At 45.5% G+C, this 121,896-nt stretch overlaps 2 protein-coding genes across 2 annotated transcripts; both read left to right on the plus strand.

Annotated features, from left to right (window-relative positions):
- The first annotated feature begins 14,627 nt into the window (after positions 1-14,627).
- LOC110312178 (protein THEMIS3) lies at positions 14,628-55,957 on the plus strand. Its single transcript, XM_021185730.2, has 4 exons — positions 14,628-14,715; positions 15,859-15,993; positions 50,798-51,271; positions 54,945-55,957. Exons 1-4 carry the CDS (start codon positions 14,628-14,630, stop codon positions 55,955-55,957), a joined length of 1,710 nt encoding a protein of 569 aa, XP_021041389.1.
- Positions 55,958-86,764: 30,807 nt separating this feature from the next.
- On the plus strand, positions 86,765-112,097 carry Rab12 (RAB12, member RAS oncogene family). Its single transcript, XM_021149087.3, has 6 exons — positions 86,765-87,146; positions 100,418-100,478; positions 106,291-106,429; positions 108,546-108,635; positions 109,230-109,334; positions 110,799-112,097. Exons 1-6 carry the CDS (start codon positions 86,780-86,782, stop codon positions 110,910-110,912), a joined length of 876 nt encoding a protein of 291 aa, XP_021004746.2. The 5' UTR covers positions 86,765-86,779; the 3' UTR covers positions 110,913-112,097.
- The last annotated feature ends 9,799 nt before the right edge of the window (positions 112,098-121,896 follow it).

Genomic DNA, 121,896 nt, shown 5'->3' on the forward strand with positions numbered 1-121,896 from the left:
GTGTGTATATATATACTTTGCCAGTTGGCTGCTGAGAACAATATGAATATGGAATAAACCTGAGAACTGGGAAACTCAGAAATCCACTACTCACCCCTGCTGCTATGGGGCCAGCATCCTGCCCAGGACAAAGAGATATCTACCTGTTTACTCAAACGAAACAAAGGAAGACCTTATCAAGGCCCAGTGCATGTCTACTCAAAGACCACACCCTAAAGAGACTGGCAACCCATTAAGTTGTGCTGGGACAGGGATGACAGCAAAATCACGAGTATAAAGGTCAACAAATACTGTTCTCTTTCTTCCTTCTGCCAACTTTATTACCACACCTGACTTTCCTTGAGTGAACCCTACTTCCTGTATGAATTCCACTTCCCTGTAGCAAAAAATACCCTGAGGAACCACCCTTCGCTTGTATTCATTAACCTATGACCTTTGGATGATTATAAGATTTATGGGCCTCCCCCATATCACAAAGGATATATCATCCATGACTCAACCTTACAATAAATAAAAATTCCAACCATGTTTTGAAAATTAATCCAGGCCTTTATATGAATATTATAGCTTACTTGTCAGTTGCAAAGACATGCCTTTAGGCTCCCTGAGAACTAAAGTGAATGTATATCTTAATAATCGGCCCTCTGACTCTTGGACACTTACCTAGGTTATTATCTTTGTAATATTTTAAGATATATTAATGTCTTTCTGAATCCCATCTCCCTGTACCCTGTCAATGTACCACGAATGTATTTTAGCTTTGTCTTGACTGATGATTTCCTTTGTTCTGTAAAACTTTAAACCTTCATGAACCTGCTTCCACATTGGAATCTGGGGTGACCTAAACAAATCTGTGTTCCTCAGGGCCAAGACCACTATAATTTATCTCTTAGCCCCCCCGTGAAGATAAGAAATACATTTTCTGCATGGATATCGTTCACCTAGGGAGCTCACAGTACTCGTCAGAATGGAGCTTTGCATTCTCTCAAATCTATCCGAGTCAGATGTCTACGTGGAGGAGGGTCGCTGTTCCTTAGTGCTCCTCTACAGTTCAAGAAGTATCTGGCCTTTGAATATTTGGTGAAACTATCCCAAGGAGCCCTGAGTGACTTAGAAAACTTTCTCTTTGCTATGGAAATCGACTCATTCACATTATCTCCTGCTTTTAATGGTATCAATTTGGGCAGCTAAGTTGTGATTTGTTTTGTTTTCTTTTGTTTTGTTTTAATTTACTTGCAGGGCACCCTTCGAAGTATGTCTGTTATTATTTAAATGTCCTTGGTGTCCGGCTATTTCATAAGACTGTTTTCTGTAGCTCTTACTCTTCTCTCTAAGTTAGCTAGTGGTCTACTTCATTATTTTTTTTTAAATGTGATATTATTAATTGTTAATGCTTGTCTCAGTTAGGGTTTCTATTGCCACAATGAAAACACCATGACCAAAAAAGCAAGTTGGGGAGGAAAGGGTTAATTCTGCTTACATTTCCACAGCCCTGTTCATCATGGAAGGAAGGCAGCACAGGACAGGAGCTGATGCAGAGGCCATAGAAGGGTGCTGCTTACTGGCTTGCTTCAGCCTGCTTTCCTGTAGAACACAGGGCCATCAGCCCAGGGATGGTACCACCCACGATGAACTGAACCCCCATCCCCATTGATCACTGAAAAGATGCCTTACACCTGGATCTCATGGAGGCATTTCCTCAGCTGAGGATCCTGTCTCTCTGATTAACTCTAGCTTGCGTCAAGTTGACACACTGAACCAGCCAGGACAACACCATACCTGTCTGCTAAGGTTCCCACAATAAAGTAACACAAGGAAGCTACTGAAAGCAGAAGTCCTCTGTAGACCAGGCTGGCCCCAAACTCAAACTGGCTACACTAGTAGTGCACACCTTTAGTCCCAACACTCAGGAGGCAGAGGCAGGTGGATCTCTGTGAGTTTGAGGCCAGTCTGCCCTACAGAGCGAGCTCCAGGATAGCCAGGGCTTCACAAAGAAACCCTGTTTCAGAGCCAACTCCCCTCCAAAAACATAGAAATCCTTTCTGTTGCCATGCTATAGGCTGGAGCTCTGTGTTTGGCCTCAACTCTGTTGACCTCTAATCCATGAGGATCACTGTGGTACATTAAAGGTCCTGGGTTTCTCTTCCTCTGTAGTGTTTCTCTAAATGCTCTTTTTTTTTTTCCTTTAGAAAAGTCAGAGTTCCTTTCTGACAGCTATCTGTGTGCCCTCCACTTCTGAATGCCACAGGTTCTTTAGCACTGTCCTTGTACTTTGTGAGTTGTCCCTGCTTTTGCTGCTGTTTGATTGTTCCTTTGTTTGAAGTCCCGGGGCTTGAACCCACATACTAGGTCAGCGGTGTCATGCTGAGCCACATCTTCAGCTCTCTGTGCCTTTTATTTTCAGGAAGGATCTGGGTAAATTTCCCAGGGCAACCTTGAACCTTCTGTCCTCTGGGCTAGACTCCAGAGTCACCGGGATCGCAGGCTCAGCTTGCTTTGTTGGCTTTTAATAGTGTCTTTTCTTCCTCTCACCAAGGCACCAAATTGTAACTCAACTAACATTGGGGAATTGAGTCATTAAGGAAGTGTAAAAGGTGTTGTGTGTTGGCCTTCTTTCTTGGCCTGTTGATGTATAGTCCAGACTAGTCTGGAATTCACCATCCTCCTGCCTCAGCCTCCCAAATACTAGGATAACCGGTGGTTTTGGCTTTGCTCCTAGGTGCTTCTTAAGCATATTAACCAAACTCTACCAGTCGGGCCAATGGTCCCAAATATACACAAATATCCATCAAGTTCAAGTGCTGCCTGCACCTTCCTTCAAGTTCAAGTGCATTTGGTGAATTCTGAGAGCCCAAGACTTGGGCAGGAGGGTCTTCAATCTCAGACTAGCCTTGGCTGCATAGACTGTCTCTAATACCAAGGAGAGAGAGAATGAGGCTGCCTTGCAGCTACATATCAAAGGCTAGACCCAGGGCTGGCAATCTAATGGAGGAATTAGAGTCAAAGCCAGAAAGGCCCCACCCCACCCCCCTCATTACCTTTCAGGGGCCCCCAGAGTTACCCTACCCTTGAGGGGCCACTGGGCCAGCTTTTACTGAATCTCAATCCTTAGGCAGTGGTACTAGCTTGTGGATAGAATGTTCGTGGTGGATGATTCAGCCTGGCAAAGGTGTTTGGATGGTGGTCATTGAATGCAAAGTGTGTTGAGGACCATGTGGAGGGCCTGCCAATCATCCTAGGGGGCTGGCACCCTAACCTCTGCATCCATTAGAACACCAAAGGAGAACAGAAAGAAGATGGTCTCCTCTCACCCCTGCAGTCTTTCTATAGCTCTGAAAAGCTCTTTTGTGCAAAAACAAAATGAGAGAGGGCTTTGCTCTGCCAAGATTTCTAATTTTTACTCATCACATATGGAAGAGTATCGTCTTCAGCAGATTCTAAGATGTCTTTAAAATGGGTATCAAAGACTCCAAGGCCAATTAATCTAAATTGCCCTAACACCTTCGGGGAGGATAAAAGGCGCCTTCTAAAATCTGCAAATGAGAGTAACCCACAAAATTACAGATTAAAAATGCTGGGTGGGGGGAAGGGGACGTCTTAGGTTCTCATTTGAAACAAGCGTCTTAGGAGCAGAGATATTACTTTAATATTTTTAAATCATGTTTCGAAATAGATGAGAAAAAGACAGATAGGTCCTGAGTAAAACCCAGCAGAAAGCAATGGGGGAAACGCTACTTCAGCTGAAACTAGTTGATATTAAACTTGTATCCAACGAAGTTTCCCAAGGAAGGGACAGCTCCAGAAAGAGGCTATTTTGACAATCTGTGCTGAAATCCATATACGCAAATCTAAATTTCAAAGTCATTTCTACCATTATAGGGGGCGGGGGAGCTCACAGTTCTTACAGTCTAGAAGCCAAGTACTCGGTACAAGTTGTCTTTGTTAGATGGGGTATGGTGTGGAAATAAAAGAAAATAAGCCTACCTCAACAAAAGCAGTATTCTCCTTTTAAACAGAACGACAATGAACACGAGTGCCTCCGTGAAGTGGTATTGTGTGCCCGTGGTGCAGCGGCTGGCGTTTCATAGGTTGGGAAGGGAAGTTTGGGGATAGGAGTGTCCATCTGCAGGTCAGTCTCCTGCAGTCTTCGGCTGCTAATCTTCTTTCTGGCAGCCTCAGGGAGATCCTGACAGCCTGCAAGTGTTTTAGGTCAACTTTCCCAGCTTCTCAGCCCACCTGGGGCTGCTAGGTCATTAACGCTTCAGGCTTCCTTGCTATTTAAATTGAGCTTCCAATGCTCAGATAGTAAAATGGGACAATAAGACCTATAATTCTTGATTTTGCAGCAGCCCGGGCTAGGATAGGAAAGCCACAGAAATGGAGTCCCTTACATTTGCCTCTTGCATATCTCTAAGGAACTGACAGCATGGACCAGAAAAGTTGAGAATCTGATTAATCTAACCCTCACCCCAGATAAGCAGCTACTGAAGAGGTGGGGGGGTCTCCTATGAGCCCTGAACCAAAGCTTCCCAGAGAGCCTGGCCTTTCCCAGCTGACTTCCTTCCCAGGCCTCAAATCAGGGTTTCCCCTGAAGTCCTCTTAAAAGTCTCTCTCCCGAAGTTATCAATATTATAAAAGCAATACAGCCCCATGTAGAAACTAGGATAAGGTTAGCATTTACATATACCCAGTTACCCAGCCTATCTTACCTGACATGACCACACATACACACACGCACACACACACATACACATACACGCACATACTCACATACACATACTCCCATACACATACTCACATACACAGACACATGCACACACACTCACACATGCACACACTTACACACATGCATGCACACACACACACACAGTGGGGAGCCATTGTGGTTAAGAGATTCCTTATTACCCCACAGGGCGGGGGGAGGGGGGCTCTTGGTTACAGAACACACATGCTGTGTCAAACCCCACAGGTGTGCAAGTCTCTTGCATAAAATCACAGAGCACTTGCACACAGCGTGTACCCACCTTTCCATATACTTGACATCATCTCCAGATGATATAATCGTAACACAACAAGAGTTTTCATATAAACAGCTGTTATACTTTATTGTTTAGATAAGCAGAGAGGAAAGCAAGTGCGTGTTCAGAACAGATACAGGGTCTTTTTGAAAATAGTTTATTATTTGCTTTTATTTTATATGTATGGGTACTTTGCCTGCATACGTGTCTATGTACCCTGAGCATGCCCGCTGCCCTCAAAGACCAGAAGAGGACGCTGGCTCCCCTAGGGCTGGACTTGGCAAATGATGAGCCACCAGCAGGAACTGGGGGTGAACTTGGGACCTCAGGAAGAGCAGCCAGTGCCTCCCCCACCCCCCACCCTTTGTTTTTTTGTTTTTTTACTTTTTTCAATTTTTAAAATATGACTTTTTTAATTGAAAATAGACTTTTTTTCATGCAATAGATTCTAATCATGGTTTCCCCTCCCTCATCTCCTCCCAGATCCTTCCCAACTCCCAGCCCATCCAGCTCCATGCCGTCTTTCTCTCATTTTAGAAAGCAAACAGGCAAATTAAAAAAAAAAAAAAGCCAACAAACCAGAATAGAACAAAACAAACATAGAAAAGGAAAGTGTAAGAAATGCACACACACATTTCTAAAAATACTACTGAGTTCATCTTGCTTGGCCATTTACTGCTGGGGATGGGGGCCTGCTCACAAGTGTGGTTCATATACCATGTGAGACTCCACTGGAGAAAAATAATTCTCCCTTTGCAAGCAGTTGTCAGTTGGAGGTAGCTTCTTGACTAGGGATGGAAACCCATGTCCACTTTTCCCTCTTGGTCCTGGGACCCCATCTGGCTTTCACCTATGCAGGCCCTATCTGCTTGCCTCCACAGTCTCTGTGGGTTCTTATGTGTATCAGTCCTTTGGTGTCTAGAAGACTTCACTGGCTCTTACCACCTTCCTGCCTCCGCTTATGAATAGTTCCCTGAGCCCTGCCGGGAGGGACTTGATGGAGACACCCCATTTAGGATTGAGTGACCCAAGATCCTTCACTCTCTGCATATTCTGCAGGTGTGGGTCTCAGTATTTGTTCCCATCTACTGCAGGAGGAAATCTTCCATGATGCTGGCTAAGCAAAGCACTGATCTATGGGTAGAACAAAATGTCCTCAATAAATAGTTGAGTTGTTGGGGGTGGGATCCATGTAGCCTCTTTGCTGCCAGTGCTCTTAACCATTGAGCTGTCTCTCTGGCCCCAAAAATGCTTGATTTCCAGGTGGTTGAATCCTTAATTGTGGGATCTACAGATCCAAAAAATAACTGTACTTAGCATTACACATACATACACACATGTACATTTACCAACATACATACATCATGTACATACATCAATACTTCATAGCATTAGAGAGTTCTGTGTCTTGGAACTCAAAACCATTTTAGCTGACTATATCCAAATGTTTCAAAGTATAAAATCCTAACAAAGAAATGTATGTACACAGCTTGCGATCTTTTCAAGTTTTTTTCTCCCAAAGATATTTTTATCAAACTTTACTTTAAAAAAAAAGATTTATTTATTTATTTATTTATTTATTTATTTTATGTATGTGAATACACTGTCACTTACTTCAGACACACCAGAAGAGGACATCAGATCCCATGACAGGTGGTTATGAGCCACCATGTGACTTTACTTTTAATTGTTTTAAATTTTCTTCTCCTTTTCTTTTTCTTTTTCCTTTGAGTTTCTTCCTGTGCCTTCTGTATAACTGAAATTATTGGCTTGATTTCCTTCTACAAACCTCTTTATGTATAGGAAAATATGTGCATATAAAACTGGCAGCCACCTTTTGAGAGGGTCAATAACTGAGCTTTGGAGTGTTCAGTCTAGAACAACAGGAAGCCCTGTGAAGCTATCTGGTTGACTAAAGGCAACCGTCCTTGGGTTTCCCACTGTTTTCATTTGGATGGTCTATGAGACGCCCAGTACAACCTGGATACATATAAGGCTGGAAGGAGGGGTGACTGTTGAGTAAGAAATCAAATTTCCTGCTGCAGATTCTCCTTTGCCTTGTCGACCTGGGTTGGATCATGTGACCACTGCCAGCTACAGAGGTGCCTGAGACAGTCCGTATTGACATTTTACGCTTCCATTGAGTAACGATGCAGAGAGAAAGGAAAAAGCAAATTGCCAAAGTGTCGGGTTACCATGGTTTCTGCCAGGACAATAAACCAGAATGTCCAAAGTGGAATTCAAAACTAAGAACGAATTGCAGAAATTCTCTCCATGAAGATGAAGTTGGCTTAAGGCCCTAAAAAGCCGCTTTCCGCACTCCAGGTTTCAGGGAGACCGTGTGAGTGAGTGGGGACTTCGGCCTTTGCTTCAGCGTCTAAGGAATGCAATGTCATTTTGTGTTCATCCTCCTGAGTAGCAATGCACACCCACTTGCTCTTGGCATCTCCAAGGCTCTGGGTCCTACCACCAAGTCCCGTTGGTCTGTCTGTTGTTGTGACTTCTCACATGCCCAGGTATTTGGCACTTCAGTTGGTCAAATGAGCTGATGAGCACCTAGACCTACAGACATTACAGGAAAACCTTGTAAGAGGCCCTTTGCCACCTACCTACCATGGGTGGTCAGAGAGTTATACCCATGGCACAGAGTGACACATACATTGTTAGGGTTTGTCTCTGGTTTCTTTTATCAACCCCCATTTTTGCCATGGTGGTCTCTACAAATCAAAACTTTCTTACCTTGATAAGGATAAACTTGAGGTTTTGTGCTTAGGATGGGGCATACGTCACCTGACCTCCCAAGCATGGTTGACTGTTTTTGGTAAGTGGCCACCCAACACCACTACACAGAACATAGACATTCTTTTATGGTGATGAATTCAGTGACTTTGGTCTGCACGTCTTTACCTTTGTTGTGCTGCTATGCTCCGTGTTGGGTGACTATAACTCTTTGATAAAGAAGGATTTACACAAGTATTCCAAAGGATTATCAGCCACAAATCCTACAGTATATAAAACATAAGGAAGACAAAAGACACTGATCCTTGGATTCTGTTGAAAGTTTTAGGGAGGAAAAAATATGTGTACAAGAAAAAGTCCTTTCATTAAAATTTCACAAGGAAAAAAAAAGTCATTGCTCCAGATGTTTTCTTTGCACTGAAATTTGTTTCTTCAAGAAATCCACAGCCACAAAAGTCCCATCCAAGTATGATTCACCCAACCTAAGGAGCTCAAGGTCCATTTGTTATTAGTCTGTTTATATACCTTTTGATTGGATGTTGCTTACTATAAAGAAATAGTTTTGCATACAGTGACCTGAACAATTAGCCTATGACCAAATCCTCTGCCTATTAAGTTTTATGGTCTTGTTTTACTTTTGGACTGTCCATAAACTGGTAAGTTATTTGAACTTGGGTTTCTACTTCATGCTGAAGGCTGCTCCAGTGGACTGTTGTGTTTTCTGTTAAGGAAGTTGCTGGAGAGACAGTTTCTCCCATCATCTTTAGGCGTGATGCTATTTGTGGAGAATGGGAAGGAGCTGAGACAAACCAAACAGCCAGCGTGGGTTGAAGTCTGATAATCTGTTAAGACTCTCCTCCCTGGACTAGGTTGAAACTTTCAAGGAGAAATCAAGATCCACGAGGAAAATGCCTTTAAAAAGCCACTCATTGTAAAGACTGACGACATTTCTTCCTTACACATTAAGGAAGCTTAATCCCCAAAGTTATTGAGAGGCCTACTTGGGAAGGCAAATCATATTAGAAGAGATTAGAAGGATGGGGCTTCTTGATGACATTAGTGGTGGTGTAAGAAGAGGGAGAGAATCTTGATCTATCACACTGACCCTCTCTCCCCAGGAGATGCATTCTACCAGGTTTAGATGAATGCAAGATCTTCACAAATGGGATGCTCTTGGATTTCCCAGCCTCTAACTAAAACTCTACTCATCACAAATCGCCTGTTCTCGGGTGTTTTGTTATAGCAACAGGAAATGGATTGCAATGTAGCCCCTGCCCTTGGGCCTATGCAGAAAAAAACTAATAAAAACACTGAAAAGATATCAGTTTTGGTGATCTCTATGAGCAGCCCAAACATTCGTTTATAAACTAACTCAAACTATAATCCTAGGACTATGGATGTAGCTCAGCTCAGCTGGTCTGGTGCTTGCCTAGTGCTATTATTTATTATTATTATTATTATTTATTATTATTATTATTATTATTATTATTATTATTTTTAGAGACAGGGTTTCTCTGTGTAGCCTTGGCTGTCCTGGAACTCACTCTGTAGACCAGGCTGGCCTTGAACTCAGAAATCCACCTGCCTCTGCCTCCCAAGTGCTGGGATTAAAGGCGTGTGCCACCACTGCCCTGCTGTGCCTAGTACTCTTCATCCCTGAGTGCAATGCCCAGCACTGCATCGAGTGCATATGTTGGTACATGCCAATAATCTCAGCACTCAGGAGGTAGAGACAAAAAGATCAGAAGTTCAAGGTCATCTTCAGCAGAGCCACGTGTGAGGCCAAACTTAACAAATGAAACCCTGTCTCAAAAGAATACAAATAAACCAAATGGTTCCTTATAACTTTCTAACCAGCATGGGCCAGCCACATGGATCCCTGCTGTGGTCTCAGAAGCATAAGACTAAGGGTTGGCAGCAGTGGGGGTTGCTACACTGACTGTCATGTCTGTCCTCTAACGATCTTTAACAACAGGAAGAAGTCCTGCGGCTGAAGCCCTCTCCAGGGTAACCATGACTTGGACCTCATTGCTGTGACTTCTCCATCTTTCTAATAATCAATCCAAAAAAAAAACAGATTCTCTTCATTATTCTCCCCAAACGAGCACCCTGTCCCTTGCGCCTCGTCCTTTCTGTCAGGATCAAGCAGAGACCTGCACAAGCCCTGCTGTTGCAGTGGCTCTTTCAGGAGATACATGGACTGGAAGAGGCCAGCCCTCAACCTTTGAGGCCACAAACAACGTTCGAGAAGAGGTAGAAGACATTTGAAGCCTATGCCAGCTAGGAAACCTAGCTGTAGAGAGAAACAAGCAACCTGCCTCGGGAAGTCTAAACAAGTTTCAATGTTAGCATTACAGTGGCGTCCTCTTCAATCTTGTGCAAAATTCATAAAGAACACACAGAGGGGGGTGGCGAGATGGCTCAGCGGGTAAGAGCACTGACTGCTCTTCTGAAGGCCCTGAGTTCAAATCCCAGCAAATGCATGGTGACTCACAACCAACCATAATGAGATCTGATGCCCTCTTCTGGTGCGTCTGAAGTCAGCTACAGTGTACTTATGTATAATAATAAATAAATTAAAAAAGAAAAAGAACACATAGAGGGAACTGAGTGGGGGTGTTGGTAGAACCGAGTAGTTAATGCAAGCTGATGACATCTGACCAGCAGGGAGCTGGAGTAAGCCAAGACTTCATTCCTCACCAAAGTTTGTCCACCTGGCTATGTCACACACACACACACACACACACACACACACAATTTATAGATTTACTAGAGGCCTATCTGACACCTGAACTGTAAAGCCCACAGGTAAGAAGCGGGCAGCCAGGAGCAGATTAGGTTGGCTGGCCAACAGTCACCCATGAGCATGGTCAAATCCAGATGTTGCCTGCATCCGATGATATCTGGCCTAGGATTAACTGTCTCGAGGTATGTTCCAGAGAGCTGGGAAAGGTTAATGGCCATGAGTGTCTGATGTCAGGGGAGCTCCAGGACATATGTGGGGAAAGTTGAATGGCCTCCAGATGCCTGAATCTCATTGGTTCTTTTCCCATGGTAGCATGGTTACATAGTGAACGAAGGCCCATCACCACTGAGGAAACAGAAAAATCACAGCCATGCCAGGCTGGTTCCTACCGCATTAGCATACTCCAAATCAGCAGTTCTCAAAGCTGGAGAGGAAGATGGGTACTCGGATATACAAGTCAAAGTTCCAACTATTAAAACTTTCTGCGGAGCGACTTGGCAACAGATAACAAAAGCCTCAGAAATATTAAAATCATTTAGCTCAGTAATTACTATAATTAACATTGGTAGGACTTGCTCCAAAAGAAGTGAGATGAATATATAAAGATCTCCCTTGCACATATAGAAGGAAAATTTTAAGTGGCCTATTGTCTAACATTAGTACCAAAAAAAAAAAAAGTTTATTAGTGGCTAGTATTTAGGTATTTATAGAGCTTTAAAATTGCATCAATAGAGTACTTTTAAAGCCTAAAATAATATCTGTATAAATTGATTTACATGACTGCTCCATGGCACAGTTGAGAAGAATGGCTTTTATTGTGGATATAAAGGAGAGAACATCCAGAGATATCTGACAGAGTCCAAAGCAGAGAGAGAAAATAGACTGAACATGGCCAGCAGAAACAGGAGGAGAGAGAGAGAGAGAGAGAGAGAGAGAGAGAGAGAGAGAGAGAGAGAGAGAGAGAGAGAGAGAGAGAGAGAACAAGGAAAAGGGAAAGTGTATAGCCAAAAGAGCAGGGTTATAAGAAGTGAGTAACTGTGGAGAGGAGAGCCTTTGAGTTTTGAGCTGCAGAAGTTTAGGGTAGAAGAGCTGAGAAGAGCTGAGAAGAGCCAGAATGCCAGCATGGACTTTGAAATGTGTAACAGGTACTCACTACTGAAGGAGCCTAGAGGCCAGCATCCATTCAGTGTGCTACAGACACCATCAAGAGCCACTTGTCCACTTGTCCCTTCTACTGATGATAAGGGAACTGGCTCCTCTTGATAGAAGAAACTGGCTTCCCAAGTTCCTGAGAACTGCTGACTTGTCTAAGTGCAAAAATCTGGGAAAATGGAGTTTCCCTTGGCCCTGATAACATCACGTAAAAATAACTTTCTGAAGGATGCATACAAGGAGAGAGAGAAGAAACATTCCAAACTATCAGAGGCAGCCTCTCCCGGGAGGGGAGGTGTGGGAAACTGTACATCTCTTCTTCACAATTTTATTCTCACAGGAGATATTACTCTTCCGATCAAATAAGGAAGCCCAGGTGGGCAATGGTGGGTGAAGGGGGTGGCCTACTAGGACCCAGTTCTGGCAGAGGGTGTTGACCAATGCTCAGCCCTAAGTAGCTGGGGTGTAGACAGCTCCTGGGGCTTGAACTGTGTCTCCCCTTAAATGCTCAAGTGCTCAAGGCTGTTGTTAGTCTCCTGGAGCAATTCCCCAGCGGCACCTCCCACATCTAATGCTTGACCCTATCAGCTGGAGAACTTGTTTAAATGAGGGCTCTGGTTCAAGGTGCTGGAGGTGGAGCCTGCATCCTCAACACACTGGTAGATGTCAGAGATGCTGTCCATCTGAGGCCATACTGGACCCCATACCTAGAGAAGTTGGGTTTGATAGGTTGGGAGGGGCTTGTTGAACTGCATTGTGTGTCTCAGGTAATGTTGGTGCTGATCTACAGACCTCACAATTGCAAGAGACTGGAACTCTTGCTGGACCTCACAGCCAGAGTTAACAATACACCCTGTAGTCAATTGAGACTGCTGTCCTACTGTGCGCTCAAACTATTTGTTTAGCCTGCTTTTAAGAGAACAATGTAACAACCAAGCTTGCTTGCCTGGATTGCCCCTGCAATCAACTTTTACAACCCAAGCCAGTGCATAGCTGTAATCTTAAATCACAGTCTCTTCCACACCCCTGACCTAAACCATGCGTGTCTATCGTGTCTATCGTTACTGAGAGCAACAAACACAGGAATTAAAAGCAATGTCTTAAAACCCACCCTGAAGGTTGATAGCGGCTGTTTATTGGTTGGTAAACAATGATGTCTGTTACCTGATGAGTAGGAAGCCACTGCAGCCAGTGGCTCAGCCTCTTGTAAAACTCTGTTAGAGATCTCTGTAAAGTATCTGATTCCTTCCCCCATGTGACGCTCCCTGGGCTGTTCAATAAAGGCAGAGCAAAATCCTTTGTGAGAGACAGACAGACCACTTACACATAGCTCATAAGACAGACAGATGCACAGATACAGGGACAAACAGATTCGCCAGACAGACTTTAGGTAGTCACAGATTCAGTCAGACTCATACAACAGACAGACAGACGGACGGATGGATGGACAGACAGGCAGACAGACAGAGGGAAGACACACATGGGAGAAAAGGATTCAAATGTAGACTCACTCTGCCTCCAAGGGGAAGTGCTTTGCTGTGCTGTGCTGTGCTGTACTGTGCTGTGCTGTGCTGTGCTGTGCTGTGCTGTGCTGTGCTGTGCTGTGCTGTGCTGTGCTGTGCTGTGCTGTGCTGTGCTGTGCTGTGCTTTGCTGTGCTGTGCTGTGCTGTACTGTGCTGTGCTGTGCTGTGCTGTGCTGTGCTGTGCTGTGCTGTGCTGTGCTGTACTGTGCTGTGCTGTACTGTGCTGTGCTGTGCTGTGCTTTGCTGTGCTGTGCTGTGCTGTGCTGTGCTGTGCTGTGCTGTGCTGTGCTTTGCTGTGCTGTGCTGTGCTGTACTGTGCTGTGCTGTGCTGTGCTGTGCTTTGCTTTGCTTTCCTTCCTCACTGAGACACATGTGCATTATTGGTGATGCAGAATTAGTCACTATATTCATATAATCCAGATAATACTGGTATCCCTTCTTGGAATTTAGTCTAGGCTCTTCCCCACAGTTACCTGGCAACAGCCAAGTGGTCCTGACTCACTATAAAAGGGGCTGCTTGCCCCCTGTTCTCTCTCTCTTGCTCTCTTCTCCTCTTGCTCTGGCTCTCTTATGCTCTTCCCCCTCTCTCCCCACTCCCCTCCCCCATCTCTCCACGTGCTTTATGGCTGGCCTCTCCTCCTCTTCCTCCTCCTCCTCTTCCTCCTCCTCCTCTTCTTCTCCTTCTCCTCCTCCTCCTCCTCCTCCTCCTTCTTCTTCTTCTTCTTCTTCCTCCTCTCTCTCTCTCTTTCTCTCTCTCTCTCTCTCTCTCTCTCTCTCTCTCTCTCTCTCTCTCTCTCTCTCTCTCTCTCTGCCTTTCTCTATCTCTACTCCCTCAACTCCCCTTCCCATGCCCTAAATAAACTATTTTATACTATACCATCCTATGGCTGGTACCTTAGGGGAAAGGGATGCCTCAGCATGGGCCCACAGAGGCACCTCCTTCCCCATACCATACTGTGCCTCCACCACACATATATCCCTGGCTCCTTTCTTTTTATAAAACACAACATCCATTGTACCTTGTTCCTCACAAAGAGTAGTTTAAGAACCAGCAGGTGTCATCTAGAGGCTCGACAGAAATGCAGGTGACTGGGCCCCACCTTCAGGATCAGAACCTGTGCTGTGACAGGACACTTGGGTGATGTATATGACGCTGCTTGGGATTCTCTAATCTAGGAGATCCTCCCAACGAAACCTGAGAGCCTTTTCAGGACATCATCCAACCAAAAGAGTCAGGTGCTCTACCCTTCCCAGCCCTCAGTCATTGAACCAATGAACCTTCTTCCTGGCGAGTTAGTTACTTCCTCTTTTCCCCTGTGACGTGTGGCTCACAGCCAGAGTCATGATCAAGTGGCTGATTACCTGGTCCAGAGAGACCTCTTTTGCCGTCCATCCACTGCCCTGAGCACGGCTGACCATGTCCTGCAGGACAAAAACAATACCAGTGCCATGGAGCAAACTTGGGATTCTTACATCAGTTCCTTAAATCAGAACTCTTTGCCCAGACAAGTGGAGGTGACCCAGGGAAGATATTCAGGTAGGAGGAAGGGGGATGGTATCTGAGGGGACCAGGAGAAACATGCTCCGTCAAAATCCAAGGAAATGTGGTTGCAAGACTTCAGGAATGGGAGCTGGTGAAGGGAGTCCTGTACTATCTAGATCGTGTTGGGAGATGCTAGGCTAAGGAGAATCAGGCATTTTTTCTACCAGAATGGTCTGCCTGTTGAAAAGAAAAGTAACAACTGCCCTTATTTCTTTTTAACATACCATAACTTAAAAGGGGCAAGAAACCTCTTTCACAAGAAGATAGAGCATTGGAAAAAGAGAGAGAAAAATGTTCTGTTTATGGAAGGCATATAGTTACTTGCTAAAGTATTTTTCTTAGCCATGGGCAATATGAAATATATGGCTAGCAATGCTCCTTGCTACATAGTTGGCATAGTTGGCAACATAGTTGGCATATTTCTGCTGTTTGAAGAGTTATTTATTTACTTATCTATTTATTTATTAATTAATTTATTTATTTTAATTTGACAGAGCCTGGGAAAGAAAGGAGCTATTCACCAATATTGCCTAGGAAGAGGGAAAATGTTATTTTTTTGAGCAGTGAATATTTTTCACTCTGCTGAGAAATTACAGCAATTTGACACATGAAGTCTAAGGCATAGATAAATGTGAGCTTGAAAAATTGTCTTTTGTTGGTTTGATGATAACAAAAAAAAAATCACGTCAATGCTCTAGGAGGTTTCCCATGGTTAATAAGGAGTCCTCCTGTGCACCAGAGGCCATCTAGCACTTACTCTGCATTTTGAGAACACCAAAAACAGGGTTCACCGCTGGAAATGACCAAGGTGGCCATACTGCCCACCGGGCAAGACAAATCATGATGGTAACTTCTGGAAAAAGAATTAATTCAAATATTTTTAACTTTAAAGTAAATTACATATAGTGACGTACTGAAGAGTCTACCTCCATAAAAGATGCTAAACTACTCAATTATTGATCTCGGTCATTTTTCTGTATTCATTAAGAGATCTCTGCTCATCTCCTGTCATATTTAACAAATTTTACTTAAATATTTACTTAAAGAGTTCGTTTACCTAGAGAAATACTAGATATGAATCTCTGGCTGGAACCTCAACCTTTGAGGTTCTTTCCCATGGCAACCTTTGTCTTTCAGGGTCACTTGAAAACCTGTCATTCTCCAAAGGGGATATCATCACGGTGGTGGACCTGGAGCCAGTTTACGTCAGAGCAGAAGTGAAGGACGGTGATCAAGTTCTGGACGTGGTCACTATACCTCTTAGATATGAAGGTACAGGGTACAAAGTGCTTCCTTCTTGGTCTTGTGACTCTTCAGAGAACACATGGAAGGTCATTCTGGTGCTTGTTTGTCAGGTGTCAGAAAAGGAAGGCAGGCTGTCAGCTGGGAGTGGGGAAGCAGTAAGAAGTGGGAGTTTGCCAGCCATGGGCCAGCAGAGCCAACTGCACAGTCCTGTACCTGAAGCAGGGTTCTCCCTTACCTGAGCTCCTGCTATGTCCTCAACTCCATGCCTGTCAGAGATGAGTGGTGAGGAAATCCTGGCTTTTCTCTCTTGTACTGGATCTGGTTGTTAAACATTCCTACGAAAGAGTAAAAGCCAGTTTCAGAAACTGTGGGGAAGACCGCAAAGACACAGACATGATCAGTGTAGCTCAATCGTGGGACCGTTTTGATTTGTTTTGTTTTTGAGACAGGAAGAGGGATAAAGATATTTGTCTCATAATTTAAAGACAGTATATGAGATAAACAAACCACAGCATGAATGACTCTCGTATCTATGGTGGGGTCAGTTAGGAAACATGGAAGAGAGGGGAAGACGGTGAGCAGAAGGATGTAGGGCATCACACCCATGCAAGTGGAGAAAGAAGTAGGCAGAACCTTTAGCAGGAATGGTCAGGATTTTAGGTCCAGGCAAACGGAGAGCTTCTGTGTGGGGCGTTAAAGTTCAGAGACAGGTACAGTGACTGTCACCTCCAACACTGAAAAGGGGTGACTCTGCTGGTGCTTTGGGGGTGCTAAGGCCCCTGTTGGACACTCTCTGACCTTGAAATCAGGGAGGATGCACAGTAGGTGCCAACGCTGGTGTCAGAGCAGAAGGTGGGTAACTTTTGAGCAAATGATCCAAAGGACATGTATGATGGCTTCTTTATCTGTCAAAATTGGAAGACAGGGCTAGAAAGAGGGCTCAGGGGTTAAGAGTACTGGCTGCTCTTAAGTCAGGCGCTCCATTCCCAGGTCTCACACTATGGTTCACAACCATCCATAACTCCAGTTCCAGGCCTCTTCTGTCCTCCACAAACGCTACACAGCATGTTGTGCATAGACACACATGCAGGCAAAACACCCATACACATAAAATAACAAAATAAATCTTTCTAAAACATTTATCAAAAAAAAAAAAAAAAAAAGGAGCATGCTTTGAAGGGGGTGGTTCTGATGCTAAGGTCTCATTCCCCAGTTGGTTCTTGATTTGTCAGTAAAGGAAGCTGGGGCTGCGGGCATGGCTAATTGCTGGGTGGAAGGTATAGGCAACTGGAGAAACAGAGATAATACATTGGTAAGGGCACACTTTTCCAGGCAGAAGATATCAGCGCCCAGCAATTGTGCCTAGAAGGCAAGTTGTAAAGTAACAAACTCTGTGTGTGTGTGTGTGTGTGTGTGTGTGTGTGTGTGTGTGTGTGTGTGTTATCCTTGGATTCAAAGGTCTTGGGAGGGAGCAGGGTCACCTCCCGGAGCAAAGGCGGCTGGAACAAAAGGGAAGCCGGGAAGGGCCAGTAGAGCGCCAGTCCCAGGCACTATACGCAACAATGCTTAAGTCATGAATGCAGCAGCATTCTACCTATGTGAAGGAAACTGTAGTGGCAGCAAGAGCCTGCCAGCGGCTTCTCCATTCTAACCATAGGTGCAGGTGCTCCCATCTCAGAGTATAGACACGTACTTTCCAGCTCTCCCAGAATACAAGGGGAGATGTTGAAGCATGAGTTCCCTGGAAAAAGAAGGAATGAAAATATAAGTTTTGTTATTCTGGGTCTGGGCAAGCTTTTCTTGGATCTAGATTAACTTGGAAGGAAGAAGTCTCTAGAATGTTCCCCAGAGCCCACATTCCGTGGCTGTGTTTACTGATGCAGGCCAGGCTGTCAGTCTGGTTTGATGTGCAAGGCACAGTCCCTGCCTTTCTCTTCTCCGTGAGCCCTTCTTCTCAGCTGAAGACTAGAATGTTCTTGTTTAAAACTGTAATTCTTTTAGCTCAGGTGTGGGGCTTGGGAGGTGGTGGTGACTAGCTCCACTAGCTCTGGAAACCTGAACCTCTGGGCAGGCTTTGTGAAGGCGCTGCAGCTGGCAGGTGATTGGACACCCTCTCCAATCGCCCACCCGCCCCCAGGCAACAGGCCTGCCCAAAACCCAATCCCCCTGCTAGCCCTCTTCTCCACCTCTGGGCACTGTGCCCCAGCCTCCCCAGGAAGCAGGGACAGAAACTATCCTAAGACACGGGACTCTGTATGAACAGCCAGGAGACAAACCTCCTGGCTCAGGTGTGTGGACTCTGTCCCTGCCAATCAAATTCAGAGACCTGCCGCTCCGCTCTGCTATCAGAGTGACATGGAACCTGCTGAGCTCTAAAGGGTTTATCAGAAGACAGTGGTAACCCTCTCTGCAGGTTCAGGTATGAGACTGGCAAACAAGGAGAAGGTAAGAAGAGACTCCAAGGGGACTAGGAGGCCCCAGGATGGCCATAAAGCAGGAAAAGCAGGCACATCAGCAAGGGAGGTTGCCCTGGAGCTCTTCCAGTTGGACCTGTGAGGGGCACAGCTGGGAAGCACGACGGAGATGCACTCTTGATTCTGTTTCCGCCTTCTGCTTGCTGGCAGGTGGGAGACATGGCTAATTTTGCAAGGTCCCTGCCTAACAATCTGTGACTACTTAGCCAACTCGCCAAGCCACCGATAGACAGGCACACAGTGCTTCAATACTGCCAGGGGCAGTGTTTCGAGAGTCAGTAAGGATGATGATGCTCCATGGTAACAGCTCCACCAAGAGCTTAGGGATGAGGTAATCTGAAGCTGGGCCTGTGGGCCTGTTTCAGATTTCAGTGCAGAAGGTGGACCTGTCAGAGAGCAGAAGACAACCTTGGGGAAGGCCAGGCAGAGCTGGACACCTGAGGAGTTGCTTCCTTGTCCGCATTCATTCCCTGATTAGCATTCTAACATGCCTCTCTGTTAAGGGTGGCCCAGAGGGTCAGATTAATCAAAGTGGAGAACATTCCTCTTTAAATTGCAATCACAAGCATTATCTGTGTTTTGATATTAATCAATCACCATTGACTACCCTTACTATTTTTGCCTCATTTTGGAGAATGGAACAAACAAAATTCCAAGGCCTTGCTGGGTTGGTAGCTCTGTGCTACAAGGCAGAAATGATCTCATGTCGAGATGAAGGGAGGAAGGAGGGCTGTGTGGTGGGTATTAAAATCAAGCAGGCCGTTTCTGACTAAAGCAACATGTAATTTATGACTCTGAGCTAAAAGCTGATGCTTCTTAGAAAAGGTACCTGCCACAGGGGTCACCCACATCAACCCTACATCTGGAGATGTCTTAAGGAACACTTGCCCTTCTGTTTAGTGGGTATGTTGGAGCTGAGTGTGGTGGACCACTGTGTCCAATCCAGCCACATGGCAACTGCGTGTGCCTTGGTTCACAATGTCCTCTTCCTGGTTTTAATGAGTAACAATTTTCCTTAGCATAGCAGAAAACATATACGGTCAATGACAACACTCATGTCTGTTGTGCTGATGCCTACCAGTAGGATATGCCAAAGAAGCGGAGACAGAAGAACCATGGATTTGAGGTCAGAGAAATGGCTCAGTGCTTAAGAACGCTTGCTGCTCTTCCAGGGTACGCGAGTTCAGTTGCCAGCATCCACTTTGGGTGGCTCAAAATCACCTGTCCTTCCAACTCCAGGGATTCTGGGTCTTTGTTACGGCCTCTTCGGGTACTTTTGCACACATACACATAACAACAACAAAAACAAAAACCACTCTCACATTCTGAGCAAGAGAAATAATTCAGCCAAAGATAATAGCAAGTCAGTCGAAAGAAGGAAGACTTAAACACTATCAGGCACAAGACTTCCTTGAGGCCACAGAATAAGGGGATCAACATCCTTCCCCTACATGAAGAGGAAAATCTCTAGCTACTCAAATACCTTCTGTAAAATGATACATTAGCATATAATCTATATGCATCCCTGCTGTCTATTTTAAATCATTTATAGATTATTTATAATAGCTAGCAGAACATACATATTATGTAAGTGGTTAATCTGGACAAGTTGAGTACTGATTTGTTGTTGTTGTTGTTGTTGTTGTTGAACAGTTTAATTATGTAGTCCAGGTTGGCCTTGACCTCGGTATCCTTCTGCCTCATTCTCCTAAATCATCCCCCACCCCCAAAATGTTTTTGACTGCAGCTGGTTCTGTCTGAAGGTACAGAACCTGTAGGTAAGGAAGGCCAGCCATTTTGTTAGCATCTTTTATGAGCTGTTCAGTGAGCTGGGCAAGGCAGTTACTAGGCATCTACGAGGTGTAGTGTGGCAAAGCGATAAAATTTAAACAGTAGTCTGAGCATCGGAAAGGTTTGATTTTGAATGTCAAGCCTTGTCATTGTGTTCTCAAGGGTGGGAACCCTGACAGGGAGGAAGACAGGCACATAGAATCGTGGTGCACACAGCATCCAGACACAATCCTGGACTCAATCATTCCTTCTACTTTCTATGGGTTTTCTCCAGAAGCCCAGTTCTCAGACCCTGATCTCAGACCCTGCAGCTTCTGGAAGCCCAATACCAGACATCTCTGTGTCCAATTCCAGGAGCTGAGTATAGCCCTTACCAGCAGAAGGAAACCAGAACCTCTTTGGATGAACCAAACTTAGCCTAAAGTCTACACTTGCCTGGCAGGTTCTACCTTGCCCTCTGAGCAGGATTTGGAATGACCAAGACCCCTGTGAGGCTAGCTTCACCCTTCTTTCTTGGTTGACATGATGTGGTTAAGTGTCCTTCCTCCGACCCCTCACAAACCAGGTTTCAGGGACCAATCTCAGACCTAACACCATGGCCACAGTTGGCAGTTAGCAGATTCTCTAAATCAAGCCAAACCGGTGAATTCATAGAAACCAATTACCGAAGACGCCCAGGAACGTGGAGCCCGATCGGCATCTTCCCATTGGAGTGCTAAGCTTCTTTCCAATTAGGGAAATGGATGATCTGCTGAAAAGTGAATGTATGGTAATATCAGTAATATCCTTGTGCAGTAGTAATTTATTGTTTATCCATCCACATGTGCCCTCCTCTTCCGGCCACTTCAGCATCTAAGTCTCAGGTCCAGTATGTTAACTTCACAGATAAAATGATTCGTCGGCTCTCCCATCCTATTTGACTGTCCAAGCCCCTGCCAGGACTCAATGGCAGAGCAAAATACATTTTCTGTTTACTCCCTGAACGTGCTATGTTCTGCTGTTAAGCCCAGAAAAGAGCTTCCTAGAGACTGCTAAGGATCTAAGGCTGACACCTGCGTGCCTCTCTCACTTCTCATTCAGAACAAAGCAAGGGAAACAGGAGTGGGATAAACTCGCTTGCCATCCCCGTTAGCCCTACTTTAAAATGCCACAGTTCACAGAACAGCATTGTCTAAGCCTCAGAAATCTAGCCCAGCTCCCATTGCAACCACAGGCAATTCTGCCCTGATTGTTCTAACCTAGATGGCCATGCATTTGTTGTAGGTGGGGGGGGAGGGGGACTAGTGAATCAGAGAGCTTCCTGGGACAGGAGCCTGCTGGTCCGCTGCCTAATGCACCGTGCTTAGGACCTCTGGGAGCCCACCTCCCTGATCACCACGTGCCTGCTTGCAGAAGAAAATGCTTATGTGTCTGTCGGTGTGGATGGGATGTAAGTGGGCTGTAAAATGGAACAGCAGGTGAAGGGAGACCCTGCGGGGAAGCAGCTAAATGGTCCCTCCTCTCAGCACAGCAGATATCCGCATCATCACGGGCACCATTACCTGCCTGGAGAGTGCATCAGGAACCCAGCTGTGGAACCAAGATAGGCAGCAGCTTCAGGCCTGGCACTCACATCAGGAGCCAGGAGTTATGTCTTAGCATTATGAATCTTAAAGCAGCTGAGTTGTGATATCGATGACATTATCAAGGTGAATCCAGATGAGCAGAGAGCCGGTGACCTCCTCTTCACTGATCACTTACATTCAAAGGGGAGAGGCTAAGATTAATCAGAAGTCATCGATGGTAACATTAGATCAGCTAAGTGACGATCAAAGGAAAAATGGAGAACAGGAACTTCGAGCACCATGGAAGTCTTTGTAAAGACATAAGGTTTATCTCGAGCACCCTGTTCGCTTCCTTGACGGAGGGTTCTATGTGTGACAAATGATTAAATCACAGCTGTGTTTTCCTCTGTGCCTCATTTGGCATGTCTTTCCATCCAGCAGAGCTCTCTGTTGGAACATGGAAGGCTGGCAACATTGAATAGAGCAAAAGGGTTTAAAAATCAAATCCTCTCTGCTTTGATGGAGTCGCCAACTCTTCCCCAGAGAAAGAGTCAGCAACGCCCTAGTTACCGAATCCCAGGGGACACCATGTGAGGATTCTCCTGAACCCTGTCTCACTCATGTTTCTGTCTGCTGGGCTATAAGACAAATAGAACACTGGGGGCAAGGAGTCACTGCCAAAGCTGTGACTGATCCCATCTGGAGTGCTGGGACTCTGTGACAGAGGGTTTACTTGGCTTCCCCAACTTCACTGCCAAGCTTCAGTGTATCCAGCACTGCACGTCCAAGTACTGTAACCAAAGCACAAAGCTTTGTCCCTGCCAAATCTGAACAAAAGAAGAGACGTGAGTCTCTGCATAAGATAAGATGTGAAATGAATCAGCCCCAAACCCACCAGCCACCCTGGGCTCTGCTGAGAAACTGAGGCACAAGGAGGCTTGTGTTGAGGCTGGTAACCCCTCTTCCAGGCTGTTCTGAGCCCTGTGGAGGACAGCCACAGACAACAGTTACACAGCCTCCCACCTCAGCACCAGGCTCATTCCAGCAGTTGACAGAGGAGCTAGAGAGTTCTGGTCTACCACAGCCTTTTCAGACCTCCAAGTTCCAGCATTCTGCCAAATTGAAGAATTCTGCTTCCTGTGTGAGCAGAGCTTTAATCCGTGCATTGGCTGTAGCAGTGCGGGGTAATTCACAGGAAAGAGCTTATGAGTCCAAAGCCAGCCTGGGAAGGGACTCACAAACTAGTAGAAATTGTCTTTGTGTGGAACTCCTAACAGCAGGAGCAGGGGCTATCTCTGATACTTTTGCCTGCTTTGAGGACCCTTTTCCTCATACTGGGTTGCCTCATCCAGCCTTAATATGAGGGGAGGTACCTACTCTTACTACAACTTGATATGCTATGTTTGGTTGATATCCATGGGTGAAAGCTGCCTTTATCTGAATAGATAGGGAGGTGTGGATGTGGGAGACAGAGGGGCAATACAGGGAGGAACTGGGAGGAGAGGAAGAAGGGGAACTGCAGTCAGGATGTAAAATTATTATTATTATTATTATAGTAATAAATCACTCAGGCCTAGACTCTCCTGTGGTCCTTCAGGCTGCAGCCCTGCTCTGATTACAGCCAAGCAGGGGCTTTCCTCTCTTTCCAGTCATGATATTTCCTAGGTGTAAAACTGAGACCATTACTAAACCATCTTAGAAGTTTGATTATTGGGACTGAGCACTGTTTTTGAGTGTGTACTTAGCACAGGATACTTAGCTGGGGCTCAGTAGGCTGCCTCTCTGAATCCCATCAAGGGCCTGTGCTCAGCAGAGGCACCAGGTGATGGTGACCTTGCTAGGAGACAGTTGGGAAGGCAGATGCTTAACCTTGACTTTCACCTTGATGGAATCTACAATAAGCTCAGAGAATTCTCTCTGGGCCGGGCTAAGGGGGAACCACCTAGATGAAGTTAGGTGACGTAGGAAGGCTGAATGTAGGCAGCCCTACTGTACAGCTCTACTGTGGGTCCTGGACTGGTCAGAAAGAAGAAGTCAAACTGAGCACAAGTATCTTTGCCCTGAGCCCTCTGGCTACCAATGCCCTCTAACACCAAGCCACTTCAAGCTCTTGGAGCTATGAAGTCTCCACCATGATGGACGAAACCTTCGAATTGTCCTCCAGAATGAACCTTTTCTTCCCTAGGTTTCTTTTGTCAATCTTTTCATCTTTTTTCACAGCTACAAAACAAGTAACTGATATAGAAGGGAGACTGGATGGCCAGATCAAAGGTAGTAAAAAAGACTCTACTTAGGGTATAGGGGGCCTCATCCCCTGGTGCCTGGCAACTGCCTGAATGGTTATGCAAGACACTGCCCATGGAGCACGAAGACGAATCGCAAAACCCTTTCCAGGAAGTAAAATCCTGTTAGCTTCATTTCTCAAATGAACGTGCAAAAACAAAAGAAAAAATGTTTGTTGCATGAAATGAATAATGCCCCAATCCTTCGTTCCTACATCCAACAAGAAGCTGCTCTTGACCTTGACTTTGCCCTCCTGAAATTCAAATGTATCGATGTAAGGGGCAGCCCAGGGATGGTTGAGAAATGCCTTTAGTGGAATGACATCAGCCATGTCATTCCTCTGCTGCACCACCACCCAAAGGAGCTGATAGTGAAATGCAGATGGATTTGTGAGCCAGAGGTATGCTGCCAATGCTTTGGAACCAACCAGAAGTGAAGGGTTAGGCCAAGGAAATCCATGTTCCTTAGGAAGCTCAGGTGAAAAAATGCAAGTCAAATACATGGCCAGGGCAGGAAGAGGCCTCACTAATGGCCTCCTGTCGGTCTGTGTTTACGAAGAGATACCCCCTTTCCCATAGTCTAAGGAAGACTGACTAAGAACCAATGGTTTTCCAAAAACGTGTTTCTCGCCCAAGAGGAAGACGCTTACTATTCTAGCAGAGACAAACTCTGTCTTCCCATGGCTATTTGAACCATAGGGGTGATTCCATGCCTGGGGCAGTCAGCCTGGGATCCCAGGAAGAAGGACCTAAAGGATCCAGTGAGTCATGCCACTTTGAAGGCCCACCAGACTCAGTCACTACATCGAGCCAGAATGGTCATCAGGAAATCCTACAATGTGCCCTTTTATTTAAAAAAAAAAAAAAAGGCCCTTTCTCTGTTCAGCTGATGATGACCTCTTCAGATTTGTGGGCCCACTGCTCTTCTCTTTGGCTTCAGTGAAGCTCCTCTGGTGTGTAAAACATCACAGTTATTTTGGTACTGCTAGTTGGTCAAAACTGGGGAGCTTATTTTTTTTTAAGACTCTGAAAAGTGCATAGCCATATTTCTTCTTGCGGGTGTGTGTTTTGGTCTACTCTGATATACCAGGAACACATCTATTAATTTGTTTCTATTAAAATTTATCTTCTTTGCCATCATAATTCACAGTAATTAAGATATGGAAGCAATCTAAGAGTCCATCAGATGAATGGATGCATATAAATGACATATTATGCATCTGTGATAAAAAATAAAAGTCTGGCATTTGCAACAAAATGGCTAGAACTAACCTAACCTAACATACATCATGCTAAGAGAAAGAGCATATGAGATTTGGAAAGATGTATATTATATAGTCTGATATGTGGAATCTTAAAAAAGCTAAGATATAGACATGGTTTTGTGACCTGCTGCAATGCATATTGATCACAGAAGATAAGAATGTCTTGGTTGTTTCAAATTCACTAAAATTTTAAACACGCTTACCACAAAAAAAAAATGAATTGGTAATGTAATTGATATATTATCTAGTTTGATTGAACCTTCCCGACTCTAAAGGCCACAAGGTTCTCCGTGCTAAGTTCTAAAACGTCTCCGTTTTAGAGAAGAGCATATTTGTCCTAGGAATTTGTTCAAACATGACCACGTAGGTCCACATCAGCAGTGGGATAATTAGGAGAGAGGTGCCGCTCAAGGATCTTTCTAGAAAGGCAGCAAAAATCAGCTGAAAAATCTCTAGGACACTTACTCTGAAGATGAAACCATGGTGGACTCGTTCCCTAGAGTACATGACAGAAGAAGCCATTTTTCTTCACCACTGAGTCCGCACCACAGCCTCTGCCCCCATGCTTTCTCCCCAGGGCACCCTGGTTCTCTGCAGTAATGAAAACCTGACAGTTCCTTGCACTCAGGAATACATTTTCCTTTCAAGGCTTAGATTCATTAAACTAATGAAAGACTGGAAGCTGTGCCATTACACCTTCCAATCTGTAAGTTAGTCAGTGAAGGTAGCCTCTTCAGCTTCACTGTATCGTCTTGAAGACCAGGTTGAGTCTATAGAGGGCAGAAGTCATGGAAGCAAAGAAAAGGAGCAAACGGCCTGGGAGAAACACAGTATCTGGATTAGCCCTGAAGACAGTGAGTTGGATTGCTTTTATCTAGCTAACTTCACAGGGGGTAGAACTTGGGGTGTTGGTGGATTGAAATTGGTGAATGGCGAACCTAGACAGTGAGTTCACTGTTGAGGGACATTGCTAAGGTAACGCAGCTAAGGATGCCTCCATTTCCCCTCAGATGGCACCCAGCGGGGGACCAATGTGGATCACAATAGCATGTTATAGCCAACCATACTAGCTGGCCCAGGGCAAGGTTCCAGCTCCCACATCAGGGCAATGCCTTTAAACTTCACTGTCTCTTTCCTGTCCAGGCATCATTGTGCCATGTACTGATGATAGTATCTCTCCACATATTCCCGTCACCATCCATTTCCTCATGGTTGACAATGTTCACAGTTCCCGGAGAAGAAAACCAAGGTCATCCCCATTCTCCCTCTGACACTCGAGATGCGAAGACATTAGAAACAGCATGTTATTCTCTTATGGTATAGCATGTTATTCTCTTATGGTATAGTGGTGATTAAGCATGGTGATTAAGTTCTTAAGAGCATTAGCAGTCCATCCTCACAGAGAAGGTATTTGGTGCTGTATAATTGATAGAGCTTGCATACTTAACAAGGAGAATGTAACAGACACTTCCTTTAATCTGCCTTAGTACTTGACTCGGTTTCTAGGTTTCTTATGGTTTCATGTTCTTCGTATTTTAGAGTTACTCCAGCATCTTCGATAGCTTACGTGCACAGTTTAGGGCTTACAAGGGCTGATGCGTGGTGATGTCATCCCAATGCTTTTCCCTTTTATAACGCCTTCCAAAAGGAGGTTGAGGAAAGTCTAAGACCACAACTTAACCCTTGTAAGTGAAACTAAAGTGAGTCTGGGAAGTGGCACAACCATCTCTGATTCGTAAATGAGGAGTTCCAATGGGAAGGGGACAACCAGCTAGTAGCATCCTCTTGAGCATTCATGCCAAGCTCATGGTACCAAGTGCTGAATGCAGACTCACACATGCACCCAGTGTGCACTGGAAAGAAAAGAGATGGGAGTTCCCAGGCCTGACTACACAAAGATAACAGATTCATCCATTTCCCCTAAGTTCACTGTGGCTCTCGTGAATCAGCATCCGTTACTCTGGCAAAATCCCTACAAAAAAATAAAATAAACTGAAAAGCAGGAGAGTTTGGGGGTTGGGGCTCACATGTTCACAGTTCTCAATCTAAAGGTGCCTGGCCCTGTGTGGCACTTGCATATGGTGGGAACATGGAACAGGAGAGACCATTCTGGTAGTCCCTCCCTCTCTTTTCTTAGTATGTATGTTCCGCCATCCCCACCCCACTTACAGCCTCTTGTTCCTTCCCGTATGACCTCTTTGCCACTTCCAGCTCTCTACAGACATTCCAAGTTAACATTAAACAACTAAAACTGCAAAGCCTTCATGTGCGTATGAGAGAACGCACAGTATCTGGCTTTCTGGGCCTGGCTCACTTCATCCTGTATATCTTTCCAGCTCCATCTATTTTCCTGAAATGTTCACAATTTTTTCTTTTCTTTTCTTTTCCTTTCTTTTTAAAAGATTTATTGATTTTTATGCATGTGAGTACACTGTAGCTGGACAGATGGTTGTGAGCCTTCATGTGGTTGTTGGGTATTGAATTTTTATGAACCCTGCTTGCTCCCTTCGCCCCCCCCCTCCGGCTCACTCCCACAATTTTTTCTTTAGAGCTGAGTAAAATTCCACTGTGTTTATGGTAGTTATCCATTACCCCTCAGCTGATAGATGTATAGGCTAATCCTGTGTCCTAGCTACTGGGTCAAGGGCAGCTGTGGATGTGGCTGCACAGTATCTCTGTACCAAGAGATGGAGTCCTTTGTGTATGCTCCCACATGTGGGAGAGCTAGGCCATATGGTACTTTATTTCTAGGTTTGTTATTTTTGTTTCTGTTTTTTGTGTTTAAAAACCTCTAGAGTGATTTTCAACATAGTTACACTAGTTCACACTCCCACTGACAGTGTGTAAGAGTCACCCTAGTTCACACTCCCACCGACAGTGTGTAAGAGGCCACACCAGCACTTCTTACTGTGATTCCCATAGAGGTGGCAACCTCATGATGGTCAAGCGGGCAGTGAGTGCGTGCAGACACACTGGCTAGAACATCATGTGCATCCTGGGTGGGACAGCCTGCGGACATCAAGAGATCTATCTCATCGAGCTATTCATCATATTGAACAATTTAAAGTTCATAATTTGTTTCTGAAATTTTCCATCTAGTGTTTTCAGACGTGGCTCCATATAGGTAATAAAGCCCCCAAAAGGGAAGACTCAGATAAGGGTGCCTGCTTCAGTCAATAACTTCTACCTGAAAGAAAATGCTGAAGAAGTTCACCTCAAAATACTAAACCTGTGAGGTGACGTGTGTTAGCTTGACTTGTGCATTCCCCAATGCACACATATTTAAAAACACCATGTCATATCATCGTATAAATGCAGTTTTTATTCAGCAACTCAGAAACAAAACCAATACTGACAGTAAAAAAAAAAAGTCTACCAAACAGTAATGACCCCAGGCGACTTTGTCATGTGTTTGCTCTGACCTCAAAGCCAACACAGATGATTATCTCGGTCTTAGACATCGTCGCTGTGAAGTCACGGTTACCTGTTAACAGCTGTAGGCAGGCACGCAGCAGCTCCATGCTGTAACACAGTGAGACATGGCTCTGTGCATTTTGCACCATACCTGATGTTGATGATCAGGGGCTTTAGAGTGCAATCTCCCCAAGCACCCTGCCTCAGCAGCTGGGGATAGGATTCTGTAGCCCCTAATCCCTGTGTGTTCGGCACTCAGGTTCAGCAGTGGAAATTGCTGGTCAATGGCTTGACATAGGTCTGCCTGTGGTTCTGCTAGGCATGGTAAGAGAGCACAGAGGGTCTCCTGCAGCCGGAGACGAAAGAAAGAAGGGCAAGGTGGGATCTGTAGGGCAGTAGATGGTCTAGGCTGTGCATCAGAATCCCTGAGGGGCTCTAAAAGCCTTCGGTGGCCTTACTCTGGAACATCAGATTTAATTAGGCTAAGGTGGAGCTGGGTCTGGCTGGCAGCTAAGGCTCCCCAGGTGGCTGTAAGAAGCAGTCAGGGTTGAGCATAGCTCAAAGCCACTCTTCTAAAGTATAGCCCCCCTCCCCTGGCCCCCGAGCAGCATTCCTGGGTAAAAATGTACTTTCCTGTGCCCAACTCAAGTTGCTCACCCAGAACACTTATGTACTTGGCCATGCCTCAAGAAGATTCCAGTATACCCTAAGGTTTGAGAATCATCAGTTTCAAACAAATTGTGAAGTTTAAAGAAGGTATTCGGAGCTTGGGGTGCGGAGGGTAGACGTGAGGATGTTGCAGAGAGAGCTGGTTGGAATCCAGTCACTAAACTCGCAGCCTTGGGGAACTGCGGTGCAGAGCTGACTCGGGATGATATGGAACTTGGAAAGGAAAAGAGAAGGCCGGAGGTTGGGACCTAGGCTTCCCAGAGATGTGTCGGAGTAGAGTTGATGAAGAACAAGAATATCGGCCTCCCTGAGCCGAGGTTAGGGAGTGAAAGGTGGTTGTCCAAAGCCAGGTTTACATTGCAGCGTTTCAGGCTTTGTTGTGTTGTCCCCGGGACTGTAGTTCTTTAGCGCTGAATGCTCATCCCAGAGACCCACAAAAGAAAGGAAATCCTCCCTTGGGGACACTATTTGTAATTCATGTTTATTGTTTACTTTTCTTGCTGCACAAAATATCAGACAGAGGCCAAAGAAGCAAAAAGGGTTTATTTGAGGCAGCCAGTCACATTGTATCCATCGTTAGGAAACAGTGATGAGCGCTCAGCTCTGTTTCCTTTACATTCCGTCTGGGACTCCAGCCCACATTTAGGGTTGGTCTCCCCACCTCAGTTAACCCAGCCGAGAATCTCCATCACAGATATGCCCAGAGGCTTGTCTCTTCCGTGATTCTAGATCCTGTAAATCTGGTAGTCACTCTTAACTCTCACAACTGGTACCCAGCAGATAGGGTGAGTTGTGGAGGAAACGGGCGAAGCCCTGAATGTGCCGCAGACAGAAGGTTCCAGAAAGAAGCAAGAGCCACAGAGAGAGGGGTGCACAGAACAGAGAGTGGACTATAGCCTAATGAAGGAGCCGCACCCCAGCTCCTCGGCAGCAAAGCCCTTGGAGTTAACTTCTGTGAGTCCCAGTTACCTCACCAAGACCTTGCTGTGTGGGTCTGAGGCACAATGGAGGTCACGGGGCTCATTGGGCAGGCTGCTCAGGTGCAGCATAAGGTCAAGCTTGCAGGAACCTGGAGCTCTGTCCTCCGTTTCCGGCTGTTGCTAGTCTCCCCTGGCCTTCCTCCTTTTCCAACCTTTTAACTTCGTGTCCTGTGTGATGCTGGATAAACGCAGACAATCACTACGACCCTCTGCATCTTTCATCAGTAACAAACAGGATGTTGTCTGCAGAGCAGTGGTAAGGTTGAGCACTGTAGAGCCCAGCTTCTGCCTCTGCCTGTGCACCACAGAGCTGGTTGTGTTTTGGTCACGGTGTTTACCGCAGCAGTAGAAACACTAACCAAGGCACAAAGTCAAAGGGAGAGGGAGAGAGGGGTGCTTTTCTAGACAACTTGATACAACACAACAGTCGCATAAGGAGCCATGCCTGGGAGTCCATTTGTGCCCTGGTCTATCTCTATACCTTCACACGAGTCTTTCCAAGAGTCTCTGCTGCTATAGGACAGGTTGTCATATGATCCCTCAGGACCTCACTGGAGACTGGTGACAGTGTGACTCTTACCACCACGTCTTGTCCTGTTCACTCACTTTGGTACATTCTACTCCCCTGTGAGAGGTTCTCAGGCATGTCACTGTCCTCCAGCTGGAATCTGTGAAGTATAGTCCCTTCGAGGGACAGCAAGGAGCTCCCAGAACAGGTGCTGGGGCAGATGGGGATGAAGGTGGGTGTGGGCCCTGCACCTGGAGTCTTGAGTTGAGCACCTGCTGCGCTTCCCAGCTGGAAGCTCCTGGGAGCCTCCCCACCCCTGTCTGCCAGGTACCTTAGAGAAAATCAGAACAAAAAGCTTTTATTGATACACTTAAAAAGGAGTGGCACAGTAACTTGCCTACTAGGGTTCCCCTGCTCCAGGACTTAGTGAATGTGTGCCAGATCTCCTTGTCTGAGGGGAGTGAAAGGTACCTTTGCGGGTAACAGCCCAGCAAATAATCTGCCTTATGTGATTTCTGTGCTGTAAGGAGCTGTCAGGAAACTCACCACTCGCCCTGCTTGAGCTCTGTCCTTGTGCCTTGGTTAGGGTTCCTATTGCTGTGATGAACACCATTACCAAAAGCAGCTTGGGAAAGAAATGATTTATTCCAGCTTACAATTGGAGTCTGTCACTGAGGGGAATTGGAGCTGAAGCAGAGGCCATGCAGGAGTCCTACTTACTGGCTTGCTCCCTTCTTATAGCACCAGGACCACTAGCCCAGGGATGGCCCTGCCCACCAGGAGCTGGGCCCTCCCATATCAGTCATCAGTCAAGAATATACCCCACAAACTTGCCCACAGGCCAAGCTGATGGAGGTATCTCTTCAATTGAGGTCTCTTCTTCTCGATGAAGCTAGCTTGTATCAAGTTGACAAAAGAAAACGGAGCAGCCCAACTGAGGTGCTGAATAAGGAAGGACTTTGCAGGTGAATTGGATGGAAGGGACTGTGGGTAGTAAAAATAAAAATACTACTTTGAAATTATGATTAGGATATGATTAGAATTTATGGAACAAAAAAAAAATGCTCCAAAGTTTTAAGTACAATTTATTTTCCCCATGTATGTATTCTTTACGGAGGAAAGAATCTTATGCCGCCCAGAGCGACGGTATGAAAACTATGTTGACAGGTGGGCTTTCCTGTGGTGTGGGTGTACTGTTTGTTAACACTTTAGAGTGGCCGAGTCACAAACTGAAAGCACACATTTTAATTATACAAACATCCCCAGACATGGAACCAGGACAGGGCATCATTCCTACCTGGGCCTAGGTGAGTCTCCCGCCAGGAATTCCGCAGCAGGGAATGGATCTAAGCGTCTTTGCTGTGGTGACAGCGCCATCTTGTGATCCTGTGCAGTATTAGGGAAGCGACGGCCCTGGGCATTTCTCGGTCTGTGTGCCTTCGGAATCCTCCTATGTGAGTCTATGAAAGCCATGTCTCCTCCTGGTGCTGTATAAGTGTGTCTAGGGCTCTTGTGCAGCTGGAGAGGAGAGGGTGGGTTTAAGAAGTAACAAAAATCTTCAACTCTGGGAAATCTCTCTGACTTAAGGAAAGCCATGTTCATCTGTGTGGGTTCTACAGAACCAATTTATTAACTAGGCTAGGGGGAAAAGCGTTCTAGCCTTTTCTGTGTGGTAGAGTCATGATAGGTATAAGGCCTTTCAGGGCCTGATGCTGCTACCTTTGGGAATAGAAATCGCAGAAGAGTGTATCCGTGCCATCCATTCTTTATGTTTCTGTCAGACACTGTAGGTCAATGTCAGTGCTCTTGAATGCAATATTTATAGGCCTCCCGCTGGCCTGGCATTATCTTGTTTTCAGGAAGACATACACGGCGCTGTCGGAGGACACACTCTGTGGTCTTTAGATTTGATGAGCGCCGGCTTGAATGACAGCTGAGGTTGTTAATTATGACTGCTGTGTACCTGGGAGAAAAAAATCTAATAGAAAGCTTTATTGATCCACTTTCAAAGGAGTGGCATGGTAACTTCTAGAAACGCTGAATGAGCTTGCAGCTTCCTGTTCTCTGGAAGAGACAACAGATAACAATTTGAAATGCACAATGACTTCCGAGGGTAGACTTGGGACTTCTGTTTAACTTGATAAAAATTCTGCATTTGATATAAGTGCCTGGAAAGAAAATCAGCCACCCTTGTTAGAGATGGGTTAGGAAGCCAGGCTGTCCCTGAAGAGGTCTATGTCAGTGACTTTACTTCAGCAGCACAAACCTATGCCGCTCTCATTTCCCTTGTAAGTGCTAATTGTACTTTCTATTCACAAGCAACATGCTTTCATTGCATAAAGTTGGAACGGAACAGGTGCCAAAAAAAAAGATGAATCACTCCTATCCCTGGTGGGAGTTTGCAGACTATGCCAGGTGTTTGTTCATTTGCTTGGCTTTGTTTTTAGTGGGGTGTTTTGGTTTGGTTTGTTTCTTCTGTAGATTAGTTCTCCCCACCACCACCACCTCCCTCCTAGATTTTGTTTCTTCAGTTGCATGGAAACCACTTTGAGCCAATTAATTTATTCCATCATATGTGTATATATGTATATATCTAAATAATGGAATATATACATACATCATGGAATAAATTAATCATAAATAAATAATAAATTATAAATATAAAATAAATAAAATTAGTAAATAAAATTTAAAATAAGTAATAAATTAATTATATATAATATATTATGATGATATATTATATATCATTTATGTCATATATAATTAATTTAAAATTTTATATACGATTTTATCATTTTATAATCTGAGTTATCAGATAAAATGTCATAGTCTCACAGTGCTGAGTTTTAGCTGGCCTTATTTCCCGAATGGTCTCAAAGCACAAGAGTAGCTTTAATGTGCCACTGGAAAGCTACAAAGTCTTTCTTTTAAATGAAAAGTAACATTGAGAGAGACACAGTATCCATGTAACTTTTCTTGTGGTAAACTGTCATACTCGTTGGTTGTTGTTATTAATCCTTTCTGTCATTTGGGTCTAGACTGTTCCATAAAGGCTTCCTAAAGGTTTGGGCCACAGCCCTTAGCACTCCTGGGCAGTGGAGCTTAGGGGAACATCACTGAGGGTTCTGAGGAGAATGTTGAAACTCCAGCTCCTCTTTTCCCTCTGTCTTTGCTTTCTGTGTTCTATGAGGTAAACACATTTGTCCCAGGAGCTCCCACTAAGTTGTGTCATCTTCCCACAGAGCCAGAAGCAACAGTGGTCTAGACTGAGAGCTAAAACGCCAACACTGAGATGACGCAAGCATGCCCTTTTCCTTAGATGCTTGACTTTTGTATCTTGACATAGTTATACAAAGCTGACTGATGTTCATGATTTCAGGTCTCTACTCCCAAACCTAAGGCACGTCATCCATGGACAAAAGGGACTTGTATAAATAGCTCCAATATAGGTCTTACTAGCAGACATCACTTTATCTGACACTAACATTCTAAAATAGTATCAAACAAAACTCTTTGTAAATATCATTTTAATGCCACACATTTTGAACAAAGACCAAAAGCATATACAGGCATATGTGGCTATTTACATTGCTATTAAAATTATCCCCAAAAGACAAAGAGTTAAGGAAGGTTGTGTCTTCTTCCTAGCCATTATCAGTAACACTGCCATGCCTGCCTTTGGACAAGATCTGCCTAGGTGTCAAATTGTTGCCTGGGGACATGGTCCCAGAGGTAAAACAACCGTACTAAAGGGCACAGAGAGCCCCTGCCTTCTGCTGTTTGCTCTCCACAAGGAGGTACCCATCAACCGCCCCATCACGACATTAAGAAAGCACCTGCATCCTCAGCCTGGGTAACCCCCACCTGGGTAACCCCCGCCTGGGTAACCCCTCAGCCTGGGTAACCCCCGCCTGTGCTCAGGGAGTAAACCAACCCATCCGCTGGGCTCCGCACTGAGCCTGGCATTCCACAACTTGAATTTGTCTCTGCCTAACTCCTGCCCATCCTCATCCTCTTCCATAGGTAGCCCAGCTTTGCCTGCAGCCAGATCCCATACTTCCACGCTTGCCTGCATGGGGCTTTGCATGAATATCTAGAGGCATGGAAGTTGATAAAGCAGCGTGGATCTGTCTTTCTTTGTTTTAGTGTTGGGTTGGAACCCAGGCCTCACCTGCTAGGCAAGCATGCTCTCTCCCCTGCACCGCAGCCCACTGATCACTCTTAACTGTCTGACTTCCCATCCTTTAGCCTGTAGCCTGCTAGGCAATGGATAATCCTCAGAGCCTGGCTTTGCAGGATCTGATTCATTTCTTTAAGTTAAGGGGGAATGCTGCTTCATTTTAAAATGTGAGTGCCCAGGCCAGGCAAGATGGCACCATGCTTAAGAATACTGGCTGCTCTTCCAAAGGATCCATGTTCTGTTCCCAGAACCCACATGATGGCATAGTACTGTGGGGAATTCCAATTCCAGGGGACCCAATGCCCTCTTCCCACCTCAATGGTCACTGCATATATGCACAGACATGTGTAGGCAAATAACCAAACACATTTTTTAAAAATGTTATTTAAAAAAGATGGAGGTGCTTTAAGAAGGTCTTTGAATTGTGATTATCTTTGGGTGGACTAATGTACCAGCCCTCTTGCTCTCTCTCCTTCCCCTTTCTCCCTCTCCTCCTCCTTTTTCTTATTTCTTTCCCTTTCCATGAAGTTATACACACAAACACACACATATACACACATACACATGCACACACACATACACCTATACACACATAAACATACATACACACCCATACATACATACATATACACACATACATACATATACATACACAAACATACTCACAAATACATGCACTTACATACACATACATACACACATATACATACATACACATGCATACATATACATGCATACATATACACACATACATATACATACACACAAACACACATATGTGCACACACACATACACACATATACATACATACACAGGTACATACATATACATACATATATTCATACATACACATATACCCACACATGCACACAAACACACACACACTTCTTTCTCTACCCCAGTTCTAACTCCTTAAAGGAACTACTTTATTAGATTTTCCTGCTTTGTCTCCATATTTCTCAGTAAAGGCATCCTTTGGTTTCCACTGGGATTTGTTCAAGGACCCCCTGTGAATACTAAAGTCTACAGCTATCCAAGTACTTATATACAGTGCACAGCGTTCGCATATATTATATATATTAAATTGTCTCTAGGTGACTTGCACTACCTGATACAGTGTAAATACTGAGAATCGTTGTTGGGCTGTGTTGTTTAGGAAATATTCAGAAATAAAGTCTGTGCATATTCAATACAGATGCAATGTTTTCCCAGGTGTGTTCAGTCCTCCGTGGAGTTGTCAGTCATCAGAGTGAACTTGCAGGGCCACTGCACTGGCCTTCTTGATTTCTGTCCCACTTCAAGATAGTTTCTGTTATAGAAGGCAGAGATGTGGATCTCTTTAGCTTCCTACCCTAGTCTAGGGACACACACACACAGGATTTACATAGTTATGATTCTGTTATTCACAGCTGAACCATATAGTAGAATAGTTAAATCACTCTTCTTTTGTAAATTTAAATTTGAGAGAGGGTCTTAATATGTATCCCAAGCTAGCCTAGAATTCATTATGTAGCCCAGGTTGGACTTGAACTCATGATTCTCTTGCCTCAGCCTCTGGAGTACTAGGATTAAGGCCAAATAGCACCATGCCTGGAGGTCAAGTTCATTTGCTTTGTTTTAATTTGTATCATCTTTTGTATCTTTGTATCATCTTTTGTATCTTTGTATCATCTTTTGTATCTTTGTATCATCTTTTGTATCTTTGTATCATCTTTTGTATCTTTGTATCCTCAGTCACTGGCAGTTTCTATTCCCAGTCTGTTCAAATGCCTCAGGCTGATGGAGTTTGTCTTTTTCCCTGTCCTCCTCATTGTCATGAAGTCCTCTCCCAACAGCAGCCTCTTCCCTAGTTCCCTCCTCCCTGACTCTCTTCATGGCCCACCCTCTAATTTGGTCAAGAGACATCTAGTAGCTTTCCTAGAAATAATGTTTGGAGAGCAAAAATTGAACCTTGGCTGAAGATGCCAAGTGGGTGCAACGTGAACCATTGAGTCTCAAACTCTACATCTGTGGAATAGATTGAGTAAAATGGTCTCATTACAACATGCACATGAGCACACACATGCATGCACACATGCACACATACATGCATTCACACACATCCACACACATAAATACTCAGACACACACATACACAGAGACACACAAACACACAGACACACACACACACACACACACACACACGCACACGCACACACACACACACACCACTTCTCCTGTTTACCAACACCCTGGCCTAAGTGTTGTGTTTACAGAATCTCAGAGGACAGATCTGGTAGAGACCACTAGGCAATAATATTTAGAGTCAAAGGAACTTTGGCAACTTCTGGGGAAAACGCCTGAGAAGGTAGTTATATCCTGCCTGCACCTTAAAGGACATGGCTAACGACTGCATTGCGTGTCCAGGGAGAGAGAAAAACCCGGACCATTTGCCTTATCTGGACACTTTTAAAGGAAGTGACTCAAACCTGCCCCCTAGTGGTGGGGTGTGTCTGACTGGAACAAAGACAGCAAATATTAATGAATAAAGAACACGTCAACAATTAAAAATTCAGTTGGATGTAGTGGCCTGTGCCTTTAAGTCTAGCTCCCAAGAGGCAAAAGCATGCAGATCTCTGTGATTTTAAGGCAATCGGGGCTTGCATAGTGAGATCATCTTGAATATAAAATAAAAGGAATTTAGAAACCATTAGAAACTGAAGATGTGATTTCCAGCTGGCAGGTGATTCCATCATGTGACATGTTCCTGAAACATAGGGAAACAGCCAGGGATGGAAAACGTAGCGGCATGCACGTGGAGATTGTTAAAGAGGGTCCAGGAAGCACAAGAGGAGGTCCCAGGTCTGCACATGTGTTCAATGTGAGGCATAGATCAGAGCAGTGACCCAAACAGCCGTGAGAGCAGCCAGATTAAGTCATTCCTACAAGAAGCAATTCACTGTCACGTCTTAGTATAAGATTGGGCAGCTTCCCCAACTTCTTTCGTTTTCTTATCAAGATAAGTAAATTTTCTGCCCCACTGGGTATCGGGCTAATTTCCAACTTCTTTGTATATTAAAAGTGAGTTTAGAAACTACAATCAGATTAAGAAAGAAGACATGGTGCTTACTCAAACAGTTTCTCCTTAAACAATTTAATTTTTAAAATTGCAGCATAAACAAAAAATGAACAAGATGGTTTTGATTTCAAATTACATGTTTCTGGAAACCACCATCCAGGGACTCTGAGGCCAGGAAAGTCCTCTCGTGTGTGTTGTAACTAATCAGGTGTGATGTTGAAAAATGAGGTTCTAACATTGAGATTTTTTTTTTATATACTCTGTACTAAGTTGTACCCTAATTCTGTTTAAAAATAATTTTGAATATGCTTCCCTTGCAAATAATTAAGAAAAGTCTTCAAGGGGCTGGAGAGATGGCTCAGCAGTTAAGAGAACTAACTACTCTACCACAGGTTCTGAGTTCAATCCCAGCAACCTCATGGTGACTCATAAGCATCTGTAATGAGATCTGATGCCCTCTTCTGGTGTGTCTGAAGACAGCAACAGTGTACTCACATACATTTTTTTAAAAATCTTTTAAAGGAAGGAAGGAAGGAAGGAAAAAGAGAAAGAAAAGCCTTCGACTTTGCTGCATGATATCTTTATAGCATTGTGTTTATTCGTGCAAGACAAAGTACAAGAAATATAAAGCTACGCCGGGCGTGGTGGCGCACGCCTTTAATCCCAGCACTCGGGAGGCAGAGGCAGGCGGATTTCTGAGTTCGAGGCCAGCCTGGTCTACAAAGTGAGTTCCAGGACAGCCAGGACTACACGGAGAAACCCTGTCTCGAAAAACCAAAAAAAAAAAAAACAAGAAATATAAAGCTTAGACAGCTTTATTCATGGAGGGAAGGGAGTCTGTTATGAGCTTATTATAAACCAAAACTAGAAAAATATGGAGAAACACTGAAGAATGAAGACTGCGTGGGAGTTGTGTCAACCACACCCAGGTGTGTCGACCAAGCTCAGGTTGTGTAGCCAGGAGGTAGCGTGGTTAGCATTTGGCACGTACTCTTACAGTCTTTTTCTCTGTCTGTCTCTGGGCCTTTGATGCTACATGCAAACTCAATCCCAGACACACATTGCTAGTATGGTTCTGCATCGCAGTCTTTCCCTCTCAATGTTCCGTGGGCCGCTTCTTCTGTGATCGTCTAGTCTGCTTATGATCGTTAAAATCCGCATAAGATTCCGTGTTGGAGCCACACCAGTGCTTGCTAAACTCCCTCCAGGAGCCGAACCAAGTGCACGTTTTCCGGTCACAAATGAAGGAGCCGTGAGCATTGTGTATGCTTGGCTTTAATGACTTCCTCGGGATACATTCCTAAACATAGAAACTGATGTGTCAGGAAAATGTTACCCACATTTAAATTTTCCCTTTACTCGTGGAGTGGTTTTACCTAAAATGAAGCAAAGCAGAGCAAAACTGGGTGGAAAAGGCAGACCTTTGCCCCCACCAGCCCTGCCCTCACGTGTGCGTGACCTTCCCTCTTACGATTGCCGGCTGGACACTCCGCAGGAACACGCCATCTTCATCCAGAAGGCTCTAGGGGTGCTGTCCACTCTGACAATGGGCAGATACATAATGATATTCGCCCACTGTTGCATACCACCATGGCTCTACACAGCTTAAAGGTGAGACAAATACTCACAAAGATGGAACGATCCGTGCTTGACTAGCACATGAAATTTTCGGTGTGAATTCTGAGAATTCCAACACTCCGGATTTTATGAGAACAAACTTCTTTCGTCCTCTGCAGATGAATAGTGGAGTCTCGCTTTAATCCCTTGGAGCGTTTCATAGAGGCACAGGCTTATCCCACTCCTGCAGTCTGACTACTCACCTGTGTTATTTACATTCCTTGAAGTTTTAAGGCAACAGCTCCAACTGACTGTCCTCAGCCTCAGCCTCAGCCTCAGCCTCAGCCTCAGCCTCAGCCTCAGCCTCAGCCTCAGCCTCAGCCTCAGCCTCAGCCTCAGCCTCAGCCTCAGCCTCAGCCTCAGCCTCAGCCTCTCTGAAATCACAGGAGTATATCACCACACCAGGCTGCCTTTGCCAGTTCTTGGGGAGGTTTTTTGGTTTTGGTTTTGGTTTTTAAATCGAGTATTTCTACTTTTCTTTTCGACTTGTAAGAACTGTTTAAATCGTCCATTTTGGTGTAAGATGCAAATATTTGTCCTAGCTAGTAGAGGGCCTTTTATCTCTTTGTATTTAACAGTAGCAATCGGCTGCTTTTTAACAATGAGATGTTTTAATTTTTATTGATCAACTCCGTGGAAAATTAACTGGTTCTGAATATGTGAAGCTTAAGTGCTGACTTTTAAAGGCAATTGAGATAAACAACAAATATAAATCTGCATTCCTTCATAATGAAGGAAGCGCAAATACTAAACAATAGCACACTATTTTAAATCCACCCAAGTTTAAAAGGCTCAACAGTAGGACTTACCGGAGTAAGATGGGTGGGAGGGTGGGGAGGGTCTGGGAAGAGATGAGGGAGGTGAACCATGATCACAATATAGTGTATGGGGGAAAAAGTCTATTTTCAAATAAAATATTTAAAAAAAAAAACCCACCAGTCCTATTTTGGACCTTCTGACCTGCAGACTTTGTTGTTCTAACCTTGTGGTAATTTGTTCCCTAGCCAGTGAGAAGCTGAGACAATAGGAAAAGTTTTATTCTTCCGCTGCTGAATTAATTTTAAATCAAAAATAAAGAGTTTCAGAAAATTTACTGCTCACTATTAAACACCATAAAATACATTTTTAAAATTACTATTTGTGTGTGTGTGTGTTTGTGCATGCATGTGCATATATGTGGGTGTGTGTGAGTGTGTGTGTGTCTACCATAGCACATGTGTGGAGGACAACTTTTGGAGTCAGTTCTCTCTTCCACCTTAATATGGGTTCCAGGGTTCGAACTCAGGTCTTCAGGTCTGTGCAGCAAGCCCCTTTACCCACTGATCCATCATGCTGGCCCATAAAATACCTTTGATGGAGCCAGTTTTTGGTAGCACACACTTTTAATTCAAGCACTCAAGAGGCAGAGAGGCAGGTAGATCTCTATGAATTTGAGGCTAGCCTGGTCTACAAAGTGTGTTCCTGGTCATCCAGTGAGACTCTATCTCAATACATATATATGTATGTATGTATGTATGTATGTATGGCCTGCGCGTGTGTGTGTGTGTGTGTGTACATACATACATATATACATATATCATTATTTAATCATTAATATATATTAATTATGTGGTGGTTTAAATAAAAATAGTCTTCATAGGCTAATATATTTGAGTGCTTAATCATCAAGGAGAGCAACTACTTGAGATTAGGAGGTGTGGCCTCTTTGGAAGAAGTGTGCCACTAGGATTAGGCTTTGAAGTTTCAAAATAAACAAATATGTTCTCTTGTAAGACCTCCGACCCTTGGTCAGTGGTCCTTACTTTGAGATGACCCCAAGCGAGACACCGAGATGCAGATGGATGCGAAAGCAAGAGGTTTATTTCCTCAAGGAGAGTGACAGACGAGAAGACGACCCCGAATGGCTGTTACAAGCAGTTTTTATACTTTTTAGGGTCACAGGTTACATCAGCAAGGTTACAGTTTAAATTTATTGGCTAAGCATATTGACCTTTAAATCTATTGGCTAGCAAGCATGTCATTCATTTGAACTCTACCTGGGACTTTCCAGAGGGTCAGGTGAGTATCAGCTAGTACATTCTGAGAATTTTTACTCAAGAAGGTTCCTGTGGGTGGAGAATGGAATTTGGCCTAGCCTTGACCCCAGGCAGGAGGGGGAAGCTGTAAGGAGGATATGGGACTGGAAAGAGCCCTTAGGGTCCCTCACCATCAGTAGTTCTTAATGAAAGATTGAAGACAACCAAAATGTTCAGTAATGAAGTGCTTAGTGACCAAAAGTTGTATTATGTATACCCTGTTTTCTTCAGGAGATGGATTATATTCTAGTCACTTATTGGTGACATCCTTTTGTAAATTGTCCCCACTTCACCCTCCTTGCTTTGACCTTGCCATGTCAGACCCATCTCTCTCCACCCTTCTGTGGGAATCCATTGTTCCAAGCTGGGCCATTTGTGTTGGCTCTCCCTCTGGACATCTCTTTGATCAAGCCATGGCCAGTACTTCCTGTGAAAGTTACTTTCTACACAGAAACATGTTGACCCACGTCCTCTCTGCCACAGGGCACAGCAGCTTGGGGAGGCAGACCACAGAGAGTTTAACTGTGCTTACCCCACACTGCCTGGGCTGATGCCGGGGCTGTAGGGAACTTCTGAGACCACTCAGAGTGGGAAAACACAGTCAGAGATGTGGGAAAGCCAGAGCTGGTTTGGGGGTCCCCAGGCCTGCAGTAAGGTCAGGGCTATGAGTTTCTCAGACTCTTGGATGTCCAGGTGCTGCTGAGAGTCAAGAATGGAGTAATGGCCTGAGGGCTGAGGACGGCATCTAGCATTGGGCTGGGGAGGAAGGGGACTCCGGCTTGTCCCATGGGGGTGATTGTTCTTGGCTTGACAGAGCCAGGTTGTGACTGAGAGTGCAGAGAGACCTTTCTATGGGAGAATAGAATAAAGCTGCAGCTCTGTAGACAAAGGACTTTCCCAGGTTCCTCACAGTGGATCTTGATGAAACAGGCAGTCTATAGTTCTAAACAGTTTATTGTCATGGCAGGAAAATGGATGCGTAAAACCACAGCCAACTTCTCAGGATGAGCCTGAGATCAAATACCTTTTGCAGGGAGGAATGTCTGGGAAGGGAAGATTATTGGCTAAGCTCTTTGGGTCTCTAGGTACCTCATTAGCATAGAGAACTCTGTTTGGGGCCTACGTGACCATAGGACATGTTTCTTTTATGTGAGAAGCATGGCACATGTTCCAAGTCAGGTGCCTGACAGGTTGCTGGGAGTCACCTAAGCCTCGGGTGTGTGCCCACTGTGTCTCTGGGTCTCAGCCTGCTCTTCCTTATCAGACTTCCTGGCATGGTTTTACTTCCCACCACCATACCTGTCACTTCTCATTCTTATTCTGTCTCCTTGACTCGGCTATAGGCTTGATGGGAAAAGGGACCTTGTCTGGGTTGCTTGTCACTTAGCTTCTCACACTTAGTATGGACCAGGCACAGAGCACCGGGAGATGCTTCCTGCATGACTATTCCCTCTAAAACAATAAATAGATAAATCTTAAGATGGTATTACCTCTCCAGTAAGCATATGTCCATATGCATACATTGTTATTTGTTGTGTGAAATCATTAGGTGAGAAGTGGGACTCAGAAAAAAAAAAAAAAAGATAGGAAAGACTGAACAGGCCTAAGAGAGGGTAATGCACGGCTTTCTGGAACATGGTGCAAGTAGTTGTAACCATTGGTTACAGTCACGACACCTTCAGTTTCACCTCTTAGATGACTTAGGAAGCACGCAGCATTTAATACACATTATTAAGCTGCAACAGTAGGCTGTTTGTGTGCATGAGTTTTTTATACAAGGCATTCAACCAAGCGCAGATCAAAAGCACTCTAAAACAATTGCTGGTGTGGAGAATTCACATAATCTTTCCCTTGGCCATAATCCTTGAAAAGCAGCAGAAAACCAGGAACAGGTCCTTCAGAGCTGGTCTGAAATACCAGGAAGATGGTACAGTGTACAGAATTAATACGACCGCGTTATAGAAAGAGCTTGAGTATCCTTGAACCAAATCCCTGCACATATCAAGAGGAGATAACATTATGTTCCAATCCCTGAATATGGAACTTGGATAGACAAGGGACTAAAAGAGTGTCCCCACCCCACAGGACATGACTAGCCATCAAGGAGGGACTCAGGGTCCTTGGAACAGGAGCACATGCCCACACAGATGCAGAAAGCTGGACTCCAGGAGGTTAACATCACATCTCCATACTTGGGCCTTCCATCAACCTCTGTATCATGTAAGGTCCGTGCACAGGTCCTGACTTGACTGCATAGAGTTTAGGCTTTGCCCAGAGGCGGGAAGTCAGCTGTGCACAAAGTTCTGAGGCTGGGAATCTCTGCAAAGTATCCACCTATGCTTCCATGAAGAAATCCAGAACACTGGCCTGAAGGATGCTTTCATAGTGTACTACTGGCACTACAGTTCTGAGTGAACATGAGTAACATGGTGTGGGGGAGTTTTGGGGACCCAACCATAAGCACAAGTCAGTGACTGAGTCTCCAGCCACCTCCATCAGCCAAGAGAGGAAGAGCCATTTGACATAATATCTCCAAAATCATTTGAACAATGACAGCTAGCAAACTCCCCCACCAACATAACTGTGGGGCTGCTGGGACAGCCAATGGAAGGGAGGAGGTAACCTCACCCTCTCCAGCATGGCTGAGGTGCTCCAGTCTGGGCAAGCAAGGTTGCCATGGACCCTCACTGCCTCAATCCACACCTTCTGTGATGGTTTGTATATGCTTGGCCCAGGGAGTGGCACTATTGGGAGGTGTGGCCTTGTTGGAGTAGTTGTGTCACTGTGGGCATGGACTTTAAGACTCTCACCCTAGCTGCCTGGGAGCCAGTATTCTGCTGGCAACCTTCAGATGAAGATGCAGAACTCTCAGCTCCTCCTGCACCATGCCTGCCAGTATGCGGCCATGTTCCCACCTTGATGGACTGAACCTCTGGACCTGTAAGCCAGCCCCAATTACATGTCCTTTATGAGACTTGTCTTGGTCATGGTGTCTGTCCACAGTGGTAAAACCCTAAGATACCTTTTCAACTGCTCTGTGATTTAGAGCTGTCTGAGATGCTCACCCTGGGGACAAAGCTCGAGGCTCCCTCTTGGCCTCTTCCTAACTTGGTCAGGTGTGACCCTGGCTCTTGGACCACCAACTGGAGGTTCTGCCTTTCTCCTTGACCTTCTGCCTCCCTGATCACAGGCTTGCTGTGCAGTGGGGAGTGCCAAGGGTAGTGTTCTTTACATCTTTACCTCGGCCACTTGCTGCCAAATGATGTTTTATGGACACAAACTTTGGCACCCTGCTTTCCGAGAGAATTCCTTGTACCATCCAAGACCACATAGCCATTGTGCTGTCATGGAAAAGGAATGTGTAATACAAAGAGCAAACTGGATGTCAGCCCAGTCTGTGCTGTGTGACCCAAGATGACAAGCACATTGCTTAGCCTTGGGGGCCTTATAGTGCCTACCTGCAGCAGAGAAGACTAGCAGCTGAAACCATGCTGATACAGATTAAAGCAAACCAAAAGATCACACTACGGTGTTGTAGTGGTTGGAGGGTATGGCCCCCACAGACTCATGTGTTTGAATGCTTGACCCATAAGGAATAGCACTATTAGGAAGTGTGGCCTTGTTGGAGTAGGTGTGGCCTTGTTGGAGGAAGTATGTCACTGTGGGGGTGGGTTTTAATGTCTCCTATGTTCAAGCTACACCTAGTGTGATACACAGTCTCCTTCTGCTGCCTGAAGATCAAGATGCACAACTCTCTGCTCCTGCAACCCTATGTCTGCCTTTCAAGTGCCATGCTTCCTGCCATGATGATAATGGACTGAACCTCTGAACCTGTCAGCCAGCCCCCAAATAAATGCTGTCCTTTATAAGAGTTGCCTTGGTGATGGTATCTCTTCACAGCAGTAAAACCCTAACTAAGACAGGTGGTGACTGGCTTCAGTGGGTGCTTAATAAATGCTCTCTGCTGCCTGGGAAGCCTTACAAGGTCCTTTAGATGCTAAAGGTTAGGCGTCACCCCAATGGTAGTGAAAGAGAAATGGGTGCCGGCACCCAGCAATGCCTGAGGCTGCAGGACACCCATTCCTGCTTCACCACATGGAAGGGTCAAAGTAGCGGGGACAGAGCAGCAGCTCCTGAGTTTTCTAGAGTGGACAGAATCCAATGCTGCGTGTTCTGTGGATGGGCTTTTCCCACTCGCTGAGCTGAGTAACTCCTTCCGGTAGCAAGGATAGCAATGTCAAGCCAACAGTTTCTAGGACTCAGATGGCAGCTCAGTGACAGAAGGGACTGCTTGCTGCTCAGAGTGCTTTCCACTGCATTCTCCACTCTCTCACTCGCTTGATCTGCTGAAGGGTAGGATGTAGACAGTTGGCAGCCAGCCGCTGTGTGGAGGAGGAAAGCAGGCGTTTTAACCACAAGGCCTTGAGGGCTGGGAGGTCACACAGTTTCCTCACCTCCAGCCTCCTCTGACTGACCAGCATGCTCCAGCCTCCTCTGATTGACCAGCATGCTCCCAGTACCCCCACCCCGTACCTCCCCTCCCCTCCCCCCCTCCCCAGTGTCTGGTTTCTTCTGAGTAGTATTCCCAGAAACATGGCTGGAGTCGGGTAGTTGCTGTAGTTTTTTGCCTTGTTTGCTTTTCAGCTTTGCAAGAGCACATTCTGTATATAGTATGGTGCTCTCGTTTCCAGTGTAGAATCCAACGGCGGCATCACTACCATCAGTCAGTTTCAGGCCATTTTGGTTAGCAGCCCGAGGTCCTCCTCTTCCCTTAACTGTTAACCTCTCATCCCAGCCACTGCCCTCCACAACCACTAATCCACCAGCTCTATAGATGCATTCTGAGAAACAATGCTATCTGGGAGAGAAGGTTTGGGGTTTGAGGGGAGTTTTGGTTTGGGGGGGTTGTTGTTGTTTGTTTGTTTTTTGTTTTTGTTTTGGTTTTGGTTTTTTTAGCTTTTTTCAATCTGGGAACACTTCCCACTGTCTTTATGACTCCAGTCCCCTGCTCCATTCTTCTGGAAAGAGATTCTCTTGGACTTCTCCTGTATTGACGGCTCTGAATAATACATAATGTATTTAAAAGAAAAAAAAAAAGTCTGCGTAAGCTCTTGTTTGGAGTTCTTCCTTCCCACACCTAGAGATAGAATCACTAACTACATGGTGAGTCACTGTTTAACATCTAAGGAGCCACACTGTGTTGATTTCCAGTGGTGGTGGCCATATTACATTTTGTTCCCATCAGCAACACAAGCATTAATCCCTCCCCCTCCTCACCAACAACTGGTACATTCTGTGTGCTTCTTGGTGTGTGTGTGTGTGTGTGTGTGTGTGTGTGTGTGTGTGTGCATGTGTGTATGTGTGTCTGTGTGTACACTGTGTGTGGGTAGGTGTGTAAGTGTGTCTTTGGTCTGTGTGTATGTATATTTGTGTGGTGTGTGTTTCTTTTTCTTTCTTTTTTTTTTTTTTAAGAATTATTTATTTATTTCATGTATAGGAGTATGCTGTAGCTGTCTTCAGATACACCAGAAGAGGGCATCAGATCCCATTACAGATGGTTATGAGCCACCATGTGGTTGCTAGGAATTGAACTCAGGACCTCTGTAAGAACAGAGCTTAACCACTGAGCCCCGTCTCCAGCCCCATTTGTGGTTTTCCCAGCCAGTCTAACTGGTATGCAGTGGTTATTACTCCATCCTTTTGACCTGCATTTTCTAATGTCTGTTTGACCACACTTCAGGGTGCTTTGGCCATCTGTGCACTCTGGGGAGCAGTGTGTCCCCACCTTTTCACTCTTTCCTAATCAGATGGCTTCACTGATGTTGGGTTGTGGTATTCTTTATATATTATTGACCCCTTAGTGAATGGTTAGACATTCTCAACCCATTCTGTGGATTGTATTTTTATTTTATTTTTGTTTTGTTTTTGTTTTGTTTTGTTTTGTTTTGTTTTGTTTTGTTTTGTTTCTGTTCTATTTTGTTTGAGACAGGGTCTCCCTGTACATATCCCTGAATGTCCTGGAACTCACTGTGTAGACAGAGCAGGCTGCCCTGAACTCACAGAGATCTCCTTGGCTGGGACTAAAGGCATCCACCACTGCACCCAGCTTGCCTCTCCACTTTTCTGATAGAATTCTTTGATACAGAAAACATTTTCATAGTTTTGAGGTCCAATCTATTAGGTTTTTGGTTTTTAAATTTTGTTTTTGTTGGGGGGAGGGGACTTGTTTTTTCTTCTGTGTTTGTTTTTTTGTTTGTCGCCTGAGCATTTAGTAGAAAAAGCAGCAGTTTTTGCTTCGATAAAACCAGAGAAACCCAGCACATACCTTCAGTTTGAGTTGCACACTCAGGCAGGTGGATTTCTGTGAGTTGGCGGCTAGCCTGGTCTACATATTGAGTTCCAGGACAGCCAGAACTAACAGTGAAAAGCTATTTCAAAAATACATACATACATACATACATACATACATACATACATACATACATCAAATAAATTTTAAAATCCAAAGAAAAAAGCCTACATATGAAAACCAAACAGGAGAACAAACCACCTGAGAACATGATAGGAAATTTATCATTTCTCTAGAATTAGTTCTCTAAACATTCGGTTGTTTCTACCATACTTCTTGCTTGGGTTAAACAGCAGTTGCTGCGGCTCCTGGGTGTTTGTGAGGCACTGCTAACATGTCAGACAGAACTGAGATCCGAGCACTTGCTGGTTCCAGGGTCCTTTCTGTTCCAAAGGACAGAAAGGCAAAGGGAAATCACAGGTTCAAGTGGCCACAATGCAGAGGTGGGAAGAACTGGTTTTAACCAGAGCCCGATGCCATCTCTCAATCATTTCAGGCTTTTCTTTCATCATTTTTTTTTCCTGTCTCCACTGTGACCTGAATGTTCATTGCTTCACCCCCCACTTCAAATGCTGAAACTCCAACCTTCAAGGTAATGGGAGGTGGTGCCTTTAAGAGGTGTTTAGTCAGAGTCCTGATGACAGTAATTTGTTTCCTTATAAAAGAGGCCTAGAGAGTATCCTTGCCTTTCAAGTGAAGTTATCAGGAAAAAATGACCACCTATGAACCAGGAAGCAGTCTCTCATTAGACAGTAAGTCTACTGGCACCTTGATTTAAGACTTCTCAGCCCTCGGTGCTAGAAATAGAGTCTCATGTACTGTGATTATAAACCACCCGGTTTATAACAGCACTGACAGGGAAAACACTCTCCCATCTGACTCTCTCATTCTCTAAATGGCTTGGTTTTGGTTTAAACTTCCTGTTACCTTCTGGCCCCATTCCTGTGCATTGTGTGTAACTTCCTTTGTGTGGCTGGAGGGAGTGGTCATGAGATATATCCTTGCATAGCTTATCTTACTATATTGTCCAAGTCCCAGTGAATGCTGACAAAGTCTCTTTGGATCATGTGCCCATCTCTGAACCAGTCTCTATGGCCTGGGAAATGGACAACTCTTGACTGGTGGGTCATTGGCTTAGGGGATTGTTTGTGTGTAGTGGATCCACATAGACACACAGAACATGCCCAAACCACTGTGAACATGTTACTGAGCATGTGCCAAGCATGTGCCTCATTTCCTTCAGTGGTATTCTTTGATATATATGAAAACATGCTCTTATAAGCTAAAGGCTTTTTGATCCATGGGAATTCCCAATAGAAAAAGATGGGATCTAACATTGGGAAATGGTAACTTTATAGACAGGAAGGTTTATGTGTACACAGTAGGTCAAGAATAGAGGAGTAAGAAATAGCACAAAGAAGTAAGTGTGCTCGTGGCTTAATCTTTTAGAAAGCAAAAATAGTAATAAGTGTGGCTTTAAGAAGGGAAAGTCAGAAGGCTGGAGTAATATCACCAGCCTTTAACACCAGCACTCAGGAGGCAGAGGCAGGCAGGTCAGGGCTACACAAAGAGACTCACACAGAGAGACAGAAGTAGGGACTGGATCCAGGATACAATGCCTATGGGATCTGCTGAGGCAGATGACCACATAGTCAGCAGGTGCTAGCATTCTCTGGAAAGACAGTCAACAGTGTAGTCTTCAGACAGGACATTGACAGAGGGGGCTGGATTCCAACACTGTGAGTACCAGGAAGCCTAATCATTTCATTAATTTGAGCTAAACCGGAGTTGAGTTAAGTTGAGTTTAAGTTAAGTTGAGTTAAAGTTGAGTAAGTCCAGAAAGGTCTAACTGTTGGGTGAGGAGAAGTGCGCTCAGGAGGGCACAGTGTTCCCTACAGGAGGAGCTGAATGAATTCCAGACAAGCAAAGGAGGGAATGGGAGCATGTTCCAGAGAAACTGCCAGGAGAGTGTTTCTGGGACCGGCTGCGGGGACAGTGATGGGAGACAATGTTGCAGTGAACAGAGGTAGAGACAGGTGTGGTCTGAGTGTGGACAAGAAGATACCAGGTGGTTTGAACACAGGTGGATATCTGTGGTACCCTTTGGGAAGAGGAGACCCAAGGCTCAGCAGCCTTCTCAAATGGGAGAGATGCTAGCACCCGATTTGTGACCAAGTCTGTAGGATGGAGAAGGGCTGGTTCTCAGGAAGGGGCTCTGTGTCCGTGGAATTCGGCCAGTGAGTGAGCTGTGTTAAAAGGGTAATAATAGCCGGGCGTGGTCGCGCACACCTTTAATCCCAGAACTCGGGAGGCAGAGGCAGGTGGATTTCTGAGTTCAAGGCCAGCCTGGTCTACAAAGTGAGTTCCAGGACAGCCAGGGCTATATAGAGAAACCATGTCTCGAAGAAAGAAAGAAAGAAAGAAAGAAAGAAAGAAAGAAAGAAAGAAAGAAAGAAAGAAAGAAAGAAAGAAAGAAAGAAAGAAAGAAAGAAAGAAAGAAAGGGAAAAAAAGGTAATAATAGCCATCGCTGTACTTCCAAATGATATGGTCTTTGGAGCCACAGCCCCACTATTCTCCTTCATGGCAGACCCTGAGCACTCTTTTCTGTTATTTTTCTCTGCAGGGAACTTCCAACTGATGGCAGACCCGGTTTCTTTTGAAACTGTGGCTGATTTAATCCGTTCTGTCCGACTTCCCCGGAGTCCTGTGGCCCATAGAAGTCCTCCCCGCTTCCAGAACTCAATCCCCATCTCCGCAGACAATTTGCCCATGAAGCTCAGGAAAGGAGAAACACTGTCCTTAATTGGCTTTAAAGAGAGACAGGGGAGGAGGCTGCTGCAATGCGAGGTGCTGAGGAAGAAACCACCACTGACAGTGCTCCTCCCCATGGACTGCAGGGGCCACTTCCTGGAGTGCCAGGACGACCGGTTCTACTCCATTGACACCATCGTGAAGTGGAAGATGCTTGCAGGGAGGAAACGCAGGGTTAGAGTGCAAGCAAGACATCACCCGAGGCTCCTTGGCCCCCTGGTTCCAGAGCACTTTCGTGGACATTTAGTTTTGTATCCCTGTTTCTCAGTGACGGCAAATCTGCTAGGTAAGTAAGGCAAAAATTAGTTTGGAGCATGTGTTAGTCTGTTTTCTGGTCCTAGAACAAAAAATCCTTGAAGCAGGGATGCTTATTTTCAAAAATGAGGTTTTATAAACCAGCTCTGGAGAGTGAAAGGACGCGGCACCAGCTCGGGCAGAGAACTTCACTGAAGTGGAATCGAGTCAGGGTTTTTTGTTTTTTTTTTTTTCACTAGAGAAAGATCACGTGGTAAGACTGGAAGCCATAGCAGGGAGGCAGTATTGCTGTCCTCTTGAGAAAAGAACTAATCAAAAAAAAAAAAAAAAAGAGAGAGAGAGAAAAGAACTAGCCAGTGTGCTACTAGAACTGCCTTGATCCCACCATGCCTTACCTAAAATCACCCCTCTAAGGACCATATTTTTAGAACAGGGATCTTGCAGGACAGGCTCGGATCATGTTCAAGCACCTATGCCAGAGACAATGAAAGCAAGGACACTGCCCCCTATAGGCATGGAAGAGTATTTGCTTCAAGGGCAAGTGGAATAAGAGCAGCGGCTCCAGGTTGGGCCAGCAACTTGCCAAGGCCCATGGATCTGTAGATTGGTGGGGTGAGGAACCCCGGAGACAGCTGCAAAGATCCCATTTTCAGAAACTGGCTAGGTCTCACCTCACTGGCCTCACCCCTTGATTTATGAAGAACTATTAGATGCTATAGACGCACTGCCCCCCCCCCAGGTGATTTATCCTTTGAGTTACATATCTGCTCCATCCCATCGGCCATCATTACATTCTTATCGTCATATATATTTAAACACATTCCTGTAGTAGACCTAAGATGCTTTAATTTGACTCCCTTAATAAATATCCATACCGTGGTGACAGCCAGGTGGGTTTGTGAGAGGATGAAAAAAGAAGTCTCTCCTTTGAGAAAATTTATTATTGATGTGTTTTCTTATGTCATCATAAAAGCTAGTCCCTCACCACCCATTAGTTTTACAGGGTTGTTTATGGTCCACGTGAAAGCCAGACTCTAGCGCACTCTTCCATATTCTCACGGACCCCGTCACTTTATCATCCTTTGCAGAAAATGCTGCATTCTATTAAACATGAATTTACAGTAGCCTTAAAATTTCACTCACTGGAAGATCCCTTTAAGTAGGCAATTTCTATAAAAGACTAATTATCTCCATGGACAAGTGTTATGTCTGGCCAGTAGATCACAACCTGGGTTCTAGCCTGGAAAGGCATTTTGGAAACCTGGAAGAGGGGCTAGGCGTCGAGAGAAAGAAATGCAGCTAAGACAGGCATTCTGACCAAAGCTCAATTTTACTGTTCCGCACGCAGTTATGAAGCAGGGGAAGGGGGCCCGATTCCCGCCAAATAGTCCCGGGGACCAGTAGCAGGGTGACCATGTGTATGGCTCCAAACAGCAAAGCAGCAGGTTCCAGCAGTGGGCGTGGCAGAACGATTGAGCGGGAAGCTCCACCCCTGAGCAAGCAGGTTTCAGACTGGGGGAGGGGAGACTACAGACAAGCACGAGGGTTCCTGGTCTCCACTGTTGGTTTTCCAATGGAAAACTTGCTTTGATTTGTTGCACCACAGCTTTATCAGCTATATTTAGAAGGACGGTGACATGTTCCACAAACCCTCATTCCACACCGTCTCCATAGCGCATGTCTGTTTTTTTTTTATTCTCAATCCTCTCGGTCTTTTGAGCAACGAGACAGACAACAGCTGTGTGTATGATAGAAGGGGTTGGTCTAGCATCGAAGCCCCCGAGGGGACCAGGGTAAGGAGGGTCACTCACCTGTGTGCAGTTCTGAGGCTGACTGTAGAGGCAGCTCTCTGACCTGATCCTCTGAGATTCAGTCCTCTTCCCAATCTTCTCTTGGTGAGCAGCTTCTCCCCTTGTCTTACTCTGCCTTCTGAGGCTTATAGCATTTGGCTTCTACTGAAATGAGTGAATAGTGCTTATTGCTAAAAATAATGAGGCCAGCCTGGGGCTGGGGCTTAGTGGTAGAGCACATGCTGAGCACTGGGTGAAGCCCTGGGTCTAATCCCTAGCACTGAAAGGGGGCTGAGGGGTTGGAGAGATGGCTTCTGTGGGGCCATGCACACATATGACATATATACACATATATGCACACATATACACAAACATGAATAAAAGTAAATACGTCATTTTAAATCAGTCAAAGTGGCTATATTAGAAATCAGCTGAGAAGTTGAAAACACGTTTATTTATACTCACTTTAGAATAACAATAAACGTGTTTCATCTTCAAAACAAATTGGCAGACCAGTAAAGATACCTTGGCGGTGATTTAAAAAAAAAAAAAAAAGAAGGACATACATAATTAAACTTTCTGGTCATTTTCACATTTTAATTTTTAAGGGACACCTGGGGGGCTGAGAAATGAGAGGCAGATGCTTGCTCCTTGGGTTGTGTAAGTGTCGGCTCTCTTCACTGCCTGTTCAATGCCACCTTCCATTTGGAATTTCTGAAATTTAAAAGAATACATGGAGATCCCCATAACGCTACCACTTGCTGCTCTTGCTGAGGACCAGGGTTCGTTCCATTCTCAGCACCCACAAAGTGGCGCACAATGGTCGGTAACTCTAGTCCTCTTCTAGTCTCCACACATGGGGCCAACTTATACCTGCAGCCAAAATATTTGTACATCTAAGTAAAAATAAAGTAAATATTTTTTTTTAATTTAAGCAAAAGAAATCTCTGTAAGTTTGTGATCCCAAACCTTGGGAGACTGAGGCAGGAGGATGCTGAGTTCAAGGCCACAGCCACATTTTGATAGGCTTCTACTCATTCGTTTTTAATACAGTCATGCAGAAACAAATATGCCTAAACCTTCCTAGATGGCCCCAAGCAAATCGCATCCCCCGACCCCTCTCTAGGGACCACTACTTTGTTCCCTCTTCATCCAGTCCCAGAGACTGAGCCTGGCCTGTGAAGATGATATCAACCCACTTTCCTTGCTTCACTGAATACCTAACCAAGAAATGGAAGTTCTAAGAGAATTTAGGAATATGAAGGCAGAAGAGGAATTCCAACCACACTGCTGCCCTCTGCTTCCACCAGGCTGGCCTGGGTTCTGCTGATTGCACACGAGAGGGTAACTGTTTTGTGGGGTTGTCTCCCATCTTCTGCCCAGAGATTCCTTTTGCATCTTTCGCAGCTAATGAGTGCTCCCTGGCTCTGAAGAAGAGTGTCGATTCTTTTGTCAATCCTGTGCTAAATTCTTCTTAAATGTCCTATTCTGGGGGCACTTGATTCTTCCAAGAGCTAGATCTCCACGTCTTAACCCCAGGCAAAGATATCGAGAGCTTCCCTGGCTGCCTGGGGTGTGGACAGTGGGCATGAGAGCTACAGCACACTCAGTTGTGTCCATTCTTTCAAGAAGGACCCCTTGTGTCCTCTATAAAGAAAGCAACCTCACTATTCCATTTACAACCAGGATCAGACACATTGACAGATCACACAGCAATGGAGGCCTTGAGCCATCTTGCCACTGGATTCACCTTAACTTCCCATGCAAATCTATCAGGTGACACGTTACAGCCCATGAAAGAGGATTGTAAAGTGTAGACGCATGAACCACCACATGAAGCTAGCAGCAGCAGTTCCTTCCAGACTCACCACCTTTCTCAAAAGCCTCACACTGTCTCCCTTTTGACTTTCCCAGGTGAGACCCGGGTTAACATCCCCTCCGATCTGGATATCAGTGTTATTGAGATTGCCAGCCTTGATCGTAAGCCCAGGACAACGATGAGACAAATATACAGCATGGAAGAAAGCAAGTTCCCAGTGAGAGTTAAAATAATGAATGCGGTCCAGTCGGAGAACAAGGAGTACCGAAAGCCTCTGAAGTGTGGGCAGCTCTTAACCATCCTCAAGGCTGAAGAGGTGAAAAAATTCGTTGCCACTGAGATTTCCCAAGGAAAGAAAGGGAAGTGTTTTCTCGTCCCATACACCTATCAGGGTCTGGTGCTTAGGAGAGGTCGTTACTTTTATGCTGTCTCTGATGTTGCTGCTGCCATGAAGCATGGACAGCTCTGCTTCCAGGCCTCCCGGGACTACACCTCCTACCTGGGATCATTTGCATCTTTCAGAGCCAACGAGTGCTTCCTGGCCCTGAAGAAGAGTGTGGTTTCCGCCGAGATTCACGGTGGGCTGCACAGGGTGGAAGTGCTCAAGTGCCTGAACATTGCCACTAAAGCCCACGTCAAACTGCCTTTGTTTGCCGTAGGTGAGTTCCTGGAGCTGTTTGACGGCGCTAGGCCAGGGACCCTGCAGGAGCTATGCCAAGTCACAAGACTGCCGTGCCACATCAGAGTGGCCAGCCCAGATCCCTCCATGTCTGTAGACCCTCTGTATGGAACTAAGGAACTGAGAATTGAAAATGTCATCACTGAACAATGCCTCATAGCCAAAGATGAGCCAACACTGGAGGACATAATCTCCTCAGCAGACATGTACAGGGAGTGGCCAGAAGCCACGTTTGAAATCCCGATTGAGAAGATAAGCTGTGAGGTGTTAGTGGTAGAAGAGCGTTCCTGGATAGCAGATGTCAGGAAAGAGAGATGCAGGCCTCTCCAGAGCATCCAGGAGGTCACTAAGGAGTCTCTGGCCTTTAGTAATTGCTTGGTTATTCGCCGTCCACCGCCACCTGCTCCAAAGCCCAGAAGTTTGTTCTAAAAAAAAAAAAAAAAAAAAAAAAGAACCAAAAAAAAAAAAAAAAAAAAAAAAAAAGCCGGGTGGTGGTGGCGCACGCCTTTAATCCCAGCACTCGGGAGGCAGAAGCAGGTGGATTTCCGAGTTCGAGGCCAGCCTGGTCTACAGAGTGAGTTACAGGACAGCCAGGGCTACACAGAGAAACCCTGTCTCGAAAAAAAAAAAAAAAAAAAAGAAAAGAAAATATGACTATTATCCCTTGCTTTGTATACAGGATCACTAGCACACTCAGGAACTGAGTATCTGGAGTTCTCTAGAGCCGAAAAGGAGCCCCCAGAGGTGGGAGCCCAGAGGAAATAGCAGGTGTTGAGACATGATTTCCATCACTCCTGTATGTTTGCTATACGTTGTGTTATCATTCTGTTACTGTGACATAATGCTTGCAATAATCAGCTTATGGGGGCTAGGGGGGTGCGAAAGGGAAGGTTCCTTTGGGCTCAGAGTTTCAGAGATTTGAGTTCACGACCACCTGGCCCTCATGACTGGTGGGTGGGAAGTGGAAAGGTTCCCATGTCCCTTTCTATAAGCCCCCAGGAATATAACTCCCTTCTTCAAGGCGCCACCTATTTATTAGTGGCTCCCAAAAGCATGATCTCCATGATCTCCCAAAAGCACTGCGTTCTGGAGACCAAGCCTTTAACACACGAGCCTTTGTGGGACTCCTATTAAAACCATTGCAGCTGGGCTGGAGAGATGGCTGGGATTGCTCATCCAGAGGTCCTGAGTTCAGTTCCCAGCAACACAATGGTGGCTCACAACCGTCTGTAATGGGATCCGACACCCTCTTCTGGTGTGTGTCTGAATCTACAGTGTACTCATATGCATAAAATAAATAAAAATAAATAAATAAAGACCATCCCAGCTTTCCTGGGAGACCGACTTTTTTCCTTGCTATGCATGGGAAGTGGGGCTCTGATACCATGCATGGCCACAGCACTCTTCTTTCAATGAAAGTAAAATTCTATTTATTCAGCAGGGATGTATGTTTGTCATCAAACATGATTGTTCATATGGTCCCAGGTTTGGAACCACCTCCTCCCACTTCCTTTGTAAGAGGGCCTGGCACGCAGTACACACTCAAATAAATCTCTTAGGTGAATAGTAGAGTGCACACTTTGATTTCTAGCACCTACATTAGTACTGTGTCTGCCTCCTTGCCCCTCTATAAAGAAGGTACCATCACCCCTCCCAGTTGCTCAAAGCAGACAGCTAGAAAACTTTTCCTTACCCATCCAATTAATCAATCGGTCACCATGTCTAAGCAATTTCTACAATTCCTATTTTTTTAAAGATTTATTTATTTATTTAATGTATAGGAGTACACTGTAGCTGTCTTCAGACACACCAAAAGAGGTCATTAGATCCCGTTACAGATGGTTGTGAGCCACCATGTGGTTGCTGGGAATTGAACTCAGGACCTCTGGAAGAGCAGTCAGTCAGTGCTCTTAACTGATGAGCCATCTCTCCAACCCCCAACAATTCCTATCAATCTCTCACCTCTCACCTTTGCCCAGCTCTATCTCAGACCCCCTTCTGGACCAAGTTGTTTCTCTTTTCATTGTTAATCTTCCATTGAATCCCACCATTTTCTGTTGGCTCTCCATTCTAAACAATGAGATACCTCAAGACCAACATATGAAGAGATATCTAGGCAAAGAGATACCTAAGCAAAGACCAACGTATGAAGAAAGAAAGCATTCAGAGCCCAAGTGTCTTGTTGTCTTAGGAAAAAGTCCAGTCATCTAGAACAATTTCTAAGGCTGTCCATCCACTGTCCAGTAGCCTCTGACCTTGACCCTAGCTTGTTTCTCTATCACTCAGAGCTCCAGCCAGAACAGGCAAATTCTAGATTTCCCTGGCATAGCTTTGAACCCATGGTCACACCATAGGTTTACGTTCGAAGGCTTTCTACTTTCTTAAGCATAACTTCTTCCCATTCTCCAACTCTCACTGTACACTGCATTGTCCCTCCAAGTGACTTCTCTGGGTTTCAAGTCCATCTTAGTCTCTGCTCTGCCTGCTTCAGAATCATAGCCCAATGGATAAGAATGAACAGTGCTGTCAGCTGGAGAGATGGCTCAGCAGCACTGGTTAAGAGCACTGGCTGTTCTTCCAAAGGACCTGGGTTCAATTCCCCAGCACCCACATGGCAGCTCTCAACTGTCTGTGATTCCAATACCGGGGTATCTGACACCCTCACACAGACATACATGCAGGCAGAACACCAATGTGTGTAAATAAAAATCAATAAATCATTTAAAAACAAAAGAGTAGGCAGCACTGCAGTTAGATAGATGACAATCACCCTCCACGGTGACAGCGCCTCCCCTGAAGCTTTGTGTCCACCCTGTCAACTGGATAATCCTGACTCCCTTTCACTCATCATTGCAGAACTGAAGGAGACAATTTGTAAGAGCAGAGCACCACGGAGAAGCAGTAGAGACACAGTCACTGAGCACCTGTCTAGTGACTGCCCACATATACTACAGACCTTGTGCTCTGCTCTCACAGACTGTCTCCTTCAGTTCTACAATAATGAGTGATTATCCAGTTGGCAGGGCCAGTTGCTATGTCTAGTGCTATGTGTGATTTCTTTGGCAGAAGGGGAAACAGAAAACCCAGTTTGCCAGTCTGGCAAGTGATCTGAGAACAGAGCAAGAATCTGGAAGGGCTTTGGAGACAAGTGGCTTACTTGGAAGGTGGTCCTGGGATGTAGGTGAGTCCGTCAGAGAATGGAGGGAAACAGTACAAGCCATCTCATGGGCAGATCCTGCTGTGGGCCGCAAGGCTCAACTCTAGGAAGCCACTTGGTCTAGGATCAGCAAGCTACAGCAGGTGAGCCAAGACCTGTAGGGTAAGACTGGTTGTTATGATTTTAAATGGTTAGAAGATATTCCAAGGAAAAAAAATACAGCGTGGCACAAAATTTATTAAAATTCTCATTTTAATAGATACACATAAAATTTTTATTTGTAGCAAAGCACATCCATTTATTTGTCTATGTCCGCTCTATGACTGCTTATACCTATAATGTAGACATGAACAGTTGTGATGGAGACTCGGTCCACCAAACCTAAAATATTTACTATATGGCCCTTTAAGGGAAAAACTTGCCAACTCTGGTTTGGACCATGCTTCAGAGCTGTGCCAACCGGAGAGCGAGAACCCCTCTATGACTTCTCAAGGAGTGGGAAATGTGAGGATCTTAATTTGTCTTTCCCTCAGTCAGGCAAGCTCTTGAAATTGCTACAGCAGATTCACAGTCTCTTACAGTAAGAAATCAGCTGCATATTTAGATAGAAGTGGGTGCCAACGTGAGCCAGGTAAGGCCCAGACAGCTCCTGCTGCAGGGGAACGTCTCCAGTGATGCTCATTTTCAGTAGGCATCCATCACGGTGCCTGGGGGAAGTAGCTTCACATGAACACATGGGGAGGAGCAATTATGGAAACTAGCTTGTCCATAATGAGATTGTCCTGTTGTGAATACCTTCTCTAGAGAGGGGACAGTCTCGCCAGGCCCTGTGTAGTGAGTGCTCTGTACTGCACATACAGACAAACCAGGATGCGCTTCAGAGACTGTGCTGGAAGCTGACCCACAGAAGCAAGCTTTGTGTGTGGAAGAAAGGGTGTTAGGAAGACAAGCTATGGAAACCCAGGGTCTGGGGAATCTGGCTGTGCACAGAGCTGCCTCCCTCGAATCTCTAATGTGTAAAACCTTCAAGGAGAGAGCACGAAAAGAAAATAGAATTTTGCCAACCTGAGAAACTCAGTAATAGGATACCCCGGTGTATGCCTGAAACTACAGATGTTGTGACCTCTCAGTGTAAAGGAATACATAGACGAGAATGGGGGGAATCTCCCTTCTAGCAATGGAACTAGAAGAAAATGTCGTCCCCCGTTCCTTGTCCCTCACACGTCGTGTTCATGTAGCTCTTTTATTTATGAGATTTATTAGAATTACTTACAGGTTTGGGTCCAGCTAACCTAACAACAGCACCTATGTACAGAAGCTCCAAGAATCCGGCAGTTGCTCAGTCCACAGGGCTGGATGTCCCAACTGGTATATGCCAGCATCCTGAAGAAGTAGCGCTAAGGCCAGTGAAGGAATGGATTTGCTAACCAAAGGAGACAGCAGGCAGGCAGAGAGCAAAGCTTTCTTCTTGCAGGTCCTTACCTAGCAGCAGTTCTCACCCTTTTGAAAGGGTCATTTACCAGATACCCTGCATAAGATCCTGGCTCATCCAACTCACTGCTTTCAAAGTAGACTCTAACCCTGGACCTTTGAATCTCTTGAGCTCAGGAGACTTTGCACACCTGGCTGACTCTGTATCTGTCAGAACCTCACAGGTCTATAGATCTGACAGGAGATTTGAAAGACATTCTGCTCTTTCCTAGACTCTTCCAGTCTGCTGTGCAGAGAGAATTGTCTCTCATCGCCTCTGATTGATAAGAGCCTTGTCCAAACAACACAGAGGAGTCAGATTCAATTATGATCTGCAAGACAGTGCCAAGAAGCTATGGGCCCGCTTTATAATGCCCCATTACTTAGACTGGGAAATATGTCTCTGAGTTGTCTAGCATTCCAAAAAAACACAGAAATGATTGCTTTATTTTAATCCATACCTTTTTATGTGATAAGAGTAAAGCACACTAAAAACATCTCCTATTAACAAAACACATCTAAAATAAAATGAAAGCTGCATGCCAAATTTGGGGAAATATTTTTAACAGTTATGACAAACTAATGATAACAGTGAGGATGTTACCCAGAATGCCATCTGGGTAACTAGAGTCATGAAATGGGATAAGTAGAGAGGTTAAACAGAAAACCAGAGGTGCTATAAGAGAAATAGCCAGGAGATACATTAAGCAATGCTTAGCTTCGGTATTAATGGTGGGAATTAAAGCATTAGAAAATGAATCTTTTCATCCATTGTAATGCAAAAGGTTAGAGTTTTGCCAAAATTTTCTCAGGATGATGCTCTAACTGGTCTGCATCATGTAAGAAAGTAAGATGCCCCTGTTGCCTGGCCTCAGGACAGGGTTTGGGGATCCGGCCATTGGCACTAGGAAGAGATGGAAGCAGTCCATGCCTTTAATCCCAGCACTTGAGAGAGAAAGGCAGGAGAAGCTCTGTGAGTTAGAAGTCAGCCTGGTCTACATAGTGAGTTCAAGAACAGCCAGGGCTACAGAGACCCTGTCTCAGGGGAAAACAAACAAACAAACAGCCGGGCATGGTGGCACATGCCTTTAATCCCAGCACTCAGGAGGCAGAGGCAGGCAGATTTCTGAGTTCGAGGCCAGCCTGGTCTACAAAGTGAGTTCCAGGACAGCTAGGGCTATACAGAGAAACTCTGTCTTGAAAAACGAAAGAAAGAAAGAAAGGAAGGAAGGAAGGAAGGAAGAAAGAAAGAAAGAAAGAAAGAAAGAAAGAAAGAAAGAAGAAAGAAAGAAAGAAAGAAAGAAAGAAAGAAAGAAAGAAAGAAAGAAAGGAAGGAAGAATTTATTTGTGGCTATACCAATCGTGGTAGGCAGCAGGCACAGCTAGGCACAGCACTGGATCAGTAGCTGGGAGCTCACATCTGATCTGTAAGCATGAGTAGAAGGAATAGTGCAAGTGTTTGGATCCCCTCCCCCGAGGGACACTCCTCCTCTAATAAGGCCACACCCCCTAATCCTTCCCAAACACTTCTGTTAGCTGAGACAGAGCACTCAAATGCAGCCTGCAGGGACTGTTCCCACCCAAAGCACCACAGGGAGGATCTGAGAGGAGTCTAGGGAGAGAAAAACATGATCAAAATATACTGTACCCCATGTGTGTGCAGTTACCCAAAGAGGCCAGAAGAGGACATCAGATCTCCTGGAGCTAGAGTTCCATCTCACACGGGTGTTGGAAACCAAACTTGGGTCCTCAGAGCAGCAAATGCTCTGAACTGCCAAACCATCTCTCTGACCCAGCTTCGCATTTCTTAAGTGAAATGATTTGTCAAGTACAGGCTCCCCCACCTTCCCCTTCTATTCCAGGGTTCCTTGGTCATTTATTCCACAAAGCAAAACCTTTCCAGCGGTATACCAAAATAATATTACAAAGAACTCACTCAAAACTCACAGGGCGCCACAGTCTCCACTGCCATGGCATACACAGCTGCTTCCTGCCGAACTGTGGGCAGCAGGCAAAGGCAAACTGTGGTCTCCCTTTTCCCACCTGCTTGAACCTGCTTGCTTAAGGGTGGAGTTTCCTGCTCATTCGTGCTGCCACGCCCACTGCTGGACACTGTCGGCTTAGCTGCTTGGAGGCACACACGTGTTCGTCCTGTTACTGGATCTCGAGTTACTTGGCGGGAAATTGGGTTTCCTCCCCCTTTTTTTATAACTGAATGTTGGAATTAAAAAGGCGGGCTTTGAACATGAAATCGTCTTAGCCCCATTCTTTCTTCCACCCCGTCTAGATTCCTCTCTTTTCAGTGCTATTCCGTTAGTGCTTTAAAGACAGTCTTAGCCAGATACAGTTTACCGTTAGAAAAGATAGGGAATCCCACGAAAACAGGTTTTTTCTTTAGCCCTAAGAACTCAGGCAGAACTATTTAGCATAGATAATTTTTCTGCCTCAGGCCAGCCCTTTCTTTTTGTTTTTGTTAACTAATGGGAGGAGATGTGGTCTCCCTTCCCCCACCTGCTTGAACCTGCTTGCTCAAGGGTGGAGTTTCCTGCTCATTCGTGCTGCCACGCCCACTGCTGGACCCTGTCGGCTTAGCTGCTTGGAGGCACACACGTGTTCGTCCTGCTACTGGATCCCGAGTTACTTGGCGGGAAATTGGGTTCCCTCCCCCTTCCTTTATAACTGAATGTTGGAATTAAAAAGGCGGGCTTTGAACATGAAATCGTCTTAGCCCCATTCTTTCTTCCACCCCGTCTAGATTCCTCTCTTTTCAGCTCAAACTGCCATTCTCAGTTGAACCGTTCGTGTTGTGGACTGCAGACAGGCCGCAACAGCAAACCAGTCGGATCCTATGTGTTTGTCTCTGCCTTTGGCAGAGGATGGAGCTAAGGGTTCACACTTGAGCCTTCTCTCGCTCCCCCTCCCTCCTCTGACACTTCCCATCTCCTCCCTCCACGATTCATGAAGTCACTGAAGAGGTCCTGCAGATCATGCTGCATCCTAAGTCCATCTGACTCTTTCCTTGAGATCAGACTTAGATCAAACATTTCCAGCCAGAATATCGTTTTGGGGAACTTGTGAACCTTTCTCGCTGCTTCACAGCATGAACAGGGTGTAATCAGTGTTCTCTCTCTCTCTCTTAATTGGTTATTTTATTTATTTACATTTCAATGTTATCCCTCTTACCAGTTTCCCCTCTGCAAACCCCCATCCCATTCCTCCTCTCCCTCTTCTATGAGGGAGCTCACCTACCCACCCACGCACCACCCACCCACTCCTGCCTCACCGCCCTAGCATTCCCCTACCCTGGTACATCAAGCCTCCACAGGGCCAAGGACCTCCCCTCCCACTAATTCCAGATAAAGTCAGCCTCTGCTACATATGCGGCTGTTGCCATGGGTCCTTCCATGTATACTTTTTGGTTGGTGGTTTAGTCCCTGGGAGCTCTGGGGGGGGGGGGGTCTGGTTGGTTGATATTGCTCTTCCTCCTTTGGAGTCCCCAGGCTCAGTCTGATGATTGGCTGCAACCATCTGCATCTATACTGGTCAGGCTCTGGCAGAGACTATCAAGACACAGCCATACCAGGCTCCCTGTGCCACAGTCCTCTGCACCCCAATCCCATCCAGAGAAAACTTGTCCCCCAGGAGTGTTGACACACCCAAGCTCACAGGTAGTCAGCGTTTTAAACGGAGAATCAAACCAAGCAATATAGGGCTTGGCCACAGCTTCCCCATGCTACTTCCTCCACAGTGAAAACCCTGCTTCCCAAAACATAAGTATACAATGGACTTCCTTCCCAGGCATTTTGACTTAGGAACAGAAATAAGGAGCCATGGACTGAGAACAGTCGGGGGATATTACTTATTCCCAAACCCAGGTTTCCTATAGAACTTAGAGTATGGAACTCAACAAATAGAATTAAATAAAACTATCATCTTGATAAGGATTACATGGAATAAAAGAATGATATTTGAAAGTGAAAAATGTTTAATTTCTTCTGTACTATCATTATTCCTTAAGCTGTACAGTATGAAAATTATATGGACTTTATATTACACTTGTGATATAGGTAATCTAGGGGGTGATGTGGAAGATGGGAAAACGTATACAGGTTTGTTCAAATGCCACATCATTTTATGTAAGGCACATGAGCATCCAGTGATTTAGGTACATGTGTTCCTAAAACCAATCCCTCATCAAATGTAGAGATGGCTCTCTGTGTAGGTTAAACACCTGGGAAGAGAGAACCTCTTTGGAATTAAGGTATGGACACATCTGTGGGGCATTTCCTTGATTGATGGTTGATGTGGGTGGGCCCAACCCACCCTGGGCAGGTAGTTCTGGGTTGTGTAAGAGAGCAAGCTTAGTAAGGTCTGGGGAGCAAGTTGGCAAGCAGCTTCCCCCAGCAGTTCCTGTCTCTGCCTCTGCTGCTCCTGCCCTGACTCCCCTCAGTGATGAACTGTGATTGGGTGGTGTGACCCAAATAAATCCTTTCCTCCCCACGCTGTTCTTGGTCACGCTGTTTGGCACAGCAATAGGAAGCAAACTAGGATGGTTTGCCACTCACGCACTCAAAACTACAGTTTATGCACATGTTTTAGGCAATATCATTTAAAAAGAACTTAGGTTAAGATTTCTTCAACTTTTTTATTTTGTCCTTAGAACATATTCCACTGATTATGCCCCATCAAACAGTCTCTAAGGTCTTTGTTGTTGTTGCTGCTGCTGCTACTGCTGCTGCTGTTACTCATTTTCTATTGGTCCTGAACACTGGGGATAATGTTAAAGCCCTGTGAATGATTAGTGTATGCCATTTTGTTAAAGCAAATGTAGAAATGTTAGGTAATCCCATTTCTAGACAAAAATAAGTAAGACAGGGTGATAAAAAAAAAATAAGGAAATGCACAGAACAGAGGCATTTCAGATGGTTCTTGGAAGAGAAGTGGTAATTGAGTTGTCACAGAGGAGGAAGCCACAACCTGAGGTATGTGTCTGGGAGTCACATGATAGAAGGAAACCAGCCCTGCTCCTATTCCCAGGACAGACTGAGGTCCTGGGCAACAGGTGCAAAAGAGAACAGGCTGAGACACGAGAGAGTACAGGCTCTGGCTGGATGCAAGTCTCCATATGCACATCTTTCCCTTGTTTTCAGCAGCCCCCAGAGACTCTCCTGGGGACCCTGGACCCTAGAGAAAGGTCCCGTGCAGAATCTACCTCAGATTCCTCCCTACTGTGTTCCACATTCCAGAAGATAAAGCACACACTGTGTCCATGGCAGGAGCCACTGGGTAAGAGACACTGCTCTAGATCTAGAAAATTGTTGACATTGTCAGATTTATTGTCCTTTTTCTTCATGCCAGCAATTCTCTGCAATGGCTGTCTCCTCTGTGTGACAATAACTGTCTCCACTATGAGACAAAGGTTCCTATAGAGAAGCCCCTCACCCACAGCTGAGAGCTTTTACCAGGGTCCAAGCCTGACAACCTAGGGTTCCATCTGACAACCTAGGGTCCCATCTGACAGAAGGAGAAAAGGGATTCCAGCAAGCTGTCCTCTGACCTTCATGCTGTCTGAAGCATTCACACACCTACTCCATGGCACTAAATATAAATACAAAAAAAAATTTTTAAGGAATCTGGAATGTTTTGGATGGGTTAATTGGATAGGTAAGCTGGAAGCCAAAGTTAATTAAGACAGTCTATTCACACTTAACAGTGAAAAGTGTGTCTCCTGCATAAAGAGATGGAAACAGCCAATATTTTACAGCTTTAAATGCAGAATTGCAATACCAAGGGGTGTCAGTCTCTTCTACTATAGACTAATAAAAAGAACAATAAAATCATGTTATAAAAGAGGCGAACTGAGATGCCAACCAGGAGAAATGATAAACCAACCACTTCTCAGGACGGACAAGTGGAATGTCAGGTGACAGGTAGGAAGTGGCAGGTTGGCAAGTGTGGAGTTGCAGGTGACAGGTGTAGAGTGATAGGTAGGGAGTGGCAGGTGACAGGTAGAGAGTGGCAGGTGACAGGTAGGGAGTGGCAGGTGACAGATGTGGAGTGGCAGGTGACGGTAGGGAGTGACAGGTGTGGAGTGGCAGGTGACTAGTATGGAGTGGCAGGTGACAGGTGTGGAGTGGCAGGTGACAAGTGTGAAATGAACAGGAAGTAAGCTTTACTCACAGGAAAGAGAGTCTATTGCACAAAGAAAGTCAAAGTTCTCCAGATTAAGAGTAGACATAAGAAGAGTGCCGTGACCTCTTCTTTAATTATGATTTTGTTAATTACATGAACATGCAGTCCACGTGGAAGAGCCCAGCTCTGCCAGACAGAGCCAGGAGGAATGGAAAAAGACAGGCCAGTGGCACCTCGAGAGGCATGCATTTAGTTCTTGTGACTCCAGAAGTACAGTAAGCCCACAGGAGGCTCAGCTAAATTTGACCCTACCAAGTAACTCAGCCTCTGATTGGAATGTGTTCTGCCCAGGTCACCAAACTCTGTGGCTCTCTCATTACCTGTAGGGACCCAGTGCAGTGAACTCCCAGTGGTGGAAGTAAATAGTCATTACAGACTGGCCTCAGAGCACTCAGGGAACATTTGTCTCTCAAGCAAAGGGAGAGGAGAAGATTAACCTCTAGGCTTCGAGAGTTCGTTGGTCTGATCTCTGAAGACTCGTGAGCCAACGCAGAGAATCCCATCCACTTCTGTCTCCCGATCACTAAGATTCAGGTACACTGTGGTGCAACCCAAAAACTGTCCATTATTGCATTTTGCACACGAAATGCTGTCCTGTTAGCCCTTTTTGTCATTTAAATGTTTTATTGGGGGGGGAAGATTCTATGCATGCATACTGCTGCATTTACATCAATGCAACCCCCCCAGCCCCTTCCAATTCCTCCTACTCCCCTTCCCTCTCAAATTCATGACTTCTTCTTCTTCTTCTTCTTCTTCTTCTTCTTCTTCTTCTTCTTCTTCTTCTTCTTCTTCTATTCCAGTTATTGTTACATACATTTATGCATGCATACATGTATATGCATGTTACATATATGTATGCATACGTGTGTGTGTCTATGTTACATGTATGCATGCATACATGTATATGCTATTGTTACATATGTGTGTGCATATGTGTATATGCATATTTTACATATATGCATGCATACATGTATATGCTATTGTTATATATGTGTGTGCATATGTGTATATGCACATGCTACATATATGCATGCATACATGTATACAACAGCCTGTTACCATGTGTCCATCCATATGTTTAGGACTGACCACTTGGGATTGAGATCTATCAGGACTCTATCCATGGAAAAAACACATTCTCCCTTGTCTTAGCACTGATTGCCTGCAGCTCTCCACCAAGGGGCAGGTCACTGGGGGGCTGGCCTCTGAAAGGAGCACTCCTTCATTCCCTGTCTTGCTCCTTGCTCCTGGTCCTCTGTGGTGTGAAGAGCCTCCACAAACACACTCCTGCCACCATGATCTGAGTCATCCCACCATGATAGTTGTGGAATCACGAGTCAAAGGACATCTTTTCTGCCTTAAAGAGTTTCGTGACAAGTTTTGCCACAGCAATGAAAAACTAACACATTGTGACTTCTGAGTAAGGTAGGAAGCTACCTCTTAGTCCCCACCCCACCCCACCCCCACCTCCACAGCACAGGACTGCTGAGGGGACAAATGGACAAGGATGTGCTGCTCGGTGGTAGGAGATGACAGTTCTGTTAGTCTCTAGTCACATCCTTTGCCTGCACACATTGTCTGTTTACAGCTCTACTGTGGTGTCCCAGAAGCCCCCTGGCTCCTGCATCCCATGCCCGAGGTCTTTGCAGGCATTCTGATCATTTTGAGAGGGCTCACTGCTCCTGCTAGCCACTCTCCCCAAAGCCGGAAAACTGTTTATACTTTATTATGGGGTGGGGAACAAGCTTTCAAAGCAAGGCAATTTTCTACTAATCATTTGCCATGTCCTGCGACAATTCTGACACTCTGGGATCACAGTTTAATGCTAAGGAAATTGAAAAGCTCTAGAAAGATATCCGGGATGTTTGTATCTTCTTTTCAGGTTTTCACCAACAGCGTCAGGCATGTGCACTTGAATTTGTGTAGCTGATAGGTTCAGAATATACTAATTATCGTCCAGTTTCTCTCTGTCCCAGCCAAAGAACAGGATGCTCTGCACGTTGTATTCGGTATTTGTATTTAGCAAAGTCACCCGTGTGTAGACTCCTAATAGATAAGGAGAAGGTAATCTTACAAGCAGTTAAAGAGTTATAATCTAACACACAGACGCCTAACACGGGAATAAATTCAATTAAATATCTAAAGCAGCATGAACGGAAAGAATAGAGAAAAGAATAAAACCACTAAGGCTATTGGCTCATTCTATAATATGCTGTGATCCCTTTGGGAAGCCTAATACAGGAAGCCTGATGGTTTGTATATGCTCAGCCCAGGGAGCAGCACTATTAGAGGGTGTGGCCTTGTTGGAGTAGGTGTGTCACTATGGGTGTGGGCTTAAGACCCTCCCCCTAGCTGCCTGGAAGTCCACTAGCAGCCTTCAGATGAAGATGTAGAACTCTCAGCTCTGCCTGCACCATGCCTGCCTGGATGCTGCCCTGCTCCCACCTTGATGATAATGGACTGAACCTCTGAACCCGTAAGGCAGCCCCAGATATATGTTGTCCTTTATAAGACTTGCCTTGGTCAGGGTGTCTGTTCACAGCAGTAAAACCCTAACTAAGATACTGAGGAAAAAGCTCAAAATAATGATTTCCAGTTTAAAACAAAACAAAATTAAAAAAAAAAAAAGTCACAAATAACATTGCTGAAACTACCTTTAAAGTTGTATTCCTCACAGCCAGAGGTGGCCATGGAATGCTTGAGGCGCTTAAGGAAAGTCGAGTTAATGTGAACAGTAAAAACATCTGGAAAATCCCTTCCTCAAAGGGTGCTGCGAAGGATGCAGACTATGAGAGGGAGAGAGGATAGGGCTCATCCTTGTTAGCGTGCCCTACATCTGGATGCAGCCATCATGAGGAGAGAAGGACCAGAGCTTCCAGACCCAGATGTGACACCTGTACGAAGGAACATTGTCTGGTGCCATCTGAATACATTTCAGGAAGGAAGGGAGGGAGGGAGGGAGGGAGGGAGGGAGGGAGGGAGGGAGGGAGGGAGGGAGGGAGGGAGGGAGGAAAATGGAGATGATTCATAAAGAGAGTGAGAATCAAAGGTGATATCCAAGCACAGAATCTTCACCCCTCAAAAAAACCGACAAAAGCCAGGCATGGCAGCACAGGTATTTAATCCCAACACTCTAGAGGCAGAGGCAGACAGATCTCTGAGTTCAAGGCCAGCCTAGTCTATAGAACGAGTTCCAGGATAGCCAAGCCTACACAGAAAAAAAACCATTCTTGGGGAAGAAAAAAAGAAGAAAGAAACAAAGAGACAAAGAAGGAAGGAAACAAAGAAATTGGCAAGAGATCACCTACAGCTGAAGAATAAAAAAATTCTAAATTAAAACTAACTCTCCCTCCCTCTGTGCCTGTCTTTCTCTCTGACCCCTGTCTGTCTCTCTATATATATTTATCTCTCTCTTTCTTTTCTTTTTTTCTCTCACCCTCTCTTTTTGTATGTTATCTTTTTTAGTATCCGTTTCATTAATTGAATATATAAAAACTGTATTCTGCACATTTATAATATTATTTATTACAAATAAGGGTATTCATTACAATTCAGGATAAAATATGCATAAGAAACAAAATGAAGAGTGGAAATCATCCGTGTGTAGAGTCTCAACTGCTGATGCAATTCCTGAAGAGCCTGGAGCCTCCACAGAGCCCCCACAAAGCCCCAGAGAGCCCACAGAGTCCCACCCCACAGAGCCCCACAAGCCCCACAGAGCCCCCACAAAGCCCCACAGAGTCCCACCCCCACAGAGACCTACAGAGCCCTGCAGAGTCTCACCCCACAGAACCCCACAGAGCACACAGAGCCCCCACAGAACCCCACAGAACCCCGCAGAGACACGCAGAACCACACAGAGTCCCACCCCCAGAGCCCACCCCCACAGAGTCCCACTGAGGGAAACTTGCATTCTCTTTTTCTTTTTAAAGTTAATTATGTGTATGTGGAGGAGAGGGTATGTGCCCATAAATGCAGGTGCCCACAGAGATGTCAGATCCCCCTGGAGCTGTGGTTTTGAGCAGTTGTAAGCCACCTGATATGGGTACTGGGACTCGAACTCAGGTCCTCAGGAAGAGCACTATGTGCTCTTAACCACTGAGCCATTCAGACCCTCCCCTCTCCTTTTCAAAGGCTCTGTTGGCTCATTTGTCTACAGATGTGCTAGATGTTGGTGTCCCTGGAGAAAGTTCATCCCCTCCCATCTCTCTTATTCTAACATATTTGGTTGGTGTGTGTTCACTGAAGCCCTGCGATGCAGATACAGGTGCAGGAGACCCCTTAGCAACCGTCTTGGTTGGATTTCCTTTGTCCTTGCTCCTGGGCCAGATACAGGTTCTGTAAGTGGGCTGTACATGGTTGTTTCCTGTGGTGCCTTTTCTTTTTCTTCTCTTTTGCAGTGCTAAGGATGAGACCCGAATCTTCTTGCTTGTGTGAGCTACAGTCCAAGCCCAGACCTTGTGAGGTCTCAATCCAGTTCCCATTCAAATGCCTGGAGAAAGGTGTTCCTATCCGCTAAAGCCTTAGACTGCCTCAAAACCTGGATAGAAAAATCATCGAATGCATCAAACCCATTAAAATCAGCCAATATGATCTTTCTTTTTCTTTTTTTTTTAAGATTGATTTATTATTTATTTTATATGTAAGTATACTGTAGCTGTCTTCAGACACACCAGGAGAGGGAGTCAGATCTCATTACAGATGGTTGTGAGCCACCATGTGGTTGTTGGGATTTGAACACAGAACCTTCGGAAGAGCAGTCAGTGCTCTTAACCGCTGAGACATCTCTCCAGCCCCCAATATGATCTTTCTTAAAGGCGTAACCAGCATTACTCTTCTACTTAAGAAACCTCATTAAGTTATGAGAGGCTACGCATGTGCAGTTTTGTTTTGTTTTTGTTTTTAATTAAATATACCTCTAGGTCACATTTTCTCAGCCAGTGCGCAAATCTGCCCCAGGGGATGTTGGGAAAGCCGCACCAAGAGAAAGTGGAGAAGGGGCAGTTGGTGCCTTAATTAAGGTTCAGACAGAGGTGTGACTGCTTGGTAGTCACTGGTTTTGCTTTGCCAGCACATCAGTTGCTGTGGCCTGGATTCTCCTGGGTCTGGAGTCCATTGCCCTCTGCTAAATTAGCTTGACCTCTGCAAGCTTTGATGTCAGGGTTTCAGTTTGTGCTGCTGTGCACTATTCTAGGCTTTTGGTTTTCAAACTGCCCCATGCAGATTCTTTTTTTTTTTTTTTTTTTCCTGTATTTCAGAAGTTAGACCTGAGAAGTTTCTCTTGTTATAGTTCCAAAACCTATTTTGGATCGCCAAAAGCTTTGCTTACAGAACTTGGAAGAGAGGGACTTTTGTTTATAATTTATAACATACTAACATATCCAGCAGTATCTCCGGGCACTGGCTCCATCCCTGGGGAAACCAAACTCCCTGTAAAGGGAGGTAGGATCGGCCGAGGCTGCTCACACCCTGCTATATTCCTAAGATTCTCTAGATTACATATTGCCACGGAACACTCTGCCCAGGGTGCTAATCACTGAAATGATCAGTTGTGTGTGGAGGAGGATTTATTCATAAAGCAAGGAACATGGAAGTGAGGGGACCCAAGCCTCAAAATGTTAAGGATCAAGTTTGAGGATGTCTGTGGGTATGGGACCTGGGGAAGGGTAGATGGAAGTGACCAGCAGGCAGCCTGTGTCTCTTGGAAAATGGCAGCATTGAGGCTGGAGAGATCGCTCACTGGTTAAGACTCAAAGCTGCTCTTCGAGGGTCTGGATTCAGTTCCCAGCACCTGCCCACAGTGGGAAGCTCTCATCTGCCCGCCCTTAACTCCAGCTCTGGATGTTGGGAGGGACTGGACATGTCTGGCCTCTGAAGGCAAGTGCAATCACATACATACACACAATTCAAAATGAAATAAATATAGTAAGAATGCAGTAACATTAGCATGGTGTGGGAGCAGGGGGTTGGGCCCCTGACATCAAAAGGTCATCCATCAGATACCTCCAAGGTCATCCATCAGATACCTCCAAGGTCATCCATCAGATACCTCCAAGGTCATCCATCAGATACCTCCAAGGTCATCCATCAGATACCTCCAAGGTTAGAAGAGTCAGTGCTTTCAATAGACACTGGCCTTTAAGTTGAAGAACAGTAGTCCAGGCAACCATTGTCAGGGGACTGTCACATCGTAACCTGTAGAGATGCTATCTGCAGCCAAACTGGTGGGAGACTGACAATAAGGAGTTCAGCCTGTGTGACTTTTAGAAATGGTGACTTTTAAAGGCAACAAAAATGAAGTGAATTAAACCTGTTGGTGGGAGGGCTAGCCTTGAACTCAGAGATCTACCCACCTCTGCCTCCCTCATGCTGGGATTAAAGGCATACAGCACAGAGCCGGTGACAGAGAGGTTTTCTGTATAGTTTTGGCTGTCCTGGAACTCATGCCATACAGCAGTCTGATCTAGAAGTCAGAGATTCTTCCGAGAGCTGGAATTGATGGCATGAGCTGCCACACCTGGCCAGACAGTCTTAATCTGAGCATATTGTTGGGTTTTGCTCCTGGTGACTAGTGGGGAACCTATGCTGTGGCTGCTGTTGCCTTTTATACATTTTATCATGTTCTCCCCTCCCCCAGCTCCTCCCCACCTTCAGAGGACACACAGGTCCTCAAACCCAATAGAAAGTCTTCATAGCCAACCATGGCTGCACATAGTCAAACCATGCAGCAGCCCTTAATGTTCTTGGCTTTTTAAAGCCATATCCTGGACTGACACATTTCTGTTAACAAGACACTTACCAAGAACCAGAACTAGAGTCCGGCAGTGGTGGCGCATGCCTTTAATCCCAGCACTTGGGAGGCAGAGGCAGGCAGATTTCTGAGTTCGAGGCCAGCCTGGTCTACAGAGTGAGTTCCAGGACAGCCAGGACTATACAGAGAAACCCTGTCTCAAAAAACAAACAAACAAACAAACAAAATAGAAGCAGAACTAGAAAAGAAATCAAAGTTAGTACATTGAAGGACTTTCCCAGCCGCCTCTTGGGACCATTGGCTCAGCTTTTGTTCTTGTCTTTTAAAAGTGACTGGAGGTCTACAATGTCCCAGACCACAGAGTCCCAGAACAATGCACTGCACCGAAGACTTTCCATGTCAATGGCTTGTTCCTTCTAAATCGTAGTGATACAATTTTATGAAAATATCCCCCTATATCTAAAGACACCAAAGCTTTCGCTAACCCTGACAGCTGAGTTAATATAGCTTGAGGTCACTTAAGACTTAGCCCGAGCCGGGCGCGGTGGCGCACGCCTTTAGTCCCAGCACTCGGGAGGCAGAGGCAGGCAGATTTCTGAGTTCGAGGCCAGCCTGGTCTACAAAGTGAGTTCCAGGACAGCCAGGGCTACACAGAGAAACCCTATCTCGAAAAACCAAAAAAAAAGACTTAGCCCGAAATCCTTCTGTGTCCTCAGCCTGTTTGTTTAACCTGCCTTAAAAGAACAAGGTCACAACCAACCACTTGCCTTGGACTTCCCACATACTCAGCTTTTACAGCCTCGGCTAATGTATACCTTCAATCTCAAATTATGTGTTCTTCCTTGCCAGTGAGCCAGAGAGTAATGAACGTGTGTGTGTGTGTGTGTGTGTGTGTGTGTGTGTGTGTGTGTGTGTGTGTGACAGTACTCATTTGCTGAAAACAGTAAGCAACCTGACACAACAAATATCTGCCATAAATGTTGGAAACAACGTATGGATGTTGCTTGGTAATGGTGTGTTTGTGGTACTAAATACATCAAGGCCACTTGAGGTCAGTTAGTGAGTATAACTCTCTTTTTTCTTGTAAAACACTCTTAAAGATTTCTGCACAGTATCCTCATTCCTTCCCCCATGCTGTTCAATAAATACAGAGCAAAGCCCTGTATTAGGAGCAGACACAGGCAGTATGGACAGATCAGACACATAACCAAGAGACTACAGACAAGCCAGTAAGCACAGATTATAAAGGAACAGAAGACAGGGGGAGAGACGTAAAGAATTCAAACCTGGGTTCATTCGCAGTCCAATGAATCCAAGGGAAAACACTACATTTTCTTTCCTTACTGCACCACCAAAAATCCTGGTGCCACTGAGGCTGTCTTTAATGTACTAGATCATCTAATGAATGGCACTGAGTTTGAATTGTGTGTTATATTTCTCAATTTTAGCTGCATAACTTTTTATTTTTTACTATTATTTAAAAATATATAACACACTTGGGATTTTATTTGTTTGACTGGTTATCTATTCATTAGCAGGTGGATTCCAGGTCTTGCCTGTAGAGATCAGTACTATAACAAGCACAGGCGTGCCAATGATCAGCCTCAGCTTGGAGACGGGTTCTAAGGAAGGGGTGTTTGGGAGCAGCACAAAGAAGGACTTGAAATCAAATTGTGGGGTACAAGCTGACAGCCTTGTGTTCTACTTGAGACAGCTTTCTATGGAGATCTCCAGACAGCTCATCCAGATAGCTCAGATCTTGAAGACCAAAGCCCAGTCTTCTATTTCTCTTATTTACATATCAATTCAGTCATTTACTCCAGGTTCCCCTTTGATTATCCCAGGAATCAGCATTCCACGACGCTGCCCCTTGATTCTTAAAGAGACAGCAAGCACTTTTTTTTTAAACATTGCAAATTAATCCTGAGATCTGCCTGCCATTGTAAGCACAAACAATAAGCTAGCTAGGTGGGATCCTTCCTGAGATGACTATTCCTCCCACACCTGAGCCCAGGGGTGGAATTTAGGAATCTGCCTGCCTTTGTATTTTTTCCAGCAAACTGGCTCATAGTGCAGCTGCCTCTGTCTATCTCTGATCCTACTCCTGCCAATCTCAGGATGAGATTTCCAGTTTGGGCAATGCCTAGACCCTACTCCAACAGGGTCACACCCTCTAATAGTGCCACTCCCTAGGCTGAGCATATACAAACCAGCACACTGTCTCAAAAAGTAAAGAGGAGACCTACTGAGAAAGATACCCAACACGTACTTCTCTATCACTTGTTACAGTTGGGTAACCCACTTGAATCAGCTGCAGACTGTCTGGGCAGTACAAAAGCCCAGTGAGGGATGAATAACTGTGATGGAGCTCACACTTGATCCAGCGTTTGTCTTTGACCACAGTGCTCATCACTGCCATGTCTCCCTTTATGAAGTTCTGCTTCTGCAATGAAAAGCAGCTGTCAAGATCCACTGCAAAGATTACTACAACAGGGATCATCCAATTCCTACATCTCCAGGTTGTAAGTGCCTAGGTGCTAATCAGGTGTCCTTGAGAGGCAGGACACAATATCTGAGAAGCCCTGGAGGTGTGTGTGTGTGTGTGTGTGTATACATGTGTGCATCTGTAACTCTGTGTGTGCATATGTATGTGCCTGTGTCTGTGTGTGTGCATCTGTGTGTGTACATGTGTGTATGTCTGTGTCTTTGTGTGTATATATTTGTACATGTGACTGTATGTGAATGTGTGCATGTGTGTGTACTCGTGCATCCCTGCACATGAGGATGGAAGTCTTTCTCTATTGCTCTCCATGTTTGTTTGAGACAGTATCTCTCACTGTTCCTACAATTTGCCATTTTGGCTAACCTGGCTGGCCAGGGAGACCTTTAAATCTGCCTGTTGTTCCCTTCTCCCCACTAAACACTGGGGTTACAGATGTTTGCTAGCTGGCCTGGCTTTACATGAATGCCAGGGAGCCACAACCCAGAGATTCTTAACCTGAAACTGTTAAGAAGCAAGACCTCACCAGGTTGCCGTCCCCACAGGTGATAGGAGCTGGAGTCCGAGACCAAGGCAGGACCAAGAGTATCTGAAGCTGCTAAGGCACTGCACAGTCCAACTTGCTAGACAGAAGCAGAAAGAACAGGTCCTTTCCACTGGATGTTCAGTTCTTTAAAGGCCAAGTCCCTTCATGACCTCCTTGATCACAGAGCACAGGGTCATCAGAAATGCCCAGCAAACCTTCGCTGGGAGCACTCATGAAAATAAGAATAAGACAGGTCGATCCTGTAGTGAGGGACCCAGGTCATGTTCACAGGTGTGGCAGAGACATGGAGTTATCATGCCTAGTAGAAGGACAGTGCCCTGTTAAATTCCATGAGCCATTGAGCCTGGACATGGATTGTTGAGACCAGGGTGGATCGGCCTGATACAGACTTAAGAAGGTTTTATGGCTCTGGAAACAGAGGCATGTATTATTCGTTGAGAAATACATTTTATCTCATTAAGCTTCCTAACTGTAGTCCGAGCTAAGAAATCAGAACTCATGGGAAGATTCAGACTAAGGTCTCCACTTCCTCAGAAGGATGAGTGACTCCCTCTGGGTAGTTGTCACCTTGGCTGAGTGTGAGTGGAACTGTGGGATTCAGAACATCACAACCATAGCTAAGAAGGGAAGACTGCCGACAAGATGAAGGACCCTCCTCCATGACCTCTACCCCTTGGTGGGAATAAAAAATGGAGGTTCAACCTCCAGATGTATAAATGCCAAGATGTCTACCAGGTTACTGTAAAGCCAAAGGGGTTACAGTTTATGTAGAGAATAAAATGGAGAGAGGAAGGAGGTTGTTTTAAAGTGTGTGTCAAAGACAGACAGACAGGCAGACAGACAGAGACAGTGAAACAGACAGAGAAACAGGGGCAAGAGACATAACATACATAGAGACACAGACAGTGAAACAGACTGAGAAACAGGGACAAGAGACAGAGCGAGACAGAGGCAGAGAGAGAGACAGAGAGAGACACACAAAGAGAGACAGTGAAACACACACAGAGACAGAGAGACAGAGAGTAGAAACCACAGTCCCATGGGCAGCAAACACTTTTTTTTTTCCTGAATAAAAGGATGAGTCACAGTAGGGAGCAGAAACTATATGCTTTGCAGATGAAATTGAAATTAAAGCAAACATGTGTATTGTCTGGGTAATGGGGGGTGGGGTGGAGTCAGGACACACTGCACAAACCGTGTCTCCCGCAGCCTCACCTGCCTTACAGCCGCCTGTCTGAAAGGCTCTTTGTTACCTGGAAAGCAGCCATTTCAAACCATTAACACACCAGCTAACACGGGCTGTGTTAAAACCCATTACTGTGGGCTTAATCTTTAAGTTTGAATAGCTTGCGCTCCAGAAAGTCAAGAAACATTTGAGTTTTTCTCTTGCCAGCGTGACCATTCGTGAAGACGTCCAGAAGCATCTGTGGGAAATGGTGACAAGAACACCATCTGCATGGGTGCAAAGCTGCTCTCCACGCCTGAGAGCCGTCCTGTCCATCCACACTTCCCTGGGCACTTGAGGAAGACACCCAGGGCTGCCTCTTCCCATGTCACCATTATGTTTCCAACACTGCTTCTCTTTGTGCCTGAGCAACTTGAAGTTCTCTCCTTTCTAAACTCCAAAGGGCTGTATAAATGAAAGTTAAATCTGCCTGCCTCTGCCTCCTGAGTGCTGGGATTAAAGGCATGCACCATCACGCCCGGCTTTTTTTTTTTTTTAGAAATAGATGGACTGAAAACTTGGTAGTGTTGGTGAACTTTTACATTTCACCAAAATACAGCCTGCAAAGGTAAAGCGATATTCTTTTTTGTTTGTTTGTTTGTTTGGCTGTCCTGAAACTCACTCTGTAGACCAGGCTGGCCTCCAACTCAGAAATCCGCCTGCCTCTGCCTCCCAAGTGCGGGGATTAAAGGCGTGCGCCACCACGCCCGGCTGCAATATTCTTTAAAATGAAGGTGAAGGCAGAAGAGGAGAATGGGATGCTGTGTCTTACCTGCGAGGATTTAAGAGTAAGAAGTTGCCCTCCCCATGCCCCCCCACACACACACGTATGTAGCAGATGTGCAGCTTGGTCTTCTGTGGGTCCCCTAACAACTGGAGTGGGGAGTATTCCTGCCTCTGTTGCCTGCCTGTTGATCCTGTTCCCCAAACTGGGCCACCTTGCCTGGCCTCAATGGGAGAGGATGTGCCCATCGGTGACTGATGTGCAGTGGGGTGGGGGGATTATACCCAGGGGAAACTCCCCCTTCTCAGAAAAGAAGGACAGAGGAATGGGGACAGGAGCTTTGAGAGGGGGAATTCTTGGAGGAGCAGGGCTGATATTGGGATGTAAAGTGAATAAATAAATTAATTCACTGAAAACAAAGAAATGGGAAGTTGGGGTTACAAAGACAGCTCTGCCAGTAAACTGTGTATCACACAAGCATTGAGTCAGATAACCAGTAGCCACATAGATGTCAGGCACTGTAACCCCAACAGCTTGGGATAGGCAAGTAGATGTCTGGAGCTCCCTGGCCAGTCAGCCAGACTCAATCTGTGAGCTCCAAGTCCACTGAGAGATTCCGTCTCAAAAAGAAAATCAGAAGAGGAGAGAGACTTGGGAAGGCATGTGATATCAACCTTGGCCTCCACCCTATCACCCCAGGGAAGAGGGACATGAGTGCTGCCTCAGAGCCAGTGGGGTCATACCTATGAGAATGTCACTGTGTGTCCATTTAGGTCTTGTCCAAGAGAGCCGTCCGGAGAGACAATGAGCGTAGGCAAAGCACAGACAGAGTCAGAAATCACCATTCCTACTTAGGGAACTGCCAGCAAGAGATGGCTGAGGAAGACAGGAGGAAAATGTCCAGGAAAGTCATACAACCCCTCCCCAAAGAAAGGATTAGCTTTGATGGTCTTCCAGGGCTGAGGAGAAAGGAGGCAATCACCTCAGCAGCAGCTGAGTTCTGATCATCTTTCTCTTCTTCCCGTTACCCACTACACCTGCTGGCCCCCTATGGCTGATGAACTGCAGGGGACTAGGAGGCTGTGGGATGGAGAAAGAAAGGGGACCGTTTTTCTAGCCTCCTTTCTGCAGCTGCTCCTGCCCTGAGTCATGGAGAAATACCCTGTGTAAATTTGCACTTAAAATATTAAAGGGGTCTAGAATGGTCTGTGCACTGAGACCATTTGTATTGAGAAGGAGCTAAAAGTTGTAGAAATGCTTAGGTTCCCGTGGGTGGAGGCATGACCAACAAGCCCCCATGAATGAATTTAAAAGAATATCAAGTAGGGGTTTGGAGAGATGACTCAGAAGTTAAAAACATTTGCTGTTCTTGCAGGAGGCTCCAGTTCAGTTCCCAGCACCCACATGGCTTATCCCAATCACCTGTAACTTTAATTCTTGGTTAACGGATTCCATCTTCTGGTCTCTGTTGGCATCTGCACACGTGTTGCATGTACATACACTCGGGGACATACATAGACACATAAATCCTTTTTTTAAGGAGCAACATGAAATGAAGTGATTTCATGATGATAGTTCCTGAGTCATGTGTGTTCCCATCACAATTTGTGAGTGTTCAGAAAACTAAAGGAATACTCTGAAAACGTTGATGTCCCCTGGGTGCCCTGGGTGCCCTGGGTCCCCTGGGTCCCCTGGGTCCCCTGGATCATGTCTGTTATTATTATTAAATCCATTTTCTTCATATTATAAAGCATAGTTATTGTACACAGGAAACATGCAAAGACAGCAGCAAGAAACACCTTTAAACACCCCCCATAAGTCTGTCACTGTTATTTCTTGAGCTGGGTCTTGACAAGGGTCCTTCTTCCTTGGGAGGAGGGACACTCAGACGCTCCATGCATGATCTTTGATGTTGTAATTAGAGTTTCTCACACCTCTCTTTTCCTCTGCAGCAGCTTTCTTTTTTTTTTTTCTTTAATTAGGTATTTTCCTCATTTACATTTCCAATGCTATCCCAAAAGTCCCCCATACCCTCCCCCCCCCACTCCCCTACCCACCCACTCCCACTTTTTGGCCCTGGCATTCCCCTGTACTGGGGCATATAAAGTTTGCATGACCAAGGGGCCTTTTTCTCCAGTGATGGCTGACTAGGCCATCTTTTGATACATATGCAGCTAGAGTCAAGAGCTCCGGGGTACTGGTTAGTTCATATTGTTGTTCCACCTATAGGGTTGCAGTTCCCTTTAGCTCCTTGGGTACTTTCTCTAGCTCCTCCATTGGGAGTCCTGTGATCCATCCAATAGCTGACTGTGAGCATCCACCTCTGTGTTTGCTAGGCCCCAGTATCCTGCAGCAGCTTTCTGTACCAGGCTCTGTGTTCCCAGATTCAAACAAGACTGATAGAAAATGTTAAGGAGGAAAAAAGCTTGTGTCTGTGTTGAACAGTTACAGACTTTCTTTGTCTTGGCATTATTCCACAAACAATACAGTATATGTGTTACATTGTATTCAGTAAGTGCACAGGAGTCAAGTGTGATAGTCCATTCCTTTAATCTCAGCACTCAGGAGGCAGAGGCAGGCGGATTTCTGAGTTTGAGGCCAGCCTGGTCTACAAAGTGAGTTCCAGGACAGCCAGGGCTATACAGAGAAACCCTGTCTCAAAAAACAAACAAACAAACAAACAAACAAACAAACAAAGCAAAACAAAAAAAAGAAAGGAAGGAAGAAATGTAAATAGTAAAGGAAGATATGTGGGTTCTATACAAATACTATGTCACCGGGCAGTAGTGGCACATGCCTTTAATCCCAGCACTTGGGAGGTAGAGGCAGGAGGATTGAGGTCAGCCTGGTCTACAGAGTGAGTTCCAGGGCTATACAGAGAAACTCTGTCTTGAAAAAGAAAACAAACAAACAAACAAACAAAAAACAAAAACAAAAAAAAGAACAAAAAATAAAAAACAACAAATGCTATGTTATTTAACATAAGTGATTTCTCATTTTGTGTAACCAGTCTTTAGACTCCTTGCATAAAGGGCATCTGTGTATGGAAGCAGACAGCTTTAACTTCATCTCTCTGCCTTCTTCCCATCCAACCACTGCTCTCCACTGTTCTACAACCAATTTCCCCCAAGTCTCCTCACCACCACTCAGACCATCCTCCCCCTCATAACAGAGCTGCCCTGGAAAACGTGAGCAATGAACAGAGGTTTAAGAAAAACCAGTCTGGGCAACACAAGAACCTGAATTCAATCTGCAGAACTCATGTACACACACACACAGAGGCACATAGACACACACATGCACACATGAATACATGCGTATACATACATACAGGCAAATGCACACACACACACACACACACACATATATAACTAAACACCACATCACACATGAACATGTGCACACACACATATACCACACACACACATATCCCATATACTACACCACACTATACACGAACACATACTACACACACTTCACATACACCCCACACACACCACCACACCTAGTGATACCACATCACACACACATGTACACATACCATATCACATACAACACACACAACACCACAACACATATGCAATATATTCATGACACCACACTTCACCACACACACACACACCATATATATCATACCACACACACAGACCATACCACACACACATCACACCACGTATAACCACACAAACACACATGCACATATATACACTATACACACATGCCATACCACACCAAACACCACATGCATACAAATACCACACACACCATACCATACATATATATAATAATAAATATGCATATTTATTTATAAATAAATAAAATGTAGCCCTCAGCTTCCTGGTCTTCGCTGTTTGAGCAAGCTGTACCTGAAGAGCATGACTTCACAGAGCAGTGTGGATAACTGAACAAAAGTCAAAATTCTGTTAGATATGAATAGGGTGTGCTCTTGAGAGGAGAAGCATCAGTGGCTATTGTAGCCACTCGCAGGGACTCTGGTGTGATCTCCTAGGAAAGAACAAAGCACTTATGTCATAATAAGAACAATGGAAGTGATGTGTACTACCACGAGTGTCTAGGGCCATGTGATGAGGTGCACTTAAATACAGCTCATTGAGAAAGCAGCGCCTCCTTGCCTATCTGCATCTGGTCTTCACTCTGCATCTATCAGTCAATCCAAGGCTGCCCAGTCCCCACTCTTCTTCTATTTCAGTGTCTTTAATACTCTTTGTATGGCTCTGATATAGAAAATTTCCCATGTCACTTTAGTTAAATAACATGTTATCAAAGGTTCTGATTTCAGCTACCATGGAATACTTAAAACGTGAGTAATTGCAGAAAGAATCAACTCACAGCCAACTTTTTGTCATCATAGACACAACACATCCACTGTAACCTGTTACAGTGACTGTCGGGGACACTCCAGGGGAGAGACAGCTGGGTGTCCATGGATATGGGGCTTGGTTGCAAAAGAAGGATGGAGCCTGTACTTGCTCCAAGAGGGTGTGCCTGTTATTCACCCTTGTTGTTTACATAATTGAAGCTTTCCTTTCAAGGTTCAGTGAGAGATGGCTTGAGAATCCCCAAAGAAGGGAGGGAAGCTGGAAAGCTGCTCCCACAGTGGATAGAGAGGACTCTGCAATACAGGCTTGCATGGTTTGACTTTCTCACCAGCACCTCAGCAAGGGAGCTCCAGGCCTCTAGTCATCTCGCCTAGATGGGAGATTGGAAGAGAAGGATGTCAATCAATATCAAAAACTGGAGTCAAATTGCCATTTGACCAAAGTGCTTATGTGAAATAAATAACTATCCAACAAAAATACAAGTGCAGCCAAGGAACAAATTCTTGGTTAGTTCTGCATGTGAGGTGCCAATCCTCATTGAGTAGAGGTATGGAAGAAACAGCTAACTGTGTCCAAGGTGGGCCCAACCCTATTCAGAGACTCCTGGTGTGCAGCCAGAGAATGGCCTTGGTGGCAAGCCTACTTCCTCCGTGAAGAGAAAAAGACAAGACACCTAGATAAAAAGAATAAAGATGGATCATAGGGAATGGTGCCAGCAAAACACTTAGCTACCTCAAAACATAGAAAGCACAAAGCATAAAATGTTGGAAGCTGTCCTGGCTGGTTTTATGTATCAATTTGATACAAGCTGGAGTTATCACAGAGAAAGGAGCCTCCCTTGAGGAAATGCCTCCATGAGATCCAGCTGTAAGGCATTTTCTCAATGAGTGATCAAGGGTGGGATGGCCCCTTGTGGGTGGTGCCTTCCCTGGGCTGGGGAGTCCTGGGTTCTGTAAGAAAGCAAGCTGAGCAAGCCAGGGGAAGCAAGCCAGTAAGCAATAGCCCTCCATGGCTTCTGCATCAGCTCCTGCCTCCAGGATCCTGTCTGTGTGAGTTCCTGTCCTGACTTGCTTTCCCTATTCCTAAATAGCAATGTGGAAGTGTAAGCTGAATAAACCCTTTCCTCTCCAGCTTGCTTTTTGGTCATAATGTTTTGTTCAGGAATAGAAACCCTAAGACAGAAGCTGATCCAACTTAAGAAAAGAATATAACAATTCACCAATATAAAAAGAAACAAAATAAAAAGAGAACTGTTACTGGTCCAGCAGACCCTGTGTCAGTCAGCTTTCTGTTACTATAACAAAATACCTGAGACTATCAACTCACAAAAGGAAAGGCTTGGTTTAGTTCACAGTTTGGGGGCTTTCCTCTCTGACTAATCTGCCTCAAAGTTTTGGGCCTGTAGTGAGGTGCCCGTGATAGAGAAAATGACAAAAGGGGTGTGGATCCCAGCATCCTCGTTTGAAGGCATGCCCTTGACAACCTAACTGCCTTATCCTTTTCTCTTCTTTCCTTTTCTTGAGAGAGGGTATGTATGTAGCACAGGCTAGCCTTGAACTTACAGAGATTCACCAGCCTCTGCCTTCCAAATGTTGTGATTAAAGATAGGCATCACCATACCCAGCCAAGCTCTCACCTCTTAAATGTCCCCATCACCTCCCTATTACACCAAGCTGGGGACCAAGCCTTTAATCAACGTGGGCCTTTGTGGGACATTTAAATCCTAAATTATAACACCATTTGAATATCAGAGGAAATGAATTCAACATGTCAAGAGCACATCTGTGCTGCTGTTCAGCCATTAAAATCTGAAATTCTATCCTCGGCATCACTGGGAACTGGGAATCATGTTCAATGAAATAAACCAGATACAGAAAGATAAGCACCATACAATCTTACTCATATGTGGCTTCCAAAATAACCTTCACCTCGTAGAAGGGCATAGTATAGAGCTGGGACAGCAGAGCTGGGGGACAACAGAGGTTGATCAATGAGTAAAAAGTCATATTAATAGTATGGCCAGAGCTGGAAGCCCCTGACATATCATTTCACAGTAGGTTGGTTATAGGTGGCAGTATACGATACATTTCAAAAGCTAAAGTCAAGGACTTTCAGTGTTTTTACCATGAAGATAGAACAAATGTCCCATGATATATGTTTAATTATTTTAATTAGATCTGATTTAAATATTATTTAAATATTAATGGTGTATGCATCAAAATGGTACCTCCATGGTACTCTGTTGGTATGCATAACTATATCTGTCTATTAAAATAAACATATTTTTAAAATATTCACCAAAGTACAAATGGTACAACCAGAGGGTCTTTTGATAATTCCCCACTTTGTGAAATACAAACCGTTGGTTTTCCGTGGTTGTACTGTCTCCAGATCTCTCGGACCTCCCTGGAGTTTCTTCTTCAGCTTCTACCTTTTCTTTTTTTTTTTTTTTTTTTAAAGATTTATTTATTTATTATATGTAAGTACACTGTAGCTGTCTTCAGACACTCCAGAAGAGGGCGCCAGATCTCGTTACGGATGGTTGTGAGCCACCATGTGGTTGCTGGGATTTGAACTCTGGACCTTCGGAAGAGCAGTCGGGTGCTCTTACCCACTGAGCCATCTCACCAGCCCAGCTTCTACCTTTTCTACAGGGGAGCCCCTGGGTTCTGTTCTCACTCTTCTGGATCAGGCTTTTTCCATGTGAGCTAAAGTACTATCAACTGGAGGCCCTTTGGAATGATGGGGGAATAACTGTAAGGCAGGATATGAGAGCACCCCTTTTATTACACAGTCTGGGGCTTAAGAACGAGCACAAAGTCAGCCACCTTTCTTTATACAGTTATCTGTGATGACTTTGTTCACATTCATTCATTCATTCGTCCCTGTAATACTGGCTTTCTGGTATGTGCCAAAGTGCTGAAGCATCCTGGAGTGACCTTGATAATTGGCTTAAAGACGCAAGCAAGCATGGAACCCGAGCCCTGTGGATTTCTTTCCAAACTCCCCCAGACTCACTATTCTGGTACATTATAGACCTGCCTATGGGGGAAGAGATACTCTTTTGGATGCCAGGGTCTCTAACCTCACAAGTTATGCAGAGTCACCTGCCTACTCGGAACAGTTGAATGCCTTGCATTTATATCATCCTTTGGAGTCTGCAACAGGCTATATGGCTTATTGTTTTGTTGTTCGTTCGTATTGACGTTTTTGCAACAGTGATAGATGAAAAGAGTCTTTTCATTCATTCCCATGTGAGCCTCTAGGTTCCATCCCCGGTACCGCCAAGAAAAAAAAAAAAAGAAAGATGATTTAGGATAGGCTATAACATTTTTAAAAATCCAATTGGGCCAGGCGGTGGTGGCGCACGCCTTTAATCCCAGCACTCGGGAGGCAGAGGCAGGCGGATTTCTGAGTTCGAGGCCAGCCTGGTCTACAAAGTGAGTTCCAGGACAGCCAGGGCTATACAGAGAAACCCTGTCTTGAAAAACCAAAAAAAAAAAAAAAAAAAAAATCCAATTGGGATTACTTTTGCAAAATAATGTGACTTCTTCAACTGTGCATCCATGGCAAAACAAATGCACGCGCTATGTATTAGTAAACTTAGCTCTAAATACGGCTGAAATTTGGTGAGTAATGTGATCATTCTTCGCAAGCATGCCAGCTCCTATCATGTTTAGAACCCTGTGTTCCGAGGTGCTCAAGTTCACGTAAAGGAATTTGCTAAATAAATCCCTGGCAAGCTTCTGTAGCCGTAAATACTTTCAAGTAGAAATGGCAACATAACACACCCACGTCAATACCTAAACCTTCGGAGTTTAGGTCGCTTGTCATCTGAGGTTTTACCTGCTGGCTTCCCCTAAGGTGCATGTCACTTACTGAATTTTACGAACTGAGGAAGACAGCAATCCATTTAAGATAGCTGATTCCTCGGGGCCCCACAGGAAAAGTGCACGCAGAGGTACCGCCCTGCCAGGGTACGTGGGCTTCCTCCAAAGTGGCGTTTACACCCTAACCCCGCGTGGGCCAGACCGTAGACCCCCAGAACCCAAACACCCTAAATTCTGGAAGATGATCACAGGCTATATGCACTTTGAGACACGTTTGGGACGGGCTGCTAAAAAGAAGTGTGTGGTTCTTGGGAACGGTGCAGGATGAGGATAAACCACGAGTGAAAGTGCGCCGAGTGGGGGGAGGGCCGAGGGAACAGGAGTGATAGAGAGCGACCCACACATAACATACACCCCACGGAGCGGAGCGCAGGGCTCGGTCCTCCGACCGACAGGGGGCGGGCTCCAGTCCCGCGTGGCGCCGCGCCTGCGCTTCCTGCCCCTCCCGGTCCGGGATGCTGCTACCGCTGCTGCGGAGAAGCTGCTTCCCTTCCTCGACTCCCGGCGGCGGCGGCGGCGGCGGTAGCGCGGAGCGGGTGGAGGGTGCGCGGGGGCCCGGGGCGCGCGGACGGCGGCCCGAGCGCGAGCCGTATGCGTGCATGGATCCCAGCGCCGCGCTGCACCGGCGGCCCGCGGGCGGCAGTCTGGGCGCGGTCTCCCCGGCGCTGTCGGGCGGCCAGGCCCGCCGGAGGAAGCAGCCCCCCAGGCCGGCCGACTTCAAGCTGCAGGTCATCATCATCGGCTCCCGCGGCGTGGGCAAGACCAGCCTGATGGAGCGCTTCACCGACGACACGTTCTGCGAGGCCTGCAAGTCCACCGTGGGTACGCCGGGCCTGTGGCGGGTGGGCCTGGGGGAGGTCGGGGCCCGGTCCCTGTCCCCGTGGAAGCTCTGACCCTCTCCCAGGGCCACAACGAATCATCCCACGGATGCCCCGGCATACCCGCCGTGGGCACATCTGGCATCCGAGCCGCGCACAGCCCGGGTCTCCGTGGAAGCCCGACCCTCTCTTTTGGCCAGACCGAGTTTTTCCGTGGCCTTTCCGCGGCTGTCGGACCCCCGGAGCCCAGACAGTCCCTCCCGGAGCCTTCTCCGGTCATGAGGTTCGGGTGATGCATCCGCGGAAACTCCCGGTCCGTTACTCCAGCTCGCCCAGGAAAATGGCTTTGTGAACCGAAAGTAGAGCTGAAGGCCACCCACCAGTGCAGTGCCCCGGGGTTACTCACCATCTTAAGCGGGTCCGGACCTCGCAGCTTTGCAGGCTGGAGGGATGGACCAAGGTTTGCTTTCTCATTTTCCGTCTATTTTCGTGGTTTACAGAAAAGAAGTTTGTTGCAGAGACAGTTCGCTCTAAAGCTACACTCGGGTTTCTTTCTTGTTCTGTGCACAAATGTAGGGCAAAGGGATTTCAGCTGTGTTTATCCTTGACCTCAAATAACCGGGTGGATAGGCGGGCAAAGTAAGGGCGATTTCCCGGCACCTACCCGAGGTCGGTGAATTACGGGGAAATCCATAGGTAACGCTCCTGTTACCTTCCTCGGGATCTGAATTTGAAACTGCAAGGGAATGTTTTTAGTGACACTGGATTGACAGGGCTTGCCATAGAGGTTTGTTGGGGTTATGGGAAACAGTTGAGCCCATGGAAAAGCTACTTGGAAAACTCTCATTTGGGGTGGCTTATAGAAAAGGGGGGGTAACCAGGAGGGACTGGACAGAGAGTCAAAACTTCTAGCGTTCTCCTTGAATCCCAGCCCCCAGGAGAGGAAGGTGGATCTCCGAGTTCGAGGCCAGCCTGGTCTGTCTACACAGGCCAGCCAGGGCTATGCAGAGAGACCCTGTCTCAAAACAAACAAAATCTCAGCTTGGAGGTTTGAAAAGCTAAACACTAATACACATATTTTCCGTTGTAACCATTGATGGTTCCCGTTTTCAGATGAGAATTCTGGAAAGAATTTCAGGGACTCTCTTTAGATCGTAATTGGTAAGTTGCCGGGTAACAAAACTACCACGGTTCTAAGTACTTAGACAGGAAAATTAAACCTCCAGTTTTCACACTGACTTAAATTTCCTTTTTGATTATGCCCCTTCATGCCTTTTTTTTTTTTTTTAACAGACCATTTTGGAAATATTTATGCTCCTTCTACCCTGTTTGGTTTTTTTAAATGTTTGTCTTGGGGATGTGTTATTAGAACCCAGTAACGTAATTATACCCACTGCAAATATCCAATCTTGGATCCTAAGAGTATACAGGGAGTTATTAACCAGGAAATGAGGCTTATATTGTTTTGTTTGTTTCTGACATAAGTGCAGTAGGCTTGAATGCAATTGAGAATTACCAGTCGTTTATGGCCCCACACTTACATATGCAGAAATGAAAGCTAATGGTTATATTTAATGTAGAAGGGAAATAGGACTGCAGCACTAGGAAGGCTCGAGGTGACGGACCCGGGTGGGGAGAGCTGTCCTTTAGGACAGCACACCTACATTCTAGGAAGGTTTCCTAGGGCTTATAGAAGTGGATCCGTGGAGACCTGTCCTGTCCTCCTGAGAAAGATGGGCCCGCCCTATGAGCTTTCCCCTTGTTGGCAAAATGAAACTAGCTTGGGACATCATAGAATTACATAGACTATCTGGAAATGAGCGGAAACAGGCCTCCTTACATACATAATTATATGTACAAATATACAGGTGTCTCCCCACACTGAGAGTGGTTGAATTTTTCCCTTGAATGTTTTTGTTTACTTCATATCCAGCCTTAAGTAATTAATTTCAGTAAGTGTTTCTTGTTGTGGGGAGTTCAGAGAAAGATGGTGACCATAACTTAAGGAAAGCCTGAAGACACTACATGCTAACAGGTGCCTCTGCCTCTGCAGCTCCTGCCTCTGGGTTGAGTTATTTTCTAGCCAGCCTGTGGTTTGTTGAGCACCTGCTGTGTGTTGGGTGTTGTGCCGCCTGTGGGGTAATGTGGAAGCCTAGCGTGGGCTCAGTGTGCAAGTGGTGCCAGCAGGCGCCAGATTACAGTGCTCAAGGGGAGCACGGACACTGAAGAGTACTTAACACACGAGCCTCCTGGCTGGGGCCAAGGGCTTGTTAGAGGATTCCTTCCCACTGAGCTCTGAGGAGCCAAGTTCATTCCTTAAGTTCCTTTAGAAAATGCTGTTTAAATATGACCCTGGGTGTGGTATTAGCCTTGTAGCTACTGCTTGAGCAGAGCTTGTAGGTCTTCCTGTGGCCTGTTTTCTAGTTCCTTCTCAGCCTAATACAAAGAGCCCCACAAAGAAGAGGAGTGTCTTCCCTGATGCTTTTTTTTACTGGGTCAAGGCTGCTTCTGGAAGAGACCACAGTCCCGGAGCATGTGTCCACCAAGATGGGTCACATGGCACCTGTCATTCAGAGGCTAGAACGGGCAGGGGGGGAGGTGGGGCCTGAAAGACACCTTTGACAAGGAATCAGACACCTGTGGACCTTGTGTAACAGGATCTGTGGAGGTAAATGAATGTAAAGTTTGAATCAGTGAGACATTGATATTTTTATTGTTATGATTAATAATCAGTGCATAGTGGGCTTAAAACACCTAGAACTCACAAGGATGTGAAAAGATACAGTGTTTAAATTATTTAATGGAAATTATTGTGATTTTTTTTCAAATAGATTTGTATTTGCAGAATTGAATTAGTGGAATAATCAGCCAGCGCTGGTTATTAATAATTAATAAAGGGGCAGCTTTATGAACGTAGAAAGGTAGGAAAAGAAAGATTGTTTGCTACAGACGTTGGCATCCAGCTGAGCTGAAGTTCACAGGCTCCTGTGCCAGATTTCCTAGTTTCCTCTTTGCCTAGACTGGTAGTTCAACCTCCCTGATGCTGTGACACTTTAAGACAGTTCCTCATGTTGTGGTGACCCCCAGCCATAAAATTATTTTTGTTGCTACTTCATAACTATAATTTTACTACTGTTATGAATCAATCATACTGCAAATATATGAGATGCAGGATCTCTGATATTCAGGATGACCCCTGTGAAAGGGTCGTTTATCCCTCAAGGGTTCTTGACCCACAGGTTGAGAACCTCTGGCCTAGCCAATGACTGACATACTGACCCACTTTCCTTCCCTGGATATCTGTGTTATTGTTAACATACTTTACATGCTGTGACTCCCTAGGTAGGTGAGTTCGAATTGTCACTTTCTGGGTGAAAGATATAGAAGCTGTGCTGAATATGTCTTCCTTGTACTGTATTCCCTTCATTTAGTATAAATAACTTTTTAAAAAGTATAGCTCAGGGGAGCTGGAGAGGTGGCTCAGTGGTTAAGAGCACTGACTGCTCTTCCAGAGGTCCTGAGTTCAAATCCCAGCAACCACATGATGTCTCACAACCATCTGTAATGGGATCTGATGCCCTCTTCTGGTGTGTCTAAAGACAGCTACAGTGTACTTATATATAATAAATAAATAAATCTTTAAAAAAAAAAAAGTATAGCTCAGGGCTGGAGACTTGGCTCAGTGATTAAGAGCACTTGTCCTTGCAAAGGACTCAGGTTCGATTTTCGATACCCACACCTCCTCAGGCACCAGGCATTCATGTGGTCACAGACGTACATGCAAGCAAAATGCACCTTAAAAATAATAAATAAGAAAGAAATTTTCTGTTTAAATAAAAGTATAGCTTTTTTAAAAGCAATTAAAATGTGTTTATTTGGGGGCTGGAGAGATGGTTCAATGGTTAAGAGTGTTGCTGCTGTTGTAGAAGACCAGAGTTTATTTCCTGGCACCCACATGAGGCAGTTCAGAACTGCCTGTAATTCCAGCTTTAAGCAATCAGACACTCTCTCCTAAACTCCTACACTAAATGACCTTCCTGCAATATTTATAAGGCATGTGAAACATAAGTGTTGTGTTTAGACTTCAGTCCAGTCTCTATCATCTCATTATATATATGAAAATATTCTAAAACTTTTGGAACACAAGTAAATTGATGTAAAGTTATCTAAGCCAGAACTCTCTTATTCCTGGACAGTACAATTTCCCCTTAAAAATGCTAGAGACTGCCGTGGCATCATCAGTTATTTTATTTTGTCAAGTAAGTACATTTTAAAATCCCACTATCACCAGCTGAGAGAGAGACAGAGACAGCGACAGAGAGAATGATAATGAAGAAGTAGGAACGATCAGATAACAAATTTAAAGCTCTTTGAATTTCCCTCTGAGGACCTCAGACCTCTGCCGAAATACTTAAAGCTTCCCAGCCCCACCTTTGAAAAGGAAACATCTCAGAAGACATCAGAGAAGCACCTCTGAGCTAAGGTCTGAGGCCTAGTCTCAGAATACAGCTAAGTACTTAGAGAAGGGATGCTAACTGGTGGGCCACAGTCCTTGTGTGACCTTCCTGGGTGTCCTCTATAGTTCATGCTGGGGTGGGTGTGCCTCAGCTACTGGGGCTAGGCCACCCCTGCTGGAGTACTTGAACTGACAACTGAATTGAGGGCCCGTAAAATAAAACTGGTGAATGACTTAAGTCCCTGCAGGCAAAACACCCATGCACTTAAAATTAAATGGAGAGGGAGAACTAGGGGGAAAGTCCCTAATTCCCTTCCTAAACAGCCAGGCCTCCCTCCCGAGTCACCCCACCCCCTGCCAGAGTGATGTGCCCTGACTACTCAGGGAGAATAGAGAGAAAGAGGAACTGAGGTTTGGGTCGCCAGGTACAGGGAATAGTACATAGGCTGTGACTGGGTTTATTTAAGGGGGTTAGTGTAAGCCCACAGGCTTGTGCAATGTCCAAGTTGTGACACCTGGTTATCTTTCTATCTACCTGAAAGCTATATTTCAGAGAAAGGCTGTAGATTTTGGAGTCAGTTGTATAGGGAAAATTAAAAAAAAAAAAAAAAGTTAGACTTGGCCCCAGAGCTTTCCCTTTATTTCTGCTTCTCATACTGAAGAGGAAAAGTTTTATTATGACTCTATTTATTATGGGGTCAGAGTAGAGATGGCCTCTGTTCCAGCCTGTAGACTCAGCCAGAAGCAGTCTGTTACAAGCCCTGGAACTGGCTGGAGAAGAGAGAAGAGGCTCCTCTGAGAATGATAGGTGAGAGATGTTTTACTGCCCAGGCATCAAATAAGTTGTTCCCAAAAAAGCATTGGCTTGAACCAGGAAAGAAAACATGGCTTTATACGGTAGTCACTAAGCAGATATTTTTGAGGGGTTTTGTGTATCTGCATCAGACCATTCTGGGAGCCATTTAAATAGGGCACAGAGTTAACACCTGGCTTATCCCTTCAGAGGGGATGTGTGTCACAGAGAAAGTGACAATCCAGTGTAAGAAAGAGGTGAGAGCTGTTGGGTTTCACCAGGGGGAAGAAACTGGTTGTATCTACCTGTTTTCTTCCTGTTGTATAGCTTGGATGTTGGAAAAAAAAAAAACACGTGGAAAACAAAACTACATTCAGAAGCGCTACCCTTGAGTGTGGTTATGTTGTTACTTAGTCCTGGAAAGCCAGGAAGCAACAATACAGACCTAACAGGAGCAGGGTATGTGCGGCTTGAAAGGTCTCCCTGTCTGTTCTCCTCAGTCTGACTCTGACAGGCTGCTGACCCCAACCCTTGTGCTGTTTATTAGCAGTAAAACAAGCAACCTCTGGCGGGTGGGCGTGGAGAGTCTTCCTGTTCCTAGCCCTTCTTAGTGGAGAAACCTCTGAACTCTGCCGGAAACCCTGTGATATCACCATCCCCGGTCATGCTTTTGTAAAATAAAAAGTTAGTTTTCTCCTGTTGTTAACTAAAATAAAATTGGAAGCCAAAATCTTTTTTTTTTTTTTTTTTTTTTTAATTTTGACTCAAAAAGAGAAGCTCTTGTCATTCCTGCAGCCACCACGGCCTTTCCATGTGCTGGAGAATTCAGTAGGTAGCTAGCTAGTCCTCAGTTCTGGCTCTTCTGCATGTTACCAATGCTCCTTAAAGCACACCACTCACTCCCCTTGGGTCCCTCATACCTGAAGAGAGGGCTGAGGAGGCCGGGCATGGTGGTGTGCACCTTTAATCCCTCACTCAGGAGGGCGGCAGAGAAACCAGCTACGTCCACAAAGCAAGTACCCTGACAGCCAGAGCTACACAGAGAAACGCTGTCTTGAAAGAAAAAAAAAAACAAAAACAAAAAGGAAGGATGGAAGGGTGGGATGGGGGAACCCTCTACCCTCCCTAGCTCACAATGCAGGAATAAGCGTGGTACCATGTCTTAGGTGCCTGGCCCAGAAAGGTAATTCATCATGCTGTTTTCCATAGAAGTGCTATAAATGCAGAAACCACCAGGAAATCTGTCTCCTTGAACCACACATAGTGTATGCGGTACAGTAAGTGTCAGGCACCGGCATGGTGAAGTAGAGCCACCTCACAGTGTCTGCACTGGGCAGCAGTAAAGCTGGTTGAGCGCTTGGCTTTCCCCAGCTGTTTCCTACCATAAACGTTTTTCTTCCTCTCGGGAGTAAGGTGGTCCATGGCGCAAAAAGTAGCAGACATCCACTGATGTCAGGTTTCCTTGACTTGTGCATAATAAAGTTCACTCAAGGGATACATGGCAATGAAATAACACACATTAGCCTCTTAGAGTAGGACCTAGAACACAGCAAACACCAGGACAATTAGTTCTTAGTTGTTTGACTTAAACGAAGGGAGAAGCACCATTTTCTGAGATTCTTCCTGTATACTTCGGTGAAAACAGAGCATGCTCCAGGAGGCGTGGCCATTCAGCAATCCCCTCCCCTGCCCTATGCTGTGTCTCTGGCTATTGGTTCTTGTGGCAGTGTGTTCTCCTCATGTGTGGGACTGCGGGGTCTGCTTTTGTCAAGGCCAGAATGAAAGGGAAGGCAGAGCTGCAGATGGACCTGTGCTGTCCATAGCCCAGAGAGCGTCTGTGATGGAGCATGGTCCGTTTACAACTCCCCTCCCCCTTTTTAAAGATTTATTTTATGTGTGGGGGAGTTTTGCCTGCAAGTATGTCTCTGCAGCACATGTGTGCAATATCCTCGGAGGCCAGAAAAAGCTGACGCAGGTCTCCTTGAAGTGAAGTTGCCAATGGTTGCAAATTCCCACGTAGATGCTGGGAACCAAACCTAGATCCTCTTTGAGAGCAGCCTGTGCTCTTAAACCACTGAGCCATCTGTCTAGCCCTCCCTCATCCCCGTTGTGCTCTTTAATGGTGTCTTTCTCAGAAATGATCACAAGATTTCATAATTAGAATATTATTTTTAGTTTTCCTGAATCCTCACAGTAACACAGCGTAGGGAAGAAAAGTCAGCCAAAGCTATGAGACTTCACACAGAAGATAGTTTCTGGGGTTGATAACAATGTTAACGTGCAGCTCTGGAGGCAGCTATACTCATCGCTCTCCTTCATGGTGAGCAGGCTTAGCTCACCCTTACTCTTCATAGGCCACACAGCTTGGGCAGGAGGCACATTTCCTTCAACAATAGTAGAGCTGTCTGTCACACACTCGGCGCCTCTCACCCAGTCTTGACACATCTCTTACTCTCAGTGCCAGTGCAGGGATCTAATGTTCAAAGTGGCTGACATCGTTGGTATAAGTACTTTGCCGGAGCTATAGTGTCACAGCCATTTTACGTGGAGACCTGTGTCAGAGCCTGGGACTCCATAGCTGTGTTAATGTCGGGTAAAGTCCACTGCGGTCTGGGACAAGCTGAGGTCTTGGGTTGGCAGAGAAGCAAGGTGATCTACTGGACGGGGAAGCTGGGAGGCTGCTTGTTATCAAAGACTTGCGCCCCAGTGTTGTTTCTTCTTCAGGCAGGAAAGAAATGTGAAGAAAGAGGAGTCTGTGTATTTCTGCTGTTTTCATTTTGTAACTTCTTTTTTTTTTTTTTTTTTTGGTTTTTCGAGACAGGGTTTCTCTGTATAGCTCTGGCTGTCCTGGAACTCACTTTGTAGACCAGGCTGGCCTCGAACTCAGAAATCCGCCTGCCTCTGCCTCCCGAGTGCTGGGATTAAAGGCGTGCGCCACGCCCGGCTTATTTTGTAACTTCTTAGGGCTCAGAAAAAGCAACAATGTTTTGAAAATGTTTTTCCCTCCTGGCCTTCCTAGGCAACCAATTCCTTAGGCTATGAAAGACCATCCAGAAGGAAGCAACGTGAGGGTCAGGTCTCCTGACATGATGTGATGCTAATGGGCCATTTACAGAACACAACACACACCTTCTCAGCCATCTGATCACATAACAACCTTGCATTGTGCACACAAGTGCGAACTTGAATCGGGATTCTGCAGTTGTGTAAGCATGTGGTCCGTCAGTTACTCCTCCAGTCTCTGTCCGGTGTGTCCCCTGCGGGATGACATGACAGTGCCCACCTGACTGGGCTGCCATGAGCTTTGGGGATGAGGCACTAAATATGACTGTCATTGCTATTAAAACAAATGAAGGTTGAGCCTGAGTCACAGTCCCTCAGAGACCACACACTGGCATTGGTGATGGGGAGCCTTACCCTGTAAGCTGAGTCCTTTCTGGAAACATTGTTAAACTAGTTTCGGAAGATTTCTAAACAACTGGAAGCTTAAATGTGGGTCCCTGTTACCAGAGTAATCTGCTTAGGGGCTGACCACTCCATGCAAAATGATGGGGTAAGTAATTTGTTACCATAGTGATCACTGGGCTGAGTGTGTGCAGTCTTAAGTCAAGCTGCCTGTGTTCTATACAGTTACATAGGAAGTAAAATGTATCTTACTCCCACACACACACACACACACACATGGGAGCACAGGTGTTCCTATCTGCTGCTGCCATTTCACATCTGTCTCCTTTGCCTCTTTAAAAACAAACAAACAAGCAAACAAACTGGTCAGTCCTGGCTATCGCTCATTTGTCCTGTTAGTCAGCGTTTCTCCTTGAATTCACCACATTTAGTGGAGTAGAGAGGCCGACTGTGAGCCTGGGCAGGAAGCCAAGGATGGTGGGTAACTGGGAAATGTGCAGCCTATGGGTGAGACCAGCAAAGAAAGGCCAGAAGAGTGCCAGGAATGGGGTAGAAGCGGGTAGGTGTGGTCAGGGAAACTTCCCTGGGAAATCTAGGATTTAAAAGGTTTCTGGGCAGACAAGAAGGTTCTCTAAGAGTACATGGCAGGGGAAGGCACTTTGTTGCCAAGTGCACGGTGTGTTAATGTGGGTCAGTGTGACCCAGCTTCGGGGGCAGGGACTGTCCCCATTAACCCAAAGGGTAGTGAGGAATGTTGCTTGCCTGCTAATCAGGAAGCCTCTGAGAGGGCTGGAGAGGTGGCTGAGTGGTTAAGAGCACTGACGGCTCTTCTGAAGGTCCCAGGTTCAAATCCCAGCAACCACATGGTGGCTCACAACCATCTAATGAGATCTGACACCCTCTTATGGTATGTCTGAAGACAGCTACAGTGAACTTACATATAATAAGTAAATCTTTGGGCCGGAGTGAGTGTTGACCTGAGCGAGCAGAGGTCCTGAGTTCAATGCCACATGATGACTCACAACCATTTGTACAACTACAGTGTACTCAAATAAATAAATAGATAAATCTGAAGAGGAGGAGGAGGAGGAGGCCACCTCTGAGAAACTGTTTTCAACAGGGTGACAGGCTCTTCACCCCTTGAGTATGCAGTTCTCCACTCCTATCTCCACTGACTGTCCCTAAAGCTCCTGTAAACAGTTGAGACTGTTGATGGCTTGCTATGATTCATTAAGGACCGTTAGCATTTCTGTGGCTCACAGCTGCTGCAGATGTACGACATGAAGCCGTTTATACTTGGGAGGTGAGGTTTTCAGACAGGTCCGATAATATAGACGTGTATTAATACAAAGATGTGTGTCCAAGTCATAGGTTGGACTGAGTTTCCAGTCATTACAAGCTACTTGGAGCTGTTGTTAGATACAGTGCAGGCTATTTTATTTAAAGGGGACAGTTTTGTTTGTTTGTTTGTTTATTTATTTATTTATTTACTTTTGGTTTTTCAAGGCAGGGTTTCTTTGTGTTTCTTTGGCTGTCCTGGAACTCACTCTGGACACCAGGCTGGCCTCAAACTCATAGAGATCTACACATGGGGTAAAGAGGTGCTTCACCCAGCTCTTGCATTCATCCATTCACTTATTTATTTATTCATTTTGGAGAGGAATAGTTTTAATGAGCTGTTTCCATTTATAGACTTGGGTTTTTTTTGTTTTGAGTTTGGTTTTTTTTTTTTTTTTTTTTTTAGATTTACTTATTCTAGGCCATGAGTGGTTTTGCCTGCAGCACATCATGTGCACACAGCTCTTGCCGGGGTCACAAGAAGGCATCAGATCTCCTGGAACTGGAGTCACAACTGGAGTTGTGAGCTGCCATGTGTGTGCTGGGAACTGAACCTGGGTCCTCCTCTTTGAGAACAACAGCCGCCCTTAGCCACATTTCGGCCCTGGTTCATACACTTAGAGATTTAGCCACTTACCTGCACCGGGACTCTTGTGTTGAGGTTACAGTGTAGTTGTGTTGTGATTCCTCAGTGCACACACTCGGTTCTTCTCAGTGGCTGAGCAGGTTCCTTGTCCTGTTTAGTATCTGATGATACCCAGGCCCGCTTCTTCATTCCGAGTACTAATGCCTGGTCCTTTTCTTCGTTCATTAAGCTTCGTGGTTAGAGACATGACCCTTGTGGAGGCCTGCTAAAACAGGCAGGTTTTTCAAGCTAGTTGAGAAGGAGTGGGGAGCACGTTCAGGCCCAGCATGATGTAGCAGAGAAAACTCTGTCCTCAGGACACAGATGGCCCACACTGGCCATGTAAAGGGTTCTGTCAGTCAACTGGAAGCAGAGCTCGGGAGAGATGATGTCACTGGCCAATTCTCTTCAGTAAAAGAACAAATTTACAAATGTTACCTCTCCCTTAACTCAGATTCTGAAAACAAATTCATTTGAAGTTGGGGGTAAAGTGAAATCAAAGAGGCTGGCAGGGTGTCTGTCTAAGGGCCCCCGCCTTGGAGGCTGATGACCTGCCCCTTGGTATCCACGCTGTACAGAAAGTGAACTCCTGCAAATGTCCTCTGACCCCCACCCCTTGCCCACTCTCACATGCCACAAACACAATAAATAGTAAGTAAGTAATTTTTTAAAGATTTATTTACTTATGTACTCTGTCTTCATGGACACCAGAAGAGGGCATCAGGTCCCATTACAGACGGTTGTGAGCCACCAGGTGGTTGCTGGGAATTGAACTCAGGACCTCTGGAAGAGCAGTCAGTGTTCTTAACCACTGAGCCATCTCTCCAGCTCCCAACAAACCACTGTCCTTACAATCGTAACCTGAAAGTGTGTAATGTGAATTACAGATCAAATGCAAGGTGCCATGACTGTTTTATTTCATTTTTTAAAAATTAAATTACAGGCTGGAGAGATGGCTCAGCGGTTAAGAACACTGCTCTTCCAGAGGTCCTGAGTTCAAATCCCAGCAACCACCTGGTGGCTCACAACCATCTGTTATGGGAGATGATGCCCTCTTCTAGATTTGTCTGAAAACGGCTACAGTGTATTCATAGAAAATAAATAAGTAAATCTTAAAAAAAAAAAAAAAAAAAGGACAGTGGTTTGTCACCAAGATGTGCCTTTGACTAGTCGGAGCAGCAGTGTGGTCTTGCCTCCAAAGTGTTGCTCTAAGGAGCTGCCACCTCAAGTGAGTCTCAAGGCCATGAACTGCTCAGACCTGCTCCTGGGAACCAGTTGACTTTGGGAAGCAATCAGCTGGAGAATTAAAAGTGAGGTTATGTTAATCAGCCTTGCCAGTCTGGTGTAAAGAATTACTAATTGAAATGTGCCTGGTGTGGTGGGGCACACCCTTTATCCCAGCCGGGAGGGTCTGTAAGTTCCAGGCCAGCCTGGTGTGCAGAGTGAGTTCCAGGGAAGCCAGGGCTGTAAAGAGAGGTCCTGATTCAAACAAAACACAAAGAACAAGCATTTAAAAAGAAGAAGAACTGAAATACAGGAGACTTGTCTCCTTTGTTCTACTGTGACGTTTTATATTTTTGGAACTCCTGTGTCATATATCTAAGGACTGTCCACGGCTCAGGCTTATAAACACTCAGGCTTATAAACACATCTTGTGTTGCTAATTTTAAAGCCAGTCACATGTCTGTCTGTTCATCTCAGATGTCATCTGACCAATGCTGCTCAGATCCAAAATGGATGAGCAGAGAGGACAGGCAGAGACACTGCTGCGCCCCACCTGCGCATTCTGCTGCCTGGGATGGTCCGTCTGGGCCCTGGCAGGCAGCTGGGGAGTAGACCCAGAAAGGAAATGTTTCCAGTGCTTATAGTCAACGAGCATCTCATCTCTCTATTTGTAAATATTATGTTTTTTTAAAAGTATGGCTTCAAATATTTTTTTTCTATAACTATAAAAGATAATTAGATGAGATTACACAAATGAAAACTTGGATTTTTTTTTTTGGAATTTATTTGAAGCTTACAGGTCTGTCTTTAAAACGAAAAAAATATATGCGATAGTTTGGTTGCGATATTAAAAATGAATAAAAATTAAAATCGAATATGCTTATCAGATGAGTAGATTTCTTTTTCGTGCTGAAGTCTTACTTTGTTACCCAGCTTGTCTCAAGTACACCACACCTCAGCCTCCTGAGAGGCTAGGAGTCCAGGCTGCCCGCATAACCTGGCTTACTATACACAGTTTTATAGCAGTTTGTTCCTCTGAGATGTACTGAGTCATGCACACACCGACCATCACTCGGGAGGGCTAACGATGTTAATATTAATAGTAACTTCTAGATTCAAACAAAGGCTGTTGGAATCAGGAGTCATAAATTAGCTATAACAGGCTGCGTGTGGAGCTCGAAAAAGCCGTGGAGCAGCAGGCCTCTGCACACTGAGGCCAGGGCACCCTCGACCCTCTCACTTTGGAATTTTGGGGATACCGATTCTTTCCGTTTTTCTGAGGGGCACACATAAGAAGGTCTCCTTGATACACCGAGTCTCACTGTGTCTCTCTTGGTTTGCTTATATTCATTGGTTTCCTCTACACCCAAGAAGGGCTCTTTGATACACTGTATCTTTATTGCTTTGCTTCATAGTCATTTGTTTTCTCTGCAGGTGTTGACTTTAAAATCAAGACTGTAGAACTAAGAGGGAAGAAAATTAGATTACAGATCTGGTAAGTAGCAGTGTGTCCCAGTCATGCCCTGTATGTTTAGCAGTCTACACGCTTGGCCACTAAGCCGAACCCTGAGCCCTCTCACCTGCCCACTTCCCTTCACTCCCTTTAAAATCAGAAGAAGAGCACTTCCCGGGAGCCGCTCCTCCCTTCACACTTCCTTTGCACCTGGGGTGAGCTGCGGGAGGCTCTCTCCCTGTGTTTTCCAACCATGGACATGTCTCCAAACTCCATCATTGAACCGGGTGCTTCATCATTGGCCTCACACTCAGCATGCAGCTCAGTGCTAGACCTCTTTGCTTGGCATGTACAAGGCCCTAGCTTCCACCCACAGCACTGCTGCGGGGGAAAGCTTGTCTTTGTGTTTGTAAATTACTGCATGCTCTTCAAAAGATACCAGTATGTATGTTCGTAACCATATTGTCAGGTGGGGGACACACATCACCTACACAAGCAGCTCGGGGCCCTTATGCTGCTACAGTGTGGACAAGGTGTGGCAAGCGTGCCCTTTCTTGCCCACTTGTGGGTGCTATGTAACTGGGGCCTCTTCTGTGTACCAGAGGGGGACCCAGAAACCCCATCCAAATGAGAGAAGACTCTCTCAGTTCAGCCTAGGAAAAAAGAAGCCAGGCCAGCAGTGTTTTAACTGTAGTTGATGCTTAAATCTTTCTCTTCCCTATTAACAACCCACAGTGACAGCTAGAAGTACCCAACTGATGTTCCTGGTCAGCTCTGTGGAAGAAAGGGCAGGGTCTGGCCTGTGTGCTTTAGTGGTGGCCCTGCTCAGCTCAGTGGTTTGAAGAATGCATTGTGGTTCTCAAGACACTGGGCTGGCACACTCAGCTTACTAACTCCTCTTGGCAGGTCGCCCTCAGCTCTGACTGTCTGTCCACCGTCTGTGTGTGTGCTTTCATCTGCGTTAATCGCTGCCACATCTGTGCTATCACCGGTCATCTAACGCTTGAATGTTAGTGGCATGTCTCCATCCTTCATCCATGTCCTTGTCTGGGGCACAGCTGCAGCCAAGCCAGCCTTGCTCAACTGGCGTCCTGAGGTAATCACTTTCATTTGGTCATCTGCAACTGTGTGACCCACATAAGGGCTTCTCGGGTTTTATGGTTTTGTTTCTAACAGTTTTGCCTAAATACTTAGATAGCAAAAAAATAAGTATTTGTTACACTAGTCCACAAACAAGGTAACAATCTTTGTATAGTTCGTTGCTGTCTGCCAGATTATCTTTCATGGCCTGAAGAGAGAGAATGCTTAGCGGTTAAGTCCACTGGCTGCTCTTCCAAAGGATCAGGGTTTGATTCCCAGAACCCATAGGATAGCTCACAACTATCTGTAACTCCAGTCCCAGGGATCCAACACCTTCTTCTGACCTCCTTGGACCCTAAGCATATACTTACTACACACCTATACATGCAGGAAAAACACCCATATACATAGAATTTTAATCTCTGACACAAGCAAGCTCCTTCAAGACAGCTTTTGAAGGGTTCAGGACATGTCCACCTTTGTGACTAGCGTCTGTGGCCGTTGTTCTTTGTCCTGAGAAGAGTGATGGAGCTAATATTAGAATGTGTGGCAGCTGGTTTGAGTGGGTGACGGGCAGACTATATCCTGGGGCTGGAGAGATGTCTCGACAGTTAAGAGCAGCTATGCGCTGGTGAAGGACCTGAGTTTGGGTCCCCACACCTACACTGCAGGGCTCACTCACAACTGCCTGTAGTTCCAGCTCTAGAGCATGCAACACCCTGTGGCCTCCAAGGGCACACTCACAGGTATACATAGTTAGAAAAGGGTTGCCTTTTTTTTTTTTAAAGAAAAAGAAAAAAAGCTATATCTGAATAGTTCCTTTTGTTGGTTATGGCCTCTCTTACAGTGTCTTTGGGTCTGATCAGTTCCTGGCTTCCCTTATGGAAGCTTGGTCCATGAAGTTGGTTGTGTGTATTCAGCCACGTGGGGTTCTCAGAACACTTTTCTCTTAGATGGGAAAGCAGTGCCCAGAAACTGCCCTCTGCCAGCCTGTAAATGTCTAGGCCATGGACAGGACACCGGTGGCAGTCAATGGGGAAGAGTGGTGGTGTGGTCTGGGTTTACTGAAAAGCTGATGGCACACTTGGGTTGGATTATCCCAGTGCTGGGTTAGGAAGCTCCTCCTTCTCGTCAAAAAGTACCTAAGGGGAGCAGCTTACAGAAGGCTGCTCTGTCCCGGCTTGCGGTTTAAGGAGGTACAGCCTTCACAGTGGAAAGGACTCGAGGCAGAAGCCAGAGGCTGCCTGCTCCCATCTCAGCAGCCCAGGAACAGAATGTGAATGTTGGCTGGCACTCAGCTCCCGCCTTCTCCTTGCTCCTGGCTTTATTCAGGCAGAGTGCCCAGCCCACTGTCACTTGTTCAGTACTGCGCTTACTGTTCGCTCATCCTCTCTGCAGACCTCCCCTTCCAGGAGGCCGTGTAACTCACCAGTGCCCTGGGTGCTGTTCAGCCTGACTGAGCAAGTTAACAGTTCATCGTAACCTCTTTTTCCTGAAGAGATTTCCAGAGTGAATCTTATTTCTATAATAGACCAGCTATCTGATTAATCATGCCATACTCAAATGACTTTCTTCTGAAATGTTTTATTTAAAAGATAAAAGGTGAGCCAGAGGAATAGCCCAGTGATTGAAATCATTTTTTTCCCCTCATTTTGCAGAGAGCACAGGTGTCAGGCTCCTCTTTTATTATTTCTTTGATAAAAGTAGAGATCAGATACACTCATCTGAAATCCTTGAAACCACTAATGTCTGGGATTTGTAAAATATTTGCTTAGGTACAATGAAAATGACTTGGATGTGGGTCCCAAGTCTAAACAGGAAGCTCGGAGACAGATAGTCTTACGCACTATCTCTAGTGTGCCTGCGTCTTTTGAAGTCACGTGTGGAATTTCTCATGTGTGACACTGCCAAGCTGGCACCCAGAAAGGTCTTAGAACATTTGGACTTTTAGACTGAGGGGACTCAGCATCTGCTGTTTGGAGTGCAGAGTCCAGGGCAGACCCCGGGCTGTTGTTGTGAATCTTTTGTATGTTGTCTTCTCTGCCATTCTGTCACCAGCTGGAGCAGGACAGTGGGTGCATAGGACAGAGCTTTCCCTCCCCGGTTGCCACAGAGGAGCTGTAAACAATTAAGATTCTTCTTTTTTTTTTTTTTTGGTTTTTCGAGACAGGGTTTCTCTGTGTAGCCCTGGCTGTCCTGGAGCTCACTTTGTAGACCAGGCTGGCCTCGAACTCAGAAATCCGCCTGCCTCTGCCTCCCCAGTGAAGATTCTTCTTGATAATTCATCCTAATGAAAATACTGGGGGCTGGTGAGATGGCTCAGTGGGTAAGAGCACACGACTGCTCTTCCAAAGGTCCAAAGTACAAATCCCAGCAACCTCATGGTGGCTCACAACCATCTGTAACGAGATCTGACTCCCTCTTCTGGAGTGTCTGAAGACAGCTACAGTATACTTACATATAATCAATAAATAAATCTTTAAAGAAAGAAAGAAAGAAAGAAAGAAAGAAAGAAAGAAAGAAAGAAAGAAAGAAAGAAAGAAAGAAAGAAAATACTGAACTGAAGAGTCCTACACATTGAGAATCCCCAAGCTTGGGCTGTCTGTCTCGGTGTAAGATCACATATTGTCTCTGCCACCTTTCTAATTCCTTGATTGTGTTTAAAGCACCATTTTTTTTCTCACTACTTAAGTATTTCTACTCTGTGTGTCACTAAAACAAAATGTGCCCAGGAGTATGTAGTTTCTTGAATTTTGTGCATATATACATATAAAAACATGTATGTGAATATATATATATATATATATATATATATATATATATATGCTTGTGTGGATATGTATATATGAGGGCAGATGCCTGTGCAGTTCAGCAGAAGGTGTCTGGTCCCCTGGAGCTATGATTATAGGCACTTGAGAGCCACCTGATATGAGTATTGGGAACCAAACCTGGGCCCTCTGTAAGAACAGTGTGCGTCTTCACTGCTGAGCTATCTCAAGTTACTGTGATGAAATAGACCTGAAGCCTTTGAAATGTGTCTCCTACTTTTGAGACAACATAGGATTGACAGGTTGGTTGGCAGACCACATCATTTTATCCATTGGCCCAGTCATCACTGGAGGGGAATTTTGTCTCAACTGGCATTAAGGATGCCCTCACGTTTCCCTTAGTCCTCTGCTTGGAAGAGGTGGAAAAATTCATAGTAAAGTTGGTTCCCTGTCCTGCCAATTAGTGCCACTTACGTGACTGTATTAGACAGCAAAAAGAATCTTTGAACCAGGGCTGGAAAGATGGCTCAGAAGTTACACAAGCACACACTGCTCTGTTGTTGTTGTCATTGTTGTTTTGAGAAAGGATCTCATATGCCCTGGAACTCCCTCTGTAGACCAGGCTGGCCTAAAACTGAGAGATCCAGCTGCCTTTGCCTTCCCAGTTCTGGGAGTGAAGGTGTTTGTCACTGTGCCCCGCTGTCACTGCTCTCCCAGAGGACCCACAGTCTGGTTCCTTTCTCCAAGGTTGAGGCACACAGACCTGTAACTCTACCCCCATGGGATCTAAAGCCTCAGGCATCACATTCAGGTTCACAGACAGACAGTGTACACATACATGCACATAATTAGCAATAAATCTTTTTAAATATTGTATTACCAAACTGGAAAAATAGAATTTCAGGAATTTTTCACCTTGTACCAGAAGCAAAGACAAAAATGAGAATAAGACCCCATGACAGCCTAGCAATGAGCTCTTTATCATTACAATGAAAACTCCTCTTCCCGGAGGGGAAGAGAGAGAGAGAGAGAGAGAGAGAGAGAGAGAGAGAGAGAGAGAGAGAGAGAGAGAGAGAGAGAGAGAGAGAGAGAGCGCGAGCCCGTGAGCCCGTGAAAATCCATGGATTTTCTCATGGATCCTTTGTAGAAGATAGAGAGACAGCTCTGCAGTTAAGATCACTTGTTGCTCTTGCAAAGGAACCAGGTTGGGTTCCCAGAACCCAAATGGTGGCTGTCAGCCATCCCTGGCTCCAGTTCCAAGGGACCCAATGCCTTCCTTTGACCTCCACAGGTACCAGGCACATACAGTGTCCATATACACACTTGCAGTAAAACACTCACACAAATAAAATAAACAAATACTTAACATTTTAAATAAAGTGGCTCTGTACTGATGTGCAGTAGGTAGTTAGCTGATAACCCGTTGAATGGAATCAACATTTCTCTTGCCCTGCTGCTAGGTGGGTCATGTGTGGTTGACGCGGTCTAGTGTATAGTAGCTTTGAGGAGTAGAAAATAGCTGAGTATTTGGGAAGTGCAGAATATTCACTCTAAGGACTGTTTTTCCTGCCCCAGGCATTCAGAGCCAGGCACCAAAAGCAGGTCAGAGGGTGAGCTTCGCTGGGGAGTGGGAACTGAGGGCGTTTGTTAGTTCTGCGTCTCCCCGTTGTTTTAAAGACAGGCATGACCCCAAGTTTTGATGTCCTGACATCCCTGTTGTGGCTTTTGGATGGAGCATGGTAGGCTGGAAAGGTTGTTCATCTCAGTGGGTAATCTGTCTCCATTTGTGCAATTTAGCTGTTAATCCATACACAAATACATCGTGTGTCTCCTAATGGTGTAGATCAGCCCGACCTTCTCCTGGTCCACCTGTAAGGCTCAGAGGAGAACATCCCCGAATCCTGTGCCCCGACCAAGGTGCAGAAGTGCACAACAAGTGTTTGCACTAGAAGATGGAGTTGGCTACCTGGGTGGTTTGAGAACTGATTTTTACTACTGTTTCCTAGGGACACAGCAGGGCAGGAGCGATTTAACAGCATTACCTCAGCCTATTACAGAAGTGCCAAGGGGATCATACTCGTATATGACATCACCAAGAAGGAGACGTTCGATGACTTGCCAAAGTGGATGAAGATGATCGATAAGGTAAGCATCGCCTTCCCTGTTGTGGCCTTCAGCCTGTACGCATCTCACTGTTAAAGGGATTAGAGCACTCAGCATCCATAGTGGACCGAACGCCATCTAAGCCGTACTGATGGGGCACTGGGGAAATACATTACCCAGCATGCAACGAGAACAGGCTTTCATTCCGGTCCCAAGGACTGCCTGACTTCAAAACCCATCCTCACTCCTTCTGCTCTGTCTGCCACTTCCTCAGAGTTACACTAAAACGGGAAAGTTTGTGTGGACACCCATGGGTGGTCCAGGGTTCTAGTCGTCCTCAGCATGGTGAATGTCTTTCAGGTCCTTTTGAGCAAGACATTTCCCTTCAGCTGGATGTTGAGTTCTTGCTCAATTTTGAGTGAAGAAAATCTAGTAGTATCTTCGTGGTAATGTGAACTGTGTTTTGCTCTAGGAAATGTGTATAGCGGATGCACCTTTAGAAGACAGCAGCTGGAACTGAGATGTGACTGTGTGTATACAGTTGACCACAGTTTCAGAGGTTTTGTCTCCAATTCCTTTATGTTACAAGCACATAACAAAACAGGGGGTGTAATTGACTTCAGACCTGACTGTGTCTGTATGTCTTACAGCTTCTGGAAAAAGGTTCTCGTCTGGTTTTACAAGTTTTCAGTGTGTGTATCTTCACTGTATGTTAGGGTGTGAGAAATAGGAGCGCCAGGCATGGCAGCAAGTGCCTTTAATTTCAGCACTCTGGAAGCAGAGGTGGGCAGATCTCCAAGAATTTGGGACAAGCCTGGTCTACCTGACAAGTTCCAGGTCAGCCAGGGCTACACAGAGAATCTCAGTAACCGGAAACACTGGAGCAGAGACAGGCCTCTCCTTCCACCTGCTCTGCCGACAGGGTGGGTGTGAACGGGAAGACCTCAGTCCCAACACACCTCCCGTGGATAGGTTTAGGGATATTTATGGGATAAAGAAGCAGATGGTTGAGGGTGTGGGGAAATGATTGGAGGGACTCAGTGGTCTGCTCTGCGACTCTTCAACTGTAGTGGCAATGGTTAACCCTTGAGGCACTCATCCGATGGGGACGATGATGTCAAAAGCCCATCCATCAGACTTGTACATAGGCCCAAGTCAAGAGTCAGGGTTTTTAAAAAAGAAAAAAAAATCTTCAAATCCCTGAAAAAAAAAAAAATGACAGGTAACCATCATGCTGGGGCTGGTGAGAGGGCGTGGTTGGTAAAGATGCTTACTGCTAAGCTGCTGGTTGTCCTCTGACCTCCACATCATACATGCCGTACAGCACGCATGCACACACACAACACAAATATAACGAAAAGAAAATCCTCCCTGGTTGCCCTTCAACTGAGAGTTCTGCCTACCTCCGCCTCCGCCTCCTCCTCCACCTCCTAAGTGCTGGGATTAAAGGTGTACACAACCAAGGCCATTAAGACCTATCATTTCTGGACTGCTCGCCCTGGGCCAGGCTGTCCCATGTGCCATCCAGTCAGGCCGGCGCTCCTGCTCCCTCCCACCCCCTCACCTAGCCTCCAGAGTACTTTGGCTGTGGTCCCCAGATTCTTCCCATGTAGTCACTTCAAATGATGTTTTAGAAGTACACAGAAGGGAATTATTCAAGAGATACTAACATTGTTTAAAGTGAGAGATCTGTTGTACCTACTTTTTTTTTTTTACATTCTTGCAGATATCGCTTAATTTTCCTAAGTGTAGAGTTTACCCTAACTTCATTATAGCCAGGATACATCACCAGTTTTTCTACAGGAGGGCCTTCCCATGTCGCTTGGTGTTCCAGAGCAGAAGGGAGGGGCCTTGCTTGTTTGTATGCACTGTGCTTCACTCTACCCAATTTTTGATGTTTTGATTTTTTTTTTTTACAGTTCTTGGCATCCTTGTGCCTGTCATTTTTAATCATTTCCTTAACAGTCTTAAGAGTGGCTGGGGCCAAGACCAAGGCCATGGTCATTCTTGATGCCCCTCAGAAGGTACTTTCTAAACCACTGTGAGCCCTGTCCACCCCCAGGAGACAGTGGGAGAGAAGGAACAAGAAGTAACAGGTGACAAGCCCTGAGTTTGCATTTGTCTGTCAGTGCATAACGTCTTTAAAAACATCCCACAGTATGCTTCAGAAGACGCCGAGCTCCTCCTGGTTGGAAATAAGCTGGACTGTGAGACAGACAGAGAAATCTCAAGGCAGCAAGGAGAAAAGGTGCGTGAGTGGGGGCTCTCCCAAGCAGCACCCACACTCTGCAGCGTGTCCACTCACTGTCCCTCGCGTGCTGCCAGAGGACCGTGGGTGCCACGCAGTAGTGCCCAGGCACAACCTTCCCATTATTCATTCTCTGTTTTCTTCTTTGGGTTCGTTTTGAAGCAGAAGGCAAAAGCACATTAATATATACTGTATCATTGTGTAAGTTGGCGTTTTATACAGAACAAGTGTTTAGGGTTGTAAATTTTGCTTTCATGATATTTTTCTCTCCTGCCTTAGCTTTTGCTAAGGATACAATCATAGTCACACAATGATATATTTTAAGTGTCAGATACATTGTACGTTTATACTCTTACATACATAATGGGATTTAAAGGTCTCAAGAGATCTGTTATATACATTGCTGTTTACTTAAGGAATTTGCTGTCCCTGTGAACGTGATATTTGAGCATAAATGGGGCTTTTCAGATCCTAAGTCCCCCCTCCCCCACCGTGGTAAATCACAGGGTCTGTGGTCTTGTCAGAGGCCCAGCCTGACACACCCACACGGCGTGGGCGGCACCTTACGGTTAAAGCAAGCACGTGTCTTCTCAGTTTGCACAGCAGATAACCGGGATGCGCTTCTGCGAAGCCAGTGCCAAGGACAATTTCAATGTGGATGAGATCTTTCTGAAACTTGTTGATGATATTCTGAAAAAGGTAAAAAAAAAAAAAAAAAATGGGTGGGTGGGTGGATGGATGCACCTGCTCAGCTAGCTGTTGCTTGAACATGGGCTTGTGGAGTCCTTAGGGTTGATAGGCATTCTGTTGGCTTTGCCTTGTGATAGAACGTTCTATGGTGACTTAGACGAGGACTAGTGACTGTAAGAAGATGAGTGTGGCTCAGTGGTAGAGCTTTTGCCTAGCATCCTTGAGGCCCTGGATTCTGGGCAGTACTGTGTACATAGATAGACTGGGACTGAGAGTGTAGTGCTGTGAACAGTCACAAGGCCCTGGGTTCAGTCTCCCTGTTTATTTGACACTTCCTTTTCTTTTCTTTGTCTCTTCCTTCCCACAAGAGTTAAGTTTAACATAGAAGCCTAGAACAGCACGCAGCCTTGCTGGCTTAGAGAAAAGCCGCCACCGCTTGCTTCCCTCATGCCCTCTCTTCAGAGGATGCTGGGCAGCCTGCCTGAACAGCAACCCATCTCTATAGAGACGGTTCCAGCCGTTAGTTAATGTTCACCAGAAAGGTGATTCTAGGCACCCTGAAACCATCTGAAACCGATGGCCTAACAGTGTAAAACAGCCACAGTGCATGGCACTTAATGACAGCTGTGGATGTTCGTTACGGATACAGTTATTTTTTTCCAGGTATTTTTCTTCAGCGTTTCGTTAAATCGGGCAGTGTAGAACCTTCAGTACAGAGTGCTGTTAAGCACTAACTGAACATGTCACTAAGGCCCCAGGAGGACCAGCCCATAGAGCCTCACAGGTGTGACATGATTCAGAAGTTTATAATGAACCTGGTTTTTTTGTTTTTTTCCGAGATAGGGTTTCTCTGTGTAGCCCTGGCTGTCCTGGAACTCGAACTCACTCTGTAGACCAGGCTAGCCTCAAACTCAGAAATCCGCCTGCCTCTGCCTCCCCAGTGCTGGGATTAAAGGCATGTGCCACCATGCCCGGCCACGAACCTGGTTTTTATGTACCTGGTGGAGGTTGCTTCTTCCTTTAGACAGTGGACCAGTTTTCCACTAGTAACATGTTAAATTTTCATTATAGTAGACTCTGCAAGAAAATGGTGGTTTTTATCGAATTGCTAGGAACCAAGCCTTGGGGCTTTTCACACATACTGGGCAAACACTTCTCACCAGGCTGCTTCCCAGCCTCTTCCAAAGAGCCTTATAAATAATACTTCCAAGACTGAAGAGATGGCTCAGTGGTTAATAACACTGGCTGTTCTTCCAGAGGACCCAGGTTCAATTCCCAGCACCCACCCAGCATTTCACAACGTCTGTAACTTCAGCTCCCAGAGATCCAACACCCTATCCTGGCTTCCTTGGGTAACCGGCCTGTGGCACGCAGGCAACACACCCGTGCACATGGAATGAAAGGTTTACCCTTTAATACAAACCTGCCGTTTGCAGGACTGAGGTATGTCTGTGCTCTCTTCCTGTCCTCCAGATGCCTCTTGATGTTTTGAGAAACGAGTTATCCAATAGCATCCTTTCTCTACAACCAGAGCCTGAGATCCCACCAGAGCTGCCTCCTCCCAGACCACACGTCCGATGCTGTTGATTTGCTACTTTGGAGATGGTGCAAGCGATTCCTAGAAGGGGGAAACGTTCTGTTCTGCACTACAATCACGTGACAATTTCCTTTCGCACTTTGTAACCCAAGTCAGCTATACACTAACTTGTAAATATGCAAATATGCAATCCTGGGTAAGGTCAGGTTATATAAGTTACATACTTCCCTTCAAATTATATTTCCTCATTACCCCAGTGTCTAGTGTAGCACACTGGGAGGCGTAGTACTTCTAATACGAAGACTGGGAGAGGAGAAAGATGTAATATTTCCTGAGTACTATAAATGTCCTTGTTAATTACACTACAAGGCAGACGCTCCGATGAGAAGAGAGGACCTGGTGCTTCGCTTGCTGTTTCAACGAAAATCTACAAAACTGAAGTTTTTTGAAAAGGAAGACATGACAGCCACCTTTTCTTTATTTATGGGCTTTCCCCACATGGCACCTCAAGGTTTGGAATGTCTCTGCCCCAAAGCAGAGCTCCCTCACGGCTACAGTGAGAGCACACATGGGCCATGTAATGAGAGGGTTCCTGGATAGGGGACTGGACTTGGTCCCGAGGCTGCAGAACTCTGGGTGTTTCCCGTTGGCTGTGACCTGCTTTTAAGAATGAAAAGGTCCAATAGAGAAAGAACGGAAGGGCTGGGATTGCAGCTCAGCATTTGAGCATCTGTCCAGCGTCCGTGAGGCTCTGGCTTCAATCCCCGTCATCGCAAGGAAAGAAAGAAAAAGAAGCGTTTTTGAAACTATAGAAAAGATTTTAAAATCACACTGCTGTCCTACACAAATCCTGTTTAAAGGGATTTTAAGAGTTACATTTTAGTATATCAAAGAATACACATGCATTTGCCTAAACATCCTGTATCTTTGTAATGACGAACTTCTCCCCTTGATGGTGAGGCTTATTCCTATTAAGCCTAGACTGTGTTCTTTAAGTTTTCTTGGTTTTCGCCCCCCCCCCCCCCCGAGGGTTTTTTTTTTTTTCCTGGTCTTATAAGGAATTTGTGAACTCTATCTTTGGTATATCTTTTATTAAGCTGCACTGTTTTGTTTAGTCAAGGTAAATAAGTATGTATTTGAATAACTTGGCGTGTCCTGAGTGTTGTGCTATGAGAAGCATCATGGTCTTTCTACACTAATGAAGTGCAAATAAAATTTTGTATTTATGAATGACAGTTGAATTTGCCATGTGTTTGTGCAGTTATAGATTACACGTGCCAGTCTTTTTCACGAGCTCCGCATCTTAATCTTTTGAGTGTTTTTCGGTAAGAAAAGCATTGCTGTGTTCTGTGGGAAACACTCAGGCAGCTTTAGAAGGTTCCGCATGGATCTCTCATACCATCCAGCAACTTGGTTTCTAAGTCTATATGCACTCAGGAAGCAGATCGGGTATTGGACAAACTCTTCCAGCAGTGCCCACAGCGTCAGTCTTCACAGTAGTCGAGAGTTAATAAAACCCCGTGGCTATCAATGAAACAGTGGGGAAGCACACTGATTCAGAAACAGTGAGTACTGTTCAGGAGGCAGTGGCAGAAAGACCACAAGATCACAGCCAGCGTGGTCTACCTAGCGCATCCACAGCAACCATAACTGCACAACAGTCTTGGATCGTAACCCCCAAAAATATGTTTGCTAAGCCAAAGTCGGTCCACAGTATGCTGTTGTGCAATGGTAGAGTGTAAAAACCCTAACATGGTCACCCTAAGTAAAATGAGCCAATTACAGAATGACTACGATATAATTCCACTCTGAGGTATTGTCCTGAAATTCATAGATGGGCCCATGATTATTGGCTCCGTGAAGAGGGCGGGGCTAAGAGCCAAGGTGAAATGGGTGGGGAGGATGATGGGGATGGAGGAGGGGCTGAGAGCCAGGGTGGAATGGGTGGAGTGTTGATGGAGAAGATATAAGGCTGTGGAGATGGATGTTAGGGGTCGTGTCATGCAAAGAATGTGCTTTGAGATACTGAGCTCCTGCACCAAATACAGTCTGGACACATTGACATATAGAGTTCTGAAAGGACTTTTGCAAGTGCACCGTAGTCTACAGTTAGTCACCTCCACGCCCACTCTGTTCTTGCATACTGGGTCTGTGATGAAGCCATACTTGCCATCCTCTGCCTCTTCCTGTTGAAACCCGATGAGAAACACAAGGAACTTGAGAACCGGAAGGAAGGGACTTGGTTGCCATGTTGGCTCCGATGGTGGAACCCATCTGTGGGACCCCAGCCTCGGTGTGTGAGCATCTGTGATCCTTGCTCTCCTTCTGCCAGGCCATCCGACACACAGCAGTCTTTGTACCCATCTGGCTACCCTGAGCTCCTAAGAGCCCCATCTTGCAGGAATCCTGGGGGCACCCTCTTCCTAGGGCCACCAACCTGTACTGACTGCTTGCAGGTGTGCAGTGTTCACATTCTCAGTGGGCGCCAGGTGTGGCAGCACACGCACCAGTAGGTAAATCCTACAGTCAGGGAGCAGAGGTGCAGAGGCACATGAGTTACAAGGCCTTATCTTGAAAAAGAAAGCCAACAGTTGGACAAATATCTCTGATTAAGAGTGCTTACTGCTAGCTGGGCATGGTGGTGCACGCCTTTAGTCTCAGCACTCGGGAAGCAGAGGCAGGTGGATTTCTGAGTTCGAGGCCAGCCTGGTCTACAGAGTGAGTTCCAGGACAGCAAGGGTTACACAGAGAAACCCTGTCTCAGAAAAACCAAGAAGAAGGAGGAGGAAGAGGAGGAGGGGGAGGAGGAGGAGGAAGAAGGAAGAAGAAGAAGGAAGAAGAAGAAGAAGAAGAAGAAGAAGAAGAAGAAGAAGAAGAAGAAGAAGAAGAAGAAGAAGAAGAAGAAGAAGAAGAAGAAAAAAAGAAGAAGAAGAAGAAAAAAAAAAGAAGAAGAAGAAAGGAGAGAAAAGAGTGCTTACTGCTCTGAATTTGGTTCCTATCACCTCATAGTCCACAGCTGCCTGTAATCCCCAATTCCAGGGTCTCCTAGGTTTTCTGATCTCTGAAGGGATCTCTGTATCGATATGGTTCACACAGGTACATACATATGGTACACATACACAATGGTACACATAATTCACACAGGCATACACATCAATAAGAACAATCTTTGTTTTGTGTACTTTGCCAGCATGTGTTATCTGCTCCCTGAGGCATAAAAGATGGGGATCCCATAGACCTGGAGTTACAGACAGTTGTGAGCTGCTGTGGGGGGTGCTGGAATTGAACCTATGTCCTCTATAAAAAAAAATATCCAGTGCTCTTAACCACTGAGCCATCCCTCTAGCCCTGAGAAATAAAATTTAAAAACAAAACCCAATATTCAGAGAGGTATTTCAGCTAGTAAAAGTACCTACCTGCCAAACCTAACCCCAAAGCACACACCAAGGTGGGAGAGAGAGAACCCACAGCAGAACGCTGTCCTCTGACCTCCACACGCACCCAGGAGCACAGGTCATACACCTAATAAAAATAATAAAAATAATAAAACCAAAAGTCTCCGTGGGCAAGACACAACATTTCCAAAACCTTGCAAGTTTTGTTTCTTTAAACCTTAGTGCAGCAGATGCTGGTAACACATGCTTTTAACCCCAACATTTCAGAGACAGAGACAGGTGGATCTCTGAGTTCGAAGTCAGCCTGGTCTAGAGTTGAGTCCCAGGACAGCCAGGGAGGGCTACACAGAGAAACTCAGTCTTGGGGGGAAAAGAAAGTTGGTGCAAGCCCAAACACAGTTACTTCAACAACTAAACATTAAAACGCCTATTTCAGCCGGGCGTGGTGGTGCACGCCTTTAATCCTAGCACTCGGGAGGCAGAGGCAGGCAGATTTCTGAGTTCGAGGCCAGCCTGGTCTACAGAGTAAGTTCCAAGACAGCCAGGGCTATACAGAGAAACCCTGTCTCTAAAAACTAAAAAAGAAAAGTGCCTATTTCACTGTGTCCTAGGGTATATTGCACCAAAATAGAAATATGTGATGTTACCCAGGATAGCCAGAGATGAGTCTGACCTCTGTGTCTGTCTCAAGTCTTCTAGGCACTAAAAGCTTAGCTTGTATTAATATAGGCTTGTTAGTAAAGCTTATACCTCTGCCTTGGCTTCCCAACCCTGCCACACCCATTAGCTCAGAACATTGTTAAAACTCCAGTCTAAGGTCCGAGACCAGCTCACGGCCCTGTGCACATGTTCTTTTCCTGATTTTGAGCATTGCACCTCTTTCTCCACTTTACCTTTTTCTGCTCCACGGGAGTGTGAGATGTGTTGGCTTGCATCCAACTGCCGTCGCTGGCTGTACCGTCTGATGTGTGTCAACTTGACTCAGTCTGGAGTTATCACAGAGAAAGGAGCTTCAATTGAGGAAATGCCTCTGTGAGATCCAGCTCTGGGGCATTTCCTCAATTAGTGATGGGGGGGGGGGGGGGCTTGTGGGTGGTACCATCCCTGGCCTGGTAGTCTTGGTTCTATAAGAAAGCAAGCTGAGCAAGTCAGGGGAAGCAAGCCAGTAAGTAACATCCCTCCATGGCCTCTGCATCAGCTCCTGCTTCCTGACCTGCTTGAGTTCCAGTCCTGACTTCCTTTGGTGATGAACAGCAATGTGGAAGTGTAAGCTGATTAAACCCTTTCCTCCCCAACTTGCTTCTTGGTCATGATGTTTTGTGCAGGGCTGGTGAGATGGCTCAGTGGGTAAGAGCACCTGACTGCTCTTCAGAAGGTCCAGAGTTCAAATCCCAGCAACCACATGGTGGCTCACAACCATCTGCAACGAGATCTGGTGCCCTCTTGTGGAGTGTCTGAGGACAGCTGCAGTGTACTTACATATAATAATGAATGATGTTTTGTGCAGGAATAGAAACCCTGACTAAGACCCTGGCCTACCTCATTTTATTCCGCTAAGATGTCACCACAAGAGGAGGTAGGAATGAGAATGTAACATCTCTTCTGCATTTTTTTTCCAATTTCCTGTTGGTCTAAAGTCATTTTTAGATTTGATTTTAACGTTATAGCACTGAGAGCGGCAGCGGATTGCTGTTTGCTGGATGCTGGAAAGCGTTGCACGAGGCTCACAGATACTTATCCTCACAAGTCCTCTGAGCTGCAGCCGCGGGGTGGTGAGGATGAGACTCCTCTCTTAGCCCGTATCTCAGTAGAGGAAATTGAAATACACAAGCTAGATGATGTTTAAGTACTCAAGACTTGAACCTTTACAGCTTAGTTTTAGAGAACAGATCTTAACCACTGTCATTCAGTGTGCTGGGAACTGAGGATGGTTTCAGGGGTTCCAGTCCACCCCGTAAAGTCTCTCTGGCAGTCAGGACACAGAAAAACTGCGAGCCTGTGAGTTCTCCACTGCACTCATCAGTGTGGATCCAACCCAGGGCTTTGCATACGCTACTACTGCTCTACTACTGATGTATGTGTGCCCAAGCTGATCTTTTATGTCACCACTATGCCCCAAACAATACAATCATCATCCTCTCCAAGTCTCTTGATTGGCTTCTGTAGCCCCCAATGTCCATCCTCAGAACGTTCTCGGCACCTCTTTCTCGGCTTATCTTTTTCTGCTCCTGAGGGGCAGGAGAGTATCCAACTGCCATCCCTGGACTTTCTCATTTTGTTCAGATATGGGGCCACATCCTTCCGGGGAGTGGGGGAGACATGGCTTCCCTCAGCCAAGGAATGGCTCCTGACAGGTATCCACCACCACCGCACCATGCCAGCAAACCTGAGCTCTCATGCCTGTTGAGCGGTGGGGAGAAAGCTTTTTTAAAGAGTTTTGTGTTCAGGTGATCAGTGAGTGGTCATCACAGACTGCGTGGAACTGTGCCAACTGTCCTGAACTGTCAAGGAATCCTGCTTTCAAAACATTGTCAAAATATTAGGAGCGTCAGATGAGAAAAATGGAGAGAACCCAAATCCTCCCAGTTGCCAGCCACTGAGCTAAACGTGAGCCTATGGTTTCCTAACTGATGGTACATGTGGCTTTTAGTGAAGATCCTCCCCAAGCTGACAGCCTCCTCAGCTCCCAGGGTTCCATTCGGCCCAGTGGTCAGCACACACCCACTCACCCACACGAGCGGTTCAACCGAGTTCCGATGTCTCCGAGCTCTGGGCTCTGAAGATGAAGGTCTTTTCTATGCCTGGCAGGCTCATACTGGGCTATGGTGTCTTGTCTCTTTCCTCATAACTTTCAGTAGATTCATGCCAGTCCAATCAAAATCTCGGCAGGATTCTTTGCAGAGATCAACAAGCTAATTCTGAATGTTATACACAGAGGCAAGTTGTAGGAACTGGTGTGTCTTGCCCACTGAGACTTTCGTTATTTTAGGGACCTGTATGAGTTGTACTCCCGGATGCCAGAGAGTCCCCCGTCACACTAACTGAGGTTAATAACTTCTCAGTCAGGTAGAGGAGAAAGGTGAAACAAAGTAGAAACAAAATTGAAACAATTTGGCAAGGATTAGTGACACCGGAAGAAAGGTTCGTGAGATCCGCTTACAAAAAAGGAGCTTCAATCTGTGCCTCTCTGTATGAACAACTGCCTGGGTTCAGCCCCCAGCCCCACAAGGCAAACAAACAAACAAACAAAAATCAATATTGAGGGCTGAAGACAAGACTGGGTGGTTTAGCTGTGTTTTCTGCTCTACCAAGGGACCAGAGTTGGTTCCCAGAACCCACCTTGTCAGGCTACTGGAAACTGCTTAGCTCCTGGTGACCCAATCCCTCTTGCCTCTGTGGGCTCCTGTATTCATGTCACATGCCCATAATTTAAAATAAATATTTTTAAAGGATTTTAAAAAATACAATGCTAAGTCAACATCACATGGTACTCTGTATTTACATTTTTATTATTTTTTTTTTAATTTTTATTTTTTGGTTTTTCGAGACAGGGTTTTTCTGTGCAGCCTTGGCTGTCCTGGAACACACTCTGTAGGCCAGTCTGGCCTCAGACTCAGAGATACATCTGCATCTGCCCCCCAAGTGCTAGGATTAAAGGGTTGCGCCACCACCATCCTGCTTGAGTTAATTTTTAACTGATACATAAAACATAAAAATTGTAAATACAAAGCCAGCCGTGGTGGCGCACACCTTTAATCGCAGCACTTGGGAGGCAGAGGCAGGCGGATTTCTGAGTTGGAGGCCAGCCTGGTCTACAGAGTGAGTTCCAGGACAGCCAGGGCTACACAGAGAAACCCTGTCTCAAAACAAAACAAAACAAAACAAAACAAAACAAAACAAAAATTAATTCAAGAGGGCTGGAGAGATGGCTCAGCGGTTAAGAGCACTGACTGCTCTTCCAGAGGTCCTGAGTTCAATTCCCAGCAACCACATGGTGGCTCACAACCATCTGTAATGGGATCCGATGCTTTCTTCTGGTGTGTCTGAGACAGTGACAGTGTACTCACATATATGAAATAAATAAATCTTTTTTTAAAATTAACTCAAGAGAAACTAAACCCAACATAGATTCTAAACCATAAATAGGACATCTAAAACTAAAATTCCCCCTGAGGTAGATTATTGAATTAAAGGACAATGCAGCCAGGCATGGTGGCGCACACCTTTAGTCTCAGCACTTGAGAGGCAGAGGCAGGTGGATTTCTGAGTTTGAGGCCAGCCTGGTCTACAAAGTGAGTTCCAGGAGAGCCAGGGCTATACAGAGAAACCCTGTCTCAAAGGAAAAGAAAGAAAGAAAGAAAGAAAGAAAGAAAGAAAGAAAGAAAGAAAGAAAGAAAGAAAGAAGAAGGAAGGAAGGAAGGAAGGAAGGAAGGAAGGAAGGAAGGAAGGAAGGAAGGAAGGAAGGAAGGAAGGAAAGGAAGGAAGGAAGGAAGGAAGGAAAGAAAGAAAGAAAGAAAGGAAGGAAGGAAGAAAGAAAGAAAAAAGTCCCCGTTTGCTTTTGAGTATTGGTCTCTTTGATCTCCTTTCCCCTTGCGTTAACCCATTTTACAAAAGCCACTATGAGAACCCTGAATACCAAGACCTGGCGTCATCACGCATTTAATCATCTCCATTGGCTTTAGAATCTTCCAGCAGACATGAGCCCGTCCTACCGTCTGCCTGGTGCCTTTTAAACATACGGATTGTTCTTAATCATCCTCACAGCATGCCCACACGCCAGGCTGTTGCAGTGTGAACACAAGCTTCATATCTGATGTTCAACTTTATCACAAATCCACACAGTGCAAAGCCCTTCCCGGCTTCATCCCTAGGCAGAGAGCAGCAAAGCCCCTGGTCAGGCTCCCTGGTGTTCTTTGCTGTGCTCTGGTGTCCAGCCTTCACCTGACGTGACATAACCAAGCTTTTCTAGAATCTGGTATTACCTAGGACAAGGGATGGTATCGGATGCACCTTAAGCCTGAATTTGTGTGTGTCTTTTCTGTGCCTCAGGTGATGGCTTCGTTTATCCCATCCCCTGGACTTGGTTTTGCTGCTGCAGTAATGCAAAGGTTCCACTAGGAGGAGGCAGAGCATCAGTGATTGTATCACAAGCATGGTTCTGTAAATTCATTTCCAAATACGGTCTTGACCATGTTACACTGTATGTAAAGTGAATGCATAATTAAAACTTATAGATGGAGTATCACATATGATCAATAAGGGTAATGTGTTTTTGTTAGACTCTAGATCTTTGCAATAGTTTTATCTAATAAATTCCATTTGAACATAGAGACAATTTCCTAAATACAGGACTGAAGATTTTTAGATATAAAGATATTCTAAGCCAGACAGTGATGGCACACGCCTTTAATTCTAGCACTTGGGAGGCAGAGGCAGACATATCTCTGAGTCTGAGGCCAGCCTGGCCTACAAAGTGTGTTCCAGGACAGCCAAGGCTGCACAGAGAAACCCTGTCTCTGGACAAATGAACAAAATATCTAGAAGTAAACAGGGTACAGTGTGCAGATATACAACGTATGATAACAATCTTAAAGGTAATTCTTTGAGTAAAAAAAATTTTTTAAGATTTATTTATCTATCTCATGTATGTGGGTACACTGTTGCTGTCTTCAGACACACCAGAAGAGGGCATCAGATCCCATTACAGATGGTTGTGAGCCACCATGTGGTTGCGGGAATTGAACTCAGGACCTTTGGAAGAGCAGTCAGTGCTCTTAACCACTGAGCCATCTCTCCAGCCCAAGTAAAATGTTTTTTATTGTTTTGTTTTTGTTTTTCCTAAGTACTATTTAAGGAAGACAACTGTTTTTGTTTGGTTTTAGGGTGTGTGTAAGTTTGTCTGTCTGTTTTGATGTAGGGTCTGGCTGTATGCAGCTCAGAAGGGTCTCAAACTTACTTCAGCTTGTCCCAGCCTCCCAAGAACAGGAAGTCTGTGTCTGATTCCCAGGTCAGACTGTTATTACTAAATCAACGTGGCACATGCTTTTCCTTTCATTCTTTTCTATTTGTGTGTGTGTGTGTGTGTGTGTGAGAGAGAGAGAGAGAGAGAGAGAGAGAGAGAGAGAGAGAGAGAGAGAGAGTGAGTTATATGTGCATACATGAAGTCATGGGGTATGCACATGCATGCTCATATGGTCATGGGTGTGCACATGCTTGTTCATGTGGTCATGGGGGGGTGCATGTGCTTGTTCATGTGGTCATGGGGGGTGCACATGCTTGTTCATGAGATCATGGGGGGTGCACATGCATGTGAATGTATGAATGCTTGCGAAGACCCAGGTTGACATGGGAGACATCCCTAATTTTCTACCCTATTCAATGAGGTTGGGTCTCTTGGTCACACCCAGAGCTCTCCTATAGTGTTAGTCTCCCTCAGTGAAGCACCCTGACTCTTCTATCTGGGCTGGAGTTACAGACCAGCCACCATGCTCCTCAAACATGGGTACTGGGGGCGGTGGGGACATCTCCAATCCCCTTGCATGCATGGCAAGCATTTAACCTCTCTGAGCTATCTCCCAGTCCCACTTTGTAAATGTATGGATCATGCTTGGATGTGACTGTGGGCCATAGCAGATAGGTCTCAGGAGCAGTGAAGGAGGAGAATGACAGAGCCAGGAGTGCTATGGGTAAAAAAAGCTCTGTGAGCCAAACAGGGGCTGGTTCTAACAACAGAATGGCTTGTATACATGGGAGATATATTATACACACACACACATGCATTGCATGTACACATACAATGTGTTTCTGAGAGTGGAAGGACACTCAGATCAAGTGTCCTATGAGTCCTGAGATTGTGAGCCTGGCCAGGCTCAGAGTAGAGTTAGGGTCCCACTGACCCCAGCTAGCAGCAGAGTGTTCTCAGAGAGCGAGGAAGGGAGTCTAAATCTGTCCCAGTTTCTCTTCTGAGGACTTGGAGTTAGGCAGAAAATGTGCTAGGAGAGGACCCAAGTTGGGGTGAGGAGCGAGCAGGAAGCAGGCACAGTAAGTGGGTGAGGAGCTGTTCCCTTGCCTCAGGCCAGTAGCTGTCACCAGGAGCTCAGGGCCAGACTGTCCTGGAAGTTTCCTGGTATTCTGTTTTGTTTGGATTAATCAATTGCAGAATCAGGCACGTTAGTTTTTGGGTTTTGGTTTCGGTTTTCTTTTTTTAAGAACACAAATTATGGATTTTGTAGTTTTTTTTTTTTTCCTCAGTGACTCTTCCTGAGCCCCCAGTAAGATCCAGACCTCAGAGGCTGCCCCTACAGCCTCTCCCAGTGGCTCAGCCCAAAGATAAGCCTTTATTCACACAGATAAAACCTAAAGTCTGAGCCGGGCGTGGTGGCGCACGCCTTTAATCCCAGCACTCGGGAGGCAGAGGCAGGCGGATTTCTGAGTTCAAGGCCAGCCTGGTCTACAAAGTGAGTGCCAGGACAGCCAGGGCTACACAGAGAGACCCTGTCTCGAAAAAACCAAAAAAAAAAAAAAAAAAAAAAAAAAAAACCTAAAGTCTGAGTTGGGCGTGGTGGCCCATGCCTTTAATCCCAGCACTTGGGGAATTTCTGAGTTTGAGGCCAGCCTGGTCTACAAAGTGAGTTCTAGG

This window comes from Mus caroli, unplaced genomic scaffold, assembly GCF_978045245.1.
Source record: "Mus caroli unplaced genomic scaffold, Mus_caroli_1 scaffold_18, whole genome shotgun sequence".
NCBI classification, from domain to species: Eukaryota; Metazoa; Chordata; class Mammalia; order Rodentia; family Muridae; genus Mus; species Mus caroli.

Excerpts from the sequence above, each read along its gene's own strand:
- LOC110312178 (XM_021185730.2), top strand. The coding sequence starts at position 14,628 with ATGGAGCAAACTTGGGATTCTTACATCAGTTCCTTAAATCAGAACTCT. Across the intron at positions 14,716-15,858 it reads GACCCAGGGAAGATATTCAG|GGTCACTTGAAAACCTGTCA; the intron begins GTAGGAGGAAGG and ends TTTGTCTTTCAG. Across the intron at positions 51,272-54,944 it reads AGTGACGGCAAATCTGCTAG|GTGAGACCCGGGTTAACATC; the intron begins GTAAGTAAGGCA and ends TGACTTTCCCAG.
- Rab12 (XM_021149087.3), top strand. The coding sequence starts at position 86,780 with ATGCTGCTACCGCTGCTGCGGAGAAGCTGCTTCCCTTCCTCGACTCCC. Across the intron at positions 108,636-109,229 it reads CAAGGCAGCAAGGAGAAAAG|TTTGCACAGCAGATAACCGG; the intron begins GTGCGTGAGTGG and ends GTGTCTTCTCAG. Across the intron at positions 109,335-110,798 it reads TTGATGATATTCTGAAAAAG|ATGCCTCTTGATGTTTTGAG; the intron begins GTAAAAAAAAAA and ends CCTGTCCTCCAG.